The sequence below is a fragment of the Motacilla alba genome, chromosome 1A, assembly GCF_015832195.1.
Source record: "Motacilla alba alba isolate MOTALB_02 chromosome 1A, Motacilla_alba_V1.0_pri, whole genome shotgun sequence".
Classification (NCBI taxonomy): Eukaryota; Metazoa; Chordata; class Aves; order Passeriformes; family Motacillidae; genus Motacilla; species Motacilla alba.
Genome location: NC_052031.1, coordinates 25,077,568 through 25,221,746, shown reverse-complemented (window position 1 = coordinate 25,221,746; position 144,179 = coordinate 25,077,568). Strand labels below are relative to the sequence as shown.

The window sequence follows — 144,179 nt, the reverse complement described above, 5'->3', positions numbered from 1 at the left end:
GACAGGTTTAGTGGCCTTGTTTGTGCTTCTGGTGCTTCAGTTCTTCATATGTGTTAACCCTGTGTTATCAAGGAGGTTCTTTATGGAATGGTATGAAGAGTAAAGCATTTGGTAAATAGGACTGAGTTTGTTGAAGTCTGATTTAAGATTAAACCATGTGCCTTTTCTCAGTGTCCCAGTCATCAGGGAATAGGTAGGTACAAAGATGGACTGACAACAACCACACCCATTAGATGAGAAGAAACAAGTTAGGCCAGATTTTTGCCTTACCCTACAAAACATACTGGCTGTTAATCCCCCAATGAGTTTATTGACGAGCAGAGAGCAGTTAAGACTTTTGATTTGTCATTTTCCAACATGCTTTGAGCAATGACTTCAATACTGCAGAGGACGTCAGAATACAATACCAAATCCTATGCACCTCAGCCTGGTTGCTGTGATGTCCTATTGCTAATAGGTATTAATTTTCTGACTTTACAGAATTTGGACATGCAGACATCCACTAAATTTTCCTGACCCTAGGACATGTAGGAACAGCAACTTTGTACTTAAAATTTTAATTGTGGTATATTGGTTCTAAGCATGTCAGGGACAGGGGTGATACTGCACATTCAAGGCTAGAAATAATCCAGTTTGTGAGGCAGCCTGCCAGCTGCTTACAGATGCAGCTGCTTTGAGTTGGAGGCTGCAGCTGAAAATGAAGTGTGGCTGGATGCCGTTTCTAATACCAGGCCAGAAGCCCAGCTGATGTTTACTGTCACGGCTCTGCTGAGGTAGCTCTGGTAGCTTATGCCAGTTAGGCTCTTGCTCCACAGCTTCTCTCATGCACTAACTTGTGTTGCTGGAATTTGCCTTCATATCTCTTCTGAACTAACTAAAATAACCTAAATTTCTTAAAAATGCACCACTGACCTTCTAAATGGAGAGGATATTTGTATCTGTGACTTTATCAAGTAAAAAACAAGCTGTTAAAACAAAAATGGTACTTTGGGGTAGCAGAACCCTCACACAGTCACTTCATGTTGAATTATCCAGAGGTGTGCAAAAAACAGTAGTGTTTGGATTAAGTGTGCTGTAATTTGTAGGGTGTGTTTTGAAATATGGTCTATTTTTAAGGCAATGGTCATAAACACATCATCAGCTTTCTATTACTGAAAAATTTGAGGACCTCCTAATGACTTTTAACAGACAATGAGCAAATTTCTTCACTAACTACTGGTCATTAGTTAATTTGGGAATATGCTTCCATCTAGTTGGGGAACACAGACTGGGTGCAAGCTCTGTCTTCTCCATATTATGGTCATCATTAAGCATTTCTGAAGAACAATTACTCAGGCTTCCTGATTCTAATAAAGCCTTGAAGTGTGAAAATGTAATAATACTTGTAAATTATGTTGTACACAAACTTCAATATGTTAAATTAAAAATTGAGACCGTTTATCATCTTATAAATGTCTGCATTCTAACAGTTTGTGTTGTGTTCTACATTATGTAAAATATGTCTCTCCTCAACACATATTTCCTGTTGTTGGCATAAAAGTTTTAAATTTCTTTTACTATGAAAACTGAAACTTGAAGCAAAAATATTTGTTCTGAATAAGTGGAAGTACATAATATATTCAATTCTATTTGGAATGATAGAGCACTACAAAATAATTGTTGGATTAGTATTCCGCCTGTGACCAAACAGACTATTGCTCAGATAAAATGACAAAAACAAATGTGAAAGTTCTGTGGAAAGATATTCAAGGCTGTGAAAGCCTAAGTACAGGGGACATATTCTGTAGTATCTATTCCCCATCTTTCTATGGTTTAATCAAATACCATGTTAATAACTTTGATACCATAAGACCTTTTACTAGCTTGCTCTGATGTTTTTCTGTCAAGGGCTAACTAATAGTTTTAGCTCTCCAAAGAACAACATAACAAAGATAAGGCAAATGCCAGGAAATGTATTCATTAAATAGTCAAGAGAATGCCAAGGACAAGCTCACTGTATAATGTGTTAGGAGAACATCAATATTTGAGAAAAGGAAGATGCTGCTTTGGTATAACATATTTGTGGAAACTGGAATAAGCATGTTTTAAGCAAGGCTTCTCTTTAATTATTGTCTGAGTTTCACATAAAGTCTGCTTCATCAACTGGATAAATATTTGACTGCTGTTCAGTAAATTGCATTAGTTTACTTTAACTGTATGCTCAGCCTTATTCAGGCATCCTACATTAGGCAATGTAGTGTGTAATGCATCTCTGCAGGTGACCAGAGCTATTCTCTGTATGAGGTAAATTAAAACTCATATTTTAAAAATTAAACATTCTTGCACTTCATGATTTCAATATTTAATTATAACCTGTGTCAGGGCCTAATCTCTGACTGAGTCAGGCATGAAATTAATCAAAAACGAGGCACAAGCTTAGCAGTTCCACTGCACTGTAAAAATAATTTTTTCAGCATTTCTGTGATTCTTACAGAAATTTTATGAGAATGATGCTGGTGAACATGTAGTTAGGGCAACAGTTAAAACATTAGTAAGTAGCCAAAATAATGATGATTTTTGTTAGTTGGAAAAAAAAAACCTGACAGAACACTTTAATCCTGAGGTGTGAGTGCACTGAGGACATTGTAACATCAGAGAGGTGATCAGAGAAGAAAAGAAATCTTTGGTTCCTCTAAATCTATTTCAGAGAGAAAACCCAACTGTTTTTAAAAAACACAGCCTTGACATACAGGATAATACATATAAGACAGCAGTAGATTACTTTATGTGAAGCTAAGCATACTGCAGCTATAGAGAGTACAGATACATTTTACTTTGCAAAATCCTTGTGCAAAATAACTTGCTGTAAATACTGTAAATAAATTATTTGTAGTTATTTTTTGACTGATGGAAAATGATGGTGCAGAGGAATGAGTTTCTTTTCCACTGTGTATAATAACCTTATCTTTTCTTTAATCCAGTGAGTTCAGAGCCAAACTTCGTAGCTGAGAAACAAAGGAAATGGTGAGGTACTGAAAACGGTTGAAAACAATTCTTGAAGTTTCACAAAATTAAAGTTTTTTCCTCCAAAGTAATGAGATTGTGTTTTCATTTTATGTGAAAAGCAAAGGTTCAGTTGGTTTTGGCTTATTTTGATGGATTTGTGTATTTTTTGAAGCGTCAACGCTTCCAGAAACAAATCATCCTTAAAAACAGGAAGTGCAAACGTGGCCAACAACAGTGGAAAATTTTCCAAACAGGCCCCTAAAAACTGACTGAACTACTTTTGGCATAATATTATACAGGATATAAATATGTAAACACTAACTTTCTATCATCCTGGCATAAAGATGATTGGCTTCTGAAGGCAGTCAGGTAGCAGGACCCATAATTATTTTATTTAACTCAGCTCTCTATGCTGCTCTGACAGAGGCTGCCTTTGTGGTTTTAGGCTAATCATGTGTAACCGCCTTAGTTTTACCTGTTGTAAAACAGCTCTCATTGCTAATGATTTGTCAGAGAATTAGGAGGGTGTCTGGTGTATGAAAAATTTCTAATTATTGCTGGAAGAAAGATTTGGAAGGCAGTAGCTGAGCACAAACTTAACTGCTGGTTTGCTTATTTAGGAGAAGGAGCCATTCTAACAGTCACAGGTATTGAAGTGCTGCATTTTAAAAGGAAAATAAGAATTGTAGAGTTTATTCACAAGAGTTTGCTGCCCAAGATAACCAAGAACAAGGTGAGTCCTTGGTGATAGCTTGAGAACCACCAACTTACATCCACTTTGTCCTTTTGTTAAAATTATCCCTCAGCACTTGAATCCCACTGGAATGGATCACCAAGAGTATTTTACACCCACTAAACTACTTTGGCTAGTTGCAATTTCAAACCTAGCTGGCTCCACCTAGCCAAACCAGTGCTCTCAGGGGAAGCTCCTCAGACATACATAACACAAGATAGCTGGTGCTGGTATCATGCTATTATAATGGCTTTAAATGCAGATGGGATCACTGCTTTCATTCCCACAAAATAAAGAAAGTAGATACAGACTAAATATTTCCATCCTGTATTCAAAAGCCAATTCAATGGTCCTTGGGAAGCCAAAACTTGTAAAGGCTGGGATGACTTACCTGGTGGGAATTACCAGACCTAGCTGTTTGGTTGCCTGGCCTTAAATGAACCACACCACCTACATGGGATTTGCAGTCATTAACATATATTCTGGTGAACCCACCAATAAATATAATGCCATGTACTCATCCTTTTGAAGTAGTTTAATTTTATTATAACATTTCAAAAAAATATACAGAAATACCACAGGAAAAACAAGCTATGTGATCTAATGCACTGGTAAAATAAATTATTACAAAGTGTATTTGTTTTTAATAATGTTGGACAGCTTCCATTATGTGACATGAATATTACATACAGTTGTTGAGCTGAATCTGTTAAGAAAGGTTTAGCAGACATGATGAATATACATTTTCAATAGAATGGAGTACAGAAATTCAGAACAATGTTTCCGGTTAAGAGCATTTTGGTCGTGTTAATATACTTTTCTGACTTCTTTTGGGATTTTTTTTGTGTTTTTTGAGATCTGGAGTTTCTGTTGTACTTTTGGTTACAGGATAAATCTATTTTTATAGGTTTCTAATGTGTAGTGAGTACAAATTATTTCAATCAATTTGGCAGGATTATATTAGCCATTGAAACTTTTACTGTCACTCAAGGTTCCCCAGATTTTCCTCAGAGATGCCTCAGCTGTTGATCAAGCAGAGTTCACAAAATATCTCAAAATCAGAATCACACCTCTCATGCCTGCTGTTACTTTTTACATGTAAAGAAGGAAAATCTTTGACCCAGATTTCATCTCAGAGAAAAGATATTTCCCCAACATGCTGAATAAATATATCAGCTTAAAACAGGTCCAACTTTGAAGTGAACTCAAATAATTTATTCTTTTTTTAAATAATAAACAGTATAATTTGTCTTTAAATTGTTTAGAGTTGAGATGTTAAATATTATTGCAGTGAATGTGTGGTTGCATTTGGTGACCCTTACACAATTATATTTTTTAAAACTTATTCTAAGGTGTTTTCTTCTGATTTTGAATTGTATAAAGTCCAAATGATAACTGCTTTGCTTATAAAGCAATATTTTTGACCACAGGGATATTATAATAGATATAGTTATTGTTAAGCAGTAGAGAAAGATAGCTAAAAAAGTGTCCCCTCTTTTTTATGCAATTCAAAATGGCTTTTCTTAGCAACCTGAGGGATTTTTGGTGTAGCACACTATTTATGAGGAAACTTCCATAATTTTGCAATATTTTCATTACTAATAATGGCTTAAAACAATTACAGTTTTAGGAGTTCTATAGTCCTCACTGCTCTAGAGGTTTTCTAAATATTTTCATTATCTGATATAAAATGGCTTTCTGCTCAGTATACCATATAAATCTGACCATGAAGTTACTTACTAGGGTAAGTGAAAGGTGTTGGTCTGTGCTTTTATTGCCCTATTTATGGAGTGATTGCTAAACCCAACAGTACCTTATAACCTCATGAATAAATCATGGAATCAGTCACTGTACTTATAAAAATGTCTGATACTTCTTTCCAGTTTCCAGCATTTGAACATCTTTCAGTGACTGAAATATATATTTACTAAATGGTGAGCAAATGAAGTTATCAGGGATGGCTTTTGTCACTTGAAATGACTGCAAGCAGGGGCTCCCCTGAATTAAGGAACTCTGAATGTCAAAGCTACTGCATCTGTGTTTACACACATACACACTGTCTGTATTTTCGTGCCTGTCTGGCTGGGAAGTTTATGGGTTTTTTTCAAATGCAGGGGCAGCCTTGCACCGAGCAGCAAAAATTTCATGTTTGAAGCTGTGTCCAGAGCTATGCCTCCTACTTAACCCTCACCTTCCTGCACAGTCTTTTGTACCAGAGGAATGAAGTTTACACGCATGAGCACTGCAGTGAGTTCCTCAGGCTGGCTGTTGTAGCAGCAAAGTGGCTCCACCGTGGGGCAATGACAGCACTGCTGACTGCACCCCTGATGTCGCTTCATGCCAGCTCTGATGTGGTCCCCAGCTCCATCCTGCCTTGTTGTGCCAGGGAACACAACCCAGCAGGGACAGCAGTAGGGCTGCTGCATGACAGAGCTGCTCTGAGTTCATGCTCCTCTTGCCCTGTTGAACCTGGCTCCAGCTGAGGCTTGAGGGGGCAGAGAGATCTTCTTGCTAACATGTAAGGGCAGAATTAGAAGCATGGCATATGTATTGGGAAATCTTAGTGCCAGGCCCTGAATTCTTTATCATGGTCCCTACAACACTTACATTGCTATTGTCAGCTGCTATCATTGTATGAGTGCATCAAAATGGGTACAGACATTTTGTCAGATGTCATACAAACATAGTGCTGCAATGTCTCAGAGACCCATGCACTCGGCCAAATCTATTTGCTACCTTTTATCTAAAACTGTGTTACTCCTGTTGATGGCTTTAATAATATGCTCCAGACAACTGTGGCCATGACAGACAATGTCCCAAAACAAACTGGTAGCACAACCTCTTTCTAGAAGACAGGCCCTGAACATTCAGCAGTCTCCCTGAGCCTGGATTTTCCAGGGAGGCCGGCAGATGGTTGAAACAATTCTGAAAGTGGTGTCATTTGTACTTCAATTCACCACAGTGAATCCTGTGGTCATTATCACAAAGCTGTGACCAAGGCTGTTTCTCAGATGCACAGAGAGTCACCACTTAGGCTCTCTTGGACACCAAAGGATAAGGATGCTGCTCCTGATTTGACTCCTTTACACAGCTGGGCCAAAATTCTGTCAACTCTCCAGTGTTGAAAGGGAGTTTAAAAAGCTGATTTTCTTTGCTGAAAGCAAGCTAAAATCTCAGGACAGGGACTATGTCGACAGGTTGCTTTTAGTACAAAAGTTTTGAGCAGGTTCAGTCTTTGTTACATTTTTGTGTTGTACACATTTCATTATAAATAGCCCAGTACTGTAAACAGGAAAATGATAAATTAGTGTTCATTTCAGTGCAATAAAAGTAAGTTTAGATTAATTACCTTGAAGGTAAAGGAAGTATAAATATTCCTCTGCCAATTAGGTGAACCTGGGACACATTTGAAAATAATATAGAAATATTTATTTATTTGAATATTGAAGGTATCCAACCTTCCAAAATGTAGATTCAGTGCTTCTGACAGGCACAGACTGCTCCTTGGAGATCTTGTAAACAGTTTCTTCCTGTATCTGACTTCCCAAATTCTTTATAGATCTCCAGCACTTAATGAATGGTTTTACACCTCGAAAAACACTTGCTCTGGTCCCATCTTGAGTATTTCTATGTTTATTCTATTATTGTATTGCATAGTTCAGGTGCCTGAAAGTAAATCTCCAGGACACGTATTTTAATATATGAAAGTCTGGAATATATATATATATATATATATATATATATACACATATTTTTATATATAGATATATTTATACATATATATATATTTAAATACATATATATGGAGAGGGAGAGAAAGAGAGTACTAGAATTTGATACACAGATAGGTAACTGAAACTTGGACTTTCAATCCTTTTCAGACATGATTTTCTGTCTTTGTAAGTAATACAGGTAGAAATTCAGGGAAAAAGTCCACTTTTCCATCTTTCCCTCCCCACACCACTCTTGTAGTATATGTGTACTCTCTAATATTAAACCTAACGACTGATTGGTTTTGGGAGCATTGACAGCATTCATCCTCCACCTGATGGTGTCTTTTCAGTGACAGTTTCTGTGCTGTAGGCATTTTTAAGTTCCTCATACATGAGAACAGAATGGACTCCAAATATAGACAGTTTAAAATATATGAAGAGAAATAACTTCATATGTAACATTCACTTATCAAAATATCAGGAATTTATAAAAGACACTTCTCAAGTAACTGCAGGAGTATATATAGGTAAATGTATATTTTCCATGTAAAAGAGGAGAAAAAACTTCTGTTAGAGTGGAGCTTATTCTCAGGGAAACGGAAGTCCACTTTCATTTACATAATTTCAATTACTTGTTAATATTCTGTTAATATTTGGTGGGAAGAACCAGTATAAGGGACAAATACATTTCTCTCAGGGTTCTTCATTATCACTCCATTTCATCTCATGTAAAACATCTATTGACAAAGGGAAAGGGAATCTCAGAAACCAAGAATGATTTATATTTCATTTATCTTAAAAGAAAGAATCACTGCATGACTTTATGAATATTTGTCATTAGTTACTTCCTATGCTAGTGTCATTCATATCATGTGGGCAGCCTATTTCTGCTTTTTGGCTGATGGCCACCTGTATCTACAGTGTCAGATATTGGAGATTATCTCAGTCGGTCAGAGCATGGTGCTAATAATGCCAGGATTGTGGGTTTGATGGTTATGGGCCATTCACTTAAGAGTTGGACTTGATGATCCTTGTGTGTCCTTCCAACTCAGAATATTCTGTGATTCTATGAATAAACTTAGGGGCTAAATGAGTCTGGCTGCAGGTTTAAATGCATACTGGCAAGGTAATGTGGGTGAACTCCCAGAGGCAAACAAGGAGTATGTCTCTCATATGAGGAAAAATACCCCAGATCATCTGCTTTTCAGAGCAGCAATTGCAACATTATTTGTACACTTAGGCATAAGATTTCAGGGGAATTTTTTTCCACATGGGAATACAGATCCAGGTTATCTTACCTACAATGTGTGTAATTTATTCTCCTCTGAATGTGGATGTGATTGCATCAGGATATTAGTACTCTCCAAAGCCTCTCAACCTTTCTGATGCTACCAGATCTTTGGAATACTGGATGAAACAGAATGAATCTGGCCCAAGCAAGATTTATAGTAGGAAAATCATCAAAACTAGAGAAATCCAGACATACAGTAGTCTTCAGAAGTTATTGTTTCTCCTTCAGGATGTTTCTGGTCAGATACTCCAGTAAGAAAAAAACAGAACCTCAAAATTTATAACTCACATTCATATTACATAGCTAAACCTAAAGAAATATACCTTCATGTCACTTAAAGAACATTAAAACTTTCAATATCCATAATTACTGGGAGAAATGTCAATCTAGAAAACAAAGTTACTGTAATGAGTTGTGGTACTTCATTTTACATATTGAGAATGTTCAATTAATAACTTCATAGAGAGGCACTTTTACATCTTTTTAGCTATGTCCACTTCAATGAATCTTGGTTATTATTTCTGTGGTGACTGCAACAATCAAGTTTGAAAAAACAGTTGTAAAGAAAAGCCTAGAATTTATGTTTAGCTATCTTAATGCAGTGGCACGGCAACACAGGGAAGGAATCAGGCTAAAAATGTAGGTTGGCATGAAATATTATTTAAGTGTGCAGCAGTCAATTAAGTTTGCTTCAATTTATCTTACAGCTATTTGAAAATCTCTCTGAGTAACTTGCTTATCATATGCAAGTGCTGTCTGGGTAGAGCAACAGAGACCTTGTACTGCTTGGGGGCTGCTGGGGTGGGTGCTTGAGCTGGGGGTGCTGCTATCCCCCATGTGCTTGTGAATGCGACTGCTGGTGCTTTCTGATCATAGCAGTGGCTGCCTGCTCTGCTGGAACATTGCCAGCAGTTTTCTGCCTTTTATTTTTCTCTAACAAGTCAGCAGACAGGTTCTCAGACGGGCCAAAACCTGGCTCCATGCAAAGGACATGTAAAGCAGATTTAGGCACTTTGTCAGTGTCTCCAACAGGCTTCATTTATCAGCCAAATAGTAAACAAGTAATATGCTGTGGGCAATGTTTTGCTGTTGGCTTTGGGTTTAGCTTTTTAGTATGTGCTGGCATGAAGCATGCTTGAAGATTTTACTGCTTGCCAGACTGGGAATTACTATCTAATGATTATAACAGAGATTTCAGAAACAGGACATCTGTGCTTCTTCCTACTTCTTTCACAGGCTTTCTGTATGACCTTAAGTAGGTAATTTTCCTCCTCTCTGTCTTAATTATCTCACCATCTATATTATAAATATAATATATATAATATAATATACTTATATAAATATAAGTATAATAATACTGACCTAAACATAAATTATTATTATGCTGTGGTTTTTTATGAGTGTGCATTTAATAAGTAAGGGATATTTCAAAAATGAAACTATTTTAATTAATTTATTTTGTTTTGTTCTATGTCAGTTAGATGCTCTCTTCAAATCTGAACATGGTGGATTGCCTCCTATATCTTAAACAACTCCTCTGACTTAATCAAAAAGAGCTATTTCAATGATGATTAGAACCCTTTCATTTGTCTCTAATATGACCATTTTTAAAATTGGAAAAGCTGTTAGTCCTTCTTCTATGCAATCAAACAACCTTCAAATGCCATTTGGTATCACAAGTAGCAGTTTTCTTTCTGCCTAGAATGCAACCAGTATCTTTAAGTATGAGAAAGGAAGTTTTAGCCTTTTCTTCCATTTTCTCTGCTTCATTTTTGCTGAAGGGGTGGGTGGGTTATGCCCATGTTCTCACAGATGCCATAATGCTTAAACTTGCTATCCCTTTGTGTTTAAAAGTGATTAGATAATTTCTTCTTTTCAAGTAAAACAGAACAGTGCACTCAGGTTTTCATAACACCATGATATAGACTGGCAAATAAACCACAGGATGTTTATTTTTCTATTCTTAGATCATCAGAAACTCAGTTAATAGACTTTGCAAGGGGGTTTAAGAATCCCTTATTTATCAGACTATTTCTTCAGGAAGATAAAAGTTAACACCCTTTTTTTTTGTTTGGCTGTGGGTGGCCATTTATGAAGATCTGTTACGGCTGAAAGACATATGGGGAGAGAGGCACCTGCCTACTTGAGTCCATTTCATGCAGAAATATTTTGCACAGTGGATCCTCAGGTAGCTGTGTGAGTACCTGTTTCAGCTGGTGAGCAGGAAGGGATGTTGATGCTCCTGAGTACAGACACAGCACCTCTCTATACTCCAACAAAATTGTCTATCTTGAGTCCAAGACACAGGATCAAACTTCATAACTGTTCTCAGACCTTACAGGAATCGGGCATTGTAACAGAAAATTTCTGGAAGAAGACAGTCACTTGGCATGAGTCTCAATATACAGGGCAAGACCTCCTTAACATACTGCAAATTGTGTAATTTGAAACAGGAATCTGAAGCAAAATCTTCCACATCTGGTGTGTCTAATATTTTTGCCACCAAGCATCTTGAAAAGAAGGCAGAGTTTCCTCAATATATCCTGTTAAGGCTATTAAATATTGCATTAAATAACTCAATGTGGACTAGGAGAAAGGTTAAAGGGATAGGAAGCAAGGGCATTCTCCTGGGACATAGTAAACTTATAGTCCTGTACCTGTTCCAAAGTATGCTTAAATATTCATATGAAATGCAGGTCACTTGGTAGAAAGACTAATTTTCACCTAATAATTTTTAGATAAGTATACTGAAAATAGAAAGACTAATAGGAGACAAATACACTGCTGTTGTCACTTCAGACCCTGTGATATTTCATCTGCTCGTTTGGTACTTTTGGTAATTTCCTTTTGATTGAATAGTGAAAAATGAATCTTTTAATATTACCCATTTAGGATGGAAATGATTTCTCCCCACCTCCTTTTAGAAAAAAAGTAGAATGTCATCTTGGTATTGCATGGAGGGGCAGCAGGAGCTGTGAGCTGGTAAACTAATTTCCTTCCTCTAATTTAGATTTAGTTGTAACCCTTTCTCGTGGAACTGCACTCCCAGTGAGTAATCAAGGAAAGATGGTTTACCTTTGAGTTTATACCACTATGGCTTAGGCTGAATAAATGCTAGGTGTGCAGAGTATCATCTAATTGTCTAGTTTTCCCTACAGGGGTCTATCCCTGTTAGGCAAACGCTGTGCCAGCCCAGCAATGGCTTGAACCTAACCTGGGTAATAAGTGCACATGAAATTTAGTAGCTCAGCAGAACCCAAAGCTTTTGACAATCAAATGGTTAACCCTTTCACAGATCTGTTTCTTGGGAATTGAATAAATGAGGGTATTGTAATGTAAAGAACATTTGTTGGCTGAAGGCCACCATGAGGGAGATTAGTGGGGGGTATTAAAGATGAAATTATAAAGTCTCGGTGAAAGAGATTCAGTTGAATTCAATGATAAATGACAGTGAAAGGAAGAGAGGGATATTTCTGAGATGAGCTGTATTTCCCTAAAGAAAAATACTTGTGAGATCAGATTTTTAAAGAAGGAGTATTCTTTTTTTATTATTGAAAAGGTTAGATTATATCATTTTTGAGAGCTCTGTTCTACTGAATGTAATAAAAATTGACATGAAGTGTTTTAAGTTTGTTGATAATTCCATACTATTCTGACCCACTTTATCTGAATATCTTAAAATTCAATTTCACTTGTAGAAGGTATTCTCATATTATCCTGCTATATAGGCTACAAAAGGCTGGTAAATCCATAGATGTTCACGACCACTCATGCAGAAATGAAATATTTAACTACAAGGGTATCTTGTATTTCAGAAGTTATTTGCTGACACTTCATTCTCTGATCCTTGTAGTCCATACAAAATGATTTGCACATAGGAACTATAAGTAAATGCTTTACAAATTGACTTTTTGAATATTTTCTCACTACTTCTAATAGATTTTATTAAGTGCTTTCTGCTCTAAAATGTTTCAAATGTTGTGGGGCTTTTTATCATTTAAAAGCACATTGCATGTATTAATCTTCTTAAAGGATTCCTCAGTTTTCCTTAACAAAAACAATTAGAAAATAGGGTTGCACAATCTCATAAAAAGACATAGGAAAGCTGATGTGTATTTATTATGCTTATTAATTTAACTTTTGTTAAAAGAAAGATTGATTATAATGCTTTTTTAATCAGAAAAAATCCTTACATATTTTACCTATGTATAAACAGGTAGAAATCATTGATTTTTTTTTTGCTAGTTTGAGTGGTTATGAGTACAGAAATCTAACTAATCTTCCTTCTTTAACAGTTAGAACAAATTACAGTGCCCATTTCATCCAGTAAAAATACAGCCTCATGTCATTCTAAATCACATTAAGAATCAGTGGAAGTTGGGGAGGTGGATGTTGAACTGTCAGATTTTAGAAAGAGTGGAAAAACTTGAGATCAGATTTTCAGCCTACAAATTCAGATGGAAGAATTTAATCAGCCACTTTCCCTGTGCTTCACTGACTATCAGAAGTTCTGTCTGTCACATACAGATGTGGATGTGAAAGTCTGATGTGTGTTTCCCAGCTCTACCTAATTGGATAACTACAGAACTGGTATTAAAATAGACAATTAGTAGGCAGTGCTGTACACTGGACAACAGCCACATTTGGAAAAGAGAAGATATATATTTTCAGAGTACCTTCTATGTGAATAAACCGAAAAAAATACTTAGCAGTGAGTCAGGCTTTACACATCGGATTTTAGCATACGGTTTCTATTATAGAAAATAGGTTTCCCTTGTTTGTTTGAAAGCATAAATCTTCAATTTCCATGTGTATTAGATAGCTTTTATTTTTATTTTGTGCCTTCTGGAATGGAAAGAGAATAGGATGACCCTCAGCAAATGCTAAGAAATGCCTACCACCTCAAATGTACCACCTCACTCGGAAGATTTTCATTCTTAGCCACTTGCCCTTGGTAACCCACAGGGAGTCCCAAAGTGTTAGTAGTCACTGTCATGGATGGAAAATGTGAATATTACAAATTTTACCACTGTAAAACACTTTCTGAGCCAGCCTCTTGTGCTATGTAAAGGCCATTACTCCATCCAACTCAGCAAACAGACTGTCCTTTATTATGTGTGTGATAGCATTAGCATCACAGACAGTGTTCATTTTCTTACCAGTCCCCACTACAGGCCATGAAGAAAAAAGCTTCATGATTGAGGCAGATGCTGTTCAGCAGGATTCCAGCATTGACATAGCAGCCCAAATAGTAACATACATTTCAAACATTATATTATAAAATTCCTGTAACACATCTGGTCAGTGCTGTTGCTAGAAGTCGTAGCCTGACTCCACCAGGCACCCTGTTTTGCCTCAGTTCAGTTACTTGCATTTAAATACAGCCTAGGCAGAATGGAAAAGCAATGAGATTTTTGAATAATTTGCTGGAGGGCTTAAAATATCTTAGTAGAACAAGATGACTATCTAAAAAAAATAATTCTCCTGGGTGGCACATTCATGGCTTCATGACTAATTTGAGATGGCATAATTTTAGAGATACTATGACGAGGACAGAGCTGCTGCGTCCTAAGACTTCAACCTACTGTCATAATGTGAAGGTATAAGGACTCCTGAAAGGGCACAATACTTGTCATTTAAATTAAAAGTGCCAGAATAGTTGTCCATGTTGTTGAGTTTCTGAAATGACAACATCTCTTGTTTTGTTTCAGATGTTACCAAAACTCATACTTTCATTATTTCAGCTATGGAGCATTTTGTAGTTGCTCTGGAATATACACTTTAAATCAAATTGTTAAATAAAGCAGGAGTAATTGGTTTCTGGTTTCTATTTGGTTTTGGGAAGAATTTAAAATTTTTGGTTATGCAACCCTAAACAGTTTGAAAACAAGTTACTTGTGAGGATATTATCTCAGTGAGATGCATTGCCAAAACTGTGGTTGGAAGGATGTGTAAAATTTGTTTATATGAGCAGGGCCTCGGGTACTTGGTGTTCCCCAAAGCAATTCTTCAAACTGATTTGTTGCCTCAGTCTGAAATAGTCCAAACAGACCAGTTTACAGGTAACACAGAAAAAACAGATTTTTTAGGTTCTGAGAAAGGCAAATGATGGTGTGGAACAGCACTTTAAGGTACAATAGAAAACTGGTGAGATTTTTCCTTTTTTTTTTATAAGTATGGCATTGGTTAGTGACTTCCTTACACCTGTTGTGGAAGAAACACCTGAAGAATTTTTCTTTATTTTGTTAAATATTTTAAAGAAAAAGAAAGAAAAAAAGTGTACATTGGGGAGGCCTTCAAGTTAATTTTTTTAAAAGTTAATTTATCAAGGAGAAAGGGAATAAGGCCTTCTCCCCACATTTAGTGCTCCTAGGGATTACATGTAGAGTGTCAAGACTTCTTTGCTATGGCATTCCACACTCCTCGCCATGCACACTCTGCCTGCTTCATGAACCTATTCACATTTTACTAGGTGTAAAACCTAAATAAACAAAGAACAAGACTTTTTAGGAATTTCCCAGAAATCCAAAGTGTTCCAGATTCTTGACTTTGATGTAATTCAAAAGCAGACTGAGTCTTATTAAACTACTGACACTAAAGTGTGTCTGAAATCTTGATACTGAGACATTCCAAGCTGAAACTATATTTATACTGCATGAGAAAAATAAATTAAAAATAATAATAAGTAGCATTAAAATGTTACTTTTCTTCCAAAAAAAAATTCCTGAGTTTCTGTTGGATTATTACAGTTGTAAGAATAAAATGTATTGAATGTATTGTTTTACTGTCTTACAAACCACAAGGACACAGCAATGCCAGATGGTTGGGCTTTATAGTCAGAAATTTACACACATTAAAAAATATATAATGACACTCTAATCATGCTTATGAGAAGCCTGAATTTAGAAATATCTCAGCCACCAATCACCTGCCAATCCCTGAGAAAGAGAGCCAGAAAAACCCCAAGAGATTGCATATACTTTCTTGGAATTACGAACAGATTTCTAACTTGATGGAAATTCAAGTAGTGTCAAAAGTTGTGCAAAGGAAAGGTGTAAAAAGGCCATATATGTAATCACACAGAAACACATCTATATTATATTAATTATAATAATAGATATGTAAACTTAAATATAATATAATTTATATTATATTATATTATATTATATTATATTATATTATATTATATTATATTATATTATATTATATTATATTATATTATATGTAAGTTTAGCACGACAAGAAGTGTGAAGAAATTGCATTGAAGAGTAGCTAAATATGGACTTGGTGTCTCATTGAAAATTTTTATGTCCTCCCTGGAAAAGTTCTTCAGGAAGCTTAAATAAGAAGAAAATGACACAAATACGATAGTACTTGAGTCACACCAGATTTGAAGATGACATTTTCATGTCTTCTGAAAGTGTTAGAGATCTTGAAATTATAAGTAAGGAGATGAGTGCAGACAAGTAAAGTCAGCAGAATAAAGATAAGTACGTGGGATGTAAAAATCAGACAAAGATGGTTATTTTTGAAAAGCTATTTGTGTACAATCTGTTTACACTCAAATAGAGAAATCTCATCAATCACTGAAACTGATTAATGATTCCTAAAGTAAGTGCTTCTTTTCTTTACTTGTAATTTTGCCAAGTCTGAAACATCTGTTCTAAAATTTCCCACACAGACTAAATTTTTGGAAAATTTCAATCCCAACAGGTATGTTTCTACCAAGAACAAGATTAGACTGAGTAACGTGATGATTTATCCAGGGCCACAATGGCAAATTAAAAAAGATTCACTTAGCCTGCACCTTAAATGTTGTAGCACAGCGGCTCAATCACAAATTAGCTCTTTACAAACAAACGTGATGTGTGTTTCATAATTCAATGTCCTTTACGAAAAAATCTGTGAACCTGGAGAGAAGCACTTGCCAAAGTGGATTTTTTTTTTGGTTTTGTTTTTGTTGATGATGCTGTCTGTGGAGTTTTTTTTCTCAGTTTTTTTTTTTTATATTAAACCCTCCCCACTTTTAACATAATCATATGAAATTGCAAGAGCATAACTAAGTAACTGTGATATCTCTTGGCTGCACTGTGTTGGTAGTTGTAAGGATGTGGCAATGTGGAAGCTACACAGGAAGCAATTGATCCTGAAGGTTGGTATTTTTCATGAATTTCTCACTCTAATTAATTACCATAAATAATACAAATGCATTTTTAGTTGTACAGTGTTAGAAAATGAGAAATTGTGTCAGAATATGATGGCGCAGCAGAATTACTCTTGTAGAAGATTTTATTTTTCTCAAAAGCATGTTAGTCACATCAAGAGATTTCAGTCCACTTTTGAAAAGAGCCATCCAGTGATCACTGTTAATGGAATGAGAGAGGAGCTTTATGTAAACCCCAAATTTAGCCCCCTCTATAAGAAGGAAGCCTGGATCCTAAGCCTGGCTTCCCACTTTGGGCCCATTTCCATAAAATTCAGAGGGGTTTGGTTCAACATACACTGTTTAAGATGCATCTAATTCAAATAGCCCTCTGTAGAGAATCTTCAGAGCATTCATCCTTCCACAAAGAGGTTCTCCATAAAAGCTCTCTCTTTCAAGACAGATAGCTCCTGTACATGAATAACTTTCACCATAGGAACTCACTGAGGCAGCAAACCCTGATCTTAGTGTCTTTTCAGAAATAACAGGCTCTTGGAACAATATTCTCTAAGTCCCCTTCAGAAGCAATTAACTGCTTCCAGTACACCTGGAGCATATTAAGCCTGGGAGAGGCCTTAAAGCTACAGTTCACATTTCACTTCAGTCTGGTAAGAAATCAAATAAAAGGGGGAATTTAAGAAGTCAGCTAACGCTCATTCCATATTTCTGGCAAGCAAAATATTCATAGGTGCTTGCTTCCTTTGGCAAGAGAAACCCTATTTCCATCTTAGGAAGCTTCACATTGTATGAATATTTAATTTCCCTTCACTTTAACCAGAGAAAACATATAGTAGAACATTTTAAGGGCTTTTCTCAGTTTCCAGCTGTGTGATCTACACATCAACATAAAGATCTATGGCATCTGCTAAGACTACGTGCTTTCAGAAATGACACAGGTGTAGCTATGGTCACCAGCTTGTCACTTATCAAGTTATTAAGTGCTAATGATATCTGATGATATACATTTATTAAAATCACCTAATCAATGACAGCTGTGTCTCTCTCAGCATATGGATGATCTACAGAAAAAAATCATAAAGTTATTTAGTAACCTCTGAAAAGATCAGGTATATCCTCTGCTGAAGTTTTTGTCCCTCAGAGTATTCCAATTCACAAAGGGAGACTATTAATGGGTGTGAATTTCCCCTTCTCTGAGAAGCTGGGAAAAATCAAACATAATTTTTTTGAGAAGTGAAAAGCAATTTAAAAAAATAGAAAGCTCTGGTTTTCTTTTAAAACTAGGATAAGGTTTTTGAAACGTCCTGACAGTCAAAGAGGACAAGAAATGTCAGGAGTAAGCACATTTGAGTACGTGGCATTGAGCCGACAGTTTTTGTATGCTGATCCTACCAATGATATCCCTGTCACATCTGATCATAGTCTAGGTAAAATCACAAAGATGCGGATGAGATAAACCTGAAATAAACTTTTTGCTTTTGTAAAACTGCAGGAATCTGAGACAGCTATTATCCATCTAATTGGGATCTAGCAGCAAGGGTAAAATACTTATTCCTAATATTAAAGAGCCATGACTTACATGCAAGCACCACGCACTTCAGAATGAATGTGCCAGCTCAATGTGGCTGACTTTATTAGCTAATCGAGCCTACAGACAGCAGATCAACCTCTTCCTGGTGAATGGATGAGAACTGACCTGCATTTCATTCTTGTTCCATAGCTTGCCTTGTAACAAGGAGCATTTATACCTGTTTAAGGACAAGTATGGTTTTTCTGGTGGTTTAAATGATAAACTGTGATGCAAAAATTAATGCATGATTGAGGAGTCAATACACTAAAGTAACAAAACTAAATTGGGAGGAGCTGTCAACTTCCTCAAGGGCAGAGAGGTCCTGCAGAAAGATCTTGACCAAATAGAAAGTGGGCAATCACTAACCATATGATATAAATTTCAACAAGGAAAACTGCTGGATTCTGCACCTGGGATGGGGCAACCCTGACTGCACAGACAGACTGGGGAACAAGGAACTGGAAAGCAGTACTGCAGAAAGGAACTTTGGGGTCCTGGTTGATGGCCAGTTGAATTTGAGTCAGCAGTGCCCTGGCAGCCAGGAGGACCAGCTGTGTCCCAGGGTGCACCAGGCACAGCATCACCAGCCAGGCAAGGGAGGGGATTGTCCTTCTCTGCTCTGCTCTGCTCTGCTCTCGGGCAGCCTCACCTCGAGTGCTGGGGGCTGGTTTGGGTGCCACAAAAAAAGAAAGTTAGAGAGCATACAAAGGAGGGCAACCAAGATGGTGAAGGGCCAAAGGAAGGGCCTCTTCTTCTTGAGGAGAAGCCGTATGAGGAGTGGCTGAGGTCACTTGGTCTGTTCAGCCTGGAGAAGAGGAGACTGAGGGGAGACCTCACTGCAGTTACAACTTCCTCATGAGGGGAAGAGGAAGGGCAGACACTGATCTCTTTGCTCTTGTAACCAGTGGCAGGACCTGAGAGAATGGCCTGAAGTTGTGTCAGGGGCGGTTTATTTTGGATATCAGGAAAAAGGTTCTTCACCCAGAGGATGTACACCCACGGCACTGTAACAGGCTCCCCAGGAAAGTGGTCACAGCACCAGCCTGACAGAGTTCAAGCATTGGGACAATACTCTCAGGCACATGGTGTGACTTTTTGGGTGTACTGCTCAGGGCCAGGAGGTGGACTGGATTATCCTGATGGGTCCCCTTCAACTCAGCATAGTATATGACTATATGATACAGATAGATATAAAATTTGGGTAGATAAACTTTCGTCTGGCATTCCCTAATAGGTAATCCTGTCTAAAACACTGGCTATTCAACTTTAATGTTCTTTGAACATATTTTAAATAGGCACAACATAAATTATATTCCCTTCAACTGGCACTTCTCCTGGGACAGTCATGCCTTAGAGCATTTTTAATAACATACTGACATTATATGAATGTAATGGAAAACTGTCTATTGTTCTTCCACTGGACAAGGAACACTTTGCCTTTATGAGAGTACCACAATATTTTGTGACTCTTTCTCACAAAAAAGCAGCTCCAGAAGGCTGAGACCAGAAAGAAAGATTAAGGTAACCATGGTTTATTTTTTGTTTAATCTTAAGCAATCTGTCAGACTAGGCAAAGTCAAAGGGACATATCACAATATGCACACATGTGCCAACTACATGAAAATATCAACTTAGCTGAAAATTTTTTGCTCTTACCAGTAACTCTTCTAAGATTGGCAAGAGATTGCTCTGTACCATTTCAGCACACTCAGAAGAAAACAGAGTCAGTTTGGAAATGGGTGAAAACATGGGTCTCAAGGGTAAAACTGGGAGGTTATTCTCTGAACATGACTGGAAGCTTGAAGAGTAGCATCAGTCTTGAATTGAAATGACTGCTGTTCTCATCTCTTTTTCTGGTGTTTCAGCAAGGTAAGTAGTTGAGCACTGCCATAATGAAAGTGTCCTGAAAGTACTGCTATGCCAACTCTTCAATTACGTCTCAATAGATATTGTGTCCTAAATTTAGAAAGGATTTCTTTTTAATCAACAAATACATAAAATGGGTAACAATTTCATAGTTTTTTTGTTCCTGATAGATTGGGAAATAACTTTAGAGACCTAAAGTAATCCTTTAGAAGTTTATTGTTACAGTGAAACAGGAATAGGGCCAAATACTTAGAAATAGGATTGGAAAAGAGAAGCTGTATAAGAAAAGGAATGATATATGTACAGCACAAGACAAACAAAACACAAAAAAACCCATGAGAAATATTTTTGAGGCCTGAAAATTCATTTCACTATGATTTTGGGAAAATTTATATTTTTGCATGATTCTGTATTTTATAATTGAGAGAGAAAGAGAGAGCCTACATATTTGAAATTAACTTTATCAACTGTCAATGTTTGCATTTATGACTTTGAAGAGAGTGTTTCCCTTTGGAAGTGTTCATCTTCAATAATCATCTAGAAAGAAGTTACAGAATATTGTTATGTTCACCTATACCAATAATTTTACATTTCCCATGTAATAAATTTCTTCCTTTTTGTATTTTTGTATTAGCTTTGCTGGACTCCTTCTTTCCCAATTCCTCAAATTAGTTTATTTCTTTTTTTAAAGGAGACTTGAGAAGAGAATTAATTAGTTTAGATCTAGTCTCTGTGAAAGTGGTTTCATTCAGCAAGAAATTATTTTTTTTTAGCTTGCATTTTTATACTCATGCTCGGAAGCAAAAGGATGTGGTGTTAGGCTTTTGAGATTAATGCTTTCATTTTGCCTGCTTCATTTTGTAGCATTTTTGAAAAATCATATACAAAACAAAATTGTTTTAGCACTTATTCTGTCTGCTGGATTGATGTCTTAAGAGTGCCTAGCAGACACTTTTTTAGTACCAATGGAGTTTTCACCAGACTTAAGCTTTAATGCTTCTGGAAGATGCTCTTCAGGTAAGTCTTCAGGCCCTGTTTCTGCAGTTGGATCCACTTGGGTGAAATCATGCCAATGCCTGTTCACTTCAAATAACTTGCAGATGACTAATATTTTTGGGTAACTCTTCAAAGTTATCACTCTACTGCTTTTGTGTACGTTCCAGGTGTCGTGTATAAAGTACTTCACATACATTTCTGTATATCACAACTAAACAATGGTTAAACACCAGATGTCACAAATTCATCTTTTTGATTCTTACATGTTGATAAATTTGAATTCATAATTTGAAAATTTGAAATCATATAATTCTTGCATGAAAAAGACCTACAAAGATGTTGTTTTAGTTCTCAGTTGCTCTAACTCTGCCTTGGGGAATGCTCTCCAAAGACCTGAGAAACTGAAGAGTTCCCACCTCAGAGGCAGGATTTGAGTGTGGGTCTTGCGCAGCTGAATGCTCTAGCTGGGTTTACTGCTTTTTTTTGCACTCACTAACTTTCTACTGCTGGCTCTCTGCTGTGGTCATGGGCCTTAACCTGTATTAAGCCCCTCAACCTGAAGGGATTTCATATCTGAGAACCTCAGGAGGGAGAAGAGGTAATCAACGTCCAGCCAGGAGATAGGTGGCTCCCTCGCCTGGGAGTGCTGAGAGATACCCTTATGAATGTCCTACTTTGTGTCATTTCCCTGCTTTCAGCGGATACTATTCTTGCAAGCCTGTTTTTTCAGGAGCTTCAAGATAGCCAAAGCCCACATGCCCATCACAGGGTTATAGATTCCACAGAGCAGCAGTGTAGTTAGCTTCAACATTCCAACAACTCACTTTGAAGTCCATTAGGTGGACCATAGCCTTGTAAATTTATCTCTGAAGACTGGAGAATGGCATACAAGGATAATTGTCACAAATGGTGAAAAAAGCAGACCAAAAAGATAGTGTCAGGAAAATTAGGAGGTCTCAAAATAAAGGAAGTGACCTTGTAGTGTATAAATAATGACAAACATTGGAACAAAGGTTGTGCTTTTATTAGGAGAAATGAGACAAAGGACCTGACAATACTCACAGATAAATAGAAGCATAACATCCACAGGGGCCCCAACTGCCAGAGGTCATTCTTGAGTCACATTTTACAAGTCACAGGCTTCAAGCCTTCTTTGGTAATATTTCAGAAAATAAAACAAAACTGAACTTCCAAGATTTCTCACTAACCATAGCAGCTATTCATCATTCTAAATCTCTACTGGCACTTTCAGAGCTTTTCTGTCACAGTCACTGGAGTGGCAGGAAATTCCTGTATGGAGCTTGTCTTTTCACCCAGCAGTTCCAATTACTTCGGTCCTTGACTGTCGCTTTGACAGCATCACTTCTAAGCCATCCAGAGACGTGATAAAAATTAGGAAACAACAAAAACAACACATGGCTTTTGAATAAGGTATTCCTTAAAAAGTGTTTGAATATGTGTGAGTTAATTACCATGCTCCATGGTCATAAACCAGAGTGGATTTCATCATTTGTATTTCTTTTATCTGTAGTTAAGTGCTTCTTCTTCATGACCTGTCATAATAACTGATACAATTTCTCTATGTCTTCCTTGTGAGGCAGAGTTGGGATTTTTAAATGTCATTGGAATTATCCTATATATTAATTAGAATAAATGAATTTTTTAAAATAAACAAGTATTTTCAGAAATTCCTTGATGTTTTCATTCAACACTCCTACATTTTAAATGTGAACTACTACAGTTACATGTATAAAACTCTTTTTGAAGTATTAAAAAACCTGAAATAGAAAATAGTCTAATTTTCATCAGAAAATACTGTTGCTGCTTCTCCACACATGTGTCATTAATTAATAGCCTGCAGTTTGAGTATAGTCATAGCCTTGCTATTTGAAACAATTCAGTGGAAACAATTTTTACAAAAATAAAAATTATTAATGTACTTTTGTCCACTGGGCTTGTAGAAACCAATTTCTAGCAGAGTCTGTATAAAACAATGACAGTCCTGCTGAATTCTGTGAAGCCTTAAGACTGAGCTTCCCTTTGTTAAAAATCAAAATGTGTCAGAAATCTACTGACTCAGAATAAAATTGCAGGTTACAATTTCACCCTTGGGCTTAATCAAACATGTGGTGTAATATCAAATTTATTGTGTACTTTTGCTTTGAGCTTTGCTGACATTTCAATGCCATCAGCAGTAGAAATGTTGAAAAATGTGATTGTCTTTTTCTGCATTTGGATATGGTGCCACAGTTCACCTTGGCTTTAACAAGTTTCATGATATTGTCCATTTTTAAGCTGATAGAGGCCATTTTAAAGATCATATTTGTGTATATAAAGAATCTCATATCATACTATGGTTGTTATCATGAACCACTAAAATACTACATTTGACATTCTGCTATATGGTTGATTTTAAGGTCCACAGTCCTTGATTACCATATTTATGAATGCAAAGATTATGTGATGGAGTATGGTAAATGTATAAATAATATACTGGATACTTTTTTCCTTTCAGATATTTAATTGGTACATTTTAGACACCAAAGCACAATTATTTTATCTTAATAAAAAAGGAAATAAACCTGTACAAAATGTATACATTCAGTGTCATGCTGCAGACACATTTTTTTAAGCAGATAAAAGTTTGCAAGTGGCTAGGACATGTGCATTATGCCCATGCATCTGTGTAATGTATATATATTGTTTTAGTGTATGCATATAAAAAACCAAAACCCAGAGGTTTGAAATCTTATTTTCTTTCTGTACTTATTTTGTGAAAAATGCTGGTCTGTTATATCTGCAATTAGTGTTGTATTTTCTGCTATTAATGTCTAATTTTTTTCAGGCATCTCAATTTTGTGAAGAAATCTTAATAATGAATGACACTTCTGATGAATAAATAAAAAGGTAATTCTTACTCAACAACACCCTTTCTTCAAGTACCTCGCATAAACTGGAAGTTTATTTTTGCACTCACTGGTGAAGCAGGTATTATTACTGTATTTTAAAACCACAAGAGGTGGGACACTGTAGGATACAGGGTAATACCCCCAGATGCAGGTGTCTAAGGGCATGTCTGTGCTGAAAGCCCTCTCAAGGCACACATGTGGAGGCAGTGGCAATAGCAGCTCTCCTGTGGATGGCAAGCCTTGCTGCCACTGGAACAAGAGACATGGGGTGGCAACTTCTTCCATTGCTGGTGTCTCTCAGGACCCTTTGATTCATGAAACATATCCTGGCATTTAATGATCCCTGGCATCCTGATCCCTCATGTGGCATCTAACCAGGGTGGTGCTTATAACTCCCTAACAGACGTTTCCACCAGCTAAGATAGCTAGATGTCTGGCTTTTTTTATAGGCTTGTCTCTATACTGTTGACCCAGTGGACATCCCACTGCTGCAATATTGCAACTGAAAAATGTGTTCAAGCACAGTGTTTGTAAAGAACTGACACAAAATTTGCTTAGGACCGCACCAGATCTCATGCCATAACGGAGAAAATACAGCTCTCCTGAAAGCCAGTGCTAAAACTTCAGAGCTGTGTTTTCTTCACATTTTGTTCCCGATGCTCTTTAGGAAATCAAATTCTTTATTTTCTCTCTGTAACTATGAAGTCCATATGAAATGCTACTTATTCAGCTTCGTGTGAATATCAGTGATTACCTTCCAACATAAGTGCAATTCAAAAAGATTATTACACTCTGATTAGGTCTTGTTATTATTGTTTGTTTCTAGGATCCTGTTTTTCTGTAGATGCTCATCTGCTGCCTACAGAGAATGCTGGATAGAACATGAAACAGAAATGGGCTTTAAGTGACATTTACACCTCCTAATCTGAGCTATTTGCAATTATTTTATAATCTTACAGGAGAAGCATTAACAGCTGATTGAGACTGCAAATGATGCAGGTAACAGCCACAAGGATGACTTATCGAGAGCCCATTTTTGCAGATCTGGCTGTGATTCTTCAAATGGTAAACCACATGTTAAACCTTCTCCATGACTGACTAAATTCTAAACTTCTCATTGGCAGTCCTCCTAAATACTGTAGCAGTGAACATTGTATGCTATCACATCAGCCTAACATCTGTGTCCAAATTCTGGCTTACCTATAAGGTGAGTAAAATTAAGCACCCTGTCAGGTACTAACCATACCGTAGCTTTAGCCTTTCTAAAAAGAAGTCAATGGCCATCTCTAACCCATGTAACATTAGTTTTGCCAGTGTAATCCAAATTTCCTCTTTATAGTCAGTGCTGCCTGCAGTATTTGGTTTAATATCTTGACCTTTTTCACAAAGTTTAATCTGTAGAGGTCATTTATTGTCCCATCTGTGGGGGTGAGAGGCCATACACAGATTCATCTAGGCTGGAGGATCATCTTGACATCTGGGACTGCAGGTTGGCCGTGCTCATGAAAGGCCCAATACAACAGCTGCAGCCCTAACATGCTGCTCTTTATATCTCTTTAGTAGCCATATTTTCTGTACCGTGTTCAACCCACCACCTCAGCACGCAGCTCTGCACAGGGCCTCTGCCTGTCACTGCTCTGCACCACCCCAGTGACCTGACTGCCCCAGGACAGCGCAGCAAGACAATATAGATCAGAGGAAGGTGTCAAAACCAAGTGGAGCTCTGGGAGAGTGCTGAATGTGTTGTCATGTGAAGCAATATCCAAGTGGTTGCTTTTGGAGCAATCATCTGTTCATCCCTGGGCCAGAGAATCGAAAACTGATGCTGACAATGGTCCTCAGCTCAGCAATATCCATGAGACATTGTCCCACTGCCACTGGCTGGAGCTGATGTGAAGGTCACTTGCACAGAGTCACACTAGTTTTTGGCTACTGTCCCTCTTTATCTTTGGAATGACCAAGAACAATTTTAAATTCCAGTATGCTGTCTTAATAGGCTTGTATCATGATCTCCCAATACTGCCTTACTATGAGCATGCTCTTTACTAGGTATATCAGGAGTTCCTTTAATCTTCCCCTATATTAAAATAAGAGGTAATAATATAAAAGTTATTGCAATAGAAAGATAGCAGGCTTTGACTGCTTAGTCCTGTTTTACAATCAACACAGAAAGCTTAGAATGACAGTGGTTATAATGTACCTAATTTCAAAATCACTGACAGAAAAACAAAGCAAAAAACCCCATTAACTTAGAAAAAAGAGAACTACAGCAGAATTAAGAAACTTCTAAAAAGGAATAAACTGGAAATATTATGAATTAAAGACAAACTTGCAAAATATAGAAAAATATATTTTTTATGCATATAAAGAACAAGAAGCTTGCAAGAAGTAAATAAGAGTTTGTAGAGATGTTAGATAATCAGGGTATGTGAAAAAATATAGGGAAAATAAAGATTAAACTACTTTTAGTATCTGTGTTAACTGTGGAGAAACGTGGTATCCTGTCTGAAGCCCTTGAAAAAAGGTTCTGAAATCAAAGCATCTGTTCCAACAAAACAGTTAATGGAACAAAATTGCAAAGTTAAGAATAAAAGATAACTTAGCATTTCTGAAATTAAGAACGTTAGAGTAATTTAGGTACAAAGATGCCAGATTCTTTACTACAGTGTGCAACCTTTTTTAAACTGCTTTGCTACCCAATGAGTGGAATTTACCTATATGTTGCTGTTAAAAAAACAAAATTCCAAGGAGGATCAATGAATCTATTGTTTCTCATTTGAAGTGGGCAATTACAAACAGACTAGAAGAAAAGTATTAGTAGACATGGAACAAATATGATCTGTTTGGGCAGAATTAGTGTTACTTTTGTAAAGAAAAGCCACATCTAAAATTTTGCATACAATTCATGGGAGGAGTCAGCAACCACACACACAAGAACAATCCAGCTGCCAAAGTTGTCTTACAGTGCCAAAAGGCTTTTACAATGCTCCTTGCCCTTTTTAGAATGCTTCTGTAAAACAGACTGTGCCGCCACTGAGTAGCAGGGAAAGTCTTGGAATAGATGGGTAATTGCTGAAAAGTTGGAGACAAAATAAGTTTATACAGTCTGCTTTCTCAGTTGAGGGAGGGTACTAGCAGAGACCTATAAAAGTGTGTAGATATGTGCTCTTAAACATAGTAGGAAATGAAGTGGCAAGATGGGTGGAAAGAGAGATAATAAAGTTTGCTAGTATTGCAAATTTATTCAGGACAAAAAGGATGAGGACCAACTGAGAAGAACATAATCCTTGTTAATAAAAAAAAAAGTGACATGAAATGCAAATGAATGTTAGGGGATGTTTGTGGGGAAAAATAATTTCAGCTCTAGCTATATATATAAACCCTAATTTAACATACACAACCTTTTACTCGGGAATATCTTCAGGTTACAAAGAGTAGATAACTGTAGAGAAGCAGTTCTAAGAAATAGTCATCTCAAAACAGAAAATATTGTTACACCTCTGTAATTTCACAGCATGAGCTTGTCTTGAACACTGTATACACTTTTTGTTCAGTTTTCTCTCCTCTCTCTCCAATCAGAAAGATACAGAGAAGACAACAAGGATGATTAGAAGTATGAAAGAGTTTCTATATGATTGTAAATTAAACATCTTATTACTCTTCAGGCTAGGAAAAAAAAGACATTATTAATGTAACAATAGTTTATAAAATCATCAAGATTATGAAGGAGCTAAAAAGGGTATGATTGCATACTGTCTTTTCTAGAGAGAAAAAGCAGCTATCAGATGAAATATGAATAAGGCAAGTTTGAAACAACAAAAATCCTCTTCATGTAATGAAGTTATTACAGGACACTTGTGGTGTTAGAAGTTGATATAAGCTTGAAAAAGAATTGGAAGAATGAGGTATTCAAAATAGCTACTGAATAATAACAATTACCAAGTTTGGCTACTTGTAAACTGACAATATGTGTGGCCTGGTAGAGTAGACTTAGAATATATAACTTAATAACTTTTTCCACAGCCTGCTGAGGAATACTTGGGGGTGATGGTTGATGCAAAAATTAACATGAGCTGGCAGTGTGTAGTTGCAGCACAGAAAACCAAACCCTGGGCAGTTTCAAAAGCAGCATGGCTGGTAGATAGGGGTGATTCTCCTGCTCTACTCTGCTTTTGTGAGACTCCACCTGAAATACTGCATACAGCTCTGGTGTCCCCAGCATAAGAACATGGAACTATTGGAATAAGTCCAGAGGAGGGCCACAAGGTTGATTAGAGGACTTGGTGTTCTTTCTCTCAGAAGACAGGCTGAGAAAGCTGGGACTGTTCAGGCTGGAGAAGAGAATTTTGGGTGGAGACCTCACAGCAACCTTCCAGCATCTGAAGGTGTCTTACACAGAAGCTGGAGAGGTACTCTTGATCAGGAACTTTAGTGATAGAACAAGGAATGATGGGTGCAAATCACAGAATCACAAAAAAAGCTGAGTTGGAAGATACCCAAAAGGATATTTAAGTCCAAGTCTCAGCCCAGGAGACCAAGAGCCACACCAAGTGCCTGAGAGTATTGCCCGAATACATCTTGAACTCCATCAGGCTTGGTGCTGCGACCATTTCCCTGGGTAAGTGCCCAACCACCCTCTGTGCGGAGAAAATTTTTCCAATATCCAGCCTACATCTCCCCTGACACAATTTCAGGCACCCTTGGGCACCATTCCTTGTCTGCCCCTCCTCTTCCCCTCTTGAGGAAGCTGTAACTGCAATGAGGTCTCCCCTCAGTCTCCTCTTCTCCAGGCTGAACAGACCAAGTGACCTCAGCCACTCCTCACAAGGCTTCCCCTCAAGGCCCTTCACCATCTTCACTGCCCTCATTTGGACACTCTCAAAGCTTTATATCTTTCTTATACTGAGGTGCCCCAAAGTTCACAAAATATTCAATGTGAGGCTGTCCCAGTGCAGAGCAGAGCAGAGGACAATCCCCTCCTTGCCTGGCCAGTGATGCTGTGCCTGATGCACCCCAGGACACAGGTGATCCTCCCGGCTGCCAGGACACGGCTGGCTCACATCCAACTGGCCATCAACCAGGACCCCAAAGTCTACGATGCTGCTTTCCAGTATTTCATTCTCCAGATTGTACCTACCCAGGTACAGAATCCAGCTCTATCCCAGGTACAGAATCCAGCACTTTTCTTTGTTGAAATTCATGAGGCTGATGATTTCCCAGTCCTCTAATTTAGGTTAGATATTAGGAAGAAATTCTTTTCTGTGAGTGGGGTGAGACATTGGAAGAGGCTGCCCAGGGAGGGCAGTGTATGCCCCAGCCCTGGCAATGTTCAAAGCTAGGTTGGATAAAGCCTTGAGTAACCTGGGCTAGTGGAGGTATCCCTGTGCATGGCAGTGGGAGCTGGGAATAGATGATTTTAAGGTCCATTCCAACCTATTAACATTCTATTATTCTACGAAATATAATTGTTTCTGCAGAGGCACCTTTTCCAGGCTAATATTAGAGACAAACTAATGAGGTACTTTAAACTTGGTCTTACCTGATTCAGGGATGAGTGTTCTATTATGTTCTTTCCTTGTTTTACATATTTCATTCAAAGAAGTATTGATTTCCTTGTATTTTCCTACAAACAGGATTAATAAGTGCTCAGTTCTGCTTCATGTTGTATTTGGTATATTTTTATTTCTAGAAAAGTTAACTTAATTTATTAAGATATGCAAATGCACCTCAAGTTTCATGCTACGGATGGAGAACCGGACGTTTTTACTGTAGACAAAAAGAATAGTGACATTTTGGTTTTGAGGTATTCACTGTATATTGTTATTAATAATCAGCCTCTTTTGGTACTAAGATCTGGCTTAAGACCGCGTATGTTTGATGAGTCAGGGATTTCTAAGTGTTTCTTTGTTTTAAGGAGTCCATTAGCCCCATGAATTAGAATTCAATAAGAAAGTGGAACATGATATATGAGCTACACCTATACAGACAAGCTGATCATTCTCTGTTTTGCTTGAGGGTCCAATTTGTCTGGTTAACATCTGTGCATATACATTAAGATCCAACCTCAGCTAAAAGTACTTTTGACAGAGAAGCCCAAGTGGGAATGAGAACTTTATGCAAGGCTCAACATCTCACCTGCCACAAGGACACGGAAGCAGTCTGCAGAAATGCCCTCTGGCTGAGGCCACAGGGCATTTCCCACTGTGGATTAGAAAGAGGACACTGTCCCTGAGACCCCTTCCTTCTGCCAAGAGTGCTTTCTGAGAAGTGACAGAGCAAGGACCTTAAAGCCAACAGACACCACCAGACAGTTTCTCCTTAACAGCTTGATAGCAGCACCCTAACTTCCACAATTGAAACCTGTTTCCTAGCACATTTCATATTTTACATGGCATGCAAATGAATTAATCTTCACAGCATCCCTATGCAGTAGGTAAATGTTGCTCTTAAATAAAAAACCCCAACCAGCCAACTCATCAGAAGACAGGAGACACGCAGTGACAGGAAGGCTTCTGAAATTGCCTTGCATCTGGGCTCAGAATTCAGGAAATCTTTTCACTCCTGCTATTGCATAGAGGTCATCTTGCTCTTTGATGTAGTCTAGAAAATGAAATGAGCTATTAAAGTCTGGATACATTGCCCCATTAAATTAGAAACATTTACAAGCCCAGCACTGCACATAAAACGTAGATAGCACTTCTCATGAAAAAACTATAACTAGACTTTGTTTCTTCATTTTGGGTAGTGTGACCTGTGGTCTCTCTTTTCCATCTGGCTTGTGGTTTACTGCATTATGTAATTTTACATCCACTTAAAGGCCAGCCAAAGTAAAATACTTTGTTGAAAGTGAGATGTAAACAAATGTTTGATCTTGCCCTGCCATTTTTCTTAGGTCTTCTGCAGAGCTGGGTTACAACACGCCAGTATTCATTAAAGGAAATATATTTTAGAATCCATACTGTATTGCTCATAAATATTTCAAGGTACTTGCAAACCTAGGTTAAGAGCTATCTTGTCTTAGGAAACTAAAAAAAACAGCTGTTGTACACTCAGTTCTTTACACTAAAATCATGTTCAGGATTAACTAAGTGGACACATATGAATATTTATTTACAATGTCACCTTTAACCACTGCTTCTGCATGCTAGCTTGAAAGTAATCAACTAAACAAAGAAAAGAAAACAAGGAATTCTCACAAACCTTGTTGTTCTATATCTAAAATCTAAACTCCAAATATAAATTATTGAATACTTTGTTATAAGAACATACGTATTTTAGCCCATATTTTTTCTTTAAACAGATACTGTAGATACAGATGTAGTCTTTTTGCATTTACATAAAGCTGGTGTTATTAAGAATATCCACATGAGAGAAGGTTACAAAGATGATCCTTGTAAGAAGGTGAATCAGATAGCATATATTGTAATATAGAATACTTTTTGCTGTAGCTGAATGACACGTTTAGAAAAGCTGATACTTTGATGAGAAGATCAACTGCACAGTATTCTCCCAGAATCTTCTCTAGAGTCTCAATGCAAACTAACATAAGGATACAACGTATGTGTCAAGAGAAATAAACACACATTAAACCAGACATTCATTTTTTTCAAACTACACTCTGAAATCATATGCAACAAAATCCTGTGAAAAGATAGGAGGGCAAATTTTACAGCAATAGTCACATTTCAGATAAAGAAAAGCTTTTGTATGAAGTTGTACCCACAGTCCCCAGCATAAAATATTAATAGTTCCAGCTATACTGCTTTATAACTGAGGAGGAAGTGTTCCTAGGAGAGAATAATTTGATTTTAAAAATCCTGATGTTCAACAAGTATTTAGTATTTGTAATTAAAAATGTATATCTCTTGGCTAATATGTAGAAACATTGGTGAAATATGTTTGATGATTTTATTCAGGTGTGTGATCAGAGCTTAGCATAAAGAGCCGCATATAAAATTGCAAAGGACTATCGCTAAGCTCATATACTGAGGGAACAAATTATCTTATTTTTAATAACTCGATTGACCTAAAATGCTCTTCCTTGTTTTTTGTGCAAGGAGGACTCTAGTTAAATGCTGTATTCACTTGTTCTCTTTTTTTAAAATAGTCTGGGAGGAACTGAGTGTCATTGTCCTTCCCCTTGCTATATGCTGGAGGTCAGGGATTTTTGTTTCTCATAGAGCACTTTTGCTTTACTCTGCCTCACCTCCTTACAATGTCCAGAAGAGGTGGCAAGCTGCTTTTGACAACGTGAACCTTACTATGTTCAGTGTGAAAAGGGAGCTGGTTGTGGTCAGATGTGGGCAGCAAGCCGTCATTTAGAAAAGAGCTCCCAACTAATGGATAAAGTATTTTTAAGCATGCTGGAATGGTTCCACAGCCAAGCTGTTATAAATGAATAGGCCTTTTGTTGTGAGCCTTGATCTCTTCCCTCCTTCTCCCTTTCTCCCTCCCCCCACCTCTTTGTCAGTATGAGTCAATATCCTTCTAATTGGGTGTCCTTTCTGGACTTTTCCCCCAGATTTTAGGCATTAGGAAAGTTCAAATTCTTAAATACAGAGCCCAGGTGCCCAGAAACTATTTTTTTTTTCTTTAACAGATTTATTGCTTCAAGAGGCATTCATTTCAGAAGGCTCAACAGTATTGTTATGGAGTTTTTTGCTGCACACAGAAAACGTAAAAGGAACTCAGTTGTACTTCACTGAAATGGCATTATCATCCCAAGAATGAACAAGCTGATTTGTTATGTCTTTAACAAGAGCACCGTCAACTTCTAAATCATGTTGTGGGATTGTTCTGAAACCGTGGCCCAGTATGTTTTCAGAGATAACTACCCTGCTATCTTGGTGGAAGCTCTTATTTTGTCATCACATCCTTTCTGATTGCCTGAGGAAAGCGAAAGTGGGTGAAGGCGTCTCTGTCAATAATACCACAGGTGAGAATGGCCAAACTGGAACACTGATAGTCAGGCAAGACTAAAAATCTGGTAATGGTGCCTCCTAATGAAGACCCCCAACATTGTCCTGGTGAAGATTATTTACAGGTGTGTTCACTGATTTTGCAAATTTTTGCCTTGAGAGTCTCAACAAATAATAACTGCTTGGAATTCACTGGATCCTGGCATCCAGGCAAATTTGACCTTCCTAGGAAGCAAATACTGCCATTCTTATTTCATAGGTAATTAAAGGAGATGTGCAAAGATTAAGTGTTTTGCTTATAGATGCAGTGAAAGTTTGTGGTAGATTTTTAGAAGAGTTGAGGTTTCCTGTGTTAAAAAAAAAAATAAATGCAGAAGAAACTATGTTTAAAGAAATGCAGCTGGGACTCAGAATTTTTATAATAAAAGTACTCATGTATTTTACTGGGCAGTTGTAGTCCATCTCCTGTCCTTTCCAGTACGCTTTTTTAAAAACACTATTAAGTATGCTCACCAATTCAGATTTCCTCCCTGTTGTCTGTGTGAATCATTTGTAGATATGAAGTGAGAACATCAGAAAGCTGAAGACAAAACTGTTGGAGTAAATAAGGCCTTCTATTCTTTTTTTCCCCATAATGGTCAGTGAAAAGGACAAACATGTTCTATTTCTTTTCCGACTAACCCTCCAGGAAGTGCCAGCTTGCCAGTGGATCAAAGTTACCTGCTTCCTGCTTAGAGAGACTTTCCAAACCTGCCTGCCCAACTCTTCAGTATCTTCCACTTTCCTTCTTCGTTTCCATCAAATTAAGAGGGTTGAATTTTATATAGCTTTAGACAGATGCCTATGAGTTCAGAGGAAGAGGGAGAATGATGATCAGAAATGTCATCAGATTAGTTTCCCCAGTTCTGGAAATCACCAGATTACAAACTAATGTTCTGGGGTTTAGTTGCTCAGCTGCAGAAGACATTACCTCCTTTTAACCGGAGTAGCAGTAATTCCTTCTTTGTAAAAACCCCCACATCAACCAAACATGGCTGGTTTGTACATAGCAGGCTACTGTGTGGGAATGATTTGAGTTTCTTGGTATTCACTGTCTAAATAAATATGAAGTAATATCCTTGCATTGGCCTTTTACTTACAACTCACAACATTAACTTACAAAAAAAAAAAAATCCTCCAAACTCAATTTCAACTTCCTCTCCAAGCTCTTAAGAGATTTTTCCACCAGAACCTCCCTTCTAACTCTGCAATGTCCTCTTCCTAGGTTCCAATCCTTACTTCATCTATACTTTTGGGGATATAAATTAAACAGGCTTGTTCCCATGAGACTTGAGAATTGCCACTGTGCTGGACTTGTTTCCAGCATGTGCTAACAAGCCAGTCTGGCAGATGATAATTGTTACCCTCTTACAGTGGCAATATGAAAATGAGTCATAAATCCTCACTCAAATCACATATACTCACACCTCAGTCTCAGCCCTAGTTCCTATGCAGGTAACTCCCTCAAGCAATTATTCATCCTTAGCCCTGCTCTTAGGGAAAGGAACATACTTCTTCCAAATTCTATACAAACTTTACCTACGCCTGCCCATCATGGGAGATGAGCTGGGGCTCTCAACTGCTTTCAGACCTTCATTTACCCAGAAAAACCTGTCTTTTTAATGTTGTTTTTTAAATGTGCTTCTCTTACTGGCTGATGGGAAAACAGTCATGTGGCTGGAATATTCCAACACCAAATAGCTCTTGTGATTATCAAATGCCTCAGCTCCATTTCAGCACTTATGCACTCTCAAAAGCCATAAATTGCCCCATGTACTCCTCCACTATGAACATTGTCTCTTAATCAAACTGGATTAAAAAGTTTAAGAGACAATACCCACAATATATGTGAATTTTGGCAGTTGATGAGAATAATGAACCAGATGTACAGGAGATGTAAAAAGGAATGTAAGTTGCAAGTGCATTACTTAGAGCTTACACAGCCTGCAGAGAGCAGAAATACGTGCTGTTAGCAGAGAAAGCTACCAACAGGTTAACAGTCATTTACAATCAACATGAAAATGTTTACATTATGTCTTGCCCCTTGCAAGCTTAGACCTGTTGACAGGGGTAAGTTTCAGAACTGTCTGATATTTGGTACTAACTATATTTTCACTTGGAAAGGTCTTTGTATCCCGACACAGAACTAATAGATTGCTCTAGAAACCCTTCACGTACTGACTTTATAGTATTGTGGAAGATATTGATTAAATGCCTTCATTCCTGTCATTTCTGAATTTTAAATTTATGTATCAATTATTATCTATACATTATTTACCCAGACTTAGAGAAAATAGTCCAAACATTTGTTTATTCTATTCTGTTCAAGTGCTGTAAGCATTCTTTCTGATAGCTGTCTATAAAAGTCTACTGTACACACACCTTACCACTGCTCATTAAGTGCATTGGAAAATAAAGTCTTTAACTGCTCACTTATCCCTAAGTACTAAAATTTCACCACATTGTCTATCACAAAGTGTAACAAAAGGAAACCCCATCTATGGACAGCAGCATGGAGCATGTGTGTGTTTGTGTTTTGAACCATAAAGCTGCAATGAAAATATTTTATGGCAGGATTCTCTCAGCTCCAGCTCAAGAGTATCAGATCTGTGACCTATGATACAGGCTCTGCTAAGCTAAATATAATGCTGACTTGGTTCAGTAGTTTATGAATTCACAATTGGAAATTAAAAATCTAGGTTATGCTAGGGGACTGCAGGTATAGCCTGTGGTTTTCAAAGATGAGTGAGATATCATAAACTGAACAAATATAAATATTCTGATTTTGCACTGAGTATAGCACAGGTGACAATAGTAATTTTCCAGTTTTAACAGAGCTGTGTCTCCTTTAATCGACAGTTGCGTGATCAATATCACAAACTGCACATGGCATGCAGAAAACTGATTCTTTCTCAACAGTAATATTTTATGAGATTGGCTGTGGATTTGTAAACAGACAAAATATTTTAAAATTAAGGACTGAAATCCAAAGACAGAAAGACATAAGTAGAAAGAACCTAGTCATAAATTAATGAAACTAAACATCCTTCACACATTAAAAAATAAATTTTAGTATTGATTAATGCAGTGAGAAGCACAATTCCATTCCATAGATACTGTCGCTTCAACCTGAACTTGCAATTTTCACAAGTTTCAGTATTTGTCTTTGAAACTGTTACCTGTCGTGCTTAATGAAACTAAGCGACATTTGTATTTCTTTTAGTACATTAATATAATTAGAGTTTTAAAAAACCCACTTCAGGGTTAAAATAAATCATAAAACTTCATTAATTATTGCATGATAAGAAGTCCAGCTTGCTGGATTTTTTAGTGAAGTACCATAGGTTTGTGCTACTGTTACTTTGTCTCCTTTAATAAATATTGATTAGGATTAAATACTTTATAACATATCTTTTTCCATTCATGAGTTCTAGGCGTCCACCTTCACAAATGAGGATAAATGTATAATCTCATGGTCTAGTGTAGCATACCCTTTCTGCACGCACGCTGCCAGTGTATTTAACTACGGGTGTCTAGACAGATACTTACACAAACATTACAGAGTATGTACAGAAATCTGTCATGTATTTTCTCCTTTTGTTTTACCAGATTCACAGATTTTGTATTTCCCTTCAAACTGTAGAGGAAACTAGTGTAGCAGTTTTCAAATTGCCGTATCCATGGGTCAAGAATCTGATTTTTTTTGGTCAGCATGAGTCACTCTACTGTTCCCAAGTTCAACCATTTACATTGAGAAAAAGACAAAATATCTTCTGCTTTATTTTAAGAAGCTCTCCTCTGTCAGGATGCCTTGGTGCTATTTATCAGTTCTCATTCAATAAGAAATCTAATACAAGAGGAGAATTTAATATGTGATAAGACATTAGAAGCTTTGGATGCCATAGAAGTGAGTTATTTGTTGGTATTAAATGGGGGAAATACATTATTTGGTATTTGTTGGTATTAAATGGGGTAATTGGTATTAAATGGTAATTTGTTGGTATTAAATGGGGGAAGCCAGCATTTCCTGCTTACCTTCATGTTTTGTATTTTCCAACTAGAGTTTTATATACATATAACAAGAAAATTAAATGGCTGATAAATTCTGTTTCTGAAGATTAATTTCCATATTTTTCCCATTGTAGCAATTTTTTTTTTTATTCTTAGCATATTTGATCCCATATACAATGGCAAACAGAAAGAAATATGTATTGAATATATGCTTTAAGTGAACCTTCACATAAATTTCCAAGTGTATATTTTGGAAAAGTGGAGTGAGCGGGAATCTCTGCTCCCACCACTGCAAGTGACAAAGCAATGAGAGAAAATGGCACCAGCATTTTTGCTACTCACTTGGTTTACTCCATTATATTTATGGTGCAAACTGACTAAAAATATACGTTTTGTTCTAAAAAACAGATGTCAAATCTTTTTGAAGACCAGAGTAGTAGTGCTTGAAAGTTTAACAAGCCAATGGAGAGGACTGGATCAGGTCATCAGGATTGGTTACTACTGTTACACAATCAAATCTGACTTTAAAAAAATAAAATTACTTACATTGCAAAATTGGGCAAAAAAATTAGGGAAGTGGTCAGAGATCCAGGACTGGAACACCAGAGATGTGAAAGCAGCCATACCACAACTGCTTAAATTTTCCTTGTCTGTTGTTCATGGTTATCATAATTTTACTTTGACTATAAAAATTGTATTAGGTCAAAAATGCAAATAATTTATTGAGAAAATATAAAGACCACTTTGGAAAACTTCAGAAAAATATTTCACTTGCTTATGTTGATCAGTGGTTACCAGGGTAATTTAGTCTGCTGGTATTTAAATCTTTAAACATTCTCTGAGAGAGCAGCTAGTGTGTAACAAGTATAAAACAACTGAGTACAAACAATCTTATTTTATTTACAACAATAAAAGAAAAAAAACCCACAGCTCTGACTTCAAAACAACTGATTTTATAAGTTTAAAGGAGTCTGTTTATACATCTTATAAATATAAAACAATATGAAATAATATGACACTCTAACATTATGACTTACCCAGCATTTTCATTAATACTTTAAAATGTTTGAAATAAACCACAGAAAAAGTAAAAGACAAATAAAAGAATTTTACACTGTAATGGGCTCCTACAGTAAACTAAAATGTAATAACTTCATTTAAAGGCAAACCACAAAAATTCCAGTGATTTTATGTCCACATACAAACATACATACATACATTCTTTCTCTCTCAATGATATGAGGCAGATATTACATATATTAGTGAACAGTATCAGTGTGCCACCACTCACCAGGCAGGACTACATCTCCTAGACGGGATCCAAAACTCCCAGCTATATGGGAGTCACTTTAAACCTCATTTGCATTTTGTGTTCTTATCAGTATTTTAGCTGAGATATTATGAGACCTGGTGGAAATATTTGGTTCTTGCATGGTAGGTGGTTTAGAATTGCCATTAATTGGCAGAAAGTATACCAGAATACTTTTTGGAGTTAGTATTTCTGTTGTGATATCAGAAATATAAAGTAGCTTTCAGTATTGCGTAATAAAGTAATACATCTGAAATTATTCTAAAACTAATGGTCACTATGACAACTCTGCAGTCCTTGAAATGGTATAGGTCATTTCCTCTTGTGTCTTTCCAGTTTTTTCAGCAACTCTATAGAATGAGGAAGGGAACTGGGCTAAAGGCAATTGGTCCTTAGCTCTTCTTTTTCTTCCCGGGGCAAAATCCCCATCCCAGCAGCACAGCCACAGAATTAGATTAGACCTGGACCTAAGATTTTTATAATTTTCATTTTTCTAAGTAAGAAACCAAGACAGAAGACTATTTTCCTCCATTCCCTGTTTTAGATAAGTAAAATAGAGTCTGTTTCCATCCTCACCTGCATGGGTTGCCAGAATGGTCACCTCAATGTAGATGGTAATCTGTCAATGTAGACAGACAATAACTTTTTCATACAAATGAAGTTTTGTAATTATGTTATTGTGTAATATTATTCTGTAAATTTTGTAATTTTGTTCTGTCCAATGCAGAGAACTGCATGTTCCTGGCTGGCAAACCCCCCCCCCCCCCATTATTTTAGGCAAATGTACAAATAAACAAAATCACGACAGCTAAAACTACTAGTGGAACTGAGGATAATATTTCTGTTTGTTTATTCATATGAGCTGCATTTTACATGTACTATCTGAATAAGCACTTGATGCTAAGGGTTTGGTCCAGTCATCTACAGGAATACCAAAATGAAACACCAGGAGAATATATATTCAGACACCAGGAGCATATATATTCAGGCAATTAAAGGAAATGTCGGTCATGATACAGAGCAAAAACTCTTCCAAAATATTTTACTTCAAGAAAACTGTAATTCCCAATTGTTGTTGTACTGTCATTTTTTTTTTTTTTGGTTGTTAACATATGGGTGAGAAATAAGTGCAAGATAGCACAGTTGTGAGTGAAAAGCATGAAAAAACAAATTCTGTTCCTATGTATAGCAATGACTCTTTATCAACAATTTGGCTGTGCATTCAGTATTATGGGCTCACAATATGCAAATGCATTTGGCTGTTAATACACATTCCCAGCTTACGTGTTAGTGATTCCAAAGGAACTGTTACAATATATGCTCTGAATATGTATGAGGAATAATACACAATATGTAAGTAAGAGCATTCTATATTACGAAAACATAAAATATAATGCACAGTATTTTTAATACTCATTCACAGTGTAGTCTCCCAGCTCAAAAGGAGCATCTGTACTCTGTATTATGAGTTCATATTAAAGATGTACAGAATTAACTAAATTTTTATAGGTCTCAGGATGTGTTACCATGACCTCACACAGCAATATAACATACATAGTCTTCTGTTCATACTTCATACATAACAGTCTTCTGTTCCACTGCATTATTTATTCTATTTGTAAAACATACTTGGTTTAGTATTTTCAGATTTAAAATATTTGGGAACAGATTGATTAGATACTCTTTTCACATAATATTTTTTGTTTTTTGGAATTCTAGATAAGGTATTTTTTAAAACAGTTGATATTGGTGATTAGTTTGATACTGCTGAGAAAAGGTAATGTAAATTTCATGAATACTCACAATTGTAAGGAATGTGCATGAAATACTAATGTAGAATAATGCCAGATCCAGATACTTCTCAGGGTGCAAAAGCACAAGAAGCCTCGTTAACCTGAAAAGCATCAGAAATATTTAGTTCAAATTTTTTTGTTGTTGTTGTATGCTATAAATACAGCCTCTAGGATTACAAGGACTAAATATTGCAGGCAAATTCATTAAGTGATTATAAATTCACTATGTCTCTTTATAACTCATATTACAATATTCTGTGTTAAGCTAGCTACACTTTTTAATCAATATTACCTTAAAATTTCTACCCGGTTAACTCAAAAGCTGCTGTTGTCCATCACGTGCCTTGTCTGAGATGACCTTTAATGTCACTACAAGTTCCAAATAATCTTCAATGCCTTAAACATCAGTACAGAGTTTGAAAAATTAGTTTTTGCTCAATTTTATTTCTTCTCATGTCCTAAATAAGTTTTTTATTAATGAAGGTGCAATATTAACTGCAAAGAGAAAAGCTGAACAACTGAAGGAATTTATGCAAATACATTACCTGTTGCAATCCAGCACAGCTGTATTTGTATACTGAACACTTCTTGACTTATTTGTAGGAATGTAATGAATTACTAGTTGACATTTTGTTGTGATGAAACGTCATTTTCCAGGCCTCAATATATGATCTGCTATTTTTCATGAGCTCTATTACCTGCCTGAGTGAGCTACTTGCTTGAGCTTGCTAAGGAATAGGTAAAATTACTGTAGGCCAGGCCATGTGATGTGCTTTGCCCTAAGCAGGACAAAGTTTGTTCAGCTGAATTCATCTTCATGCAGCTCCTTGAACTTCATTAGGGAAAAATTAATCTTGGTGAATCTTCTTTGCTTTATTTAATAATTTATCAATTTTAATTAAATCTTTACCACCTGTGTTAGGCAATATTTTACAAAAACTATTTATTATACTCCTATATCTCTTATACTACTATATTTCTTATACTTAGTCTAAACAGAAAAACAAAATGGAGAAAAATACCTTGAGCTGGCAGAAATCATTAAGTTTCACATTCCCTTTCTCCCCATTGTGGAATCCATCCCATGGCAGAAAAACATCAAACCTGGATAAGGATTCTTCATCTCAGAAAAACCTCTTGCTCCCAGGTACAGCATTACTGGAACAAGATGCTCCTCTGAAAGATAATACATATCTTTATTTCAGTTCTGGTTACAGAAGGAGTTAAATCTGCATGTCTCTAGTTTCATTTTGGACAGTCAACTGTTAATCTGTTTCTGCTAGTGCTCTTTGGAGGTGGATTTCCTTGGCCTAAGAGGGGGTGGTTGCCCTGTTCGGACCAGCTGGTGTCTAAGGCACTGTCAATCCCACAGCACTTCATGCTTTATGCAGTACAAATCCTCATCCACGACACAGCTGCAACCAGCTTGGCCCTGGTACCTGACAATTTACATGGCTTTTTACAGGATGCTTTGCAGAAGGGTAATATAAAAGCTAGGTCAAGAACTCCAGGAACCAAAAGTACTCCAAACCTAGCATAATAGTGATCTTCAAATTATCTTTTACTGTCCTTTTATGCATATATTGTGGGTATTTCTGCTTTTAATCTATATTTAAAAATTATTTTAAAAAATTATAAACTTCAATTGTAATTATGTTACTTTACAATAAAATTCAGTTTTAACTCCAAGTTTTTTATTTATCCCTTTTAAGTATAACTATCTTTCTATTTCAGCATTGCTGAAATGGAAAATATTTAGGACAGAGATCCTGCCATGATCCTAATACTGAAAAAAACTGGTGAAGTTTAGAATAATACACATATATTAAAATTACATATTACAAAGTTGAAAATCATGTTCTCAGACATAGCAGAGGAATAACTTGAACTCACAGGTGGAGGTACAAGCAGTAAATCACAAAAAGATTCAATAATATTATTGACCATTATTCAGAACTATTTAAGGGTGTTAAGAGGGAAGTGAAATGTCTTCAGTTTCCTCTGTTACTCCTGACAGAAGGAAATCAGCATCAGTTAAAAAATAGCCTTGGGGAAGGAAAGGGTAGTGTTAGGATGGGGGGAAAACTAGAGTCCTTAGACCTTCATTGACCCTTAAATAATAGCTCTTGACTACATTTTTTATTTGAAGAGTTATTCACAATTTTACTACAACATTTCTCAGATGGGCATCTCTGCTATCCTCAGCTTCCTCCAAAACAAACTATTTAAAATCCAAAACCCCACAAACACTAAAAGTTTACCTTGGAAAATTCAAGGTCGAAATATAGCTCGAATTCTTAATAATGTGAGTAAACAACCTCTGCAGCTGTTAATTTTAGAATGTTGTGGGCTTACTTTAAATAAACAACTTGCATCTTTCTAAAACACTTTATTCTGTTCAGTGACAAGTCTATTTTGACTGCAGGCACTATCTTTTGTATGGCTTGTGTAGGAGCTCAGTCTAGGAACTGGTGATAAACAATTATGTCCTGAAGACATGGGATTATATTGTACCTTTTGTGCACTTTTAATAGAAGTGTGTTTTAAAGAATCTTTTTTAATAGAGAAAGAAACTTGGAGGGCTTTTTCATAGTGATGATGGTGTGTGGGGTTTTTTTTGCCAGGTTTGGTTTTGTGGGGGTCTTTTGGATTTTCTGGTCTTTTTTGGGGTTTTTTTGGGTTTTTTTTTTGTGTTTTTTTTTTTTTTTTTTTTTTTTTTTTTTGTTTCTTTGTTTTTTTTGGTTAGGGTTTTTTTGGTGTTTTTTTCCTTTCATGAAATTTTAGCTTGCCTACAAACTGTATTTATTTTCTATTTACAAGGCTTTTGAATTTCTCTTCACATCAATCCCAAGATTTGCCATCAATTGCCTACAAGACCTGAATTTTATGGTTTAGCAATGGAAGACTATATGGGAATACATATGTGCAACAGACAGTAACTTGGTTGCTATAGTAAGATACAGTATACCTCAAATCTGTAGCCTAATTGAAAATCTGATGGTGTTAGTATCTGAACTGCCCCCTTCCTGAGAATTGTCAATACTACTTTAGAATGATATGTATTTTACAGGAAAGTAATCCAACACATATTTGAGATTTGCTGCCTATTTGTTAGAAGTATGCCGTACAGGAAGTGCGTATGCCAATGAGCTTGGCCTATCTGTGGTATCTCATTAACAGGAACCACATCTGAACCCATCTTTTTACAATCACAGCCTTTGGTATGCAATGTGTTGCCTATTGCACAATATTTTTCATGTACAATTTCAGTGAATTGTGCTTTTTGTATTGAGTTCTCTTACCTTTTCTTAATCTGATTTTGTTTAGGACTGCCTCCAATTGCATCTGTTGTACTGTCTGCTGAAGATCCTGTAAATTCACTTAGTTGCCTTAAACTCTACAACTGAACCTTGTCAGGGTGAGCTTGTCCCACCACCTTTTTAAAGAAGATAAACTGAACGTCATGGGAGTTTACCATGTGGGTTTCACAGATAAGGTTAAAAAAACCCACCGAAATACCAACCCTGGGTGGTATCACCTCTCCATAGGCATTTATTATCCAATGAAATATTTTGGAAGCAGGGTGTGGTTGGCTAAATTATTGCTCCTCCCACAGCTCTCAGCTATGTTTCCAGTTTCAGAGGGAAAAACACAAGCTTGTATGTTGAGAGTGAGTCATAACCTTTCTTCTGCTACTGACTCACTTGGGAGTTTGAGGTAAGTCATTCTACCTTATGTTTTGATCACTCTGCCCCCGGGACAGCAAGGAGGGGACTATGGAAAGTTAGGCAATGTTTGCATAGATGAAAAGTGTGGATATAGAGACCAATATTATTATTACACAGTAAAATAATAGCTTTGTTGGCCCCAAATGGATTTTTTCACACAGCTTATTTCCTACATAAAACATCATTCCCCCCCCCCCCCCCCCCCATTTTGCAAATAAATGTTTAAAGAAAGAGTATGCTGCACCAAAAAACACCTTAGGTTACTGAAATACTAGAAAATTATGGTATTTTTCAGAGGAAAGCATGTGCACCTTTCATCACACCTCTCTTTTGCACCAACGATGACAAAATAAAGCTGTAGAGTGGTGCAAAATTACTGATGACTTCTGAAATAAGAGTTAGCTCTGAAGGGTGTGGAGTTCACACAGAACTGGCTCCTACTCAGGTATTTACACTTCATACTGGTGGTTTTGCAAGCATGTCAGGGAAAGACTCAACTTTAGGAAGTTAATGTTTAAAAACTGAGCATATTGCTTAGCATGTCTGATATCCAAATAAATATCTATCAGCTATAGTCTCTCATGTTAGGATGCTGATAGTCTATAACTTGTTTATTTTATATTCCTACTTTTGTTTCTTCAAAATATATATCTAAATATCTCACTGTCATGAGACATACCAGTAAAGCTAGCATATTTACTAAACCATAGTAAAAGAATCTGCTTGTAAATTTTAAGGAAAATACATTTGAAACCTGGACACACTTCAGCTGAGAAAGGTGGCATTCTGTGTTCCCATAAGAAAGGCAAAGCATGCAGCTTATGGACACCAGCACATGTGTGAGCAATAATTGCAGTACTGCTGTGTTGTGGGCAAGAACAGAGCGTAAGACTGACGATCACATCAGACTGTGCCGTGGGAAAGAAGAGTTATTTCCTATATGGAGAAAGTCCAGGTAACACCACTTGGCAGATGGAAGCAGAGGAAGTAGTTTGCACTTTAAGGTTCTACTTTTGAAAACTGCTTGTTCTATTCTTCATGTTCTTTGAGTATTTCTGTGTGCCCGCCGTGAAGTCCTTTTAACGGACATCCATGCATGTCACCAGTCAGGGGCCGAGGGTCGTACGCGCAGCGGGGCCCGGCGGAGGCTGCAAAGGCCGGGGCCCTGCGGTGCCGCACGTGCCGCTCCGCGCCGCGAGGCGCAGCCGGCGGCGGGCGATCGGTGACACCGCGGCCAGCCGGGAGCCAGCGGCTGCGCCACGCAGCGAGCCCCGCGCCGCTGCCAGCGCTGCAGCTGCGCTCCCTGCCCGGCCTGGAAAGCCTCCCTTTCACATTCTCCTGGGGTTTTTTCTTTTTTTTTTTTTTTTTTTTCCTTCTTGCCTACTTCTGTCTGACGGGTTACGGTCTCCTGGGGGAATTTCCATGGCTGGAGGCCCGGCTGAGGGCAGCGCGGCCCCGCGCAGCCCAGCCCAGCCCGCGGGCCGGTCGCTGGCGGGCGTCAGGAGCTGCACAACCGCCGCCCCGAGCCGCAGCCGCCGCCAGCCGGAGCGGGATGTTTCACTGTCCGGAAATGATGGAGAAGGAGTGACTGTGGCGGCGGTGGGACAGCGGGTGTGAGTGCCAGGCCGTGCGCGCTACTGCCGGGGGAAGGCCCGAGGCCGCGGGGCGGGCGGCGCGGCGCGGCCTGAGAGGAGAGGAGAGGAGGCGGCTGCCGGGCCGGGCCGGGCGGCGGCGGGGCGGGAGCGGCGCGGAGGCTCCCGCGGCCGGGGCGCGGCGCAAGGCCGGGCGGAGCGGAGGAAATGCGGAGGTAGGCTCCGCCGCGCTGCCGGCCGGCTCCGCCGCGGCCCCCCCGGGCACCCCCTCGGCCGCTCCCGCCTCCCGGCCCCGCGGGTGCTCGCTGCAGGGGGCGGGGGGCGCGCCCGCCGCCGCCCCCGAAAGTTGCCGCCGCTTCCCGACTGTCCCTCTTCGGTCCCTCGCCCCGAGCCGTGAGTTTTCTGCGTAAAATACATTAACGAGTTCCTTTCATTTGCTTGTTCCTTCAGGGTCGCGTGTTAGTTTTGTTGGAGAGGGGTGCAGGCTCTCTGTTACTTTCGAGAGAGCTGGCAGATGTCCCAAGTGAGAGAACCTCTTCCTCCGGGGCCTGGAGGGCCAGAGCAAGCTCCGACTGAAAACAGCTCTTTGATCTCTCTCCCTCGAGGTAAGTTGCTTTAAAGTTTCTGTGTAATTGTTGCGCGTTATATTTGAATGATACATTTACTGATTTAACTAGTAGGTTTTAACCCCTCTTTTTTTGCCCCTCCCCTCTGTAGTGTATCTCTGTAACAGTTTAGCTTCACCATTTTATAATTTTAACACAAAATTCCCATAAAAAAATGAACAAAAAATAAAAAGTAAAGAAAAAACGTGCTGCTCTCAGCCCTGATTTTCAGTACTTGAAAAACTGCAGTCATTCAGGGGCAGATGTTGCTCCTTAAAAATCACTTTTGTTTTTCTCAGCTTTGTGTTTATGTTTAGAAATTCTTTTCAGTAAAGCTATCCTTCCAGGTCTTGAAGTAAATTGTGAGAGTTTGATCCAATAGCGAGAGCCTTGTTCAGGTTGGAAGTCACTTTGCTGTTTTTTCCTTAGATTATTCTGTGATGCTGCAGCTAAAATCAATCTCTGAGAATATAACTTTTTTCTTATCAGCTGTTCAAAAGGTTGTTTAAAAGTTTGTTCATCTTAAAGATTAATTATATATGTCTTATTTGCTTTTGAACAAAATACACTGATACTCTGATCACTTTCAGGTAGACAAGTTTGACAAAGTATAGTTTAGGTTATCCTCAAAATCGGGAAGTGTGCTTGCCTGTCAAGTCCTGGTGAAGATGAGACTTTTCTTTGCTTATTTATTTAGAGCTACGATTTTCCAGAATTCTGACAGGAGTTTAAAAAGTCTCTGAAAAACAGACAAATAATCTTGTTCAAGAACTGTAACTTTATTCATAACTGGTTAACTGGAGCAGAGCCTGGTAATACAGTTGTGCAACTGTGGATTAAAAGTGCAGTCTTGTTTTTGGAACTAAGAAAATCAATAGCTATGTGTAATCAAAGCTGAAGACTTGTTTCAGAAACCAGAAAGTATCTGTAGCTAAGTAAAAAATGTTTTGGCAAGGGGGCACATAGCAAGTTGGCTTATACTTATCTTATTGTTGGATGAGTTTCGGTTTTTTTTGTTCTAGAGAATGACTCATAACTTCTAAACAGTAAAAAAAAAAATAATAATAAAAGAGATTAAATGCAGAAGATCAAGCATGTGGAACTGAACTGCTAAAATCACATTTTTGCCAGGCCTATTAGTACCTGTGATACGTGTTTATTTTCAGTGTGTTGTTTTTATTTGTCATGTGGTCAACTGGCCACACTGGTTAAATTCTGCATGTAGGCCATACATCAAAGTTACTGAAGTGGCAAGTCAGTGAACTAAGTAGCATGGAAGTGGTCTCATTCTCACAGTACCACTTCAGGCTGAATGTTCACTATGAAGTGAAAGTCCTGTGTATGATTGTAAATACATGCTCTTTTTTTTTTTTTTTTTAATGAAAAGAAAGGAAACAGATACTGATCTGTCCCTAACAAGTAATGTGCAGAAAATCCAAATGACACAATTAAACCTCACAGCTTTCTTAGGGATCAGTAAGGTACAAACAAGATTATGATTATGGTGTGTTCACTGGCCACACCTATCAAGGCCCATGCTCACTTTTAAAGCTTATGTAGAGTTCACATAAAGAAAAAGTAGAATTCAGCATTCAAATACATTATTTTTATTCAATTAACTTAGATTTAAGGATAATATGGATTTTTTTATGTGGATATTTGTTGCTTTTTTCTAGTCTAAGTTTGTTGGGGAAGTGGGGGTGGAAAGAGGAAGAGGTGAGTTCATAACATTTCCAGTCTATATTCCAGCACTTCTGTTGTCAGCTTTGTGGTGTGTGCTTACAGGGTAAGGTAATTCAGATATTCCAGGGCTGAAAAACTAAGATACTATGTCTGGGACTTTGAACAGCCCCTACCCTTCTATTCTGCCCCCAGGACGGCCAAAGTTACACTGACTTCTCTAGAATTTTGTGATAATTTTAAAAGCTTTGATTGAAATTCATATTATTGACCTATAAATGACTTCATATATTTACAGTGAGATACCTGAAATCTGGGTTGACCTAAAATTAAAGATTCCTTAATCAGGAAAAGATGGCTTATCTTGTATGTATAATAAAGTATTAAGTGCATTCTAATGAGAAGGAATTTCTCCTTTGTAACAGCCTACTTTAATGTGCTTTGTATATGTTTAACTGATATAGATACCTTGTCCTGCGAACAGACTTTTCCTCTTCTGTAGTTCTGCAAGGTATCACCAAGAAATCCAGATATACAAAGTGTTCCTTTTCCATTCTATCATATACATTCAGATGCTGAAGATTACCTGTATTTTTCCATGAAAGGAAAAGAAACTTCAGATGAATTTTGAATATTCAAAAATAGCTATCCCACAATGTAATTAACAATCAGGCAAACTTAATAAAGCTTAAGCAGTATGCAGGAATATTCATCAATTGTGGACATGGTGAAAACTGGGCTGAGGCAGGGTTTGGCCTACAGATGTGGTATGCTCTGGCTTTCACAATTTAAAAGAATTTAAAAGAATTTCACAATTTAAAAGAATTTAAAAGAATTTTTCTGTGTTAGTTTAACCAGTATGCTTTTTCAACATATCCCCTGTCACTGTTCTTCCTTGTTAGTTCATTTTTGAATAAATGCATAAATATTAGTGAGAATCTGGATGGCCACCCATCCACAATTAGTGTGCTGTGAGAGAGAGCAAATGAAATCATGGCATCTTCTTTTATGGCAATGTCAAAATTCAGCTTCAGTCTTTAAACCTTTATCTATGTCAGTGTGGTCTGTTGCTCTAGGAGACACACTGCAGGATGGAAGGTTTAATCTAATTTCTGTAAACATGTTAATTTCTGCCACATCCTTCCAAAAGTGTAGCTCTGTTTGTGCACCCTTGTTCAAGATCCTAGTGATGCCTTCTTTCTTCCCTTAGCTCATGAACCTTGGAACCAAATTATGATTACTCTACTTGTGTGATGTAGTCTTCAATTTGATTGTGATCAGGTATGTCTCAATTCATAGGTACCAAAATAATGTCCCTGAGGAAGGAATGTTGCAATTCATGACCATTGGATTCTCTGCTTTAAGGAAAATGTTTCATATATTCAAAGTTATGGTGTGATTATTGCCTGGACTATGGGTATGCTTTTAAAAAAAAAAAATCCTCTGTTTTTGAATAAACCATGGAATACAAGAGAGAAATTCAGGGCTGTCATCTATAAATTATCTGGAATGCTTTTATCTTTGCTTTTTGGTAACTAACTGTAACCTAGAATAACGAAGGAATAATATTTAGCTTTCTCAATTAAGAAAGAAAATAAAAACAATAATTATAATGATTAACTTATTACAAAACTGAGACTGATAATTTCACTATAATAAATCTTTAGATGATGGAAATTCACTAGAACTTTTTATTTTAATGGGTGGGGAGGATGGAGAAATCTAGTAGGAATATCAAGGATCAGATTCTATAAGTGGCTGTTCTCTCTGGTGCAAATCATCTCACTGTTGCTGGAAGGAGATGCAGCTCTGATTTGGTATCTCCAGAAACCATATGCAGCAACTAATACTTCCATTCAGAAAATGTACAAAGTACTCCTCTTCAAGAATGTGATTCTAATCTTCATGTTTTCAGTGCTTAACTGTTTTCATGATGAGGAGCAGGAAAGGAATCTGATGGCTAGAAGAGATTGGGTGACAAAAGACTTAATGCAGGGAATGTTTGGACATTCTTGAGGCAACAGTGATTGCTATCACAACAATTATTCCACTTTACCAGCAATGCCTCAGTGGTATGAGTAATATATTTTTATTTTAACGGTTAACTAGTGTACTCAGATTGCTCAAACTTACCAAATATTTCCTCTATAATTTTATTCCCTCTTGCTATCTGACAGGGGTTGAGAGAATCTGTATTAATTTGTTTCATTGCTATGTGCCAGTACTGAGGCATTTATTTAATATTACTGACTAAAATATCTAAAACTTTGGTAAATAGATGTCTGACTCTAGTTTGTCATGAAAGCATATGTCTGCTTTCAGTTTCACGTGCATACTGTTCCAGTCAAGTGATTCATGCCCTCATGGGTGTGATAGACTTGTGGAGTTGACTGTAAAGATCTTGTATCAAGTTTGAAATATTTTTGTTCCATCTTACATCACAGGTTTATTTTATATCACAGTAATTCTTCTTAAATTCAGCTCTGGGCTCTCAGAAGCTAGATTTCTCTTTGCTTTAAACACTTCTTTTCTTTCTTTTTTTTTTTCCTTGTAAGTAACATTTAGCAATGAGTGTGTTATCCTGCTTTTTTTTATTTGGATCAGCCATGCAGTTTTGAAGTAAATCTGTTCGCCTCTACTTTGATTTACATTGTGGAGTGATCCTAGGGAGTGACCTGGATGGGATTCCTTTTGCTCAAAATAATGTGAAAGCTGCAGGAATGTGCCTAATACACTCCAGCCACTAGTAAGCCTTGAATCTTTAAGATTATATCTGAGAAATAGTTCAAAGTAAAAAGCCCCTGGAACATGTATTACATGGAATATTCTTAAAGTTAACTCTTTGACTGTACAGGCCCAGTTTTATTAGCCATTGCTAATGCAGCCATAGCCAAGTATTGCTTAGCACTTCCATGAAACTGGTTTGTATACATGTGAAGCTTCTCTGGATGAATGACATACATGCATAACTGACTGTATAATTAGTATGATTATTTGTGAAGTCTTCACTTACGTATTTCACCTTTTTAACACTTAAAATAATGCAGAACACCTATTTGCACTGCTGTGACTCAAATTTGTTCAGGGCTGTCAGACTTCTAGTGCTTTCATAGTTATTCCATAGCTTGCACCTGGAAAATTCTTTGTAAGAGTTTTCCAAAAAATTGCTCAGCTAAATTGCTCTAATTTTGAGAAGCTATTTTTTTCTGTGGCACTTCTGAAGCCACTGAAAGTTGCAATAAGACATTTAAGTGAAAGCCACTGAAATTAAATGAATGCAAATAAGGGTTTTTTTTTTGTTTTAAAACAATCAAACATCTAATTGGAGGCTTCCAACTTCATTATTTGTGGATTATCAGTATTAATTAAATGTCCCTAATGAAATGAGATTGTTTCAGGTAAATGCTGGAATAGGCATTCTGTTACAGAAACTATTGAATTCATTTGTTATATAAGATGCCTAAAAGTTTTAGACATTTCATGAAGTAGATGGTAGGCATTACTGTTAATGCTTATACTGTGAAATGTGATTTTATCAGAGTTTCTTTGTGTTATTGTTGTGAACAGTGGAATTTTCAGTAGGAAGTAGCATCCTTAATGGTTCCTTGCCAGCAAGGTTATTAATGAACAAAGGAAGTGTTAGAAATGCAGTGTTTGCCACATGCTCTTCAATCCCTCCCAACAATTGTAGGCTTGAGACAGAGAACTGATTGTTACATTTCCTTTTGGGAACATTCTTTAACTTTTTTTTATCCCTCATAGATCTACTTATGTGTTTGTGTTTTGTGGCAGTTGATTTTATTTTGCAATTCCTCTTTCCTTTGAAGGACAAAATTTAATTCGGGATGATTTAAACTTGGCACATTTCTTTTTAAATCTGCATCTACTTGTTGTAGGAAAAACTCAGGCTTTCTGATGGTTCATCCCAAGAACTAGGTCAGCTGTAGGCACCTAATTAACTTTTTGCCCCATGTTTCCAAATCTTTCCTTTGCCCCTACGCAATAAAACTGTTGGACTGTTTGTGATTGCATTTTTGTAGATCAGTGATCACTGTGCCAGTCCATTTTGATTATTTCTCTCTCCTTGGTGAGAATGATGTACTCAGGTTTCCAGAAACTTCTCCTGCCAGTTGTTTTTTTCTTTACATGCTGTTTGGAGCAGTCCATGACATTGCTGGTGAACAGAAAATGAATGCATCATAGCAGCAGAGGCTTTGGTTGTTGCAGCAGAATTCATTAAATTCATTTTATATACAAGCTCCTAACTTTTATAGACAAACTCTAAACCTGTTTCTCAAGTCCAGTTTGTCATTTTGCTAGTCATGCACTCTAATGATTCACATTCTTGGAAGCGATGGCTGAGTCAGTATGTAAGGTTATGTGTCATCTAATGAACAGAAATCAGCTGCCAATTAAACTCTGAGGAGGTGCAGTCCACTTAATGGGGGCACTTGTTTCCATTTTTGTTTTGTGTGTGTTACATACTTCATGATACATGATAGCACATGTATGAACATACAGAGACCCATTTCTGAACAAGATGTGCTGGGGCTCTTGCGGGCAGCTGGTGTGTGAATGTATGAATAGACAAAACCTTGGAGAAGAAAAGTTGGTTGTTTGACAAACTTGAGCTCTTTGACATGTGTCTTGCAAATAGACATCTATTAACTATCTTTTTCTATCAGTTTTGTGTATTAATTTCATCTTCACTTAATATGTTTTACATTACAGAGAAAGATACACAAATGTAGCTCTGAAAAGAGAGATTATTCACTGGGATGGTCTAGGAATTTTTCAGGAATTAGTTTGACATATGTTCCAACAACTTTCCAAAGGCATAGGATGCAGAATTGGAAGGAATCTGGGGAGATTGCTCTGTATACCTGTTTTGCCTAATATACATGGGTCTTTCTTGCCAGCCCTGACTATTTGTTAAGTTTACTTTTTCATAGGGCTGTTGTAATAGTAGTCTTGTTGCTAATCCAGACTGCTGACATTGTTCATTTGGTGGAGTCTTGCAGAATGTATTTGTCATGTTGCAAAGAACTGTGTGTAACCAGAGGCATATTCTCCAAACTAGAACAAAAGTTAGCAATCAGTATTACGATAGTCTTAAACAGATTTCTATTCTATGGAATATGTGTATTGCTGTGTAATTTAAAAATAAATATAACAAGAATATGGTAAAATGAATATATGTACTGTAGAAATTATTTATATGTACTTAAGTAATTCCATAAAGAAAAAGGAGTAATTCAGTTTATTCACTTATTTAATGAAGCAGTAATTTTGAGATGTGATTAAAATTTTAATTTTTTTCACTAAGTGGCTTACTAGTTGTCTGTATCATAGGTATGATTTGGCTTTTAGCCATCTCAATTCTATACTTTGCGAGCATGTCACATCTCTTACTGTTTAAATCTTAAACTTGCATTAGTCCCTGGACAAGCAGAGTTTCTGCCTATGCTTACCTTCAGGATAAATCACAGGGTGTTCTGTGGGGGTGTGACTCCCTGGGGCTTTTGACTAGAAGCTTTTCAGCCCCAGCACTGCTGTTAGTTTAGGGGAAGTACAGAGCCACACAAGTTGCTGGTTTGGGGCTGAACTGTGGTAGGTAAGAAGTCTGTGTTGCTTTTGTGACATGACCTAGAGTAACTTACTGTGGTTTTGAAGAGAGATTGGATTTATACTTTAGCTCTGCCAGACTCAGAACATAATGAGTCTTTTCTTTACATTATTTGAACTGTTAAGAAGAGCATCTCTTTTTTTTTCTTGGCTGTCAGTATTGGAGGTTAGCCACATGAGAGTGGAAGGGTGTGCTAAAGGAAGCAGAAGCTAAAATACTAAGGAAGTCTGACAGAAAGAATTCTTAAGGGTAAGGTTGATTGAAACAGAAAAGTGCTACAAACTTACTTGAAGATGCAGTGGAAAAAAGTCATGCTTTTCTATGACCAGATCCAGTCATTAGTATTTCTGTCAGAGTAAGGTCTTTGTGTTGACTCTTCATAAACTACTGTTGTGAAAATTCTTAGGTACCTAACATAAAAGTAATGGCATCAACAAAAGACAGGAATGGTCTTGAGGCTGTCTTCATGTGTGATTTGTTGTAATTAATATGTTTTAGTGGCACCTCTAATATTAAAAAAAATAAAATATGATCCCATTATCAACTGTTTGTTATAAGGGAATAATTAATAAATTCCTTTGTACAAAAACTGAGACATGGTACATATTCAAGAAAAAACAACTGAATCAAGACACCAGTGTGTATCTATTTTCAGTAGTCTGATGTACCAAAAGCGGTTTATGAAAAAGTGCTCAAATATATAAAAGAGATCTTAAGGTCTACTATTTCTAAAGCCCCATCAAACTAAGTGGGGGTGTAATGGGGTTGATTTTCTTCTTAGCAACACCTGTGGTGCTGTGTTTGGGATCAGTGACTCAAGCAAGGTTGATAGCACGCCAGTGGGTTGGCTGTTGCTGAGCAGCACTTGCACAGCATCAGTCAAGGTTTTCTCTTGTCCCACTTTTCTCTCCAGTGACTGGACTGCAGATAGGCATGGGACTGGGAGGGGACACCATCCAGGCAGCTGGCTCAGATTGACAAGCTGGCTCATCCTGACCACCCAGCAGGACAAGAGGGCTATTCCACACCACAGAATGTCATGCTCAGCAATAAAAACAGGGAAGGAGTTTTAGGGGAGGTAGCCATTGCTTAGAGGCTAGCTTGGGCATCAGTCTACTTGTGGGAGATGGTGAGTGATTGCCTTTGCATCTCCTGTTTTAGTTTTCCTTCCTCTTTTCTTCACTTATGTTGTGTTGACACACAACTATATCTTGACACACAAGTTTCTTCCTTTGAGTCTTTCTGTTCTCTCCCTTTGTCCTGCTGGGGGCTGGGCAAGGGCTGTGTGGTCCTTAGCTGCTGCTGCCCAGGGTGAGCTCCTCACACCACAGAGCAGCCTCTGCCAGGATGAGCTGCTCCAGTGGGTAATTCTGGAGTGCAAAATAAGATACCAAACAGGTGTTTACCGATGTAGGTTTCTGTTATGTGCATTTACAGGGAAGTCTTCATGTGAATTCAATAGATCAAAGAGATAATTAATGTTACTTTTTTTGAACTTCCTAGCAAAATTGTTTGCTTCTCAATTGCAACATTGCTTCTGTTTAACTTTTTAATGGTGCTTCTTTTTTCTTGATAACTTCTACTATTGTTTATATGGTCTTGACTGGCCATTTACTAAATCCAGATAGAATAATAAAAGTGCACATGAAAATAGACATAAAGCCTAGACAGTGAGAAGAAAAAAAAAATACTGAACTGAAAACAAGCATAGGGATGAAAAATAAATTCATATGAATAATGATGACTGATTGTATTCTGCACTCCTTCAGATTTCTTAGATAAAAATGTAATCTAGAGCACTAAGGGCCTCATAATATTAACATTATTGTTTCCTTATAGCCATTCATTGTTTACTACATGAAATAATAGGGTTCTGCAAAGTCATATCCTATATGAGAGCATTGTATGCAGCTACTCTCTGGGTCTGTACTAGCACTGCTGGGTACATATTGTAATTTTGGTGTCATCACTGTAGTAAAGTAATTTAAGAGCAAAATCTCATAAAATATCTCATTTAAGCTTAGTGTTTGTGGAAAGCAGAGCGCTTTTACACTAGCTCTGTCAGGACACTACTTATTTTTATTCAGTCTATCCCAAAACAGTTTTCAGACACTTTTGAAACATATTTGCACCTAATACTTAACTGCACAGGCTAAATCATCATACTTCAATACAGTCACTTTGTATTTGATAGATACCAGGCAGAAATAATTTGTATCTGATGTCTGTCAAAGGGGTTGAAAACCTCTGTGTTTTGGTTTGTTGTTGTTTTTGGTTGTTTTTTTTGGGGGGGAGGTTTTTTTGTTAGGTGTTTTGTTTTGTTTTGTTTAGTTTTTTTTTAATGTTAATAGGATGAGTATCTGGTAAGATTAAGTCATCAGGGCAAGGGGCAAAACTCATTAAAGTCAATATCTTCCCATTCATTTCAATAACTCCACCAATCCCAGTGAATCAATTCCTCTCAGGATGGGCTTGAGGAAATACTGACAAGTTGTTGGTGGGAAGGAGGACTGAGAGCAAAGTACCACGGAGGTAGCTAGGTCAGACATTTCAGAGGTGGAAATTGATAGAAGGGGAGCAGCAGTGCTTGAAGGCATATGCTACTGTACACACAAGATAGCATATATTATTTTGAGTGATGCCAGTGCCTCAGTTTAATAGCGTGGATAACAAAGGCCGAAAGTTAGGATTTAAAATCAAAGTGCTGTGGGTTACATAAGAAACTAACCTTTACGGACTGAATAATTGCTTTACTAGAGGATAGAGTATATGAAACTGTAATATGGGATTTATAAATGTATTTGTTTGAAACAAATAAATAGATTTAACAGCCTTTTCAACAGTTACTCATCTAGGTTCACTGTAAATATTGAATGTAGATGTACTCAAAAAAAATACATGAGACTGAAAATACTTAAAAGTTTTACAGATCCCTTAAGTAATTTAAACTGATTATCTGTTGCTGTGAATAATAAACAAAGTAAATCCAGATTTTAAGATGTTTCCTGGAGTGCCAGTTGGAAAAATCTGTAACAATCAAGAACAGAAAGATTTGTGTGTGCTGATTTGATGATTAAAACATTAATGACAGTGAAGATGAAAACTGTCACTTGCCTTGGTTTGAGGAAATTCTGGTCTCCTTGTGATAACTGGCAACATCATCAAAACATCTGTTACATTGTGAAATAAGCTGAAGAATCCCTCAAATAACCTTTCTATGGAATTTTCCCTGCATCTTATGTATACTTGGAGAGAAGAAAAACTTTTTCTTTTCATTATTGGCTAAATTTTTACTTTTAATCAGCAGTGGCTTTTTAAAAGTATTTTTTTCAACTAAAAATAGATAATTGTGATAAAATAATTTCTGAATTTTTGTACTAGTAACTTTTGAAGTTTAAACTGTATTTGTCTTTATGTGTTTAATTATAAAAAATAGAGAACAAAATTTTGTGAAATAACTAGAGCTTTTATATGCTAGAGCCACATGTATGTGGGTAAAAAATAATGGTTTTTTTGTGTGACAAAGCTATTAAAATTTTTATATGAAAACTTTCTGGAAGGTAACTAAATAAGAAAACACCCCACCCCCCAAAAATATAATTTGTTACAGAAGCTGCTGAGGTGCTGAGTATTATTTTGCACAATTGGATACAATTTGACTAAAAGTCTTTCTTAACGAGAAATTATATTGATCTAGGCCAGAAAACAAATGGAAAATCAACTTTATTGGAAATTAATTCTAAGGAAACAAAAGGGGAAACTAAAACAAGTTATAATTTATGCAATCTTACTTTTAATTTTCAAAATTAGTTTTGCTCACTTAGAGAAAAACTGTAGAAATTAATTATTTGAAATTTCTTTTGACTTAGGAAAAACTGACCAAGAGACTGCTGTGTCAGGAGATAAAGACATAAACCAGCCTTCCAGTAATCAGAGTATACAAGCAGAGATACAAGAGCAGTCCATCTGGGGAAATCACACTGATGGTGACCTCATCAGAAGTAAGTATTTCCAGAACAAATTGCTGCCACTGAGGCTTGCTTTCACAGTGTAATGGGAGACTGCCTGTTGACTCTGTTAAATGTGTGTCAAATGCAATTGTGTTGCAACTGTAATGCACATCTACTGAATTTATTTCCCAGATTGACTCCTGTCAGCATGCATAATCAACAAGTATAAAGAAAGGTGTGACTTGAGTGGTGCACTATGGTGTAGACCTCTGTAGCATCTAAGCTTTTAAAGCCTTAGTGTTATATTCTTCTCATTAATAGTACAATAGTTATACTGCATGTGTGCAGCTGTGCTAGGTGTCATCACCCTAAATTTCCCAGGTAATGCATATATATAAGCAGCAGAGTAAACTATGCTGAGAGCAGTTGCCTCCAGATGCACTGAGTAGTGGTCAGGTGTAAGTTTTTTAAGGGTTTTGAGTCCTGAAGTGGTAGATCCATGCTATGGATCTGTGGAGTTTTTAAATTAGTTTTTACAGGTCCACATTCCTACTGTATGTCCTGTATGCTTTAAAACATAAAAAGGTATGCAAGATCATCCCTATTTTCCTGTCTTGAACTGAAGATTATATGCTATCCATTGTACCCTATTAAGGCAGAAATATTTCTGTTGACTGCCAGAGGTAATACTCTGTAATGCTCTAAAATTCTGTGAATGCCTGAGTGTTAGTTGCTCAAGGGAGGGGCAGCATGAGGAACTATTCTCTAATTATAGGGTGTATTCAGAAAGAAAATGGACTAAATGCAGAGTGGTGCTTCAGCTCTCTTGAGGTTGTCTGATCACACATTTCAGCCTTAGTCTCTCTTTACAATGCACACTATACTGTTGACAGTGGGGTAAATTCATATTTCTAAACCTGCTGTTGTCAAAACTGGTGATTTTTTGCTGCAGTTATCTGTTTCTTTTTAGATTGTTTTTTCATTTGTTTTGTTATTTTGCTTAGTTGTTTTTTAGTCTTATCTTATCATTTATCTTCTCTGGAACTTTGTTTTAGCATTTGAAATTATTTTCAAATCTTAGTTAATCCTTTTTTCTTCTTAACTAATAATCCCAGTAAATACTTGCACCTCTAATGTATTTAATAGTTATCTCAATCCTTTACAGGAAACTTGAATTTAGCATGTCATATATTTATCTGACAATTTAAAATAGTTCTTAAAGGGCTACAAACAGGGAGAATTGTCCTGCGCAGCTTGAGAGTTTACGTAGTCCCAAAAGATTATTGTTTTAAGCCTAAGTGTCCCTGGACAAGCAGTTGCGTTGTGCTTATGTTGATGATACGGAAAGGTGTGCATGCCATCTTCTGCTTTTGGAATAGCCTCCTTGTCATTCCCTCTTTCTAGAAGTTTCCTTATTCCCAAATACATGAGAAAGCAGATTTATTTCATAGCAGTTAGCAACATGCCGAAACTATGGAGGAAAGGACCAAGGACTGTAGGGTGATTCTGGGCATCCTCTGGTCTGTTCACCACCAAGACATACTGCAGTGGCTGCACTGGGGAGTGTGTGGAAATGATACTTTTCTTTCAACATAATGTAGAATTTGCAGCAGATACTGGAAACCCCTGGTAAAGTGACTTGATGATTGTATGTAGTTATATCTCTGTGATGGAAGGGTTTGTTGCTGCTGAATTAAAAAAAAAAAAAAAAGAAAAAAAAGGAACAGGGAAAAGGAGGAAGATAGGATAAAATGTAGAGGTAAAAGGTACTGTTCCACTGTGCATGACTGTCCTCATCCTGGAGTCATGAGTAGCTTTACTCTGACTTTGAGCCAGAGTAGCACTCTGACTTTGTGGAAAGCAAGTTTAGCTGATAGCTGTAAGTTTCTAAAACACTTAGTCTTAATAAGTGTGTACTGGAGGCTTTATTGTGAGTCATACTTGATTAGATTCTATGATGAAAACCTCTCCTTGCTTCAAATAACCTTTAGTTTAAAGTTTTCTAGATGGAAGAAACAAAAATTATGAAATCAAAGCAGTTTCTTTTTGGTTTTTTTTTTTTTTTTGGTTTTTTTTTTTTTTTTTTTTTGGTGCAAGGCTTATGAGTAGGGAAGTTTGTTCTCCTTTTAAAAATTGAGGAACAGTGCTTGACCAGTTATGCATTTTGTAGTTTGCAGAAGTTTTACAACTCAATATACCTAGTAGCCAAGTTTGAAAACTAGAACAAGTGCAACAAACATAAGCTTTCTTATCACAAACACTACTTGGGTATTTCATGTGAAAAATAAGTATTGTAGTTCAAAATGGTCTTGATTCAACCACATCTATTACCCCACCAAACTGAAGTGCACAGACTGTTGCATATTGAAAGAAGTTTGAGGTTAGAAATAAACAGCGTTTTGATTATTACAGTATATATTTTAAAAGTAATTTCTAAAAATTGTTTTAGACAGCGCATACTTCACAACTGTTCCACACTATCCTAATGATTCAGTTTCTTTTTTCCCGTACAGATTGTTTTCCATCCCCACAGTTGATACATACTCCATTTGTCTTAGCATTAGCTTTTACTTTATAAATGTTTCCAGCATTTAATTTCCAAGGTTTTCCTTGTTTGCAGCTGTTTTATCCTGCTGTTATATGGAATTAGATTAATCAGTCAGATTTACTGGCACACTAACAACGAAGTCCAGTGTTAGAGCCCCTGTAATGACTTCATTATGTATGATTTCTCATTTGCACTTGTGAACTCAGTTTACCAGGCAACATCAATAAAATAAAACACTGCCCCTGTTTTCCACAGTAAGATGTTTTACGTTCACCTTGATTTGCCCTTTCAGTCTTTTTTTCAAGCTCCCTTTTTTAACCTCCAGAGATTTCCTCCAGATTAGCCTTTTCCCCATCTCCTTTGGAGCATCCCTTCTCCCCATTAATGAAAATGTTCATAATATGCTGGGTAAATGGTTAATCTAACGGGAAGCCTCAACCAAAGAATTTATTGTTTTTGAAGAGACTTTGAGAGTCAAAAGATTACTGTATACTGACATATGAACAATGAAGGGCTGCATAAGAAGGAAGCAGTTGTATTACCTTTCTGTAGTAATTGTTAATACACTTGCATAACTGTTAGTGGAAGACTGTTCAGTTGGAAAAGGGTCAGGCGAGAACCACAAATATCTCAGGAATGACTGGAGTACTTGAAAACATGCCATGTTGTGGAAAACCTCCTGGAATTCAATCTGTTTGGTGTTAACAAAGGGAATAAAGAGGGGCTTTGCCTACTCCCTAAGAAGTATGCCACAACAAACAGAATTTTGTTAAGACAGTTCTTCAACTATAGCAAGACAAAGGGAGAACTAAATATAATGTCAGGAAGTTCAGTCAGACTAGGAATAAGGTGTACTTTTTTAACAGAGTATTTAAGAACAGGAAAAACTGCCAAATCGTTGGTGGCTTTATGTGTGTTAAATTTGCTTTAGTCATCATAAGGTGGCAACTGCTATCCAAATCCTTCAGTTTTAGAACCTGAGTAAAGGAGAGGCTTTCCATAGTGGTTGTCCCAGCTGGGAAGACGCATATTTTTCAGTACAGTGTTTCTTCTAGAAAATGTTTTTACCTGTTCCCTTCTCTTCACAGACACGTACGTATTTTTAATATTATTTCTGACTGTAGGGGTTCTGATTTTCAAAAGAGCTTTAGAATAACTCCATCTGCTATCTTTTTTGGCAGTGCATTTTAAATATCTGCAAACACCTTCTGCTTATTTTCATTGTATGGTCTGGTGGCCCATAATGGAGTGGTTCTGCTTCTGTTATCACTCACTGTTGGCAGGTGAGGAGGAGTGCATGTTAAATATGCAGCAGGGTAACCTGTGGCTATAGGAATGAAGCCATAGCAGTTTTTGCTGCTCCGTGTTACCACAATGCTCTTCTTTGTTCTCTGGAAGAGGTATGGGATTTTTTTCCCTTTTAGAGGAAAAAAGGCTGTAAAGATGGATTTTAGAATACTTAGGCAGGATTTTTGCAGAGGGCACTAGGTTATCTTCAATGTGTGTTGCTATGCAGGGAAGGGAATGTTTAGGAGGGAATAAAATGCCAGCCTTGAACACTATTTGCTTGTGAGGATTTAATCTCCTTTCCAGTTCTCAAGCAGAAGCTTAGCTATGTGATATTTAAGAAAACAAAAAACATCTACCATAGATTCAAATTGTCATGAATAATTGATTAATAATAATCCAATTCTGAAGATTAAATACCTAAAATATGCCCATGTTTTACAGATAGAAAGGTCATTGCTATCCATCATTTTCTAGCTTCAATTGTCTCTTTCTCCTCCATGGAACACCCTCCTGATAAGAGTGGTTCTTCAGAGAAAAGGATGTTTCTTTCAGCTCTGTGGGGATCAATTTTACATGGTTTTGTGGCCACTATTTTATTTACTGTATTCTTCTGGAGTAAAAACCTAAATATATTTATCTTTTTGTTTTCTGTATTTTATGTTGACATTTTCACTTTACATTATTATTTATTTAGTTTTAAGGTTTGGAAATTCCTTTATTTGTCTGGCTAAGTGAGTGAGTTCTGTAGTTTGTTATGTTGTTTGTGTTTGGGTTTGTTTGTTTTTTGTTTTTTTTTGTTTTTTTTTTTCAATCAGAAGTAGCTAATCTACTGTTTAGAAGTCTGTTTTGTTTGATATTAATCCAGATATCTTTTCTTGGCTGTTCTATGATGCACAGTCATCTTACAATTACTGTGATTTGAGATGATCTTGTTTATTCTGTCTATAAAATAGTGCAAAGTGCTTGAGTTAACTTAAATGGTTATTTTCAAAGCTAGAAAGTATGACAAATGCAGTCTTCTTGCAGCATAACTCTGTGTGACTACAGAAATTGTGCAGAATAGATTAATGGAAATTATTCAAAATATATTACTGGGTTTGAAAGGTGTATTCTATTAGTTAAAGAAGTGATTTATGTACAATGTTCCAAATAGACCCAGGTATAAAAATCTGTTAACCTATGAATGAACAAAACTTAATCAGTTCAATATTTATACAGCAGCACAGTATTTGATATTTAGAACCTTCTTTAAAAAAAGGTTAATCTTTGACAAATCTAGCTAGTAGGTGTAAAGAGGTGCTCCCTGAAAATTCCTCTCCCAGAGATTTTCTAATCCTCTCCCCAGCACAGAACTAGCCTGTGTTGCTTCTGTTTCTCCCCTGACCTGGCAGTTCTTTTACTACTTCTGCTCCAAAAGTCTTTGAAAAGTTTCTCAGGCCTATTGAGGGGCCTGGTGAGTTGCACAATCAAAGCCTTTCCCTGTGATCTTCACTTTACCTTCTCCTGGGTAGAGAGGGGTTTTCACAGGTAGCTGTACCATTATAGTTACAGTCTTCAGAGTCTGACTGGGTCTTTGGTATTAGCCTGGAAAAAAGGAGGCTCAGGGGAGACCTTATCACTCTCTACACTTGCCTGAAATTATGTTGTGGCCAGGTGGGAGTTGGTCTCTTCTCCCAGGACAAGAAAACACAGTCTGAAGCTGCACCAGGGGAGGTTTAGGTTGGTCATCAGGAAGAATTTCTTCATAGAAAGGAAGATCAGATGTTGGAATGGACTGCCCAGGGAGGTAGTGAAGTTACCATCCCTGGAGATGTTTAAGGAAAGCCTGGACGTGGCACTTAGTGCCATGATCTAGTTGACATGCTGTTGTTCTGTCATAAGTCGGACTCAATGATCTCAGAAGTCTTTTCCAACCTAACTGATCCTGGTGTTTCTGTGTTTACAGAAGTGAAATGACCCGAGTGTTGCTGTAGTGGTCCCTTGCACACCAAGCTGCTGCCAGGTGTATGTGTTTTCTGTATATCCTCTTCCCTTCAACTCTACATGCTGTAAGGCAATGCAGCTCATGATGGACTGAGATAGATGAGGAATTTGTATACTCTGTTGTCACTCCATGTCAAGAAATAAACTTCTTGCTGGTGTTGATCCATTTACAGAACAGTAGTCAAACTTCAGTGAGAAGTTTAAACTGTTCCAGATGGTTGTAAGATAGGTGTATGTATTCTGCATATCACTAATAGCCAGAATTACTTGGAGCCTTTTAGTTTCTGTTTTATTTTACTTGTGACTCTCAAAATGTTATCTGAGTTTATGGTCTGAGGCTGAGGAAGTTTGGATGGCAGTAATCATCTGTACCAGACAAAGGTGAAATTCTTCAAGTAATGTGAAGATTACTGTGCTTGCTGTGTTTGGGCCTGAAGTAAATTGTATCTTAATTCCAGAATATTTTCCTGTGTTGTATTGGTACTGTCTCAGAATTAATCATGCTGTTATGCCTACATGAGAAAGAATAGTTATATTCTTTTTCTGATTATTTCCTCTTATAGGGAAAAAAGTAGAATATGCTTGTAGTAGATCCTTAAGGAGGAGGAATAATAAAACTCTTGACTGCATTCTATGTGAAATATTATACTACCAAGCCAATGAGTCAGTGTGGTTTTACTCTTCTGTTTTCAGTACTAACAGTATTTAGTTAGCCATATTTAGCAAAGAAAACACTAAATTACAAAGTGTAAGAAAGTATCATTATCTAACACATTCTTTGAGCAACCTTGCTGCTGGCAAAAATGTCATGAACCTAAACCACGGCAAAAGTTCTTTTTTTCTCATGTTAGATTTAATTTTGTATTTGCTGTCATTGGTGTGAAAAGCATCATGTAGGTTTATACAGCTCAAAGACAGGACTGTATATTGTGTTTACAACAAAATAATGAAAGGAATTCTTCAAAATTTAAGAGTCAAAATAGTTTTAAATATTTTTAAATTTTTTATTTACTGATAAAAAAGTGAAAGAGGGGGAGAGGGACTCATGGTCACAGGATAAGCCTTAGATAAATAATCACAGTTAAACCTTTTTCTTCTTTATATAGCTACATAGAGGAAAGAGGTCTGAATACAGCTTACTTCTTATGCATTCTGATAATATGATACCTATAGTGCAAAAGAACCCACAAGTACCTTTCCTTGAAGGTATTTTTATAAAAGATAAAGAGAAACAGAATTAACCTATTGCTGTCTTCTTGTGGTGTGGTTTTCTGTTTTCCCTTAAAAAATTCTTCATAATCCAAACCCAAGGAGCCTTTTGAAAAACATTAAAATGTCAAACAGCTGTGGTCACTCGGGCTATTTCTATTATCAATTTTTTTAAATCATTTTACTGGCAAAGTAGGCTTCCACATATATTGAGGCTTGATTTAAGAGAATGGTTGATTATTTGCTACCTGAGCCTTAACTCTTTTTGAGTGAACTGTAGTGCTCTGGTGTGTGAGAAACATTTTTGTGTGGAGACTGCTCTTGAAGTTTGTAATTATAAAATGCAAACTCCTGCATCCTACCAGAAGAACTTTTCAAATTCTGAGTTTGTCTGGACCCATGATTTTTAGAGGCTTAAATTTTGCTTGTAAACTTTCTTCCCTCAAAATCTATGCAGTGTCTCAATTATCATGTTTTCTCTTTGAACTATAAATATTATGACAGTTGTTTGAAAAAAATTTAGCAATGCTGATGTTAATTACAGCAGAATTTCAGCTAAGAGACTATTTCCTGTTGCAAAGATTCCTCACATTTAAGTGAGTTTTATTGGTTTATAACTCAAACTTAAGTTTGTATAATGTTTGTATAAAATGTTAAGAAGTTTGCTTTTGAGACAAGTCAAGTAGAGCAAAGAGTTAGGCAAACCTATTAAAAAATGGCCTATGAGTCAGATTTGACCTTCAGGGCAAGTTTTTGCTACCGAGGGACAGCATAAACTATTGCCTGTTCTTCGGCAGACCAGGGCAAGCCTGTCTTCAGGTACGGGTAAGTCGGAAGTACTTCTACAAAATAAAACCTCTTGGCCAGTTAGAAGGCATCTACCTTTCCCAGTCTCCTTTCTTCAATAGGACAGGTGCATATTTTGACTGTATTCCATAAGTTGCAAGTTGAAATAAAATTCACATTTTGACAGAAAAGCAATGAAAGATTATTGTGTTGACCAGAACTGGCTGTAAGAGCAGTGTCAAACCAGAATAGAACATCCTTTAGGTCTGTACAATTCAGGAATACAGGAGATCAGTGAGCTATACTCTTTTTGCTTGAATTTCAAAATGAAAGAAAATAAGTTTTGGTGAGAGGATTTGGGATTAACCCACCTGGAAAAACTTGTCTGAGGGATCAACTTCAGTTTATATTTTGATGGTAAGGCAGGATACAGAGCTTGCCTTGGATAGTGTACATGTAATTTTCTTATCAGCGACTTTATCAAAATACATTATCTCATTTAGTACTTCGCAGCTCACTTTGTAACTATGACTTTGTGAAGTATTTCCCTACTTCAATATATATATGTTCTTTTTACTGTGTGATGACTTTTTAGTGATGAGTCACTGTCATATATATATAATGTAAAATCAGTCTTGGTAAATATTTTTATCCAGCAGTAGACAGATCATTCAGTGGGACTGTATGCTAATCACCCTGTGAAGTAGCTGACAGTGTACATTAAGGCAGCTGAAGCAGCTGTAAGGTCTCCGTGCTCCATGAGAATTTTGTGCACAACCCTTCTGTAAGCTGTTTTGTGCTGGATCAAATCCTGGAAACTTGCAACTAGTGTGAGTTTTGTATTTACAACAAGTAAGACAGTGTTTAACTTTGGAAATATGGAAGGGAAAAAACCAACTCAGAACACTTTCTAAAGGAGGAATTCTAGTAAAAGCTATCTGTTTTTTATCCACTCCTCTTCTTGTTCCACTCCTTTGACTGTTACTTGATATACTTCTCAGTCCACTTGATTTTCTGATTCCGAATTGTAGCATAGTGTTATGTCTGAGGAATCTTTTTCTTACAGTTTAGTTGACAGACTCAATTTTAAGTAAATCACTATTTGGTTTTGACTGTTTGTGTTATTATAGAATATCTGCTCCTCTAGCATTTTCAGAAGAAGAGCGAGATCCCATTTGCTGTGCTATGCTCCCTCCTTGAACAAGAGAAAATAACTTGGCAAAAGCTTTTGTTCGTTACCAAATCAGCATCCACGCCAGGAATTCTGCTGTGATAGCTGGAATAGGGCAAGAAGTTCAGGTCTCATTATTTATATTTCGTTGAATTTTTTTGAAGCAGGTTCTTATGGAAAAGGAGAGAAGACTTGCTTGAAAGCACAGGGAAGGTTTTGGTAGAAAATACACTTTACTTTCAAAACTTAGGGATAGAAGTGCATTTCACGATGGGTATAATGGAAGGGCACTTCAAACTATTGATATTTAAAAAATCTGGTTAGAATTTAGGGTAATTTTGGAAGAAAGTAAAGGGTGTGTATCAGTGGAATCAAAGTTGGAAGAATGCTGACGGTTTGTTTCAGTTTTAATAAATTTTATTCTGTATCCTCTTTCCCATATTTGCCTTTATAAAGTAAAAGGATAAAGAAAAGACTGACCCATCCCTATAATAATTCTGATGCCAAGCCATTTTTCTCTTTTCTATTTGCATAATTTTCTCTAGTGCCCCTTTTTCCCATTTTTTCTTGTTTGTTTGTCTGTTTGCTTGCTTGAACAGTCCTTTGTTTCCCTGCTTCTTTCTTGACTACAATGGCAAACCTGTAAGCAATGACAGTGAGATTGTGCTTAGAGGTAGACTGAAAGTATTTTAAAGTGCTTCAGTACAAAAGCCTCTTTCAGCATCTATGTTTTAACATCAACATTTAAGCTGGTTTTTAAGTAGCAATGAACCTTTTTGTGTTAGCATGGGTAATCTGAGTATTGGAGAACTAACAGTGACTTTTGTAAAGATACTGTGCAATTCAGGCAAAACACCCAGATGTTAAATTTTACAACACACTACAAAACTCATCTTCTAAAGACATATGATTATGTGAGATTTAAATTTTCATAAACTAAAAAAATTAACCTGGTCTTAGTTTGTAACTACTGACAAAAGCAGAAAGTTAAAGACTGAAAACTGGGTAAGCCAACAGAAAGGATGTATTTAAAAATAAAAAGATGATTTTTGAGTAGATTGGCTTCTCTGTACTGCACTGTACAGAAACAGGTAATTTTGGCTAAATTATCATATTGCTAATTAAATAAAATGTAGTAGGGAAATATTCCATTGTGATTTGTTAGTTCCAGCAGCCTCAGAAAATGTTATGGCACAGTAAAATGTAGCCAGTTATACTGAAGGAACAAGAAAGAAAAGGGTGCTGGAATTAATTCCCAATGGCAGATAAAATGGCAGATTGCCAGGACTCTCCAGAAGAGTGGATATGGTGGTATTAAAACCAGTTCTGTCCCTGTAGCAGTTGTTTGAGTGGTTTCCTAAGTGTTTTTGTTTGGGGCTGAGAAATGCAAGAAGTGAGGCTGCAGTGTTTGCCAGGCAGGGAAAAGCTTCACAGCACAGAGGATGGAGGAGCAGTTTGGCTCACCTGTCACAGCCTGCTCAGGTGCTGCTGTTGCTGATGATGCTGGGAATGCTTTTGTGTGGCTGAAGGCTTGCATAAGCAGCAAGGGAAGGTGGGTTGTGTTTGATGTAGTTGCTGTGCTGTATGTTGGATCTTTGTGGGTAAGAGAACTTGCTGTCTCAGCTGTGACTTTTTAAAGCTCTTGAACTGTAAAAGGACAAAAAAAGGGAGCTAAATTCTGATGCTTTCACTTAAAATGCTGTTTCTTTTCTTGAAATCCTTGAGCTTGTTGTAAAGACTTGTAATTAAGTGTTTTTAAAATGTAGAAATGGACATTTTTCAGTATTGCGAAAAATAGTGACACAGCACAGATTTCATTGCTGTATCTGCACTCCATTAAAAAAAAAGTATTTGTGATTAGTGCAGAAGGATTCTTTTTCTGTGAATAAAGAGAAGTATGTCTTCTAAATATGACAAAACAAAAGGTTTTAAAACAAAACAACCGTGTTGCAAGAAGCACTGATTCCAAGCATGGAGCTAATTCAAATTAAAATGCTACTTAAAAATATTTTAAACCAAAAGATGAACCAAATAAACTTCAGTGGGTCAAATTGCATAGTTTTGTAAGTTGAAAGAACTATTTTTAATAGAGAATGAAAATAATTCCATAGGTAATATTGAATGCTTTTAAACATGCTGGAATGAGAATAATCCCTATCTGCGTGTTAGAGATAAAAACTAGTATTTTACTGTTAATATCGTTAGGGTGCAACAATTTCATAGGGAATTATATCTTGTTTCATGAACAGAGTGGAGAATCAGAATTTTAGCTCAGTTGTGGAATGAAAGAAAAATGTTTTACAGCTAATTTCATCCCATTAAAACAATTTATCTATTTTTTCAACTAATCTGATGCTTTCCCATTGAGTTAATGCATTTGTTTCTCTGAATTTTTGTGCTTGTTGCCATTGGTCACTGATGTGGCACTGTATTTTTCTAACAGGACAGATTTGTAACTGTGTGGCTCAGATATCAGAGCTTTCTTATGTATTGTTTGAGCAGCTTATGCTTTGCTTCCTTTCAGGAAACCAAGTGCATCATTTTTACAGGAAGTTTGGTCTTCAGCAGGCACAGTCAGCAGTCTGACTTTTGCTCTGGTATAAGGGATGGATCTGTGAGCAACTGACAAAAGCTCATTTAGCTTGTCTTTTTATTACTATATTGAATTCATGTAATTGAGGTCATTATCAAAACTTGGCCAGGATGTGTGGGTTTTTTCCAGCCAAGTCAGAAAGAGGTCTTGCTAGATCATTTTGCTAGAACGTGATAAATAAGCAGTTACGTAAAAAAATTTTGCCTTTTTTCCTTAGTATTGGTGACAATGATTGCATGTTGAGTGTATTCAGTTTTGAATTTAACACACAAAGCTCTCAGTTGAAAAAGGTTTATGTTCAGAAAGACTCCATTGCCTTTTCCCTTAGCATATGAAACAACCGTTTTTGAGTCAAAGTTAAACTGCCTGTGGGGTGGGGTGAGGAAAGGAAAAGAGTGAGCTCTGATACAGAGATTCAGCCTTTTAGTCCATGGTTGCTTGTGGATTTGAATCTAGGGAAGAAAAAAAGAGAATGTAGGTTTTTCAAGGACTCTAAAAAGAGGACTTTTCAAAGTATATTGTCAAGAATCTTACATGTACAGCTTTCACAAAAATATTTTGAGTTAGATGGTGCCTTATCACTTCAAGATACACGAAAGAATTAGTTCAAAGGTGGAAAAAGAGCTCTCATTTCTGAGATGATGGCATCCTGATACCAAACTGGTGCATTAGTGGCATACAGCAGCCCTTGAGACAGCATTGGTGATAGGAGGTCTGCCTGAACTTTGTGTGTGATTGAAAATCCTTTGGTGACCTCGGGTCCCTGGAGTGTTTTGGGATGGGGAAGCCCTACTCATCCAACCTATGGACTTAGAAGCCTGGTGGATTGGTGAGGGGTATCCTGTATCCATTTGCTGGACCCTGCTTGCCATAAGGGAATTCTTGCAGCTGAAGAACATCCATAAATGAGACTAAATCTTCTCACTGTGTTGTCTGTGCAGACAGATGCTGCTTCTTTGATTTTTCAGGATCAGGAAATACATGGACATTTTCTGCTCTCTCTACCATACTTCCACATCTTTTTTCTCCTACTGGCAGTCACTCTGTTAACTATGAAGCCTGCAGTTATGAAAAGCTGGGTCATGAAGAGTTATTGTTGTGGACCTCAAGTCCTCACCCTGCTTTCTGAAACAGAATTTCCATTTTCCATTATGCTGCTGTTGCTGAGTGTGGCTGATTTTTGGCCTGGGCTCCAGGATCCTCTCTGACCTCGAGCAGAAGGGGAGCTATTGCTTCAGCACTTGATCACTGTATAAGTATGAAGTGTTTATCTTTGTTATATTTCACTGCTTATCAACGAATGAGTTATCATTTAATTCTTATTTGTAAAATCTGTAGCAAATGCTTCAGATTTGCTGGGATTTTACTTGTGAATTTTTTTTGTTTCTTCTTCCATACTCTTTTCTGCCCTCACAGAAGTAAAGTGGCTCACCTCACTATGTATTATTTCTCTTTGTCTCCTTCCCTTCCAGTGTTCTCTTCTTCTGGGTGTTTCCTAACGGCTCTTTTTTCTTTTGATGTTTTTGCCCTACTATTGTTTTAATAATGTAAAATCCCAAGTTTTGGCCTGTTATTTGGAGTTAGTGTCCATTTTCTTCCCCTGTTACATTTTTCTTGCAGCTGTGCTTTTTTTCTTTCTTTCTTTCTTTGCTTTTCTGGTCCTTTGTATCAGCCAATGCCAAACTTAGCATCAGCTATAGGCTGCAAGAAAGAATAGCAGAGAGAAAATAAGTGCAGCAATGGAATCAAAAACTCAGTTATCAATTTATATATTACTATATTTGTACTCATTTTCTGTGCTTTCCTGCCATCTTTTTATATAATCCTCTCTATTGCTGTTACTATGTTTTCACTCCTGTTTTTGATTTCTGCAATTAGTTTTGTTAATAGTAGCATTGGGTATTAAAATTATTGAGATTATAAAAGATGGTGCACTGACAGCAGGTAATGACACTTGAAGTGGAACACTTTCTAGAATATCTTCTGAAGTTCTGTCACTTACATGAGTTGAGGACTAGAAATCAAGGGAGCAGTGAACATAAAAGGAATTGCTCATTCCAAGCATTTCCTTTCAAGTTCTTTTTAAAACCAAGTATCGACAGTTTATATGCTTTTTTTTTTGTATGAGTTTAGCTGACCACTGTAATCTTGACATGTGGACACTTGATATATATATGGTCAGTGGAAAATAAACCTGACCTCAGAATATCTTTGCACTCAGAAGTGAATGCTGAATGGGCTTGGCTGAGAAGCTGTTGCCTCACCATCCCACATTTTTTCCTGTGGTGAAACAGAGTCTAGTTTGTCAGTGGTTGCAGGGGTTTTGAGGAAGGGAGCAGGAGGTGCTGGAGGCAAGAGGACCTGTTTGTGCACTTGCTCAGGTTAGGGCTGTTAATGACATTGAGGTTATCTCTCCTGTCTGGTGCATCCTGCTGTGCCGCTTATGAGGCAAAACCCAGCCAGTGATATCCTGTTGTTTGTAGCTTCTCTTTGATGTTTTTTACTTTATTTGGGAGCAAGTAACACAATGGTGAGGGGCATCAAAACTATTTCAGATATTTGAGACTTAATGTGTCAAATTCCATGGGACGCCAGTGTGTCTTTATGCAGTGATATTACTGTATGTTTTTGCAGATACAAATAGCATAACTGCTGTAATGTCATGCCAACAGCTTGGATTACCTTTAGTGGTTGATAAACTTTCCTTTAAATTGGAGCTCCAGAAGCAAAGCATTCTGTTCCTCAGTGAGATGGATTGTACTGCACTCCTAGTGCAATGCACTTTATCATTTCAGGGCCTGTCTTGACATTTAGGAAATTGCTGATTATTTGTGTTGAAGAAATAGATCTATTTTATAACTTTAGGAATTAGCAAAAAGCTGATTCTCGGATTCTTAATGCACTGATTATTCACTTCTGAGATCCAATGTTTTAGAAGCCACTACGCTTTATAAAGGAAGATGTAACAGCAACCAATCAAACAAAAAAATCCCCCAAGCAGATGAAGATGCCTCTTAAGAAATTACCTCTGTAGAAAACACAGGACAAAATAACTAAATGAATCACCTTAAATATGGAAAAAAAAATTTTAAAAGCCAAAAACCAACCCACAAACTAGCTGCAATCAAACAACAAACTAGCTGCAGTAGTAACTAATGAATCTATTAAACTCCATAAATATGCCCTAGGAGTGTTGGAATGGTGACCAGGAGTAAACCTGGCTTTCTCCGTGTCTGTGCAGCTGTTACCACTGCAGTACATAGTTGTAATGCTATGAAACATAAGAGCAAATACAATACAATTCTTTTCCAGTCCTAGCAGAATGCTTGAGAAGGAAAATGGATACAGAAATGTTGCAAGTGGAAAGTTTGTGGTAAAATTTCCCACTTTTGAATGCAACATTATGTAGGGATTTATTCCTCTGGTGTTTGGCTCTCTGTTACCTATAATGCCCTGGTTTGTGTTTGGCTCTTGGTATTTTATGGTGAGTTCCTGTTGTTTGTTCTCAAGAAGTGACAAACTATGCTGCAGTAAGAACTGTATTCAACTTCATGTAGGTGTAGTTTAACAATTAGTGCATTATGTGAATTCTCTTTATTTCTAATTATATTGTGATCTACCAAAAATTCCCAGATCATCTGCAAAGTTTATCATAGGTGACAATATTTGCAGTCTTAGAAAAAACATTGCTAATGATGGCAAGATGTGTTTGATAAAGAAGAATAATTTAACTGACAATCTAATGGTAATTAGAAGCCAAAGGGCATTTTGATTGAGGTAATTGTTACAAGATAGGTAAGTGAAAATATTAGGGAATTTACTCAGTTTAGCAAAGATTTAAAATTTGCTGTTGCAGTCATTAAAGAAAATCAGTGGCATTTGTTCATTGTGCAAAATCACATCAGGATGGATGTAGGATTTGTAAATAGAGAAAGTCACCCCATATTGTCAGTTGGAATGCTTATCAACTTTATAAACCCTGGCTACAAGCCCTTTTCATGCTTCCCTGTGCTAACTGCGTCTCTCTGGGTATGTCAAAGGCATCTTTATACAATTCCTGCAACCTTTCAAACAGTGTGCAAAGTCCTGCAGTGCTTCCAAAGGAAGGCACTGCAGGTGTCTTTGCACAAATGTAAGAGTACTTTGGGCACTTTCTTGTGCACTTGTGTTGCTTCTCAACCCATAGACACACACGCACACGTTTGCCATTCTTGTCCACCCTTCACCAAGTGAAAGCTGACAGGATAAAATGTCTTTTCCCTTTGTCCCCTGCCAGCCTTGTTTCTGTTATACCAGGTGTTCCCTGGATGTGCTCTCAGATGTATTCTAACAAAGTGTTCTCAGTGTGGGTCCTGTAAAACTCGTACCAGCAATTTCACTACAGTATTTTCATTACAAAGGACATCCTGTTTCATAATAATATATTGTATTCATTTTGAAGATGTCCTCACGTCTTACAAGAAGGAATTCTAAAAAGGTGGTTGATGCTGTTAGTTGATACTTTGTTTTCCTTGTAAAGTCAGCATGGTATAAAAAATTCAGTGTAAAAAAATGATTTTAAAAGATAGATGGTGCCTTGATGGTACCTTGTTATTTAGTTAATGTATGCCTTCTGTGATGTGGTAGCTGCAGTATATGCTATTTATGTCCCAGAAAATATTCAAAAATAATTGCTGACAAAAGCCACTTCACAAGTTGACTCAGAGGTACATCTTGTAATCTGAATGTTAATATTCTGGATAGCTAGACAGAGAAAACTATTGATGTAGTTTGAAGATCATATTAGAGACTAGTCAGGATTTAGTTAGAAAGGGGGGATGGAGAAGGATTGAGATACTCGAGTTCTCCCAGTTTCAGTAAAATTTTATGCTTATTGAGCCTAAAACATACAATATATAATATTTTCGAAAAGTTACAATTTTTTGCTAGTCAGTGGGAAATGTTGCCTTTTATATCTAAAGAATTTGTGTTTTTTTCCAGAAATAATTTAGAATCACCTTAATTTTACTCTAGAATTCAGGCTGCCCCTGGTTTTACTGTGCAATTCTTGACAGTCATCTGCTTTATTTTCCCCCTTAAGCTTAAATCAGTGTTATGAAGAAACACTGATAAAAACCAGAGGCCTGATTCTTACCTCCCTTACATATGGTCTGTTCCATGTGATCCATGCAGAGGCAGTAGGAACAGTGTCCTCTGAGACCAAGCACTTCGTCCAGCTCAAATTAATGTGTAAATCTTGACTTTCAGTGTTAGTGGAACTGATCAGGACCCCCGTATTTCCAGAAAAGCTCATCTTCTTATTGTAGTTGCAACCGTTTTGGGAAGAGAGAAGTGTTAAGAATACTGTCAAGTGAAACAATATGTTGTATTTTCTCAATGTTTGAAAATACCATTACAGTTTTTACAACAAGGAGTTGTGCATTTTATTCTTCCCACATCCACCTGCAAAAATACTGTTACTGTGGCCTGATTTGTCATCATAAACTATTGTGTCATACATAAAGAAAAAAATTATTCTTCTCTCTCTGGGTGTGTAATCAGATAACTCAGGCTGTAAACTGGAAAGTTTTTTTTCCATCACTTATGTTGGCCAGACTAGCAAACTCCACGGGTGTCTGTATCAGCTGCCTTGGAATTGCTTTTGATGTGATTAGGCTACTAATTAACTGTCTCAATTCTTCTCTCCCGCCTGATGTTTTGTTTTGATTCACTTTGACTCAGAGGAGTCTGCATTCAGTGTATGTTTGTTTTTGTGTTTTGTATAAAATCCCTAATGATAGCTTAGACTGTCTTCTTTTGGTCCTCTTTTGGTTGAGAGTTTCCCTCTGTTGACATACATTTTCCTGTTAAATGCCCGCATCAGAATTTTTCTTTTAAGAGCAGCTGGGACTTGGCAAGGTGTAAATCAGTGTGCAGTCAGGGTGCATATCTATGTGCATATTCTTTTAAAGTGTGCTGAGGGTTTTACAGTCTGAAGGAGAATGTGCATAGTTACTTCAAAACCATCAAAAACCATAATAAATGTTTACTACTTGAATTCACTAGATAGTAACCTTACAATTAAATTATTGTGCAAAGTCAGTTAAATAACAGCAGAAGTTACTGTATTAAGGCCCACTGTGCAAGGAAGCCAACGACAAGGAAGTGTGAAACACGCTAATAGATTTTATGGTATAGCAATATATGGCCTTTTTATTGCTTTTCCAAGGCAGCAGATTCATGTGCAGTTATTACTACCTATATTATCTGCTAGTTTTCTATCAAAAAAGATTCAGTCTATTGAATCATTAATCTAATATTTATCATTCTTATTGAAAATCCACTAGTGTTAGCACTGTCTAAAATATTGACTTAAATCTACTGGTTTTGCTAAAGATTAAAAACATATTAACCTGAAAAGCATGGTATTTCTTAGGACATTTTGAAACTACTCATTGTAGATGTTTGAAATGACAATTTTTCTATGTTGTCTGAGGAATGATTTTTTCTTAAATCTTTAACATATAGTAAGTGACCAGTACCATCCTGATTTGACGATGCGGAATGTTCATCCAACACACATTTGAAATTTTGATGTGTATTGCATTAGTTAGTGAATATCAAGAATAACATTTTTGCTCATACATAGAGTGTAAAATGGGATCTTTTGTAGCGGCACACGGCCTGTTTAGAATGATATAACAGGCGCTGAATGTTCACATATCAAACAAAATGCCATCTTTCTGTAGAAAAGAGGTGTCAAAAAGTTTCTTTGTACCTTTAACGCATGTGATTATGTAGTACAAAATGCAGAGTTTGTAAAATTTCTTGAATATACAGGCAAAAAATGAATAATTCAAAACAACTCATAAGTTCTACATTCTATTGTATCTTTTATAACGCAGGCAGAAGATAGCATTGTGTTCCCAGTAGAGCTGAATTTGCACAAGTTACACCTCGGAAAATGCCAGATGGTCTATGGTCTACTTTTGAGAGCTGTCACATATGTAAAGATTTGAAAAAAGAAAGACAGCTGAATGAGAGCAGTGGATCATTAAAGAGAGAGTGAGAGTCCCTGGGTATCACTGTGTTTTAAGAAGCATTGTGTCGTTCTCCATATTACACCTTTTTTTTTTTTTTTAAGATATATACAACCTTTAAAAAATAAGGTAAAAATATTTCTGTTCTAAACTGAGTAGTTGTGGTTTAATCTCGGAACTGTCAATTGCTTTTGTTCTTTATGCTAGAATGCGGTCATATGGTTCTAATTGGTTTCAAGTGTGTTTTAACCATAAGATTCAAGTCTCCCTAGTGCAAAATTATCAATAAAGTTAAAATAAATTTAAATTGAGATAACTAATCCATTTGGGGTTTTATTCCATTTTGATTTGACCTGCATATCACATGTGAATACTGTGAAGCCAGTCAGCTAAAAAGTTGTATGTTAATACTAAAAGACGCAAATAAGAGTACTTTGGGAACAGGATTGCTTAATAAAAAATTAAAATAATAAAAAAAAACCCACAGAAAAGTCCCTAAACCATTAGTAAAAATAATATTAAAAGCAAAAACCCGTAACTGTTCAGATTTCCAAGACTTTCCATTTATCCACGGTTTGACAGAAACACACCTGATTTTAAAGAATGAATTTTGGATATTTTGTCAAGTTACTGTATTGTAGCAAAGCCCCAAAAATATATAAACAATTTGTAAGCTGCCACCACCAATTTAACTGGCTTAGAAAAAGGTCATAGATGTCAGTTTTATAAACTGACATTCAGACACAGAGAATTTTTAGAAAAGTCTATTGCTTGTGTTTATTGAGGAACATTAACTGCTCCCCAGCAATTCTAGTTCATTGGTACAACTGCACTACTCCACAGCAGAGAATCATAGGCAATGCAGGGTGAGGAAACATTACATGGAATGTGAAAAACACTGTTCCTTAATTACAAAATTTGCATTCAAGTGGGATAAGGAAGATAAAACTATGGGGTGCTGTAGATATGAACCCTGAATTTTAGAGAGTAAATTTTCATTTCTGATATTGGCAAAGATTTTTGACTGTTTTGCACACAGATGGAAAGAGGATCTACACAAAGGGTTTCTGGTAGTATACTTTTAATAATATTTATTCAAATAGGAGAAAATTCCCTAAAAATTTGGTTTGGGACCTTTATGAGAGTTTGGAAATGTTAACCAACAATATAGTGATGCCTTAAGGTTTAGCTTTCATATTTCCCAGATTCTGTACTGCATTAGTGTATAACTCTGAACTTCACATAAAGTGTTAGCAAGTTCTCTTCACAGTTTAGTGAGACAAAACAATCCTTTTCCAGAACCAAGCACACGATTGCAGCCTCAGGCCCAAAAAGTATAAACAACAAGGAGTTGAGGAGAGCAATCTGGGAGGATGGGACTGCATAACCTGAAGCTGTAATTGGACATTTAACCCAAGTATATAAATGGACCAAAACCTGTAAAAGTGTGAAAAGGTGTGACCCAAGGTCCATCTTGGATGGAGCCTTGGCCAGGCTCTTGTACTGCCCAAGATGTGTCCTTTGAAGGCCTTTTAATAAACACCTACTTTATTCCTTTAACACTGCCTAGCCTCTGTTCTAGGTAGCCGCTCAAGGCATCAATAGCACAAATTGAATTCCAAAGTGAAGAAAGTGCCTTGTTTATGCTTCTGTTTGTGGATTTTACAAACACTAATGCAAAATTGAAGGAGAAGTAGTTTCAGAGTTGTCAATAAAAAAGCCTTTGGGTAACAGTTACTTCTTCAGGTCTCAGATAGTGTGCTCCTGTTTTGTTGGCTTGGAGGTTTCTGAGCAGTTACTACTGGTAATGGAAGGGAATGATCTTTGATCTTTGTATGCCCTGTAACATCTTTGGGGAGCCTAAAGCATGAATGTTTCCCCCAGCCCTCTCTTTCCTGCAACAGAAAATTATCGCTTTGGTCAAGTAGGTTCAAGCAGGGTTACTCTGACTTAGATAAATGTGGGCAGTCAAGGCTGTCTTCTGAAAACATTAGCGGCAGTGACTAAAATATCAAAAGGCAAGAAAAGCATGAACCAGTTCATACTTAAACTATTATGAAAAAGAATCCTTTGTTGCCTGTGAGCGTGACCAGAACATAAAGTTTAAGATTTGTGTGAAGTTTAATCTGGAAAAGTTTATGATCGTGGAGAAAGCAATCTGAGAATGGTGTTAGTGTTCTGGATAAAAGGAAAGCATTGGGGGTTTGTTAGGCAAATTTAGACCTGAGTCCTTTTAGAGACCATCTTGGTCTGTTTGTCCCAGTAGTATTTGTTCGAAAATTTGTCAACTTGTACCTGAAGTGATCAGTGGAGTAATTTCTTTTAGAATCTGCTACCTATAATTATCTATATGTATTTTTACCTGGTTACTGTGAAATCATTAGAAAATGGACATGAATCATCTGAAAAGAGAATGAACTGCAGCACTGTTTTTCCTTACTGCTGGCACTAATTCCTCATCCATTGGGTATCTAATAGCATCTGGACTTCTTCTTTGACATAACATTTTTAAATAGGTGAAGATTGGACTGTCTGGAAACCTCTTTATTTCCAAGCATGATGCAGCAGTGTTTTGATTAGGAGAGATGATTGGGCTGATGCTTTTTGATTGTGAAATCTTGTTGTGTTACTGTGTTTACAGTTTAATTAGTTTTCCCCTGTAAAATCTGTATTTTTTTCTAAATAAGAATTGTTACACTGAAACCACCTTTTTTGTTACAAAGCTTTACATTAAAAAAGTGTGGATATTTTCTTTAGTTACAGACTAAAGAATACATAGGAAATCCCTTTTCCATATAATTACAAATATTCTCCTTTATGATACATTAGCTCAACGCAAAATGGCCAAGTTTCATATTTCCTCATTAGGAGGAGCTGATAGCATGTACTCTTGGAGACTTAGCCAGGTCACTGCAGATTCTTGCCTTGACAGGGTTTTTCTTTTTATTCCTTTGACCATTTTAATGTTTCCATTAAATTCTTAACTGGCTCATTACAGCCATTTCTAAAATTGTGATTCTGAGTTGAAAAATGCAGAGGCGGGGGGGACTCTGGCTTGCCACAGCTCTGTGGTGTTTCCTTCTGGTTACTTCTTCCACAGAACCAGATCTTGATTGGTTTTGTACTTCTCAGTAATCCACAAGCTCTATGAATTTAAGCTTAAACTTGTTAGTTACCTGGATACTCCTGTTCTTCTATAATATACTGGGTGTCTGAGTGTCAGGGTACCCCTACCACGTTACTGAGGTTATTTTCTGAAGGCTGGCAGGTTGGCCAGCCTGCATCTTAGCCCATTACTGTGGTCTGTATGTTTACTCCTACACTTTTTCTCTCATTTGGGTGTATTTCACACATTGTTAATTTGATTACATCAATACAAGTTTATCTCAGTTTTGCTACATTCCTTCCCAATCTTGACTTTTTTCCCTTTCTTCAAATTGCTTGCGTTATTCTTTCTGTGTAGTTCATAGAGCTTTGCAAACCTTTCCTTGCATTGTCAAATGGACAATCTAGGTCTCATGCAGACGTGACGTGCTTTTTGAATACCTAATAATTATTTTTAATCTAGAGATATTTTTTGCTTTATTGTCTTGGTGGGGGAATGTGAACTTGTCAGTCTGTCTTTAGATCAATAAGAGCGAGGAAAATTGCATTCCCAGTCTAGCCCAAAGTGTTCAGTTACCAATTTGCAATTTAAATTAACCCTTTCTTTCTTGTACTTTAAGCACAACCTCAACGTTTGCCTCAGCCAAATGCTTCAGCACTGGAAAGGAGTGAGGAAGAAAGTGGCAAAATCCAAAATGGCCATGTGGGTCTGAGTAATGGAAGTGGAATTCACAACGGGGTCAAGCATATGCCTGCAGACAGCAGAAAGCTTTCGTCTCCTGTTTCAGAAAAAATGCACAGAAAAATTCAGTCCACCTTGTCTGTCAACAGCAGCAGCAGCAAGAAGAGTAAAATAAGCTCTGTGTTTTCTCAAAAGCCAGGTACTTCACCAGAAGGTAAGCTGATATTCTTACTAAAAAAACCAAACTGAATAAAGACCAACCAAACCTCAGTAAAAATTATACAATCAACTGAAAATAATTGAAGAGTGTGACTCATGCTCCAGAAGCAAACAGAATTTATGAAGATAAAAGACATGCTTCTTTCCCAAAGGAAAATATTAAGTATTTGAAGGAAAGGGAAGGAATGGGAGAGTTCTTGCTTTCAAATGTTTGGTCAACATGGTCTGATAATGTTTTAGTCTCTGTACTTAGTATCCTGAACTGATAGAAACTCCTGTCAACATTGTCACACATTCACCAGAAAAAAAACCATTAAAGTACTACTAGTTCAAAGCATAGTAAATATTTAAATCCAGTAATGGCAGGCTCTGTGAGGGTAGACTTTGCTTTTGAAATGTTCTGTTAGCTGATATCCTGACTAGCTGTGAGGTCTAAACACTAGGTAATAAAGTGGTGACCTGTGCTTCAGTGTTCAGTGTGCTATATTTGGGATGTAGATAATGTGCAAGAAAGAGCTCCATACTCCTGCATAGCTTAAATAAGCAAAAGTAAATAATTTCTCTTATGTTTTAGCTGTGTCTCTGTGCTCTGATTGTTTGCATTTACACTTATGGTTCCAGAGTTCCTGAGCTTCTCAATCCACTGCCTTCCCATTAGCACTAATATATGCATGGACTTTGCTGCTGCCCTTAACAAGAAGAGTGTAGAGACACTAGAAATTTTATTGGTTTGAGGCAGACACAGATGTGACTGGTTAAAAAAAACACCTCTAGAGGGAGGGGACAGACACAGATTCATAAAGAAATGGGAGATGGTAGTGTTCAGTGAAATGGGGAGGCTTCTCAGCCTAGATGAAAGGATGAGGGATCAGAAGGACTGCATGTAGTGGCCTGAACGAAGCCTTCTGACATCAGTGGAGTGACTCCTTTTGGCTTCAACTGCTTTAGTCAAACTTAGTGAATCTGTGTAGTTATATCAACAACAGCTTCAGTCAGACTCTTCCATGGGCTGGTACCCCTAGCTATTGTTTATTTTCAAGTTTGTCTTCAAGAATCTACTGTTACGTTTCTGTTGCACTTTTAGTCCTCTAACATTTCTTTCCGAAATCACAACTTCATACTTCCTGTGCTCCCTCTTCTGTTATGTGAAATACCCTTTATATGGTTCTTTTTAGTGCACTTTAAAAAGACTGTGTCTTAAGAATCCTAAATCTGTAAATGTGACTGAAACAAAGTGCAGGCCTCTGAATTTTAAGAAATTCAATCTCTGAAGGAAAAAAAAACAAACTGTTGTTTCAGAGGCAGTGTCTGTCCTGTTCATTCCCCTATACAATTTATTATGACAAACATTTCCTTTTTTCTTCTAAAATTATCCCGTAATAAAAATAGTTGTTGGGTTTTTTTTCTGTTTAATAACTGAATACAATTATGTCAAATTACTAAGTGATTGAGGAGAAAATTATTAATATCTTCAAATTTAGCTTTAAATTCTAATGTCTGATTTTAATATCCAACAAAATTGTGTTAGTTGCCTGAAACTGCCATCAAACAATATTTTTATATGCAGTAGAAATTTTGTTATCCTTAAAGGCATATCTGATTAGAATATAGATAATTAAAAAGTGTTGTCACATTGTATAACTTGCATTCTTTCAAAGCACAGAAATACAGGATAGTTCTTACTGTCACACACAATTTCACAAGTTACCTAAAAGCTAAGGTTAAATAAAGTCAACACTGTACATCTGGCATTGTCATGTTCTCCTTTTGAGTGTAAGACCTTGGATATATGCTCTGAGTAGCTTGTCCCATTCTGCAAATGTCTCCAGCTTTAACTTTTCTGTTACTCAGTCTGAGTGAAGCACAGGTTTTATCGTGCAATGATTAAAGTATGTCTGGTGTATTGGAATATGCCCATGAGGGAATATTTGTTTTTAAAAGTGATTTTCTGGTTTTGAAATTTATTTTGCTTTACAGTTCTCTGACAGGCATGTTTTATATTTGTGTAAACACATCTGCATGCACACATGTACAAGCTTTCTGACAGCTTCTTCAGCTTTTCAGTAAGGTACCCTATGGGGCTGCATGACAGAACTATATATTATAAGTAGTGTTCTTATCAAGCTGGTACTTCTCAGAAAGTATGAATATATACTTCATTTATTCTATCATCCCAGTTTTTTAGAATATGCACAATCAGAAAGTCTGGTAACAGTCAATTGAAATACCTAAGTTAACACAAAGAAGAGTTCACCATTTAAAGGAAAAATGATTTATTGATAGCTTAAAAATAATTGTGTTATTACTACAAGTCATGTTACCCCTTATGACTACTTCTGGAAGACTGATATAATTAGCCCAGTTACTTGTTTAAAGGACTATAATTGCATTTAAATCAGGAATATATGCATACATATATATATATGGATATGCTTGATAAATAAATCTAATTATACTAAGACAGAAGAGTATATTATTAAGTTCAGTGACTGAGGATTGCATAGACATTCTTTCAAAATGGTATACACAATTTAATTTGAATCTAACTTCTGCTGCTTCTTTGTATAATTTTTGGGCAAAGAGGCATTTTTCTGAGCAGTTGCTTCTTCTGATTCACTGAATTTCTGTAGAGGCTATTGGCGCAGCTTCCATGAAGATGGAAAAGATACAAAGCTATTGAAAATTATTTGTGACGTTACTGAACTACTTGGCTTTGCTTTAACTTGTACCATGTTAACCTCATAAGCCACTGGCTACTGCTGAAGAGTTGCTGGGTTTGAATTTACTTGAAGGTGTGTATTTGTATTCAGGCACATATATGTATAGTGTAATAATATAACTTCTAGGCAGTTTTTAAAATGGTCTTTGGAGAAAGAGACAAACTATATTTATTTTGTACTGTGAGTAATAAATCACCTGAATTAACTCACCTGCTTAGTTTACTATAGCGTCCAGAAAGTTTTAGTAGAAAGCAGTAAAGTAAACTTGTACACTTTCAAATATTTCAATTCACTTTATTTTTTCTATTCCTTATGTAGTACCTTGGATTTTATACTCTAGTTGCTAGTCTTGTTTAGTTTTTTAAACCTGAAAATACACACCCTGTATTTTTACTTCATCTGCCTTGTCTTCTTCCTCGAGTGTTTTGATCTGTTGTCAGTCAGGAGACTAATGGAATTAAGTGAAGGAAAGTGGCCAGAGAAAAGGAATAGATTATGTCCTCAGAAGAAAGAGAAGCCAAAATTCTGTCTGTCACGCTGAGTTTAAACTACAGGAAAGATAAAATATTTTTCATTTTTATTCTTCCCAAAAGCCACATTCTTCTTGATTGTTCTTAAAAGACAAGATGTGAATATTTCTGGAGCGCCACACTTGGTTTTAATGCAAAGTTTGTCCCGATCTGATACTTTGCTCTAGAATATTCTATCTGTTGACAGAACAGAAAGCCTGGAAGGGCTTGAAGCAGGATAGAATCAAGAAACATGCTGGGCTTGCCCCTATCCTGCACAGGAGCATATTCGGGCTCATGCTTATTTGAAACGTAGCATGCTGCTTCCTACTGCAGATTTCAGAATATATACTAGAAAGCTAAATGAAGTTCAGTATTACTTTACCCTGGCTAGCACATCTGCCTGTGAAGGCTGGTGCTGCTCCTGTTGGTCTCCAAAGTACTGGGTAGTCCTAACACAAGCTATGAAACCTCCCAGTCTGCCACCCCTCAAAAATTCACCCACCACAGTTAAGAACTCTTTTATTAATTGTTCCAGCTGAAAACCCCACTTGTGCTGTGGGTCATATCTTGTGAGCTTTTAGAACTGAATTTGTGTGGGAAATACTTAAAATGTAACAGATATTATGGTAGCAGTAGTATAAAAGCTTTAAAACCTACTTTTTTAAGTGAGTCTGTAGTGTATGTGGCCATGTCAGCATTCCAGAATATGCTGGTTAGAAACACTTTCACATCCAGTGAGACTTAGAAGGTTGTGAGCACACTCACCAGTTCTGCTTTTCCTCCACATCTATTATTAATCCATATTGTCCCTGAAGAAATCTTACTCAGCTCCATAACTTACACTACAAAAAACCAAAGGAATTATGAAATAGTTGGAGTGTCACTCTTAAAAAGCAGTTTTTAAACAATGTTTCAGTTCTAAAGATTTTTCAAAGGGATTGGATAGGTTTCAGTGAATATTGGGAATAAAAAAATTTTTAGCTCAAAGAAATTTTAATAGTATTTTGAATTATTAATGCCAGAGGTGTCACAGTACTTCCAGAATTCTGGTTGGTAGGCCACTAGCAAAGACAAATGTAACTATTTTGCACCTGGTTGTTATGAGCAGTGGAGAAAAACACCTTGAAAACATGAAAAAGCAATTGTAAATAAGTAAAAAGGAAGGCAGTCTAGCTGCATGTTCAGATGCAGAGCATCCAGAGCCCTGATGCAGATCCAGATGCAGACCTGTCCAGAGAAACTTCCAGAAGAGAGGAGGTCTAAAGGAGACAGCGATGAGGCAGCAGAACAGTAGATCTAGATGTCAGGAAATGGAGACAGATGAGTAAATGAATACACACATATGTGTATCGGAGTGGTGGAAGGGAAGTAATAATGACATGCAGAGTTGGAGGAGGAAAGGAAAGAAGTTGGGCAGGGGAAGGATGGAAGAGGAATCTAATTAAGGGAGTGAGGGGCCAAGGTAGGTGCTTATTCTTTTCTAAAAACCAAACCAAGTTTTCCTACCAAGTCCCTATGAAGTTTGATGTTATACATTTTTTGAATCAAAGCAATCATTTATGAAAAGTTAAGGATGGAGAGAGGGAATACAGGTTTTAATTTGTTTTTGACATGAAGCTCTCGCTTCTGGTCAAGTTGTTGTGACCTCAGAAGTTACTGTGTTTGGCAGGGAAATTCCCACAACTCCAGTGACTCGACAATTTGAGTGTAATGTGTTACTTCACTCAAAAGGCTTTGAGCATACACAATTGCTGTATTCATTTGGAAACAGTAGATTGTTAAACTATGCCTAACAGATCTGAGCCTGCCTCCTGTATGGACAGTGAGATCTCCTTTGTTTTTTCCTTCCCAGGCTCACTAAATCAGAAAGGCAATAGAAGGCATCTTCTTTGCAATGGGTTTCTTTCAGGAGAGGTCTTTATGAAGTGTAATAAAGCTAGATGCAGAAGTGAGCTAGATAAGGAAAGCCTGCAGCATAGGGGTGAGACTGGGGAGGGACAGCCAGTGCAGACTTGCCACCACATTGAAGTTACCATTCATGCTTTCCCAGAAGCAAAGCCTGAAGCAACCTTCCTCAACTTTCTAGACTGTGCTTCTTGTGGTGATGAGCTTAGAGATGCAATGAACTATTTCACTGAAAGAAATGGTGGGTATTTTTCTTAAATCCAGTGTTTAAAATTCAACATTTCACGGTGCATTTGAATGAGACATCCCTCTCCTCCTCCTCCATCATTTTCGTATAATATAACTTCATCTGTTCTAGATTTTGAATCAAAGCATGGGGTTGGTGGACAGTATTTAACTCATGCTGCTGACCATGTTAATTTATTATAATATCCCAAGTTTATACTGATGGCTTAACGGAAGATGAAGCAAATCCAACAAATAGTCTTTGTGTTAAGCCAGGGTCTTAAGAGCCAGTAGTTGCATATACATGGAAAGTAAGGATTACTTGTCTTAGCATGCTAGCAGACTTCTATTTGAAGTAGGAGTGTTTTACTTTGATTTATATAACTTTATATAGGAAAAATGGTTTCTGGGAAACTTTCCTTTAGTGCGCATGATTTGCAATAGGATTGTGTTGGGTTTTTTAGCTCTTGAGGGACACCAGAGCAGCACTAAGTTTTCTTTTATATACTGTTCAGTCATTTGATTGGTATTATTTCCTGAAATTTAGTAAGTGTGCATCAATAGCCTAACATAGCAGAAATATCTGTTGGCCATCTCTCAATCTGACTTTTTTTTTTAAACATACATACACTTCTGAAATCCATCCCGTAGCAATAAGTAGTATTTAGGCAGCTGCTTGTTAGTATCCTGCAATCTCTCTACTTTAGCCGAAATTTTGTTATGTTTTAGAAATTGGTTCAAAGTGGATTTGTGTCTGAGCATGAAGTGCTAAACAGGGGTTTTTGTTAGACAAGGTTGTATCAGAGCGCAGTTGTCAATCAGGCAGTGGGCAAATAACATTATCATATGGTCAAATGTGTGTTTTTTAAGAATGCGTTTTGAAGAGTGATGTGTTTTAAGTATGGTTTACATTGGTTTTTTGCACAGAAGTCTTGAAAGGTAATTTACCTCTTTTTTAACAGGACTGAGTGGAAAACAGGGCCTGTAACAGAAAAAGGGTCTTTCAAAAGCATCTATTTTTAAGGACATAGTCTAGCTAGACCTAACTTGTCTCTGTATTTGCAGTGGTGAGCAGTGGCAATGAAGGCTTCATATTCTAAGGAAGTCTTAGGTATTGGAAATTAGCAGATTTCTTAGTAAATCTGTATGTTTGAAATAGTTCATTTTACTCCTGCGGTTATATCTGTATTGAGGGCTTAGAATATAAGATTTGATGAAAGTTTCCATGTGTTCAGTGCGATTTGCCTGTCCAGGCAACATTTTAATTTTCTTGTTCAGTAGAGATAATAGGTTTTTATTTTAAATGGTGAAATATCACATATACTAGGCTTTTTAAGTATGTTTCCCCCATCTTAATAAACATCAATCTTTCATCCCAAATAACCATACTCCATACATACAACATGTCAGTTCATTCTTTCAGCCTTTTCTTATTTTCCTGTGAACATTTTCCTGGGTGCAGTGATTTTTCTCTTAAGATAGATGATGGGTGGCAGAGGTGGCCCATGAGCCCCATTGCAGGAGCAGTGGGAGGTGTGACAGCATGTGTGTCATTGCTCAGAATTTTGCTCCCCAACCTCTGCAGCCCTTTAGGAGCCTCGTGCCAGGGTGGTTTCTGGCTGGAGCTGTGCTGCTCGGGCTGTGCTCATCCCAGCCGCTGGCGCTGTGTGCTCGTGCCAGCCGCTGCCAGCCCACGCTGCTGGGCTGCGGGACGCCTGTAGCACCTGCTGGGGCTTCTGTTCTGGCTCTGCGGGGGCCCTCTGTAGTAAACCCCTGCTGAAGACCTCAGCTGTCACTTTGATTGTGGGTTTGCCCTTTTTGATTCTCTCTGTGAGACAGCAGAGACCCTGGAGATTTGTTTTGAGTGGTCTGAACTTGGTGAATATAGTTAGTAAGAAGCTGATCAAGGTCACCATCCTGTAAGTGAGCTTATTTACCACTGTAGACATAAAAAACTTTTATCATATGTGACCTGCCTGCTTGGTATGAAAGCTTTTTGAGTCAATTTGTGACAGGTGAGTGTCAAGCATTACAAAAGCAGCACATAGCAGCCCGCACATGCATTTCTCTGTGCGTTTTCAGTTCATCTTCTGCATTTCCTAGACAGTTTTGATGGTTGATAGTTCTCTTCAAAATCTGTTTTTTAAGTAGAGCTGCACCTTTTCGTAAAAATGAAGAGGAGATGTTACAAGGGGAATTGAAATAAAATAAATGTATATTTTGGTATTTGAAAGAAATTGGATACTATAGTAGTATCTGTATGCAGAAGATTTAGAAGTAAAAAGTGGTGTGCACGTGCCAATGTTTAAAGACATGGAAAAACATTAAAATAGTTTTATTTTGATATTGTTTCTTTTCCTTAAATGGGTGTAGCTGTTATAACTAGGGTCAGTTAGAAATGGAGACTTCTGGGCTTTTATAACAGTGTGTAAACAGTTTTAATGGATCTTAGGCCTGTTTCTTGTCTGGGTCTTGTCTGTGGTAACATTTAAAACCCAGTCAAAGTAGATGTTACATGTACTGCATCAACTTTTTGGTTAAATCAGCACATGGTTGGGTGTGTGTGTATGATATAAAACAGCAAAAACCTGAACATGTTGGTTGGCTTCTGTTTGCCTTGGCATTGATTACCAGTTTTGATGAAGTTCCCTAACAAATCTGTGCCTTTTGCGGATGTGCCAAAGCATTAAGGGAACACCTTCACTTACGTTGGTTTTAAAAAATGTCAGATGGGATGACCCTTTTAAATTCAGGTCTAATTTTCCTCCCAGACAAAATGAAAGAATAATTGATGATAAACTTGAGGTATCTGAAAGCTCACCTTTTTTCCCCAAACATGAGTTGTTCTAATAAAATGTACTAGCACTGCCTACAGATCAAGACTGTTGTAATTTATGCTATTTAGCATAGCTTATGGGAGCTTGGATCTAGTCAACAAATATGATAGAGTGTTTTGATGAAATCAGAAGCACTTAGTAAAAGAACTAAAGTAGATATACTGGTTTGGATTTTTTTGGTTTTTTTAAGTATGCTTCTAGACAGTGTTCGCACCCCACATCCTCACTTTTATGTAGTGATAGTCTCTACTGCTGCAGCATTTCTCAATTAAAGAAAAGTGTAATATAAGAATTGAAAAACAATGGAAGTTTGAGACTGGTGTGGGTGTAGTGTGGAAGTCCTAAGAAAAAGTTTATCTTTGTTAATGATTTGCCTGTGTGATGTGATGAAACTTAAATACTTCACAGAGAGAGAAATTGGTTTAATGGAAACTTAAACCTCAGAAACTTCAGAGTTAACTTACTATCAACAGTAGTGCATCATGAATGTCAAGACTGATGGAGTTCTGTCCACAATAAAGATATGCCCCTAACTCTTGATTGTGTTACTATATCTAATGGGAAAAGAAGAATGAGAGCCTCTAATTCTCAGACAAACAAAAAAGAGCTTAAAGAAGTAGATAATTTTAAGCCGGCACTAGTGTCGTAACTGGTATTGCTGTATCATTTCCTTATGAGAAAAGACTAGAATATACTCAAAGTTTCCAGAAAACACATTGTCAGACATTAAAATCACCAAGTTTACAAATACATAAAATATGTTTAGTTCTAGTTGGATTAAAGTCATCCACTCCTCAGTCACCTGAAAAAAAAATCAAATTTTGATGGGGTGAGTTAAAAGAGTGGAAGTTAAGTGTAGTCTTTATTCTTAATGTTAATCTTAATATCTAATTAATGTTAATCTAGTGTTATTCTTACTTCTTTAGAAGTTTTGAGGTTTAATATATAATTTTAAATAGTCTCCTTGGTCTTATAAGCAGAAAAAAATTACTGGAGTGTCTTGTGCAAATATATTGTAGTGGTCTCCAACATGGTAATGAAAAACCTGTGGTTATCCCTTTGGAAGTGAACTTTTTATAGCACCTTCATGGCTGCATTCCACTGATCATAATGGCAGTTTGTTTTAGCTGTATAATGTTTTCTGTGGAACTCACAGGTTGCTGTAAAAATGTAGATACTAGAGAAGGATGAGTTTTGTGTGGCATGGTGGTTTGTTATTTCTACAAAAATACAGTGCAACTTTAACTTTTTCCTATAATTGCATTTGTAGATCAGAAGCCAAGAAATAAGGGTCATACATGGAAGAAATTATTCTTCCACCCATTTTATCCAACTGTATTACAGCCCTTTAGAGTCATGATTCTGAATTCACCAAGTTAGGTAGGACTAGGTAACAGCATGCCTTGTCATGTGTTAAATAATTGCTACCTGGATAGCTATTAAAAGTCAATAACATGAAGAACATAAAAGCATGATTATTTCAGCTTTGTTCTTGAAATGTGGATCAAAGTTTATGTTCATTGTACAAATGAGTCATTGCAAGAATGAAGAGAGCACTAAAGGATATCTCAACTTTCTCTCAATTGTGGAGGTTAAGTAAAATTGTTATATAAAGGTTTTTTGAATCAAATATTAGGTTTCCATCTGGGGAGAAGGAAATAAAAATAAAGAGTAGGTAAATAAATCCTTTTACTGTTTCAGTCGTTGAAGAAGAGATGGAAAAAAAAACCCTGTAGAGTTTCTGTAATGATACAAATGGCCAAAATATTTTACTGTGTCTTGGACCATTTTTCATAGCTTTTAGCTTTGAAATACATTCATTTAAATCAATGTGGCCTCTTCTTGTAAGTCTTGATTTGGTGGGTTTTTTCGATTAGGAGGGTAAAGTTCTTTTGTGGGTCCAGAAAATGCTTTCTGAGTACAGTCTCTGTTTTATAACCTATGAACTCTGTTCCTTGCCCATCAATAGAAACATATTATGTCTGTGAACGTGTATTCCTGTCCCTGCAATTTTACATATCCCTGCATGAAGCAGGCATGATTCTTTTGGACATCTTATTAACAATATGTATACACACAAAGTTTCATTAGGGTGTACTAAAAAAAAATTTAGAACAAGATTTGTTGTTGTATTACCTTCTTCAAGCTGTATTTTAACGATGTGATATACTAAAACCTTAGTTCCTCAAATATGAAAGTTTCTTAGATAGAACTCTTGGCTTCTTTATCATTTTCCTTCATATTAAAAGAAAATCTGAAAGGAGATGTTACCTGAGCATATTTAACACTATCTCCATGACAACCAGCTAATTAATCACTATCAGTCTGGCTTTGGTCCTCTTCAGTGAACTGATACTCTCCAGCTTTTTTTCATATATCTTCTGTGTTTTCTATGAAGGTCATTTATTTAGTGACACTATGTCATTGGGAATAGAAGCTTTTTAATACAAGAATCAATTTTCTTTAAAGCACGTTAAATGTACCTGTGGTTTCCTCTCAGTTTTGCTTCCTGCACAGTAGTGGGGATATTTTAAGGTTAGAGTTTTGGGGTTTTTTCCCTCTTCTTGCTTTTTCTGAAATTTCCATCTTTTTCCTCTTGGACATAAGGGTTCAGGTAGTGCATTATGACTGTGGCCACACTGCAGTACAGAAATGTGCAAGCTAAGTTTGCATCTAAGTAGGAGTGGGCTAAGGGTTCAAGCAGTTCCTTTGCTTCTTGGGACTGATTTGGCTGGTCTGAGCCTCCCTTGCTGCATTGCTGTATTCATGCTTGCTTGTGTAAGTCATGGCTGCAGTGTCATGCAGTCAGAGTTTCTACAACGTTAGAGGTATTTGGAATCAATCAACATACCTGTCATGGCTGCTGCACAATTTTTAACATTTATAAATTTGGTTAGAAGGCCTGATAATAGTATTACTGCTGCAGGTAATTGCAAATTTTGCCCTATGACAGCAGTCTTCAGCCTGTGAACTGTAAGAACTTAACCTCTATAGAATGGAATGTATGTAGGTGCTCAGACTAGCCATCCATATAACTCAATACCCTGTTGCTCCTAACAGACTCTCATAGAGGAAACTTGTAGGGACTTGTAGGACTCAACTGTAGGGACAAGAGATAGGGTGAGATTGTGCAGGATCTTTTTCCCAGAACATTTTTCCAATCTTCACCTGTCTGTGGCTAAAGAGTTCAAAGTTTGCAGGCAGTAAAAAGAACAAAAGCTGAGGCTAGGAAAGAAATGTATTTCTCCATCCTGAACAGATCTTGTATTTTTAATTTTTTTTTTCTGAATGACTATTCACTGTCTCTTACAAATTAAATATGTTTATACATATGAATTTATACACATTATGTAAATAGAGTATATCCCTCAATCCTGCAGTCTCCTTGTCACTGGCACATGCTTAGTTCCAATCCTTGTTTTCCTGTCATGTCTCATGGATGTATTATTGTTTTATTGTTTGAAGTTATTCCATATATTTACTCTTTGGGTGCCTTTTTTTTTTTTTTTTTTTTTTTTTTTTTTTTTTTTTTTTTTTTTGCAGATAGTTTCTGGGACACCTTAATTATTTATATAATTTAGTAGTACTTCTGAAAGCTGGATATTGATATTCAGGTATAGTTAAGAACTCTTGAAGATTGAAGTAGTACATTGGAAGAATGGCAGTTATTTAGTAGATTTGTGTATCAAAGCAAGAGAAAAATCTGTATTTTTACTGAATATTTTATATATTGTTGAAAGTAAAAAATGCATATAACATGCAGTTAAGCTGGTTTTAATATGTGCAAAAAAACAATAAAGAAAGCAACAATGTTTGGGCAGCTCCTTTATTTTTCTTCACATGTATTGAGCAAACAAAATAGTTTCAGAAGGCTGAGATGAACTGGGAAGGGCTGGAAATGATTTTAGGTAGTTTCCCTCATTAGTTGTTTTTAAAATTATTTTTATGAGTTTGTGTAAGAATGTATAACAGAAGATAATAGATATTTTACATAATAAATTACTAAGGAGATTGATCTAAGCAGCTCTGAGCAGTTTAGTACTTGGGATTTGTATGAAGTGAAGTGGTGACAGGAAACTTGCACAGAGCTGGAGATGAGTTGAGCTGCAGAAGTGACCATGAAGATGGGAAGAGGTTTCTTTTGTAGTAGATTATGTCTATTCTCAACCATTTCATTCAGCTACTTACTTGACATTGTGATGTGTCTGGATTTAGAATGACATATTAATGATTTTCTCTTTTCTTCTTTGCCCTTTTTTTTTTTTTTTAATTGTTTTGCTTGTTTGTTCCTGGCATGCTACCAAACTATTACATATGAAGATTGCTGTGTTCACTGTATCCTGGCTTGCTTGTTCTGTGAATTTCTCACCCTCTGTAACATTGTTCTGGGACAAGCATCCTGTGGCATCTGCACATCGGAAGCCTGCTGCTGCTGCTGCGGGGACGAGATGGGGGATGACTGTAACTGCCCCTGTGACATGGACTGTGGCATAATGGATGCCTGTTGTGAATCTTCAGATTGCCTGGAGATCTGCATGGAGTGCTGTGGGATCTGCTTCCCATCCTGAAATATTTATCCCTTACAATTTTATTCTCTATACAACTGGAGAGCTTTTCTTTAAATACATTTGAAGAAAGACAAGGTAAGATTTTCACACTTGCACTGTTAATTCCCTTTATATAAATATTTTTTTAAAAAGCAATCCTCAAATCTGTATTCTAACACAAATTGTATAGTTTTGTATGTGAAACTAAAGCTACATTCCAGCTTCCTTTTGGCTTTGCAAATGGAAGAGTTTATTGAAAGTGAAATATAGGCCTGATACTGCAGGCCATATGAAGGCAAAATTCCCATTTGAATCGATAGGTTTTGGTCAGAGAACAGAGTGCAAGGCAAACCTTAAGTATCTGCCTTTACCTACTTTAATGCTTAAACACTGAAATGCCTCCATGCATAACATGCGTTTACAGGCATTCTGAAAACCAAGATATCTCTATTTCTCTCTCTTTGGGTTGAAAGCAACTTTGCTCTGTTGTTTTAAACTTAATTCAAAAGCCAGCATCAGAAATCTTCCATGGGTTTTGCTATAGTGGTCATGTTGGCAATATGTCTTTTGTTTTGAATATCTCATTGATTAGAGAGCAGTTCCTGGTATTTTCCATTGCTGATATTATCTGACAATCTCAAGTCAAATATAAGTTTTGCCCTGGGCTAGAACAGTACCAGGATTTCTTTGTCATCAATCAAGACAGGATAGACACCTTATCATTTTAGTTCAGTACTATTATTACTTGAAATGCTTTCTCTTAAAAGAGACTTTGGAAATCTGTGTAGACATTAAATATATTGTCAGAGTAATAAACTAATAGACGGACAATACTTCAAAATTTGGCTATAAGAGGAAAATTATTAGAAGTTAACTCAAGAATCTAAAGCAGTGCATGAAGTGGCCTGGTCAGTGTTTGTGGTTTTGGAGCCAGTGTCACATAACTTACTATTTATTTCTTTGTGGTGTAAGAAAGATATACAGAGGGTAGTAGAATTTAAACAGGGTATAAAAACAAATTTAAATTGACTTGATTAAAGAATTCTTTCATTAAATGCAAAAAGCAAGTGAAAAATGTTTATTCTCAGATACATTTTTAAATATTATTTTTAAATAACTGTGTAAAAAAAGATCATTTTAAAAATATATGATATGCTTTAAAACTAAAAGGACTGATTTAAAATATTTGAAAAATACAGTTAGTATCTGTTGGACCTAACTGTTATTCCCCTATTATGCCATTAAGTTTTTCCAAGAAATATCTCTCTTTTGTAATTGTAATTGTGGAACACATAAAGAGGTTTGTGGCATTCCCAGATTTAGGGAATCAGTTTACCCAGTTTCTTTACCATCTGCTAGTTTCTACCCTCCATGTCGGTAGCTCACAAACTGTTCTTTGTAAAGCACCTACACATCTTGATCTCACATATGTAAACTTTCCTGTTTACACTCCAGGTATTCCATTTGTAGAGCAAAGATTTGTAGATCTCCTAAATTCAGTTCTTGTTGGAGGAGTCATCAATAGCGCCAATAGCATGTGTGTTGAGTGAATTGGCCATAAATGTCTATTTCTACTATAGTGAATTCCGTTTATGCAAATGTGACAAGCTAAAGATCACAGGAGTGTGAAGCTAAGTCAACAATGGTCTGATATTAACCAAAGCTTCTTCTTGTGAACACTGACTAGTAGTGCCTACTACTGCAAGTTATCACTGAAGCCAAATCCTTACGTGTGCTAGGGAGCTGGGAAGTGTTACATTTTGCCTTAGCATATGCAATATTGTGGTGTATTCTGATGCAATGCAGATTCACCCTCAGAGGGTTTCCTAATCTGTTTTTCTGATAGTTACTACAAGTATTATTCTTATTATGTTTTTTTTTCTTTCCATATATTGGGCCAGATTCTGATCTGTATTCCATAAACTAAATGCATTTTCATTCATGTCAGAATTTTCTATTGGTTAAATTCCAGTAAGAGAGCACAAAAATATTATGGTAATAGGCAGGCTAATAAGGAATAATATAGTTAAATTGATAAATTCCCAGTGCTCAGAATCAGGCTCATGGGGCTCAATTATGACTCCTAAAAGACTGAACCACATTGGGAAAGGGGAAGAGGTGCCTTGGTTGAGTGGCATTGCCTGGAGGCATGTTGTCTTTGTAAGGCATAATGCCTCTGGGGAAATTGGGGGCATCACAGTGAGCATTGGGACTCAATGCACCTTGGAAAAAGTCTAGACAGTACTTTGTCCATTGTAGGTGTGTGGTTAACACCGTGGTTGTGGGAACATGTTCTCTGGGGCTAGACAGCACCATGAACTGTCTCTACTCATGTCCTTCTGGTCACAGAGAGGTGAATTAGGGCTGTTTCTTGTCTGATTGTGCTTTTGGGATGGGGAAGAGGACTCCCAGTCTCTTGTCCTGCCCCAGTATCCATGCCCTGCTGAAACAGGTCCAGTTCTGTGCTTGGAAAATGCACATTTGTGTATCATGCTTTTAGTGAATGCTAGATCTTACTAAAAATTACTTTTATCACAGGTTGATATGTTTTTTTAAAAAATAAATTAAAAATACCAATCTAGGGAGTTCTTTTCCTGTGTAAAAGTTATCTGTAGAGTTCATCCTGCACAAGGCCTTGTTTCTACTTACTGGAACTTAGTGGGGTTTTGATTTTTTGAAATTGTAAAAGCAATAATTACAAGAACTTTGTTCGTGCATGTGTGTGTATACTTTCCTCACACACATGGACATACACACACAGATATGTCTTTTCCCATTTTTTTGGTGAAATACTAAGTGAAAATAGTGTTATTAAACCTCATAGTGATTAGAAGTATCAAAGTATTACAGACAATTGAAAAAATAAAAAAGTGTGTATTTTTTGACATTTAAATGTAATCTGCTACTGTTTGTCATAGAGATATTAGCACTTTTGAAAAATATATCTTTGTAGCAGAGAATATTAGAATGTAGTTTAAGGAATTCCTTTCTATATTTACATCCTTAAATTCTGTTTTGTAATTTTCACTCTGTAATCAGTCTTGTAAGCACCTTGTGTAATAAAAAAAGCAGACTCAGAAGTCAAATGTGAAAATGGAGTTTAAATAAAATGAAAACGTTAGAATTTAATTGTCTATTTTATAATAGTTCTTGTGAACTTGTACAGTGTTTCAGTTTATAGTTCTGCAAACTGGCCCATTTGAAAGACATGCTGTTTGTATTTTATATCAATTGGATGTGCTACTTGCAAACACTATTTTGAAATAAAGATCTTTATTTTGAAACTTTTGGATATCAATTTTTTTCTAGTCTTGCCTTGTTACTCCTCTGAAGAATAATTTAATGTCTTTTTGTGTTTTTTCTTCTACTTTAACCCTTCCTAGAGATGTTGGCCTTTGGGTGACTTGCACAGAGGGTGAACTGGTGTACAAGTTGTCTTACAGGTGGAGCTCAGCCAACTCAGACACTAGAAGCTGTGCTAGCATGAACCTCCAGCAGTAAAAAAGTTCATTATTAAGAGGGAAAATTCATTCCTTGGTGAAATTGGATAAAATAGGTGAAATTACAGTAATGATTAAACTTTATCAAAATGAAAGTTATTTTACTACATCCACTGCAAGTCTTCAGTTTACTAAAAACAAGCTGAACCAAGAGTGTAATCGGCTCTTAGTATTCATATTATTTTTTTCATGTTGGCTTAAGCTAAGTGTGAACATCCTTATAATACTTTAAAACAGCAGAAACTGCATGTCCACAGTCTTTTGCACTAATTTTCCTACATCTATACAGATATAGAGGGTCAAAAAAACTTGTTGCTCTGGTCATTACAGAGGAAAGATGATAAAAGTGGCAAAAATTGTGTTTGAGTGTGTATCTTGCATTGAGACTGTGCACCAAAATAATTGTTCTACTAAAAGAACTGATAAATGCATAGGAAAATAGCATCATTTGATACCTATTTTAGTTGGTCTAGCCAGTATCCATAATACATAAGATTTCTAGAAAAAAATAGCTCCTGTGAAGAAGGATCAGGAACATTCAGGAGCTTTTGGATTGAATAATGGCTCTATTTCAATCATAGTTCTCATGTTAAGAACTGTGTGTTGACTTTGAAGAATCACTGATTTTATAATATTCTAAATGAGAAAATTTTCTGTGTTCTTCACACACTTAGGCTTTTTCACATTATCTTAATGGTTGCAATATTTGATGTATATTCTTGGAGAGCAGTGCCAATTGTATTTATGTATCTCTATGTTAAAGCTTTTATTGTCTCCAGTCTTGTAACTTTCTAAAAGGAAACAGATTATAGAATGAATGATGTATCTGAAATCTTACTATTGGCACCAAAAATAAGTTAAACATTAGAGAAATGTCTCCCCAGTGTCTTGTCTTAGTGCATACACCACATACTGGAAAACTCCACATTGTGTTGCTGGTAACAGTAGTAGCTCTAGAATCCTACAAACATTAATCTTGTGTTGTCCCCTACCTTCCGAACCTTTTGCCAGCTCTTAGCACTTTCAAAGAGAGCGGGGAGACTTTAACTCAGCAATGAAAGAAGTTCAGTAAAAATAATACCCTGTAACAAGACGCACTTGATGAGTATGCTCAGTGCACTTGAACGTGAAGTTGATTGCTTGTACAAAGTTTAGCTTACCCTTAAACACTTGCTTATGCTATTTACCAGTGATTTGGTGCTAGTGTCATAAAAGGATGGGTTTCCTCACCTTTAGAAATCTTTAATATGATGGGCTATTTCTACTATAGTTGGAAAGAGAACGTTCTCTGAATTATCATTGTGCAAAACAGGCAGATGTTTAATTAGATTAGATGTTAATGTCTTTATGGTTTTTAATCATGGGTTCATAGAATGGCTTGAGTTGGGAAGGACCTTAAGCTTCATATGATTCCAACCTGCTTGCCATGGGCAGGGACATCTTCACCTAGATCAGGTGCTCAGAGCCCCATCCAACCAGGCTTTGAAAACTTCCAGAGGTGGGGCATCCACAATTTCTCTGGATAACCTGTTCTCATGCCTCATCACCCTCACATTGGGAATTGCTTCCCAATAGCTAATCTAAACCTCCCCTCTTTCAGCTTAAAGCCCATTCTCCCTCATATTATGACTACACGACCTTGTAAATAGTCTCTCTCCATTTGCCTTTTAGGTTCTCTTCAAGTAACTGGAAGACTGCAGTTAGGCCACCCAAAAGCTCTTTTTTCCAGGCTGAACAATTCCAATTCTCCTATCAGTTCAGCACACTTCATAAAACACTGTGTGCAATCCTGTTGTCTTATTTTGTGTATGCATATTATAGCAATTGTTAGTACATTACCATTCAGTACTCATAAAAATGGAATGTAAGATGAAAGACTGTATAATACCTTTTATACATTTTATAGTGCCTTACTGATTTTTATTCTGGTATGCGTATGCTATTTTAACTGACAAAGTACTCCACTGTAATTGGGGCTCTTTATATCATCTCAGTAGGGTATGTAATTGGTGCCCAAGCACTACACAATTCCTCTTCAATCAGTGATATAGGATTCAGAAATTTGTCTCATCTCCAAGTTGCACAAAGTGACCACATTGTGAATATGCTGTACTCCAGTATATTTCATGTTACAATCCTACTTTTTGAGGCACCAGATTCACAGTGCCTACCTTTGTTTCCTTAGCTTTTTTGCAAGGTAGTATGTTTGGTTTTGTTTTGCTTTTAAATTTTGGTTCAAAGAGAATTGAAAGGGTCTTCATTATGGAAGTCAGGGACAATATCAAGATAACATGTTGCATTGTAAGTTGTTTCTTCATCTTTTCTATGTTCTCTGCTATATGCAACTTCTAGTCAAAGAGACTTGTAAAAGTGATGTCTTTGGAACTTTGGACTTAGCATCTAAATAACTGAAGCTCGATAGTGTTGAAATATTTGAAAATGAAAATGAATTGATTTTGTCTTTCTTGCTCAAATAAAGCACCAGAAGGTCTATCAATATGGATTCTGCAGGATTTTGCAAACTGACAATCTTCAAAATAGTTCTGCTTACAAGAATAAGACTAGCACATTAGTTTCAAAAGAGCACATTTGAGAGTGGCAATATATAAATATCTCTGCGTGTGTGTGTGTGTATATATATATATATATATATATGCCAGTTTTTTGATTCTGAGCTACCTTCAGTTACTGAGGACTAATTAAGAACAAGCTGGGAAGAACAAATATATTAAACAACGCAGTATTTCTATCCTCTCTAGGAAATGCAACTCCATTTGTCTGTTTCTTCATGTGAGGAGGAGACACCTTGATTACATATTTAATGTAGGCTAACAGCCGTGGTTTAGAATCCACAATAACTTCAAGGTCATTAGAAGAAGTGTGTGAAGGATAAAGGGAAATGTGTTACAAGGATCCCACTACTCTTGACAATTGCTGTCTCTGACTACCAAGCTTTCATGGGTTAAGTCTAAGAAAATTAGGGTATCCATGACTGAAATTTTATATTCGCTCTTGTTTCTTCAGAAGGAGTAATTAGAGATATTTACACAATTACATTTTAGTAAACTATTATGTCAACCTAACTGCAACACATATTCTAGTTAAAGTACATTAAACAGCAATCCAGAAGCAATTTAGCTACAGAAGGCATTATTTTCTATCTAATTATTTGCAAATTAATGAATAAAATTAAATTCCAATCACTGAAAAAATGAAGTAATGGTGAGAATCAGAACTACATATTAGTTAAAGCTATGCAATGCATAACAGAATTAAAGCCACCTTTTATTCAAATTCAATGCTTAAAAAAGAACAAATCCATCATCTTGAAATTTGACTTGTAGCTTGACATTAAAAATAATATGAGTAGAATTTTCAGTGGGGTAAGCACAAAACTAGTTCAAGTAGTGTCACTCTCAATTAATGTACTCAGGTGCTGTGCCCATTAAAATTCCCACTTGTGGGTTCAGCTCTCTATGCAAATGGGGTCATTACCTGGAGAATTTAATTGGGTATGACACTGGGAGTAGGAATTTTCCTTTCAAAATAAACCTTCTTGCACACATTTTCACTAGAAATTTGATTGTTACATATACTTCATATTGTTTGGCTCTATAAATATTTACCAAAATTGAGAATGTCCTCACTTACTTATTCTTTTACAGGTAATTCATAATGCATCAAAATGATTTTTAAATTGTTCCATGTATTGCATATGCAAGTCTTGTTGCAAAATATGTGGTGAAAATCTCTCTTTTTTTGGTATTAAAATGGTATTTTTGCATGTATCACATCCTTTTGAAGCTGATATTAATTTCTATAATGTCTGAAAGCAGAACCATAGTATTTTTGTAGTACATGTAAGTGAAAAAAAGCCTTATTTCATACTGAGCTCCTACCTTACACATTGTTTGGAAAAGACAAAAAAATATTGTGTTTCTTAGGAAAAGACAAAAAAATTCTGTGTTTCTTAGTACTATTAACTTCCAACTTTTCTGGACATTACTTCGCATAATCACTTGTATAAATAAGACTAATACTGAAAGATATTAATCTCAGAATGAATATACAAATCTTGCAGAAACACAGAATTACATGATTGGATGAAACTTCTAGAGAACTTCCAGTTCAGCAGTCTAAGCTCTAACAGCATCTAAAAACATTTCTTGGAAGCCTCTGATGAGGGGAATTTTGGATACTAGAGGTAGATCTCACTTGTGCTACAGTAAAGTCTTAAGAGATAGAAAGCTTTTTTCCTTACATCCCATTTAATCTTATTTTCATTTCTGCAAATAAAACTGATGTATCCATGTTCTATTGCCAGTGGATGTGTAGAACAATCACCGTTCTCTTGTCATAACCTTTCATACAGTTTGTACACTCCTGCCTAGTTTCTCTTGCCTGATCCAAAGAAATATAGTCCCAACCTGCTTTTCAGTGCAACGTTCATTTCAGGCATTATAAAACTGTATGAGCTGTGCTTCTCATTTCAAAGTATGACAAGACTGAGGGAGCAGCTCATGAAGGAATTTTTTTCAGCTAATAAGAATGTTGGATAGTGTATTGAGGTAAGAGATACATTCATGTCAATAATGTGCATAGATTTCTGTGGCATGAAAGTTGACAGTATTTCATTTGCAGCTTAACTTCTGTAAAGGAAAGAATCAGTCCAAAGAATCAGCATTATGATCATCTACATAATCCCTTGAAAGATTTTTGTGGGATTTGCAGAACCCTTTTAAAAATTTCAAGGATGGAGACCTGCAAGTGTCGTATTAGCAAACAAACTGAGAAAATGAATCTACCATATCATTAAAGCTTATCTACATTTGTTGCTTCTGTATTTTCACTCCATCTCAGCTTTCAGCTTCTTGCCACTCTTTTGGGCACTTGGTTTACTAATCCAGCATCCTCTGTGTTCTCACTGAAACTTCTTGTCCAGTTCTGTTGGGTCTCATTGCTTCTTTGATGCTTAATACATATTTATGAAGGAAAAAAAAACCTGCTGAAGAGTGATATTTTTTTCTTATTGAACTTATCTGTAACCTTGTAGTAGCCTTGCAATATGGTTTTAAGATCATAGGTGATAATGAATTTTAACATAAACAAACTTTGTTTCAAAAGGTTAGTGCTCCCTTACTACTCTTCATGTTCAAAAATGGTAATTAGAATAATTTTATTCACAGACAAGATGTAATGTATTTCAGTGTAGTTTTTTAATACTTCTCAATTATTATTCATTAATGAGAATAAAAGTTTTATAAAAATAATTTTACAGCCATAATATACCTGAGTTCTTAACACTTTTGATTTAGGACTGATATGACATCCTGACTTGCAATATTATACTTTAATATGTACAGGTGATGTAGACTGAAACCAAGTAACTGATAGGTCTCAGAGCCATAGTTGTCAAATGAAAATATGTTAAAAGGGTGATTTTAGAGAGGTTCTGAGGAAATTGGTACAGTGCCTGCAGCTCTTCAACAGTTTGATCAATGATCTGGAAACATTTTTAGCAGAATTTGTAGATGAATCAATAGTTGATGGAACAGTAATTTGAATACATTTCATTACAAGGTGCTTATTTAGAGCAATCTGAACCTGGTAGGATGGATCTCTTCTCAGAAAATGTTCTTCCATTCTGTGAAAGGTAAAGGAAATATTCAGAATTTCCTTTATATAAAAAACAATAATTTCAAATGCTTTGAAAAGACTTAGGGATCATGGTGAAAAGGTACTGAACAATGAGTTTCAGCTGAAATCCTGTAGCCTTTCATGGTGATCTTTCAATATTTCAATGGATAAGTGTGCTAAGGAAAAACACCCTTTCAGGCCTTCATGTTTCGAAAAACAGGAAGTTCAAAACAGAACATTAGAAATTACTTAGAGATATAGAATCACTTTAGCAAGAAAAAATTTCAGAGCTTATTCTACTCAAGTTTGTCCAGCAGAAGACTGAGCTGTGACTCCATCACACTGTACTGGTATCTTCACAGGCACAAATTACAGTGCTTTGAAGCCTTTCATATTCTGCCAGAGAAATACAGAAAGAACTGAGCTCTACTGCCAAACAAAAATGGATGTCCAATTTCTTACCCAAATGTACCTCTGAAGATAGTAATGAGTTGAACAAACCACCAAACCCAGCATTTGATTACTCACCTCTTGGCAGTCTTGGGCCACAACTGATGCTTTTCTCTGAGTTACACTTACCTTTAAAAGGCTGTGTGTGTATGAGAACTTAGATGAGATGGTATAGTACTACCTCATGCATTTTTCTAGTGGCAGGGAGAGATTACCCTGTGTGAATGGGTTTGTGGAATTATTACTTTTGTCAAACATTAAAAGAAATACATTTTTTACCACTGCAGGATGTCCACAACACAAATATGTATGTTCTCTATCACAGTAGTTGTCCAGGATAATATGTGGTCACACATGATTCCCATACCAACATTCAAATATGGTGCATGTAGGTTATAGTTCTGGACCAATAATTCAAATAAAGATTAATTTCTATTTCAAAAATGTAAAACACATTAGATGTTAATTTCAAGGGCAAAATCAAATTGAAGTCCCTAAGAAAATACCTTAAATTGGATGAATTACCTGTAAAACAAACATCATAGATAAAAAGTGAATTTGCTTAATATAAAAAAGTTAATAAAATGGTCTGTGAAAGGAAGATAAGCAGCAGTGTTAAGATAAATAGTTCACTCATAGTGAAATAAAGCATGAAAGTTCATCTATGATATAGAAGTTTATGGAAAATTCACAAGACAAAATGCATTCCAGTGTAAAAAACAAATGTGATTTGTGTGTTGTGAGCTGCCAGTAGGCCCATCATAACTGTTACAGATCTACTCTGAAATGTTAAAAAAGCAAAAATATAGAGCTAGAAGGTCCAATTCCTCTGGGCTCAGAAAAGGAAGTGGATACTGACTGTTCTTTGTACACTATCCTTCCACACCTTGCAATGCAGGAAATTATAGAGCAGGTGGAGAGGTCAGACGTGTGTGGAGACTTTACTGCATATTTCACTTCCCTGCTCCTTAGTTAGAGGTTAATAAAATGCTGTGTTACATTGATTCCGCTGTAATTTTGCATTCCCCTATTCCAGGAGAAATTTAGCTCACAAACTCTACCATTAGGTTTATTTATTTATTTATTTCCCTTAGGCTTCCTTGGTCCTGTGGTATTCTTACGGGAGTCAAATGATAAAATGAAAATTGACCCCTATGGAAATCATTAGTAGTTTGTAAGACTGTATTATGTGACATGGGGATTTCTCCAATGACCAAATGAATTTTACCCTTTTCTTTTCCTGGTTTCCAGAGAGAAAAGGGTTTAATAATCCACTGTGATGTATATGCTTGCAGGTGTGCTTATCCATTTTCTTACTCCCTACTAAGGACTTTTAAGCCTTGTGGTCTTGTTTAAAAGAAATGAAAAGTGAGAGCAATTAAAAAACCCAAAGAAAATCAAAAGGAGACTGATCTTACTCTTACCCCAGTGAGGGGACACTGGCAGACTTTGGTCAGTTCCTGTAAGCTGTCAGGGAATCCACAGAAGGGAGACTTACTAAAAGTATTTAATAGTGGCAAAACCTGCTGTTTTGAAATTACTTTCAAAATAAATCCTACTTCTTTGTCTCCTGTTTTGCAACATTTACTTTTGGAAAAGTTGTGGTATTCCCCTTTAATGATTCAAGATTCCCCCTCTCCCCCCACAAACTGCTTTCAAAATCTGTTGTTCCAAAGAAGTCTTGAGGAAAAAAAGTAAAAACGTCAGAAAAAATAATTTGCTAGTAGTCAAGAAAGAAAAGACCTAAGGATTGAAAAAGAAACTCTGTTGATATTAAAATATTTGCTTCTTTATTTCCTTTTTATCAATAATACTTTTTGACTCAAGACTAAATTGTAAAAGTTTTTATCCATATAACAAGCTAAAGCAAGTTTCTGAGATATTTCCTAATTAAAACAATAAATAATACACTGCATAATTGTGCTCCAAGTTAGCATTAATAAAGTATTATATGTGTAATTTTTACAACTAGAAGTATGTCTGTGGCTGTCATATCTTACTGTACACACAGCTTGATTGCTGCAGAGTAGACATCTGCCAGAAACATTTCAGTTTAGCATGATGAATTTACTGTAACCCTGTCAAAAATTACATAGCAATGCCAAAGTATCACTTTGAATATAGGTTGAAAAACAGAAATAAGTGTGTTGAGGAAGGTTTTCAAATTCTCTCAGAATCCAGTCATTACTGCTGTTACGGCCGGGCACAGAGGAATGCTGCTGCTCCATGGGGGATTCCTGGGAAGTGAGCATTACTTACTTAATCAGGGTGGTGAAAGGCAAAGTCATGTTGACTATAGGTGCCCTGCGTATGTTATCAGCATCCCAGTGAGGACGCTGCTGCAAAAAGGGCAGGCAATTTGCACAAAAGTGTAAAGGCTTTCTGAGGCTTTTTGTTAAATCTAAAATGGAAAGGCCACACTTGTTTGTGTTATCCTCTGTGGTGACTGTATTTCACATGCTTGATTTTTTTAATTATGTATGAAACACTCTATCCAGCACTGCTTGGGTTAATATGCTCATTGAAATCTTGTGTAGGAATGATTTGGGCCAAATTTGAGCTCAGATAAACAAGAGAAGAGGCAATAAGGAAAAGTACATGCTCTCTGGAGGCTTAATGGTAATTCTCTAGCATCCTGACATTTCAAGCAATAGTCTATCAGGAAAGGTAAGTACTCCTGCATCTTTGATAAAGGATTCTTCAGTGTCTTATGTGGTTTAAATAATTGTAGGATATCTCACTATTTTCTCAGGTTAGATCTTTTTGTACTTTTAATAGAGGCCAAAGATATTCCAGCATATTTCAAATAGGAGCTAAGATATGATCCTGGGATATCCTCAAATGCCATATTTGTATGTTTTCTAAAACTATTTTTTATGAAAGGGAATTATAAATCTGCATCTGCATAGGCCTACTGTCTGCCTATCTGTATGAATATTACTATAACCTTCAGGTAAATCCTGGAATCAAGGGTATCATATCAATACACAGTCTTCTGTAATGGGCTTTTAAATTCTAGACAGCAGAACTGATTGTTCATATGTAGATTCAATTAGTGTAAATTATTATTTCCTGAGATTAATATACTAAACAGACGTGCATTGTTTGCTCTGTTATCATTTTCTGGTTTTATGTGATTTCAAACACTGTGTATAGAGGTCTGGCAGAAGAGTAGCAAGGAGTCCTTCTGTCTTTGCTGATGTATATGGAAAAAACTTCACCACTGAAACCCATATTAAATGGAGGAACCTGCATTTCCCTCTAACCTTTCCCTTCTCAGAATAGTTCTTCAGAGTTCTGGGACAGATGAAGCCAAGTTGTTCATAAACAGCCAAAGGGAGAATTTCTTTGTTCCTTTGACGAGCTTTGGTGAGGTATGTGGGAAAGCACTTGTCTGTAGCTTTCCTTTCAATAGCTACAATCACTGTGTTTATGTCTATAAATGTATTGCTATGTGACTATAAATGTTAATATTTGTTCATGCACATGAGTTCCTCTCTAACTAAATATTCTTGCTTGGATTGCTTATGGCTCACATCCTACTCTGCCTTGCTCTTGTGAATTACCAGCCCAATATGCTGACGGAGTGACAAGACACCCTCTTCTGCTACAGCTGAATTAAGGCCGATGCACATTACCCACAGTGCTGCCTGACAAATTGAATCATCTGCTCTAAGTGATTTTGCCTGTTTCAGAGTACTGGGAAACTCAAAGGGCATCAAGTCAAATTACACATTGATTGCTGTTTGCCCTGTAGCTTTTGCACACAGAAGGAATCACATACAACACTTAGAAGATTAGTGGAGACTGCATCAAGGGAATATCACATGCAAGCACGTGCAGGTTGGACTTCTCTGGTTGGTAGTAGCATTGCAAGTCTAGCCATCCAGGAAAGAGCAAAATTTATGTTAATGTGTGCTTCCCAGTTGACACAGATGTAGACTACATCATCCTTCCTGTAGAATTTCTAATTCCCAATTTAGCCACCCTGTAATTCATGTTTGATTTGGGGTTATTTTTCCTTCATCAAATAAACAAAATGTCAGAATATCACCATTAGACTTATGTCTATGTCTTATTTTATGTAGAAAAACAAATCCATATGTATTAATGTTTACGAACTACTCTATATTAGAATATCTTTAACAATAGAGATCACTGATCTGTGACTATGATCTACAACTATCCAGACTTGGGGTGACAGATAAGTAGCTGGATGCCTGAGAACACAGCTCTTATTTTCAATCTTTGGAATCCAGAGATTTATACTTCCTTAAGAAGCCGTAGCAAAAATAATTTTAAAGAAAAAGTCAAGAAAACAAAGATTCTCATATGAAGGGAGGTTGTCTCCATGTGGGGGTTGGCCTTTTCTGCCTGACAACAAGCAATAAGACAAGAGGACTTGGTCTTAAGCTCTGCAAGGGAGGTTTAGGTTGGACATTAGAAAGAAATCCTTCACAGAAATGGTGATTGAGCATTGGATTGGGCTGCCCACCATCCCTAGAGGTGTTTAGGGAAAGATGGGATATGGCACTCAGTGCCATGGTCTAGTTGAAATGCTGTTCAGTCATAGGTTAGACCTGATGATCTCAAAGTCTTTTTCAATCTCAAATTAGTCTGTGATTCTGTGAACTGCTTATTGCCATAGCTGGCATTTAAAAGACAATGCAAGATACTATACAAATTGCAATGATATACCAGGCATCAGGACGAAGGTTTATCTTTATTTCATTAGCAATGTTTGCACTAGCTTGGGCCTCTTCTTTCTCCTTCTTATGCTGCCAAGCAAACTTTGCTCAAATTCATAAGAATCAACAAGGCTGAAAGAGACCTCTAGGATCATCCAGTCTAGCCTAAACCACTGATCAGCATCACCCAGTGCCAGATCCAGATGCCTCTTGAACATGATAAACTCACAGCATGCTTCTCAGAGAAGTGTTGTAAATATTATGAATTAATAAGCCTCTGCATATCTTAGTTTATTGATCTATAATTAATGTAGAGTAGGACAAAGTTCAGTGTGGATCTCTGTGTCTCATCTTTTCTGAAAGGTCTTCCAGGTCATTTAGTCCACTAAATGATCATGAAGATTTCTAATTTCTGTCTGTTGCTGTGAAAATTTCTTATTCCAGTTTCTTACAGTTAGCTATTTAAAGCACTATTTCTCTAAAAATTTGTTTCTATTTCTAAGAAACCAGTCACTTGCTTCCTATTCTTGGTGTTCTCTCTTACAATCATAGACATAGATATGATATGTAAACATATCACAAAAATATGCTCCCTAACTACTTCTATGAATTGAAGTTGCCAGTCAATGAGAGTGACAGCAAATGAAATAGGACTAATATTGTTGTGTATGTACAAACTTCAGGGTTATTTCCTGTCATGTTCTATGTTTTGAACAGATCCTTTAGTTCTTTCACCTACTGTGTACTACTCTGTTATGATCAGCATATTAGAAAGGATAAGCTGCTCAGAACTCTTCTAACACTATTTCTGTTTGTTTGCTTGGGCTAAAAGCGTTTTTGTTTGGTTTGTTGTTTCAGTGAATTCTTTCCAAAGAAGCAAAGAAAACTTTCATTTTTGGTAGCTTTCTTCACCAGATATGAAAGTGGTTTGGATTTATGGACAGATAGTCTTTTGACTTGACTTAAAATCTACTGAATCTGTTATTTAAGGTCAAATGTCTCAGTAAAACCTTCTGCAAAAGTGACTCGTTACTTGCACTTTTACCAGGTCCCTCCTGCAATTTTTTCCCTCAAGCTTTCTTGATTTCAGAAATGACAATGATGGTATTTGAGATTTCTGAGAATTTCTGCATTGTGATGAAAGTTGTGAGCAGAGGGGTTTTTCCTAATTCTGCTTCTGGGCTGCCTCTGATCTTTGTAATGTACAGTGCAGTGCTGCCTTCCCTAGGCAGTTTTCTTATCATTTTCTTAACTTGCTCTTCTGTTCCTTGTATGGGAGTAGCTTGTGGAGCTATGTAAAGGAATCGTTCACAATTGTAGCTAAACTGCAGAAAAACATTCCTAAGGATTCAACAGAAATGAAGCATTATTAACATTTGTCTTTCTTTTAAGCTCAAAATGAGGAAAAGTGAAGGTCCCACAAGCATCCAAAAAGCCCTCCACCTTGACCTGTCAAGGCAATAAAACTTGTACCCTTTCTAAATGTGGGATTCTCCAAGTTCTGTAGAAACTACTTTGCTTAGGACTGTATTAAGGTCAGAATGAGTAAAAAGAAGACTTGAACCAAAGCCACATACTTGTTCATAAACATGTATTTTAAAAACTGGAACACCTTTTCTTTCCTCCCCCTCCCTGTGCACACTGGCAAATCACCACTCTCAGTAGAAAGCAATACAGAGCAGGAGGAAATTGCTGTTGTCTCTGGAAAAAAAAGAGATTTATTTTTTGAACAAGCATCCAGTTGTGGGTGCTTTAATCTGTTTTTCAGTCATTGGTACTATGAATTGTTGAATTTTTTTTCTCTTGATTTAAGTGTTTTACTCCCTGCCTCAAATCACAGTTGTGGGTACTGGAGGTCCTGTGGGCCAGACAGCCTGCCTCCTCATGGGGCTAGCAGCATGCATCCTACCACCCGGCACTGAGAGAAAGTCTACTGCTTCTTATCTTCCTCCCATTTTGGCTTCCCTGCTATGCAGGCTTGCAAATATTTATTTTTTATGTTGCTTTGATTTCTTGTTGTAGCTACTTTGGGCTTGAGCCAGTGTTCACTAGAAAAGAAAGAGAGATTCAAAGAGGTTATCACAATCTTTCATATTGAAAATAACCAATGCTCATCCTGAAGTATTTGAATCCTGTGCTTGAGGCCACACAGGACCTTGCAGAAGCAAGTTCTTATTCTCCTATATCTGTGTGCAGGTCTGTCCCTATAAGCTTGATCACAAATTGTTCACTTTGTTTTCTGGTTAATAGCAAGTGTTTCTGAATTATCATGAAATTATTAGAACTTTAATCTGAATCTGCAACTTCTTTTTGCTGTTTCTTTTTCTATAGTGCTGTGTTTATATATTAGACTGTCTCAGTTTGGTAGGAGCAAATTGCTACTTCAAGAAGCATTTTTATCTTGCTGCCTGGTGTTTTTTTATGCCTCAAGATGAAGATTTTTGTTATGGAATAACTATAGGAGGCAGCCAAACTAAGAATCCATCAAAAACTGTCAAATTGTCCAAATTAGCCTTTTATTTTACTGGTTATTTTAACAGAAATATTTGTGCTATTTTGAAACCAGACAGTTATAACACTTGTACTTGGGGCAGCCAAGTGCGCCTTTCCCCACAATTTGAAATGCATGTTTTCCTACAGATGGTACAACAGTGATTTAGGGTTTGCTTTCTCCAGTGTATCTTGGCTGTGTCTTTTATCTTAATTGTCTTTATTTATTTATTGTTCTTTCACCTTTATTGCACTGTGTTTAGGCCTGTCTTTATCATGGCTGCTCATGACAGTCTCCTCTCTTTGTACATATCTCCTGTCCTTATTCTTTACGTCACAGCATGGCCAGTATTTTAGAGTGAAGCTAACTGGAACTTGGGTACTTGTACAGTTGAAAGGTAAACCTGTTCTTCTGGCAACCCATGTTTCAACAATGAGTAAAATGAAGAATTGTAGTCAACAGGAAATAAAAGCATGATTTCCTGCAGCTGGAATCTTAGTCTTGCATGGGGCTTCCCACAGTCAGAGCTGCAAGTGGCAGCCGTTAAATACTGGTGGTACTTCAGCCCATGAAATTCAAAACTCTCCTTTTGCCTCAATTCAACTTTGTGGCTGTCATCACAAAATTACCAAAAGACAATGCTATTTAGCTGCATTTCCTTTTGGAATTATGGTTGGGGAATCAGTGAAGGCCAGTCTGGTTATTTTATAGGAGATACAGTTTCTGTACTGAAGGCTGAAAACCACTAGACTTTATTTAGCAGCACTGCTCTACATTTAACTAGACCTTCCATTCCCCTGTCCTGGGATATCTTCCTTTCTGAAATTAGCAGAGTTCTCTAATAGTGGAGTTATAGTGGAGCTTGTAAAAAATATGCTAATCTTGTTGTTTTACCAGCTGTATGTGTTAGTGCTCGCTTTCTGTGTTTTTCTTGCAGAAAGTGCCATAGTCTTAAACCCTCATCTGAAAATGTTATGAGCCTGTCATTTTTTTTCCTCATGATTCACATTTCAAAGAGATTTGCTTCTTTTTATCATCCTGTCTGCATTCCCATTACAATTTTACATTATGATATTGAAGCAGTCTTTGATCGTTTTGTAGTTTGCGTAGGTCCTTGTGTAATATGTTCACTTGCTTGTCTAGTAGCATGTTCACTTGGCTGTCTGGAAGGCTGCATGTCAGTGACACAAGCCTGCACAAACCTAATCTCATCTGCCTTGCTTTTCTGAATGGCTGCTCACTTTTGTATGATGTTCTATATAAATTGTTGGAGTGTTTGGCTGAGCCCCTTTTTGTAATTAATATATTATTTACTGGGGATTTTTTATAAATAAATTTCCTCTGCCCTTCCCTTTTCTGAATAATAGCAATAGGATATTCACAGAGTAATGTCACTACATCTTCCCATTCCCCCCTGCCCCCACTGACATGATTTTACTACAGTGATAGAAAAATTAGTGTTTGTTATGCTGCTGATAGTTAGCATATGATAATGAAAATTACTGTTTTCAGTAATATTCACCCTCTTTAAGCACTTGCATTAAGTTTCAGCATCCCTGTACAGGGACTGTTATCTTAGAGATCATATGAAACAGAAAGCATGCTTGTTACATTGGTAGAGGTCAATTACACATAAGTTTGACTGAAATGAAGAAGGCTAATGAATGAGGAGCAAGTGTGTGTGTGTGAGTGAGTGACAGAATCATTTTCACTGTCTATGGGCAAGTACCACACATTGTCTCCCCATTACACTCCTTAGACTGATTTTTGGAGGTTGTTGACGAGTAAAGTTTTTTTCTGATAACACAAAGTGATCATTTTGTGACTATTTTTTAATGAGGAATATGTGTCAAGTGAATTTATGTGCATTTGCATATGTAATAAGAAGGAATTCAAGAGTGACATAAATAAGCATTGCAAACTTCCAGGCAAATTTTATTTTACATATTATATTTTTATTTTCATTTTGTTTTTGCTTTGGTTCAGTTTGGTTTTGGGTTTGTTTTATGGTATTGCATAAAACCTTACAGAAAAAAGGGTGGGATTTCTGCTTGCTATATTGTACTGGGGACTAGTGATGGGAAACAGGGAGCAGCCAGAAAAGTTCCTGTAGGGGGAGGAAGGGGAAGGAAAGGGACCTAAACTTTCATTTTGGCTGCATTCTGCATAGCCTGAAAGCCTCAGGGAAACTTCCAAGTGTTGTGGTAGGTAGGCTACAAAGTACTGATCCAGTCTGAAGATAACCAAAGCACAGCTGAGGTTGGGGAGTCTTGAAACTGATTAAAAGTAATCACAGCCCTGTGGCCTGAGGCATGCAGAAAACAGAACCATTAATGCTATCTGGGAATCCATATAATGTCCTACATAGCAATTGCCAGTAAAGGGAAAAAAATTTCTCTAACACTACTTCTTGAAGCCAGGGAAATTTCTTCTTTCTGCCGGTGTGCTGAGGGAGAGAATTATCCTGAAGTGGCTCGGGTTTCAGTACTGATGCTGATAGGGAGGTGAATGCTCTCTTGCGCAGTGAGCATTCTAAATCCAAGGGGTGCCTTGACTTTTTGAGTTTCTTAATTGACAATCCGACTTATCTTCATTTATAATCCAATAGAAGCTATACTGACAGATACCTACATCTTATTTTGTGCTCAATATATTGTGATATATAGAATAACAGTGGGAGGAAATTGCTGAAAAATAATTGCAATAAGATATTTCAATAATGACTTGTACAGAACCCACTGTGAATACCTGTATGCTGTTGACTTCAGTAAGAATATTGACTGTAATAAACACACTAGAGCTCTATTTTCAGTTTAATAAAAAGAATTGTGTAAAAAAAAAAAAAGAAAAAAGATGAAGTGCATGACTCAGCTGTCTTTCTTGAATTATCTTAACCATGTGTGGTTGCTCTTAGAATTAACCAATTTATTATATTCTAAAGAGCAGCTGGGGAACTGTTTAATATATAAAACTGAAAGGAATGTAATTACAAACAGAGGGGCAGAAATAATATTGTGTAGTCACATTTTAGAAACCAAGTCTCCATTAGTTTGTTTCAGCATTTATCTCAATAGGATGTTTTTGCCACAGCATGTTTATTCCACCTGTTTGTAGTCCTATAAACCTCTTAATTCATATTTCTTCTCTGATTTTTTTTCAATTTTAACATGGACCAGTTTCAGCTTGCTTTAAATAAGTTCCTTATTTTCATGTACACATAAAACCAGACCAAATCACAAAGGCAGCTGAGACCATTTGGAATAGAATTTTAAAAATATAATAAAAAAGAAGACATTTCAGGAATTTTTTAAAGTTCACATGTTTATGCATGCATTTTAAATTCTGAAGTTGTTTTAGTCCTTGTGAAAGATGTTTCAGTATTGGAGTATGTAGGTGTGTACCCTCTGAATGTGTCCATAACTTTTGTGCTTGGTACACAAAGTAATTATGTGTGTGCTGGGTAATGATGCAACCATTGCCACTGGGTCTAATTGACCCACATAGATGCTGTGTATAGCATATGTCCATGTGTTTCTAAGGGTTAAAGTGATAGATAATTATATTTTTTGCCCTATGTGACCATTGTTTTTGAAAATAATGGTCATAGTTTTAGAAATCAGGGTATATTCACACTTAGCAGAAATAAACCTGTACAAGAGCCATAAATTGTTACTCTTTTGCATTATTTAGGGTAGCTCAGATAGGGTGCTTTGAACTAGAGGATTTTTTTCTCACTTTATTAAAAATACTGAGTTTTCCTTATTTTTCAATGCCGTACATTTTATAGTGCTTCCTTATTAATGCCTTTGTTTTAAAAATGGGGCAGAGAGACTCCTGATCTCAGCAAATATCTTAGTGAGTATACTTTTGCTTTGGGGCAAGCACAACTTAATATTCATAAATCTTGAAATGCAGAGGCAAAACGTGAAGAGAATCAGTGCAGATTCTCAAGCAGTAGGTATTGGGGCTAAATATCTGATGTGAACAACTTATCAGAGGATTGGCAACATTATGAAAGTATCATGTAAGAGCCATGCTATTTCTAAATTTCAAAAGAATTATGGAAAGCTCCCTAGTACTACTTGGCATTTCAATATAATATGGTTAAGAAGAAAATACCTCATATAAATAAACCTCAACAGACTAATGTAAAAGGAAACAAAAAAGTAGAAACCAGTGCAATAACATAAAAATAGTTCTTTGTAAACGTGCTTGAAATCTGAAAATCAATTAAAGTTCCTTTTAAATTGATGGACAAATAGTTCACATTATAAAAGACACAGCAAAACAAGTGTTGCAAGTGTGGTTAGAAAAAATGTTTATTTCTGTTTGATGAAAAAGTCTCAGTAGGTGCCTACATTATGCACTACTTGCCATGTTAATATTAACAGTCATTGTCTCAATTTGTACTATGGATAAAATCTGAAGGCAACTATAATAGAAAATAGTTCATAATAAAAATCCATCCCTCTAAATGAAGCTCAGAATTTTGCTAAAGATGATCCAAGAGGAAAGCAGACTTTATTACATATTGATGGCTAACAACTCAAGGCTGGGACAGATGGACAGCAAAAGTCAGTTTCTGTGTCAGCATACCTTTGGAAAAAGCCTTCTGCCAGTAGTTCTCTCCCTTTGATACTAAGGGGAGTCAGCATTTTGGATTATATGGGAACAGGAGGGTATGGAGATGGTGGGGAACAGCCCAGACACAAAAGCCTGGTCTGGAGTTGTACAAACAAGACTTGATATGGAGTTGCCTCAGCTGCTTCAGAGCCAGCAGGACTCTGGAAAAGTCCTGTGATTACCCTTAAGTGACTTGGTGAGCTGTTTTTCAGTGCACGGTGTGTGTCCTCTTCTATGTTTGATTCAGAGAAAAACACTTAAAACACTTCCAAGTCATTTATGAGGCACCTGTCCTGCAAACGTATTTGCAGGCACAGAATCCTGCTTCTTTAGCTCAGTTCAGGCCTGGGAACTTCCACATTTAATGTCCTATGTCAACTAGGCATTTTTTCATTGCCATTTTGAAGAATTCTATTGAAGATGAACAGGAATGAAGAGAACCCATCTTTCTGAGCTGTGATGGCTTTGCAGGTCTAGCTGCATTAAAAAACATTAAAACTTTTTCTTCCTTAGTGAAGTTAGCAGATCCCACTCAGAATGCTCAAAAGGGCTTACTCTGTGGAATAAAACCATGCTATTATTACTCAGAAATTGTACCACTTCAGGAAAGAAGAGTAAAAAAGACTTGAGGAGGGCAGGACTACTCCATTTTACCCATGGCTCATTGATGTTAGCTAGCTGCAGTTTGTCAAATTGCTATTCCTTTCATCATCACTAGTGATATTTTCTAGAATATATGATTTTAATTTCTTTTCTTTGTGCAGCTATTTCCTTTTTTTATTTATTTGAACTTTATTGAATAGTATTTGAGTATGTTGATACCAAATAATAAACTGTAATTAGAACAGTAAAAACTGTAGATCCCTGAAAACAGATAGGTGAAATATGACAGTGAGATGTGCAGAGAGATCCATTTCACAGCTATGGTAAAAGTCTGTTAGTATTTACCTCAAAGTTTACTTCCTCACAGGACAGTTTTGCAGCATTTTAGGAGAATGACCATCCCAACAAACATTGAAATGACTTAAATTATTATTAGAATTGTTCCTTCTTAGAAATTAAAACTATTTGTACATGTGATCCCAATTTTGCAAGACTTTTCAGCATTAATTTTGGACATTTTCTTTTTTACTTTTTTGTATTTTGAGTAAGAGAGACTTGAAATTATCTTTGCCATATATTCTGTGAAAAACATCATGGTCTAGTAGATAAAATACTTATATGCCTCATATTTCCTGTACATGGTTTTAGAGGTGTTTAAACTTTTGGAGTATGCTAGTGTGGTCTGTTTGACCAGCAAAATTCAGAGCTCAGTTTGTGGAAATTACTTTAAGTAATTCCCTGTCATTTCAGCATCAGTAAGGTAGTGTGGGCAAGTTTATGAAAAACATTAATTTTATTCTCTGCCCTTAAATCCCAGGGTGAATATATGTTATTTAGCATATAGAAAAGCGTGGGAGACTTTCAGAACAAGGTTAGGCAGACAAGTACTGTGGCAAGGAAAGCTTTTGGCTTGGGGAGTGCAGGAGAACATGAAGACCTGTCAGTCAACGCTGGACTGCCACCTGGTGCTTGTGGGGTAGGAGCTGCCTGCCCGGGCTCTTCCTCGCCCTCACCCTCCAGATTAACTGGGAGCCAACAAGAGAACCTGCCCATTTTCTTAATTGTTCATAACTTTAGAACTGTATGATCCGAATTAATGTATTTCTTAGCAGTTTAATAATGTAAAATGACAAAATTTGTTCGGTTTAAATTGTGTCTTTAAATTATTTAGAGGTCTTAACTATTCATTAAAAAATCACTTTCATAAAATGTAATTGTGTTTTTATAGAAGAAATTATGTATATTCTGAGTGTAGCAACACTGTAGAAGTTTAGCTAATTAGCTGTTTCTGAAAAATCCTTTTGAAGAAGTACATGTGGACATGATTTTACTTAGCATTAGTTGTCTCAGATTGTTTTCTACAGAAAGAATGGTCTAATGCATAGAGATCTGTAAATATTCAAGATGCTTCTTTGAGCCTGTGCGAATCCCATGGGTTGGATGGATACATCAAATCCTACTCTTCTGATATAAGTTGTTCTTGTTGTTTCACTTCAGCCACTAGAGTGAGGCAGCTGGGCTCCTTCTATGGTCTGCAGAAGCAGAGGGGCCCTCCCGAAGGGCAATGCACCCAGTGTGAAATTGGGCTCTGAAGGCAGAAGAAAAATGGAATCAGCTCTAGAAATGGCCATTTCTCCCACTCACTGTAGCTGTAGAAGTCAGGTTAGAAAAGTAAAGTTAATGAGAGGAATTTCACTTACCCTGTCTTATTTGGAAATTTCTACTTTTGGATACAAAGAGCATATCTCAGCTATGAGCCATGACTGGCTGATGCTGCATATTAATTTTCAATACTTTTCCCTCCATGCTATGAAATAATCATTTAATAAAGCTTTCAGGGGCAGTGTGAACCTTAGTAATATAGCTTTAATAGATCCGTTGCCTGGGAACTTAAATCAAGGCTTATGTCCAATGCCAGTATTAAGGTAAAGTCTCCCAAAAGCAGCCGTGTCCCTTGTGTCAGTCTAAGATATTATGAACCAGTTTTGGTCATATTTTTCTTGGTGGGAATGTTGACAAGAGTGCTCAGTACAGACCTCAGATGGAGAAAGAAACAACACCCTGGTTTTGAAGATATACAGAAAATATCAAAAGATAATATTTACACTGATTAAATACATCTTGCATGATCTGGTTGCAAATCTTAAAAGAAATTATTGAAACATACTGTATTACTTACTACAGTATATTTATTCTATTTCTGCTCTTCCTGTTGCTTGATCATTTTGAAAATTTTGTACATTTATGTGGTATGTTTTAATACAAGAAATACTAAAGTCCTTTTGTTAGTTACGGCCTTGTTGCAGTTTTTAGCCAGGGAACCAGGTCTTGTTATCAAAAGGGGCTGGAGACAGGTCCCTGTGTTGGAGCTTTAGAGAACATAGCATGAAAGCAGCTGTAGCACCATTCTGGGTGTTGATACAGAGGTTTTCCTACTCTGTGCTTACCTAGTGCAAAGATGGGTGTTGGAGATAGCCTTACCTTCACTTCTCCATTTAGAGACAGGAAAAATTGTTGAACTTTTGGCTCCATGAACACCAGCAGTCCCTCTGTGTTGAGATTTTGTGCAGGGTCTGCAAATGCAGTAGAAAGATGGATATGAGCATTATTATATGATTTCCAGTATTTCTGCAGAGGAAAGTGATAGACAAAAGGTTCATCACGAATTCTTGATGAAATAAGTTCCCTCATAATGAGGCTTTGAATTGGTTACACCTATGCTTAGAGTAATATTTTGTAGTACAAGGTAATAATAATTTTTAAAGTCTTTAGGGAATAGATATTTTTCTGTTATGTTCCATATGACATAAACAGCAAAAGCATACTTTTCTAAGTTGGTTAAATTCTGATTGGATCAGACTTCATTCTTTATTATGTATAAGCAACATATATATGAAAGTAGAAAAGCTTATAAAAATTACTATTGTAATTTTAGTAGGTTATTTAAAATATCTGGACTGAATATTTCCTATCCATACACATCTATAACAACATTAGATTTGAACATGTAAACAAAGGAAAGTTTGTTTAGCACTTTGTCTAGAATGCCCAGCCTGAGACTAATATATGATCAACAGATTTAGTCTTTTATTGTTCTTGTAGAAAAACCAAATTCATTAGCAGTGGTTGGAAAAGTGTAAATCTTGGAAGCAGTCTCCACCTGGACAAATTTAAGATATGATGATAGCATCTTAAAAGACTGTAAAATTAGAGGATTAGAGGTGTAGGACTGTCTCATAGTTGACAGCCCATCAACTAGGTTTAATGACCCTTTGGTAAATAAAAAATAAGTTTTAAAAATCCCCATGACCTTACGGGTTTTTCAGATCTTGAGGGGGAAAAAAGGTAATATCAATCCTTGATTTTCTTTTTGCAAGTTTCTGCAAGGGAGGTGGAAAGTGTCTGTTAAAAAGGAATAGTTCAACTGCAACAAATTCCTCTCGCTTTTGTCTCTAAGTGAGCTGCACTGTGAAAGGACATGAAACGTGAATGCACTGCTTAAGAGGTTTACATTAAAAGATAAGGTACAGTCTGAGGGTAACTATTAACATCTCCATTGTACAGCAAATACTGAGAATGGTAAAAGGCTGCTGTTCAAGAAACAAGAAGTAAAACACAGCTTTGGTTTTTTTTAAAGGTTCTCTGTAGATATCTAAATTTTTCATGTGTGTCTTTGTTGCTTTGTTAAGAGCTGCTATTAGAGCTGCTTGAAGAAACTCCAAGTTATTATTATTATTATATCCAGGTGCATGAAGTCATCTGCAGCAAAAATATGTGAGAAGAGATGAAAATGCCCTTCATTAGTGATTTTATTAATTAATATATTCTGATTTAAAAAAAAAATGATGCTTCAATTTAGCAGGAGACATTTTCTTCTAATGAGATGATTTGTGTTTGTTTGTGAATCAAACTTCCAGAAAAAATGTTTTAAGTAGTCAAATTTGCTTGAAACATTGCATGTTTGCAGATGTGCATGTAATTTTTCCACGTGGGGCCTGGATAGGGGCTTGCTCCTAAGTTCATGAAATGTGATGGTAACGTAATCCACATCAATTTCAATGGATGTTAGGTCAGGCCTTATGGACAGATGTAAATAATTGCCAACTGGAACTAGAAAATACAAACATTGAGGTAACTAGTATTTCATTTGCCTTTATATCTCTAGGCTCCTGGACTGGACTCCTGAAAAATATTGAAAATATGACTTTCTGTCTACCTTCATGTTATGATAGGCAAAAAGAAAGCTATATTATATATCCTGGTTAACATCCTAAATGCTGATCCCTATTTTGGGGTAGAGGATGAGTTGAGTGATCTCTCCAGATCATCATAGTTGTTTTCTATTTTAATTGTGTAAGAACTTTATTTGTGTAAGAATAGCTGTTTAGAGGTGTTGAAGGGATTTAAAGGCACTCATTATGCTCTTTATTCATCATTCATTCATCTCTTTTTAACACACTTTGCTGGCAAAATATCCTTAAATTCTTTCATTAAGTTAGCAGTTTAAGTGAAAAAAAATCAAAGTTCAAAACTGGATTTTGAAGTAAATTTTTATCCTCCAGTGTAATATGCCATAAAGTACAATTACAAGTGGAATTCTACTAGGAGAAAGTTATGGCCACAGAGCAGACTTTGTTGTCACTTACACTGGACTGAGCCCACTGACTTCAAAGAAGTCCAAAGAAATTTAAATTGTTGCACTTGAGATGCGAAAAGCAGAGCACAAACTAGCATTTCTTGAAACTATCAATTCAAAAATATTAATACAGTTAAATTAATTAGAATTGCAGAAATATATCAAAATGTACTTACATAATTTTATGGTTTACTTCACTGAGCTGAATATGGAAGTTGAACCAAAACGACTATTCAGAACAAAGATGTTTTATGTTCTTTTACAAAACATTAGTGTAGCTTTGATTGCTGAAATTTTGTGGGAGCCACATGGAAGTACAAAGATTTGGGACTGAAAATTTCTGTTTCACCACTCTTCAGAAAATAGTATAAAAGTCTTCTGAAAGAGATCTGTGAAATAGCATCAAGGCCTGAGCAAAAAGAGTTTAGAAGAGATAGTAAAAGTAACTTCCTAATTGAAGTGAGCACTTTTTACCCTTTATTTTCTTTCCTTCCACTAGACCAGCATGTGACTGAAGACCAGAAGGAGGACTAATCTCATGTAGTGTTGTAGATCTATGAATGAGTTAGCCCAACAATTTTGGGAGTCTGTGGAGACAAATAGGCAATTTTGGGTAAAATTTATCTGACCTGTTCTAGAGGAATTGTGGCTCAGAGGTGACTGCTGCTCCCACTAACTATGAAAAGAGTCTTGGGTCAAAGGAGTGTGAGAAGTTATATTTCACTCCTCAGGCTTTTCTTTTAATGGCCAGCTGGGTTTGTGACCTAAACCCATTTCTTTTTTCATAGAAGAGATCTGTTTTTTGTCTTAAAAAAAAAAGAGTGTAAGAACCACGTGTCAGAAGGCTGGAAGGCTGCTACTCCAGCGCCCTTGGTACAGTGATTAGAAGGGTGGCAGGTCATCTTCCCTGTCTCTTCACTAATAAATGGATAGCTGGATTGCTGAGCTACATTACATCTGGAGATTTTCTTTAGTCAGATTAGCTAAGAAAGGCGACTGCTGTATGTATAATGTCCTGGTCATGCAACACTTCTCTGGAAAGGGAGACCTGGGGGACAACTCTTGGCAGACAATACGGCAGGATTTCCATACAGAAATATTTCCACTTACACTTTCTTTCCTATTTGAAATTTTCCATGGGCTGAATTTTCTGACTAATTCTGACTGCAAATACATTTCAATGAATTTGTTCCAGTATTCTGCTTTTTATCCCAGTCAAAAAGGGAAAAATGGTTTGAGTTATCCAAAATAACCACGATGAATGAAACTTTAGGCCTGATTAGGACTTGAAAAAGGCTGAATTCAGCCAACAAAAATGATTTTATTTTAAACATTGATTGCTTTGTGCAAATATTTTGTTCCAGCAAAGCAACTCATAGAAATAAAACTGAATATGCTTACTCAGAACTCATTTGATGGAAAAAGCAATAAATTTTGAAAACAACTTTATTTCCTGCTTGATAGACAATGTTTTGACTTTTCATTGGACAATCAGAATATTTTAATGAAAATTCTTCTCTACAGGGATGAGCAACTTTTCCCACTTGTATGTAAAATTTTATTTTCTAAACAAGAGAGCAGCCATTATACAGCTTGTAAAAGAAGTGTAAAACAGTTTTCTTCTTCTCTAGCCCACTGCAGATTTCACCACTGAAAAAGTAAATAGTTTATTACATTAGGCTAATTTAGATTAATCAGATTATTTTACAGTAAAAGCTGTAAACCACATCACATATCTCAATTACACCTTCTAGTTTTCACAAAATTGTAATAAATTTGCAGTTATTATTTCTCCCAAGAAAAGAATTCTCTGGTCTCTCCAGCTTACCAGCAGGACGTGAATGTTACGCACATGCTGGTGGCTCCAGGTGATGCTTCTGGTTTGTGTTGCTACTGAGTGCTCTTCTCCTCAGTCTCCTTGGCCCAAATCTGAGGAGCAGGGTGAAGGTCTCTGGAGGCCCTGTGCTATTCAAGTCAAGGGGTCTTTTTAACAAAAACTGCACTTTCAGCTCATCAGTAAAGGGCCTACTGTACTGCAGCACTGACCAAGTGAAAAACTCACAAATTCCATTGGCCTCAGGGAGGAAGGGAACAGGTGGATCTATAGCATCAGAATGAAGGACACGCTTGAAATACACAAAAGACACGCTCCAAGAAATATGGACACCAGGGAGAAAGCAACCATGGATTTCAGTCTCTTTTGGATATGACTCAGGCAGACAGTACAAGATATCCTGTGTAATACATGATTTATTGTGGTAAATATGTATTTTGATATAGAGAACATAAAAGCAAAATATGTGTTTTCTGGCATTTTCTGACATTGGTTTAGTTTTTGAGGTTTTTTTCCTGTTGGATGGCAGCAATATTGCTCTTTCTCTTTAAAGACGACTCATAATCACTAATGCACATATATTTTGAACAAAACTGAAGTACGTATCAAATCTAATTACACAAGAAATCTAAAAACTTCATGTAGTATTTTGACCATGAGGATAAGATTTGTGGGAGCTGTCTATTGTCAAAGAAGTGTGCAAGCAAACACAATTGTTCAAAAAAGCCTTTGAATAAAAATTCTATAGATAATGCTTTAAATTTTTAAATAGTTTGGGGTGTTTTTTCTGTGATAGATCTATTCTTTTTGATGTTAGTGATAACATACATTCCATCGATCTGTCTCCCCAATGACCTGCTGAAGTTTGGTGGTATATCTATTAAAACATTGCTTAAGTTCATCTTCGTTGTTTTTTCTACACTAAGTTATTCCTTCACAAATTATCCAGTGTTGAGAGGGAGCAGGAAAAAAAAAATCCTGTGTCTGTGAGCAATATTTTCCACTGGTCTTGAAAGAGCAATAAAGAATGTTCTATTTATTCTTCCAAAGCCAACACTTATCTATTTGGATATTTTTTTTCATTTTCTCTACTCATAGTATTTTTCAAATTTTGCTGATTTTCTTTTAAGTAATTCTATGCTTTCTTGTCTTAGATATTTGTCTCTTCCAGTGAATGCTAGATTATAGGTGATAATGGGATGAATAACTGGGAAAAAAGAGAATTTCTTTTTATCATCATAATTTACATTTTCACACTGTAATCTATTTTTTTTCTGTGAATTCTTATGGGAATGATCCACCTATGAAATTACATTTTTCTTCTAAAAGTTAAAGTATTCTGAACCAGTTTTTACTGAAATCAGTAAACAATTTAGGATAAATTTTTATAATCACCAAATGAAAAGGAGTACAATCTTTGTTGCATTTTTATTGTATATTTAATTAAGCTTCTGTAAGTCATAAGACTCCAAATCTCTCTTGAAAAAAATGTTCTAAAATTCAAAATACGTTACAAATTGCTTCATTTTGCATTGCTTATTCAGAATACACAGCTACTTACTATGTGATATTCAGAGAGATTTTTGAATGCTGTACTCAGATTTATACAAGGTGAATAGATTTATTGTATTGCACAAGAGAAATCCCATTGCAGGCTAATCAAGACTGGAAATATTGTAAAGATTCTTTGCAAAAAAAAAAGAAAAAAAGAAAAAAAAAAGAAAAGAAAAAGTGAATTTCCACTGTAATTTAACCATGAATATTAATATTTACATTTTGAATTATATTTATGAAGGTTGAATAACTGTTCTATAAAATCCTCTAGTACAGATGTATTGCAGTAGAAAAAATTATAAAACATTAGTTACAGACTATGTATAGTTGATATTTCTTAGAAGTTATGATTATTAAAAAAAACCCCAAACATAAAATGCACACATAAGAAGCCTTTAGTATTATAAGCATTGTAATAACTACATTCTGGAAATTCAAAGTCTCAAACAGTTCTATAACTCATCCTATTCAAACCTAATACAGCACAATGCAATTTTTACAGTGCCCTTTGTGCTAGTATCCTGGAGCACTTTAAAATGAATAAAGTTAAAATTAGCAATGTAGCACTCAATTTCCTAAAGGAGTTACTTTAGAAAAACTAAGTAAAATCAATGCTTTAAATGTTTGGACGTAAAACCCTGCCAATTGAAGCTCTTTTTATTTCAAGAAGCAAAGTATTCCAGATCTCCTGAAGAAAATGTCTGAAGGCTCTATAGGTTTAGGATATCAAAAAAGTATTTAAGAATTATGAACCATCATCTATCAATCTCTGAGTGCATACTGATAGGCATGGAAAGCAAATGTAATGTCTAAGTAGAGCTATATAGCTGTCTCTGCATCAAATAGTCAGCTAGTAGTTTATTTGCATTTCTATCACACATTTCACCTGAAGATCTCAAGCCAGTCCCTCTGTTAATTCCAGCAGAACAATATACAACACTTGAAAAAACCCCAGTGAACTGTGGTAGCATGCTAGAAAAAGGAGTTTTGTATGAGCAGCAGGTGAGGTGCAGCCCTGCAATAAACTACAGGGTTAATTGCACATCAGGGGGCGTCCCTTGCCTAATGGGTCTCTTCGTAAGTGATTTCATTGAACTACAGTTTTGAAGATGACTATTGCACATCCTGTATTTACATATGGAACCATCATTTGCAAGAAACAGTTTTGTAGAAAGTTGGCAATTGCATTTGTAGCAGCAAGCAGCATGGAATCAATGCCTGCGTTCTTTCCTCTCTCTTGAGGAAGCACTTTAATAAATACCAGAATGCCAGGACGGAGAAAAGGGAATCCACATTAATATGAGATCCCGATAAGCAAGCAGAACTCCTGTTATTTCTGCTCACCAGCTTGATTTCATAGAAAGAAAGAAATGAGCTTGTTTTCAAACCAGACAAAATTGGAAAGTCACCTTTCAAATTACAGACAAATAGCTACAGTTTATTTTGATAGTGTTTTGAGAGACATGAAACAGGAATGCAATAGTTTCATACATGTGACAGGAACTAGAATTTCTCATGGTGCTCAGGATGAAGAATATGACCATAAATTCCTCTAAGCAGGAATCTGGGTATCCTTCACTTCGACTGACTGCTGGTGGGCAGGAAAGCAAAATGTGCAACGGGCGTGTATTAGCACAGTTCATTCAGTCACCTGTGTTGTAAGGCAACATGGAAGCAAGATGTAGGATGTGTAGTTGCCTGCAACTTCTTTTTGTAGCCAAAGTTTGCCTCACTTTTATATCCTCTTTTGAGTTTCCTTTCTCTCGTCTTTCCTATTGCTACAACTCACTCCATAACAAACCACTAACTTCCTTACTTGAGTAGCTATCTCTGATTTCCATTGTGATAATCATTCACTGGGAGGCCAGCCTCATTTACTGGATCTGCTTTGGGCAGAAAGTCAAACCAGATGACTTCTGGAGCTTCCTTCTAACCCATGTGGTTTTGTCATTCCACAATTAATGCTGAGTTAGGTTGTCTTTTCCTTTATATGACTTCTGCTTTAATTTAGTATTGTAATTGAGGCCCAGGCGCTGCTTAGTTATTTGTGTTAACGTCATTGTTCTCCATGTCTTTAAATAATCTGTTTCTGAATTCAGCGAGTAAATGAAAGCAGTATATGTAAGATTGCAGTTTTATTAGAATATCCACATCTTTCTTTTTCTCTCTTTTTAGTGATACCTGTGTTGATTTTGTCCATGATAACATGAACTGCCAAAAAGACATTTGTGCAGCTGTGCCATAAAAGGATGAAGCTATTTTGAACAGCACTTCACTGTTTACTGAAACCACTGAGACCAGGATTAATTTGAGAATCTTAATAATTTGTAAAAACTTCTTTTTTTCTTTAAGTATGTTTTATGCTCTGACAAAGACAACCTATTGGCATAAGAGGACAGACTTTGTATGGCGGGAAACACTATGGGCACTATTTTTTATTACAAAAATAATCTGCATTGTGAATGTTATCTTAAGTACATATTTCTGCTTTCATGAGAAGCTTTTCCTAATTTTTTTGTGTGATGAAAGACTACTAAAATCTAGGCAGTCTGAAAAGAAAGATATGAAACCCTTTACTGATGGGCCCTTGCCACAGAGGTGGCAGGAGGGCATGGGAGAAAAAGGGAGACAAAGACATTCCGGGCATAGAGAAAGGTGTTTGCATTGGAAAGAAATAGTGTGTTGGGACATGTATTGTGTCATGAGAAATGAGAAATACACTCATGCTGGAAAAATTACAGGTGCAGAAATTAGGATCTACAGGAGGCTGCGGGTGAACTCTTGGACTGTTAAAGTTGACAGCACTGCTGTGTGATTTGCTGCTATGTAACTCAAGATGCTCATACATTTCTGAGGTACAAGAAGGTGTTTGAAATTGGATTTATTTTGTCATATTCGGAGTGACCAGAAAAGAACCCAATGAAACAGCTAGCAGAAAAGCAGCTGCCTCCACGGAAATAAGAGGGTTTTAGAGAGAGGTCCTTATTAGAAGGCACAGCCAAAAAGAAGCAGAAGGAAAGTACAATACTATTCCTCCCTGCCTTCTTTGTGCAACTGGGCTCTACAGGAAGGTGGCCTGGAGGAGGAAGGAGCAAACACAGTCTGTTACAGACAGAGACTGTCTCTAATGAATATCTAGTTCCTCATCACCAGCCTTCGCTCTCCAAGGGTATTTTGATACTGTGGGGTTTCTTTAAAAGTTTATATACTAGGTTAAAGTAACACAAGTGTTAGCTTATAAGTTTCCGCTACAATTAACAGAAGCAAACGCACTAGCTTAACAAGAGAGTAAGCGTGGCCACTTCAAACTTCTGTCCTAACTAGGGATTCCAGGTCTTGTTTTAGATTTTAGACTTTTTCCCATTCTGTCAATCCAGAATGTGCATCTTTACAACGCAAACCCTCAGTCGCCTGTTCCGTATCATTGATGTTTAAGATGGTGTTGCGTGTCAGGTTGTGTGCATTTTGGCTCACAAGTAGAGGCTATCCACACTTATCCATATAGGCAATATTGCAGACTACTCATAGGAAGAAAGGATTGAGAGGTGAAAAAGATTATGAATACTTTCAGGAAAGTGGGCTTTCAAAACTGATGTATTTGCTGACAAGAAGAATTTTCTGACATTGTCAAAAGATTTTTTTCTTCTTTATTCTTGAGTTTTCTTTACTGATTGCTGCTCTTTTGCGCAGTTCACCTCTTTGTCTGAATCAGTTGTAAAACAGCATCACATTTGCATAGCATGGTTGGCCACATGTGCTCCCACCCTTGCGAGGTGTGCATATACTCTGTCCTCTTGTCCAGAATGCCATGGTAATGCAGGTCTGAAAATAAAACTTCTAGTTAAGAGGAGAGCTCATTCATTATCTCTTCTGGCATTGATGGGATTTAAAACATGCTTAACATTAAGTGCAGCCTTTATATTCTCCAGAGTGCAGAAATCAAGAATGAAAGTAAAGAAAACAATTTCAAATTCTAAGTTCCATAAACAATTAAACAACTGTTTTTCCAAGAAACAAGAACTGGATAATTAATTCCTTGATGAGCTATTGTGTGCTTGCTAGGAAGGTAGAGATTGAAGAACAGCAATAGAAAACTATGAAGTACTTGACAGATGCTTTTAGAGTGATCATAATAGCTATAATGTAAGATTGTATATTGCTCAGGGACATTTACTGAACTACCAGGTATTCATTTGGCTATAGGCAAACACAGATCAATGGCAACTGACTGAAAAGGAGAAGGGGTAATATTTTTTTTTCCTCAGCAGCTCTTCTAAAATAAGAAGTCTCTTTAAATTTGTGACAGTCGGTCATGTGCATCACATTATGGCAGGTTACATCACATGATTTTATGTAGCCTGCTGGTAACATCACTTTGCATTATACATTTAAAGAAATACCACTTCTTTTCACATAGGGTAGAAGACAGTAATCAACTGACAAGTATTCTCCTGCTACCCATGAGAAAAAGCCAAGTATCAGATCTAATACTTTCCACCCCCAACAAATAATTTTCTGTAAACGCTAGTGCATGACAGAATGCCAGCAGATAGTGGGTATTTCACAGCTGGTGACTCTCTTATTGTTTAACTGTGATGTCTGCATCTTATCACACTGTGCAAATTATTTAGCAACTGCCATATTATTTATAGGTATGAATTGCAGAAATTAATATCATAAATAATTCATTTTTTGCTGTGAATTAACATTTTGCCACAGTTAAAAATCTAATTTTTTGAAACACTATCAATTGCTATGGGCATGTTGTGATTTTTCAAGCCAGTGGATTTTGACAAGCAAGTTGCAGTGAAAAGAATGATAACGTTTTTTTCCTTTAACTTTACACACCACTAGGAAAAAGCTTTCAGATGGTGAAAAGTACTGCCATGGTCTTTAAGAAGAATTATGTCATGTTTAGGTATTTAAAGGAAGAGGAAAAACATTGGATTTCATCCTAACAGTATCTCAGTCTGTCGAGACATGACACCAATTTGTAAACAAAAACTAACTTAAATGAGTAATGATCCACTTATATAACTGAAACAAAAAAGAATAACATTCTTTTTCTTTCCCCAGTAAGACATAAGATTGTCATTGTGGACCTAACAGAAAGACAGTCGCAAGTTTGTTTGCTAGTAGACTCCTAGGGAGCTGAACACAAAAATCCAATAAATAATTAGCTCTCCTGTGACAGGCTTCTGAATTACTGTGATACATTAATTGGACAAAATTAGCATGAATTAAGGCAAATAAGTATAACATGTAATTTATTACTTACTAAGCACGGTGCTGCAGTGGAAGCCTCAGATTTCCCTTAAGATTGCTTTAACAGCTATAATGCATTCCTTAATTTACTCTGTGGAAAATCAATTTTTTCAGAGTTCATTAAGCACCAATATGTTACAATGCAAGTCCCTAGAGCACAGAACTACAATACGTTATGCAAATTCATACCAGTGTGTTACCAATATGTAAATAGCAATAATACTATTGTCAGCTTTCTATTGATAGACATGCTGAAAAGGATAATGCTTAAAACTTCTTCAACTCCATTGACTTGTTTCTGATATTTATCACGACTCGTTTTAAATGTCATTCCTTAGGAGAGCTATTACTTTAAAAAAATCTTTTTCCTTACCTTTCATTAATGAGAGTATTCTGAAGTCTCAGTTTGCAAAACAAGTGGCGGATAAAGCTTTCTAACATGTTCATGAGCATCATGCCTTCCACAGTGAGAACTCAATATTTTTAGTAGATGCGTAAATGGACAATGCTGATTGATAGTTATGACCGATATATACAATACAATAAATGAAAGAGAAGGTATTCCTAAACTACAAGCTCTATAAATACATAAATTTGTTTAAAACTTTTCCTTCCCTTGTTTTTAGCACCAAAAATGAATATAAAATCACATATAGTATTAATTTAATCTCTTGAACTTTAACCCAGAGGTAGCTGAACACCACACAGAAGCCACACTCTACCCCCTCCCCTCCACTGAGCACAATGTCACATAGTCTGAAATATCCCTTTGGCCACTTTGGGTCATCTGTCCCAGCTGGGTCCCCTCCCTCCCAGCTTCTTGTGCCCCTCAGCCTCCTTATTGATGGGGTGGTGTGAGAAGCAGATAAGCCCTTGATTCAGTGTAAATACTGCTTAGCAGCAACTAGAACTTCAGTGTGTTATCAACATTACTCTCATTCTAAATCCAAAACACAGCACTGTACCAGCGACTAGGAAGCAAATTAAATCTATCCCAGCTGAAACCAGGACACCAGACAGTCAAATGTGAGCCACTGGCATTAAGAAAATGAAGTCCCAGATTGTTCGATATTCACCTAATAATATGACAGACTCCAAAGCTATCACAATAACAGCCTCCAGAGCTCTTTGGGGAGACAGATGTCACCAGTGGAAAGATGATTTCCATGTCTTGGCACTCTGCAATTGTCAAACTGAGGGAGGGAAAAGGAGAGTAGGATTCTGCTAGTGAGGAAGAATCCTTTGTGGAAGGAGGAGCTATGTCTCACTCCTGTCATTTTCCCTTTTATCAGATTTGTTTTGAATAAAATTGTTTCTGCCTAAATCTCACTCTGAGAAGCAAGGAGTGGCTTTGTCATAAGCTATAAATACATGCATTTAAGTCTACAATTTGTCCCTGATCTGTAACAATAAGGGTCAGGTCAGAAGAGCTGCCTTGAAGGGTTTGGACCTGTGAAGGCAGGAGGGGTTTTTGAGTGTATAAAACTGATCCTTTGCATTCTGGTGAGACTGGTAGAATAGTAAGACATTCGGTCATGATGGTCATGACCATCAGATGAATGAGCAATTTTCAGCCTCAGATAAATCAGCAATTGATAAAACTATTGGGCCTGTAACTACTTCAGAATTTAGGCCACAGAACACTTGTTTGAAGAATTTTTGTGGTTGTCCAGGTCCAATGAACCATAAAAGGTTTGATTTGTTAGCACCTCCTTGTTTATGAAAACAACAAAGTGAGGCTTGTATGTAATTTTGTTTACTATCATGTTTGTAGTGTTTCTTACTAAAATACAGGAAATACTGTACTAGAGATAAATATTATTGAGAAAAAGATGCCCACTAATACACAGTTATATATTCAAGACTTTCCTCAGCCCAGCATTTCATACACTGTGATTATGGCACCCCAGGCCTTGCAACTATAATCAGACAGATGACTGATCCTCTCCACATGCCCACCCATTGAAGAGCACTGCTGTATCCTTCAGGAGACGGGTAAAGCAAAACCAATGCAACCTTGATGTTTTCAGTTTGTTTCTACTCTGGAACCATTTTAAAAATAAATATGTATTTGAACCTGAGCATATATTAGAGATGAACTCAGTCTGCAAATTGAGATTTGCTTCAGACTTAAATCTCACCCCTTGAAATGCTCAGCCATTCAACATATTTCAGTGCTAGTACTTGATGCTATAGTTTGGGCCAGTGGAAAATGGACCCCTCTGGAACTGAGCTGGATACTCACCGACTCTGACCCTCTAAGGACAGAAGGGGTATGGAGTAACAGGAAAGTATTTAACTTTTGTTTATGTTAATGGCAACTTTAAATAAGGAGCAGGTAGCAATACCTGGCTCCATCTATGCAGGGATTTTATATACAACAAATATTTTATATTTTGAATTTGTACTTTCACAATCCCTGTAATTACTCAAAATAATATTATATATGTTCTGGTAAAAAACCACTTTTCAAATAGCTTTATATACCAAAGTAAGCGAGCATTTCTGAATTCAGATTAGTGGATTTGTGTTTTCTATGGATGATTAAATAGTGTGCTTAAAAGTAGTCCCTCAGAGAACCTTAAAGAATCTGGGTATGAAAGGTGCAAAAACTGTGGAAATCCTATTATCCTTATTGCCCATATAAACTGAGTAGCAGAGAACACATGCAGAGAAATTTTGGGGTCCATATAGGCCATATATGTATATGTATATATAGACACATATATACATATATAAATTTCACTTTCTTTTAATTTGAGATGCAGTACACTACTGTAAGATGATTTAAAAAGAGGCCTGATTAAGTAAAATCTGTGGTTAGTAAAGAATACAAGAAAGATAGTTTTTTTGGATCTGAAAAATCATGGGGGTTCAGTTGTATTTTTTTCCTTTTAAACGAGAACCTGCCAAATGCACATGGCACATGTTCTTACAGACAACAGGCAAAAGAGCAGCAGCTGCAGTGTTTGCTGGTTCCCAGTCAGACCAAGTTACAGCTACAGAAGTGTGAGAGTTTAAACCTCTGGGGGCCTCTCCTGCCTTGCTGCCATACTTCACCACTCAAGTCTCCTGGAGGCCTGCCCTGACTCACTACCCTGTGCAGAGGAGTGGAGCACTAATGTTTGTGACATCCTCTGATTGGGTTGGGAAGTTCATTTTAACACATTGCATAGGGGCAGCAGTGGCTCAAAAATAATGTGTGTCAAGGATTATTACTGCTGTACTGACTATGAATCTGTGCAAAGTCTTCTGCATTTTACTTACAACGCTCCAATTAATGCTAGAAATATTTCTGTCAAAACCAGGTTTCAGATGTCACGCCGTTTTTCTATTCTGTTCATTCTTAACTACCTCCATATTCTTATTTAGAGTTGAGAGTGAAGGCATTTTTTTTGCCTTCCTGTAATTTATCATTTGAAAGTGATAATAAAAAAATGTACAGATAAGATACTGAAATTTTATATAATTTTACTAAATTAAAAACCTTTTAATTACCAAATACTCTGAATTTATAAAGCAATCAAATTAATTATTCAGAAGAATTTATCCCTAACTCTAGGCATATTTCAGGTGTCGGTTTCCATCATAAATTATGACTTAATATGAAAAAATAGTCAGTTTGACTAACTTTCTAATCATATACATTTCTTTATGTCATCTTCCATCTTGCAGAATATTGAAAGCTACCAGAATGGACATTATCTTTTCTCTTTTTATCCATGGTATGTCTTATAAATAAATTTTTTAAAATGCTACAAATGGTTAGGGAGTAGATTCTACCTATCTATCGACAGGTGGACTGCACCTATCTGCACCTATCCATAGACTCGCAATTCTGTATTGTCTTTTGACTTCAAGATGTTTCTCTTTTGACTAGACAATGGCTCAGCCTGGAAAGAATGGTTAGAGAGAATCTTCTCATGAGCCTCTTTCATTCTTGCAGTTAGCTCTAGTTGACCATCGGACATGGAATTTTGGAGAATCAAATCTCCTTAAGCTGACGAGTAGCTAGAACACAGATATCACTCCTCTGAGTGCTCCAGTCATTAAGACATTTTGCAAAAAGCCATTCATCAGGTCTGGGGCTGGAGCCTCATGGCAGAAACACACCTGAACTTTTGTGAGGGGCCAAAGTTCGGACACACACCTGATCCTGACCAACCCTAGCCAACCCTGGGTTTTTCTGATCTCTCTTCTGAGTAGTTTCAATCTGTCTATTGATTGTAGGGCATTTTGGCACCTGGGGAACACATTCTATACCTCCTGATTGAGGTCATTTGCATACCTGCTTTTTTTAGCTTTTTAAGTGCTAAGTAATGTCTCAACATTAAGCCATCTGGACTAATCAAACTCTCATTGGTTATAGCAGGTGTGTCAAGAAACTACCAAAATACCAAAATACTTTCTTTTCATGTAATACTCATTTGTCCCTTCTCTTGTGGAACCCAGCTATTTAATACCTAGCTACAGTGATAGGAAATTTGACAGAACTATGCCAGGAATTTACTCAGTGTATCACTTCTTGTGGAAATCAAAAGAGGAGTATGGGGTGAAGCACCCCTATTGGCTGTAGAAGGTCTGATTCTTTATTGCTCCCTGTTGGAATTACAGGTCATTATTTTCCTGCTTTCTTTTAGCATTGAGAGAATAGTGACACATACCTGAATCCTTTAGTTTTCAATCACATTCTCTCCAAATGTAACAATTCCCTTCTGATCTTTGTTGTTACTAAAATTGCTATAATGTGTCTGCCCATATGTGTGCCTTATGGTCCCTCATTTAAACTGCATCTCTAAAAACAGCTTGCAAATATGTGTTTGTGTTAAGAGATAAATGTCACCTGCATTCTTCTCAACAAAGTCAAAGCCAGTGAGATATAAGGCAAACAATTCAAATGCTACTGAGCAATGGGGGAAGTTTGCTCCACACAGGTATGGCCGGGTAATTATCTATCTGCTTACAATCTGTCCACAGCTGGAAATTGAGCTAATTTTATTTACTCTTTTAAAGAAAAAAATGAAGCCCCAAGAATAGATGATTGCCATAAACTTCTCAAAAAAAAAAAAAAAAAAAAAAAAAAAACCAACAAAAAACCCCTTAAATTTAAGACCCTGTTTCAGAGTCCTCTGTCTTTATTATGCAGTGTTATCTGCATCTCATTAGGTCATGACCACATACATTTTCAGGAGAAATACTCTGTGTACAGAGGCATCAACTCAATCTCTGGAACTTGACTTTTCTTTTAAGAACTCCACTTAAAGATACTTCAAGAGAGCTTTTTTTTTTTTTTTTTTGGCTCTTTGAGAATATTTCTGGTACCTCATAGTAGATGTCAAGTGCCATTTGAGTCATTCTAAGGTAATCTGCTTGTCTTCAATATTAGGAGTCTTCTGACAGAAGAACATATATTGTCCCAGATATTGTAATGCATTGGCAGTAGTTAAAGTACCTATGCTGCCTCTCCTGGTTTTTTTCCAGTTATCTCTGTTTTCTACTGTTGCACACTGAAAAGATGCATTGAATGAGCTAAGCAAAATGAAAGATTGTTCCTTATATTACTTTTTCCCTCTAGTGCATGTTCTTGGCATGCAAGTGATATTCCTTATCTTCCTTGGATTCCACCCTCAAATATTTTCATCATGTCCTTAGGCCTATGTAATTCTGCTTCTATTCAGCTATTGTCTTTAACATATATTTGGCCATTTTACCTGTTTTACTGATGAATTTAGCCTCCATGCCACAGTTTACCACTGTTATGGAATACTTTTGGCTTGGCAAAACATTAGCATCTCTGCATTTACAGTGAGATACCTACAAGAAATCTCTATATGCAGAGGCAGCTGGAAGTTGGTTTTGCACAAGGATAATACTTAAACTTTTTGTAGTTAGATCTCTGCAAAAACTGTTTTAATTTGCAAGTGATTTTTAAGGAAGAAAGCATGATGCAAAATATTGTGTAATCATATCCAAACATATTTTAAATCTGTAAGACACACACACACACACACACACACACACACACACACACACACACACACACTCTTGCATTTCAACTTTGTTGCTTAACTGTTAATCATTACCAGGAATATTTTGTTTCTGAATAAATTTCATTCTGCCACTTGTTCCTCCTGCTCTGACTATTCTTATTTTGGCACACAGTCCCGTTTGTAACCAATATTTCCTTTTGCCTGCTTGCCCTTCCTGGAGGCTGGTATGCAGATGGTGGCAAGCTCTGGGGGGGTAGGGAGAATGTTATCTGCTCAAAACTATCAATCTCTTTACTCTTTTGTCTTTAAGATCTTGTTCCCCTTGTTTCTAATCATTGCATTTGAGTAATTCTGAAGACTGATTGTGCTTATGTTCCTTCTCTTGGATTGTAAATAATTTTGAGCAAGGATTTGTGGGTTTGGTGCTCTGTATTCCATTTGTCCCTTTCAGGTAAAACTCTAACATAGAAAATATCTCTAAGGCTGCCAACAAGGTTTGCAAGTTCTAAATGTCGGTTGCTTTCATTCCTTTTTTTTTTTTTTTTTCTTAATGGGGCATTTCTGTTCCAAATAGACTGTCATTACAGAAGTAACTTTAATGCTTCATAAAGCACAAATCCTCTTCTTTGGCTTCTCTGCATGGTCTCCAATATCAAACGTTTCCTTTCTTGTACTTTTGTCCCCAAAAGGTCTTTAAGAATGAGACCTGTCTGGATCCCATATGAATTTCTTTTTTTCAACACCCAGAGTTGGTTAATAACCTGGTCAAGTCTTTCTTTTGTGACTACTGTTTATTTGCTCCCATATATTCTATATATTGATGGGAACCTCAATATAATTCAGGCTGTGCAGCATCTGATTGTAACAGATTGGTTTTCACTCCCAGAAAGCAGCACATCAAAGCAGACACAGATCAATAATACTTTCCCCTTCCTATCTGTGGATAGTGTTGCAGGTTTCTGTTCAACAGCCATAAGAAAATGCCTACAAAAATCCAGATAGTGATCACTAAGTAGCAAATACAGAATCAAACAACTGGCACAGTATCTGGCACAAGAAGTATCACATGAAGAGCAAGTTGTTGGTTCTTAGTAAAAAGAAACTTGAAGTGTGTAGCCTTTTCCCCCCCTTTCTCACTTCTTCCCTTTTACTTGGGCTCCTTCACGCGGTGCTATTCTCCCTTTTTATACTGTAGCTCTGATAGTGAATGCTTCCAGTCCCAGCTAGTCATCACAGGATGCAAACGTTAAATGAAAACTTTTTCAATTAAATTTTGTATTGGTTGATCAGCCAGAAGTGGGAAATATTTAGGTGAATGCGAGTAGTGGGTACCTGGATGGCAATTAGTGTCAACTTCCAATACCCTGAGGCAGGGACTCAAATATTTCACCTGTGGAGGAGGGGGTCAGGGCTTTTTCATCCATTCTTTTCTTTGCCTTTTAATTCCCTAACTCCCATAATCTGGCAATGTATTATGCAGCGCAGACCAGGAAGGTGGGCTGCAGTAAATGCTGCTTTATGGATCAAGCAGTAGGAAGTGCTATACTCTTCCCCCCAGAGACTGAAGGCTTTACATCAATCAGCATACTGACAATGACTGCTTTTGAACTTACCTGTAGTATAGCAGTGTGGAAAATCATTATCCAGCATTCAATTTTTTAAAGAACACACATAATTTGAACACTGAAGCACCATACGGCCATTTTGTCTGACTCTGAGCACCTTTTTGATTGATCGCCTCTCTCTGTGCCACAAGGAGGAGACAGGATGTATTCTTTGCCTTTTGCGTATGGTGTCCAAATAACCTCACATACTATAATGAAGTGTGAGGAGATTTATGCCATCAACACTGGTGTAAATTTAAATACAGCACAAAATGTTCCAATTCTTGTTAGACATGAGATTTGAAGGGAATTTGAGTATTCTCTACCACACAAACTCAATGGGTGGCAAATAATAAGTGCTGTGCTGTGGAATGAATTAAAATCTTAATTTTGTTTTGCTTTGAAGGATGTGATGGGATATGGTCTTGAGAATGATGCAAGGGTACAAATATGGAACCTAGCACTTATTAATCAGGAGCTTTCACAACGCATATTTAGTTGCAGATCCAAGAATGTGCTCTGTCTGTGTCTGAACTCATTTCACTGCAGGATCAAGACTGTCATACATAGGATCAATAGCAAAGAGAGCTCTGCTTAGCTTCAAATTCTTCATTTGAAATAACTACTGCATGGACTGAAAACAATGGCAAGAATCCAAAGGCAATTACACACTGTTCTGATGAGGGAAAATCTAGCTTCAATCTTCAGAGCAAGTAGGCAGCTTGATCTTCTTTGAAAAACAGATTATTTCTTGTCACTCTTTAGAATAGGTTCTCTCTCTTGCTAGTCACTGGATCTGTATTCTAGATAATGGGAGTGCTGGGTGTAATCACTCTTGGTCCTCATCCAGATCAAGAGAAAAAAGGCTTTTAATTTCATATCTTCTTTGCAGGAGTAGTCATTTAATCTCCTATTTGCTCCATATTGTTCAATTTCTCTTTTTAATTTGGTACTCAGGTCCTGCAAAATTCAACTATTTATTGGTGGACTTGACTACGAAAAGAGAATTAATGCTAATGCTTACATTTGGAAAATAATAGACAACCTGGAAGCATTTTCTTTATTAACCTCATTTATTTTTGTGGTTGGAGTTCACATCTTTTTTTCCAAAAATCTCACTCTAGTGAAAGTCCAGGACTATGCCATCTTCTTAGTATTTTGTGTATCCCTGATCTAAAGATGGACATTAAACAAGCCATTATTTCTGAGACAAGTCTTCTTGTGGCAAATCTCCTACTAACAAATCTTCTAGTGGTCTGCATTGTTCTTTGAACTTCACCTAGGCAACTGCTCAGATCAAACTGCAAAGCCTACCTCATTACTGATACTTGCTCCACTTACCCCGTAATTATTTCTTGGTTCCGCTAGAAATAGGAAAGCTGAGGGAAAAAGCTGAAAAGAAAGAAATGTTGAAATATTTCAGGGTTGTGAGTTGTGAACCATTTGTATCTTAGAAGGTGCTTTTTGTAAATTTTTTCTTTGTAGTTCAATCCTATAGAAGTAAGCTTCATGGGGTAAGATTTCCCCAATTCAGAAGAGGCTCCTGGAGGAACCAGTTCCATATAGTCCTGCAAGTACCCTTAAAGGTCTGCTACTCAGTGACCCTTCTTTTGACTGAGGAGACCTGGAAATTGCTACTTTGCAGTTGTCTGTCAACATTGTTTTGTGTTTCAGCCAGAAGGCATCATCCCAGGGTGAAAATAGACTTTGTCTATTTGAAGTCTTCTTTTGTCTTCTTTGAAGCCAGTGGCGGCACTGTCTGCCTAAGGATTGCAAGATTTTGCATTCCCAAAGTCTGAGAACATTACTGAGTTTTAACTGTCTTTATTGCATTAGATCAAAACTCTGATCAAATGTAAACTGCCAGAAAATATCAGATATGCTTTTTTCTACCTCGTATAGAAGACTCCTGGTTGACCTGTAAAAGTTAGGTCTTACCTCTTTCTCTTCTCGTGGTGATGCTTTTAACCCAGAGCTGAAGGTGTGCATAGCTGATGTCAGTATATATCCTTTCTGTCTTAACCTAACAGAATAGTGACTATGGTTTTTGTTAGTGTTTTTAACTTGGTACTCAGTAATGCTGAGAGACTAAAATAACAGAAATTTGTTAACAAATGCCTTTCTGTAAAATGTCACACATGATTCTTCCCACCTCATTTTGCTGGGAAGAACACCAACTTTCCAAGGCATTTGTATTCTACGTGTGTCGCTCTGTGGCTTAATAATGTTTGGCTTCATTTGAATGCGTGAGCACTGAAGATGTAGGAAACAGAAGAAAGGCTATTCTGCCTTCAGCCTTCTTTCTTTTTAGTATATGAAGCAGGACATCTAATTGTTTTTTGAATGACCTCCAAGGTCTTTGTGGAATGAGATTGTTGTCTTCTGTGTACAGAAGAGCATCCACACTCTATTCATTTATTGTAACTTAATTATAGGATGCATGTAATAATTTGGAGACAGTCAGTGAATTTGCCTCTCATGCAAGTCATCACGGGACTGTGGGAAATAGATGCACATGTTCATTTATTGTAAAATACTCAGATTAATTATTTCACCTGCTATCTGTACTTGTAAACTGCCAGCTGAAGCTGTGGATGACAATGAGCCACGGATGGCATATATTAGGTATGGTCTACCCCTCTACTGAAGGCATTTTGATACTACATGAGTGGAAGCAGTGTAGAATGGTTCAAATTAAAGCCCATTTTATGCTTGCCAGTTATTGTGTTCCTCTTTTCCATGCTACATCAAGCCATTTTTTTAAAGATGCATTTGGTGACAAATGACAACACATAGGCTACAGTATTTATCCACTACTCCTCGCTGTGATTGTAGTTTAGTGAGATTAAAGAGATATGTTTGTGTCTTTACTGTAGTTTAATTTCATTTCAGAACTATGTTTTCTCTCACTTGTTATTTTCTGTAAAAAGCATGATTGGCTTCACATTTTTCTGAACTATTAGTAATGTAATCTTGCTCCACTAGAAGCAGTCAGGAATGTGTCATTGCTTTCAACAGGTGCTGTCTTGCCTTCATATAAAATGACTGTTACGGAGCAGTGAGTCTGCTGAAGAGCCCTTTTTCTTCTTTCGCAAAACATCTGTGGTGCTTGAAGTTTGGGCTTGTTGCTAGTTTTCAACAGTTGTTTTATTTGTGAATTGCAGGCAAACTGCACATGGTTTATATGTTATTTAGTCTGCAAAGTGTATTAAATTTAAGTATCTCTTTAGTGTCTCTTTAAAAGCAATTTGATTACTTTTTAAAACTCAAAGTAATATTTAATAACTGTTAGTTTTCTTTTAGAGAGTTCTTACCAAGGAAACAGGAATTCTTACAGCTACATGGATAATTAACTTGAAGCTTGTCTGTCTCTTGGGGGACATCAGATATGTAAATGAGGAACTTAAGTCTGAACAAGACATGCCAGGGAATCACTAAAAGTTTTATTACACTGAAACATTGGTATTAAAATCCTAAACGTTAAAATATACTATTATCAACTACTGCATTTTAAAGAGCAAAGATGTGTGGAGATTTTATTAAAATTTGCAATATGAAATAATAACAGTATGTAGATTTCAGCTTTTTAGGACATTCAGTGAAATTTTGAAACCTTCAGTAGAAAGCATAGGCTGTTATGGAAAAAAAAAAAAATTATAATACTACTTTCTTTCAGCATCAAAATAAACGTGTATAACAAACAATATTCCCTCTCCCCAGTTCTAGAATTGAAGCTGATTGTACAATCTATCACATAATATGTCGCGCCATACTGAGAGCTATCCAGGTAAGGAAAATTTCCACATTATTGCATGGCTGAGAGCAAAACTAAGGCTAATGTTAATCAGAAGAATTTTTTATTCCCTTTCAAAAATTTCTTATTTATTACCAAATCATTTAAACATACATCCAACCAAAACATAAGGAACTTCACTGATAAATCTTTTGCAAAAAAACCACTTTTCCCTATAATCTGTTAGTGTTCCTATTAGCAATGTCATCAGCATCAGTGTCAGAGGCCAAGTAAGTATATTGCAATAAGTGAATTGGCCTTCCAGCTCTTGAGGGGTGGCCTCTTTTTGGACTAAAGACACAAATGGCATAGAGAACTTCTAAGACTTGTTGTTACTACAATTTTTTTCTAGAAATAGAGAGCATCCACTTTAAATTACTTGAATGTATGTCTCTAGTATATGCAATTAATAAAAAATACATATTCCAGATCTTTAGGCAGATTCTTACGTACCAATAATTTGCTTTCTTTTTGGTGACCTGCTTAAAATTTGTGTCTGCAATGCAAGTGAGCAATGAAAGCATACAAATAGACTATTACTTTAGCAGGATTTAGTGATACTCTGCTACTCTTATTTGAACTTAGCCCAGTGCAGGAGCAAGCTAAATGTTCTAGTAGAGAAGTCAGCACTCCCATCTGCTGATCAAACACCACTGATTAAATCAGCAATGGATGAAAGATTCAAAACCAAATTAAATGAAATAGAAAAAAAAAACAAACCAAAGCCTTCCCAGTTTTTATGTATTGAATTTGTTTCCATCTCATCCTATTTTCCTATCAGGTATTACCTGCATTCAGATCGAAGCGACCATGTCTGCTTTTTGCAGACATGTTGAGATTGTAGTTCAGCCTATCTCTACTCCAAATGCTGGTTTAGATTTTCTTAAATTTTGTTTAATGTGCTATTTTTCACATTTTTACCAAGAGGTATCTATTTTTTTCCTGTTTGTTGCTATTTATTCCAACTAATGGAGTTCAATAAGATATAAGACATGTTAATTTCATGTACAAGAGATGTGTTAGGAACTCATCATGCTCAACTGCATTTAAATTCAGTGTGAAGCAAGAAATTATGACGTGTTTGACTTTTCTAGTTTGGACTGAGATTTGGATGAGATTTGCAGATAAGAGCGTATTACTAATTTGAGGATGAAGGGTCACTTTCTGACTAGCTCCCTAACACTTTTATTCTAGAATTCTTCTGGAAACATTAGGTCTATTTGTAGAAATTATGTGCAGTAAGTTTTGGAACCCTTGAAGTAAAACAGGCAGTGAGTGGTAGCTTATAAATTGTTTCTAATATTGGTACATTCCAGGCATGCTCTGTATAAAATGTGCACAGATTTCTTTGCAGGTTGTGTGAATTTTTCCAATGGAAATAAAGAAAAATATTTTTTGCATGAAGATCTACATAGTAAAAATAGATTTGTATGCAGTCAAAATGCAAAATGCAAGAGTCACCATGTCTTCATTAATTTAATTTTGTATTCAATAATTTACACCAACTTTCTCCAAATATGGAGAAAACTGTTGAAATTAAAATAGAAATGAACTCAAGCAACCTATTTATTTTTATGCATCTTATTTTTAAAGCTGGTAATGAAAAATATTAATAAATTAAAATGTTGAATATGTGAATATTAATAACATTAATAATAAACTAAGAAAAATCAAGTACAGGGCTATATATAAATTTTGTGCTTACTGGTATTTTGTAAAATATATTTCTATGTATTTTGAATCACTTAGGCTGTTCTAATGTAGTGTGACTTAACTGAATATGTTTTCTTTAAATTTGGTTTTAAAGCCTATTATTTTTTCTTTTTCTTTTTTTTTTTTTTTTTTTTTTTTGCGAGAGCACACTACCTTTGATTTAATTTTTTTGACACTATGCCCACTGAACAGTAGAAAAAAAAAGTGTAATTGTAGTTTTGTCCTTAACAGCACAGGACAAATAAATGTCAAAATCAAATGGTGGTGTCCCCCAAGGGAAAATATACTTCAGTTATGAAATATTCTTCCCCATCTCCCATTACTATTCCCATGGACACCTAGGTGAAGCTGCCTCAGGACCTAATCAGATACTGATCATTTGCATATAATAAAAAATCATGCAACGAGGTTTTAGCCCATTCTGAGGAAAAGTGCATAATATATCTTTAAAAGGTTCTGTCTTAAAAACTGGTGCTGCTGTGGCTCTGGATGAATGGTTTGAATGGGGCAGGCCTGGTGAGGAATGAACATCTGCTTATATTGTTGGTGCCTTGTCAGCTTAGCACTGCATTTAATAAATCTGTTTGGAGATGGCGTGGTGCTGTTTTTTTTAATATAGATCTTAAAAAGGCGGTGGTATTGATACAATTTCAGACTGTCTCAGGAATAATAATAAAAATCAAATATAAAAAAGTCATTAAGGCAGTTTGAAGATGAGATGGTTTTAGGAAAAGGTTCTCTTAGGCTTTAGCAGCATTCTTAATTATAATATTACTCAGAGCAAGTGAAACCCATCACTGTTGGTTTATAAATATATTGTGGTAGCCTTTGTGATATAAATTCCTGACCAGCTTGAAATTTTGAATTGTCCTCAGCTACTGTTATATTCAAGAGAATTGATAATTCCTGAAGTTGAATGAAACTTTTTAATATTACCCCAAAACTAGTGGTAACTAATCAGTTTGGATTTCAGCTTACATTTATTTTATTAGGAAAATAAATTTTGAGAAAGGTTGTGGGCCAAATAAAAACATAATATATAGACATAAACAGACAGACATGTCTGATGACTTGTAGACAGACAGACAAATGCTTTCATGTCATGACAAATTTTAGATAATTTTCTTATAAGAATACAGGCTGGCAAGGAGAGTAAGGAAAACTTTTTGAAGTGGTGGATCTACCTTTTTCTCTTTGTCAATTAAGCAATTATTTATTTTCAAGCAGTTTTATTTTAAAATTTAATCTGGTTTTCTGCAGAAATAGATAAGAATTTAAAAAAAAGAAGATATTTCAAATTATTTCAAAATATTATAACATATTCCTTGTAATAATACTTAGAGAGAAATTTGAAAGCTCTTTTCTTCTGCCTTAATTTTCATTGAATTTTTTGGGTTTTTAAAAATCTTTTAAATATCTTAAATGCCATCATTTTCCTGGAACATGTAATCTGTTTCCTGGCCAGATCTAATTGTGAAATTAGGTAATTCTTAAAATTGCATCTGCCTGCACATTTTACCCTTGAGAATTTTTTATGTGAATGGTTTGAGTAGAGAGTCTGAATAAATGTACAGGGGAAGAGGTTCATTCTCCTCCTGCAAAACCACAAGCTGTGGTGATGGGGCGTCAGGAAAGGATGAGATTGAAGCATGTTGTACTGAGATGAAGAAGTGAGTTTGTGATCTCTCACCTCTTCTGGGAATCTCATTGTACTCCTTCTCCCTTTCTTGTAGCCCATGTGCTGTCTTCAGGTGAGCAAATAATCTGCCTTTACTGAGGAGGCTGCTGAGGAGCTCTTCTGAGAGGCAGCTAAACCAGACAGTCCAACTCCTGTCAAGCATTTTGCACAGTGTTTATAAACCTGCTCCTCATTCTTTACCCCTCTGCTCCCAGGCTGTATCTATCTGAAATACAGATATGGAAACATAGGGAGAATTGTATCTAATAAAGTTTTACCATGGTTTCTCCTACATGCCAGGGACAACTTTTAGTACTAATGGAGCAGAAAGCCTTGTTTCCCTCCCTTGCCACTCACTGTACTGACTTGCTGCCAGGACAGTGCATCTGGCAGCCAAAGAAAAAGACAGAGGAAGTTCTGAGAAGAAAAGAGGTGGGAGAAGGTCCAGCAACCCTAGTTTTCTGCTCCCAGGTGTCTCCTGTGAAAGTGCAAAGACTATCATAAGTGTAGTTATGTGTCAGCAGACGACAGTGCAGGAAAAGAGTGAAAGAAGATACCAGAGCAGAGGTAAATTGTATGTTAGATGAACAAAGAGGCCATGCACAGAACAATCATGTGCCTAAGTGTTTCAGGGGTGCATGGCTATGTGCAGTCATGTTGCAGCAAGGCAGGAAATATCTGCATTCAGTTTCACCCTCTAGCTTTGCCCTGGGAAGATCTGGGTGAGCCAAGTGGTTAGGCACCCTTCTGAAGGTTCTTCTAAGTAATTTCCCATCCAGGAAAGAACAGGTGGGAAGATCTGGCTGATAGCAATACAGGCAAGTACACAGCCCATGCACAGCCCTTACTTTCCACCCAGCTTTTGGTACAGATATGCACAGAATTACAGAACCAAATCAAAGATATGCCTACATTCATGCTTTAGTTGACCTCAAGATCAAATTTCCTGATAACCCTCTTTTACTGAGCTTTCATTCACTTTGTGGAGTATCTTGGGGATCACAGCTCTCTATTCTTTTGAGATAAATAATGCTGGAACTGATGTTCTCCTGTTCACCTGATAATAGGCATCCAGGCTCTGGGACCTCATCACAGCCAGACAGAATAAAAGCTCCAAACCACAATGAATTTGATGTCAATTCCACATATCAGGGGTGTCATTCCACAAATCCACCCTTGCCAAGTGTGCACTCCTTCTACAAGGTGTAGCTGAAATTATCTTTGCTTTTGGGTGAACTTACCCATCCCACTGTTTCAGATGCCTGTTTATTGCAAGTATGAAAGAAATAGCCAA

The 144,179-nt window shown here is 36.6% G+C and overlaps 1 protein-coding gene and 1 long non-coding RNA gene across 9 annotated transcripts; one reads left to right on the top strand and one right to left on the bottom strand.

Annotated features, from left to right (window-relative positions):
- Window positions 1-27,711: 27,711 nt before the first annotated feature.
- LOC119707784 lies at window positions 27,712-43,741 on the bottom strand. 4 transcript variants are annotated; one of them, XR_005258865.1, is made up of 5 exons: window positions 43,597-43,741; window positions 41,317-41,470; window positions 40,305-40,395; window positions 39,078-39,120; window positions 29,855-30,824 (listed from the first exon to the last, which is right to left on the bottom strand). It is a non-coding gene; the product is annotated as an uncharacterized LOC119707784 (long non-coding RNA). The 4 variants fall into 4 exon arrangements; XR_005258866.1 differs by lacking the exons at window positions 29,855-30,824; window positions 39,078-39,120 and adding an exon at window positions 27,712-29,847; XR_005258864.1 differs by lacking the exon at window positions 39,078-39,120 and having other exon boundaries at window positions 43,597-43,740.
- Window positions 43,742-43,876: 135 nt separating this feature from the next.
- MDFIC (MyoD family inhibitor domain containing) lies at window positions 43,877-96,110 on the top strand. 5 transcript variants are annotated; one of them, XM_038153209.1, is made up of 7 exons: window positions 43,902-44,011; window positions 44,318-44,467; window positions 44,760-44,977; window positions 46,065-46,219; window positions 57,395-57,526; window positions 79,800-80,075; window positions 92,600-96,110. In XM_038153209.1, the coding sequence occupies exons 4-7, from the start codon at window positions 46,129-46,131 to the stop codon at window positions 92,845-92,847; spliced, it is 747 nt and encodes a 248-aa protein (XP_038009137.1). In that variant the 5' UTR covers window positions 43,902-44,011; window positions 44,318-44,467; window positions 44,760-44,977; window positions 46,065-46,128; the 3' UTR covers window positions 92,848-96,110. The 5 variants fall into 5 exon arrangements, with proteins under 5 accessions (XP_038009134.1, XP_038009136.1, XP_038009137.1 ...); XM_038153208.1 differs by lacking the exon at window positions 44,318-44,467 and having other exon boundaries at window positions 43,895-44,011; XM_038153206.1 differs by lacking the exons at window positions 44,318-44,467; window positions 44,760-44,977 and having other exon boundaries at window positions 43,877-44,011.
- Window positions 96,111-144,179: the final 48,069 nt, after the last annotated feature.

Bases quoted from the DNA above. Each gene is read 5' to 3' on its own strand.
- MDFIC (XM_038153206.1), top strand. From the start codon at position 46,129: ATGTCCCAAGTGAGAGAACCTCTTCCTCCGGGGCCTGGAGGGCCAGAG. The intron at 57,527-79,799 runs GTAAGTATTTCC...TTGTACTTTAAG, and splicing joins TGATGGTGACCTCATCAGAA to CACAACCTCAACGTTTGCCT. The intron at 80,076-92,599 runs GTAAGCTGATAT...TTACATATGAAG, and splicing joins GCCAGGTACTTCACCAGAAG to ATTGCTGTGTTCACTGTATC.